The 144,179-nt window shown below is 42.1% G+C and overlaps 1 protein-coding gene across 7 annotated transcripts; it reads right to left on the bottom strand.

The window, feature by feature from the left end:
* Positions 1 to 27,369: 27,369 nt before the first annotated feature.
* On the bottom strand, positions 27,370 to 142,940 carry SEMA6A (semaphorin 6A). Of its 7 annotated transcripts, none has more exons than XM_062604459.1 (20): positions 142,338 to 142,940; positions 92,072 to 92,209; positions 89,302 to 89,419; positions 84,252 to 84,312; positions 82,699 to 82,761; positions 81,726 to 81,827; positions 78,967 to 79,057; positions 75,675 to 75,794; positions 74,592 to 74,680; positions 73,486 to 73,703; positions 70,509 to 70,640; positions 67,566 to 67,721; positions 65,415 to 65,591; positions 64,562 to 64,702; positions 64,378 to 64,458; positions 62,344 to 62,402; positions 60,508 to 60,528; positions 60,325 to 60,375; positions 53,261 to 53,425; positions 27,370 to 31,512 (listed from the first exon to the last, which is right to left on the bottom strand). In XM_062604459.1, the coding sequence occupies exons 2-20, from the start codon at positions 92,169 to 92,171 to the stop codon at positions 30,323 to 30,325; spliced, it is 3,135 nt and encodes a 1,044-aa protein (XP_062460443.1). In that variant the 5' UTR covers positions 92,172 to 92,209; positions 142,338 to 142,940; the 3' UTR covers positions 27,370 to 30,322. The 7 variants fall into 7 exon arrangements, with proteins under 7 accessions (XP_062460443.1, XP_062460444.1, XP_062460445.1 ...); XM_062604460.1 differs by lacking the exon at positions 142,338 to 142,940 and adding an exon at positions 140,432 to 140,551; XM_062604461.1 differs by lacking the exon at positions 142,338 to 142,940 and adding an exon at positions 133,871 to 133,891.
* Between the last annotated feature and the right edge of the window lie 1,239 nt (positions 142,941 to 144,179).

Raw genomic sequence — 144,179 nt, 5'->3', positions numbered from 1 at the left:
GCTTCTTTAAGCAGTTAGCTAACGTACATCTTCCACCCCACCTTCCCTGGTGAGGAATTCATTGCTTTGAATTTCTGCAGATGCCATTCTCCCACTTCACCCACTCCCTCAGTTTCTTCTACTAGGCGTTTTTACTTTGCTTAGTAGCTATGTTTTATGCGTAGCATGGAGCTCTCCATAGAAATTTTACATTCATTTTCTGTGGCTGACAGATAACATTTTGACAATTGATTAAGTATCAGACTCTTGCAAAGGTAGAGCTGCAATGTCACATGCCATGTATGACTTTAGACACCAGCAAAATTGTAGGCCTGTAGAGCAGATAAGTAACTTCAGATCAGTAGGAAAATCACTTTTTCTCCTGCGTTTTCATTATACTGTTGTTTTCCAGTGCCCAGATGTTACTCAGGGAGGCATTTTCAGAGAGCTGTGATTCCTCCTTGTATTATCAAAGTAGTTCTGCAGGTAGTGCTATGAAAATACTGAAATAGAATGCAAAGGTAGACATTAAAGACAACTTCCTTGGTAGACTTCTTCAAGCTTTCCTTTTAAATAGTATTTCTTCTCCTACGAAAGAATATGAAGATAAAGGAATGTTTCTAGAAATAGCCTGTTTTTACATCTTTCCATCAACTTTGGTACATATGCTCCTGAGAAGGTTACTGAGATCTTGCCATCTGCAGACGTCCATGCCATGTGATGTTCTCCATTGCCTTTTAATGTATACCTTTTTATTAGGATATGTTCTAAGTATTTAATTCAAATTAATACTTGTGAGGGAAAAGCCTCTGTGGATGTTTTAATGTGTCAGAGGCTGCCAATTGCCTGGGGTCTGCTTGTTGAAAGAAAGTATTTCAATGTTCTCTCCTCTCTGCTGTTATATCGCCTACAAACTCTCCTTGCAAATCTAAGTAAACTCTGTCTTTCATTTTGAAAATAGTGCTGGGATGTCTCTGTCTGCATATCATTCCTCGATGAGAGGTCCCCTGCTGGTACTTCGCATCTCCTCCTTACTGTGAGGTGGAGGTAGTAGGAGCATCCCTGGAGAAGGGAGCTTGGCTCAGGGGCTTGGACACTGCCTGGTACCACACAAGGACTGGGCATCAGGGCTTCACCCTGCTGCTGGCTCCCTCTGTGCTCCTGGGTGAGGGGAGCAGCAGAGAAGGTGATGGGTCTCTTCTGAAGCCCTGGGTCTTTCTGGCAAATGTGTCATTTAATACCTTATCTCTCTGGTGAGAGATAAGGTATTAACAACCTCTGGTGGTTTCAGCCGCAGGAACCACCATGCCCAGAAGATGGGAAAGCCATGTCTGCAGCTGGCCCTGGGTGTTCAAAGCACTGATCCTGCTCATGGCACAACTGCCATATCTCACTGTTCCCGGTGTGAAGCAGCAGCTCCAGTCATGTCTCAGGCTTAGACCTTCAGCTGTGTTTACATAAATTAATCACTGTGCATGGATCGCATAGTTTTCCTTCTGCTCTAGAGCCTACACAGAAACACAAAGTGGTCCTTCTGGCTCATAAAGGGTTAATATTTTCAGGCCCAGGGCCTTTATTTTATTTTTGTAGTCAACACCATAAAGCCCCCAAACCACTGGCAGTCTTTACTGAGATAATTGCACAATGAACCTATCTGCACATCTAAAAAAGCCGACTGTAAATTTACAAGTACTCTGTGGGACATGGGGCCTCGGCTCTGATAACTGGCTTTGGTATCGAATAGGAGCTGCCCATTTATGCCTGCTTTGTTGTGGTGGTTTGGTTTTTTTTTTTTCCTCTGCAGATAACAGCTTACTGTGGGAAAAGGCAAAGACTACTGCTGGAGCTTGCTCTGCGCTCTTGAAAACACATCTGTCTCAGCTCTGCCGCCTAGCTTATTCTGAGCTGATGTTTGTTCCTCGCTCTTTTTCTGCCTCTCCTTCCTTGTCTCAGCTAATCCATTTCACAGCCTCTCTGTATCTTATGGGCCAGAGGTAATTTTGAAACTGGTTGAGTTGCACCAATTATGAGATGTTTTTCCATGGTGCTCTGAGATTAATCTGCATTGATGTTAAGATCCTCATCTCTGCTGAATGGTTGCTGGAGTGTGAACTGTCTGCTTAGCTGTTATGCAAAGAAATACATATTAAGGTGGTTAGTGTAATCACATAGTCTTGACAGACATCAGTGGCGCAGTCGTAGTTTCATATTTTGTGAAGATGGAGGCAGGCAGCAAAGGGAAGTCAGGCACGTTCCTGCTGCTGAGGGATGTGTTGTCAGGGCTGTGTTTCGAAAGTAATTTTTTGGGAACAAACATTTGGGATTCAGCTATCTGTGAGAGTAAAGAGGAGGGGGAAGGGGGGATGACTACATCTCTGTGTCCAGTGCTTCGCAGCTGAAGGGGAGGAGGATAGCTTTGCGGGTTATGCAGTGCCCAGGGCACGGACAGGGGTGGTGCTGGTGGCATGGAGGAAGGTGCCCTTTGAGCTGGTGGGAGCTGGTGCTGTCTGTGTGTGAGGGAGAGTGACTGTCCCGCAGCAGGGGTAAAGCTAGATGGAGTTTGGCTGGGGAAGCAGGGGACCCCCAAGGCAGTGCAGAGAGGAGGGTGTGGAGACTGGGTTTGGAGCATCCTTGTCAAGGTGCTCAGTACCAGCAGAGCTGGTGACCAACTGGCCATCTGAATTTGCCAGTGCCCTTGAACAGGAAGGAAATGTTTCAAGCCCTTGTGCTGCCCGATCTGCAGCACAGTTGATCCTAAATGTATACAGTTCTCAGCAAGACATGTGCAGGAGTGGGCACTGGGGGGATAAGTGTATATGGGGAGACTCCAGTGGATGCATGCACCCTTTGTCTGAGTCCCTCTCCTTATGCTGCCCAGCACTTCTAAGCAGCAGGGCCTGCTGGTAATCTCTTCCACTAGAGGAAATCTGAGAGATTTGAGCTAATTGTGCTCAATTGCCCAAAGGGGAGCACTTTCCTTTCAGTGCGGAGAGCTGGCAAAGGCCACAGCCTGGCTTTGTTTGTCCCTGTACATGCAGGGGCTGAGTGCTTTCACCCCCAGCTCTCTGGATTTGGTTTACTCACAGAGATGCCAGCCCAGCTACGGGAATAATTTGCATTTGTGGGAGAGATGCAGGCTAGAAATCTCTCTAAGAATTTTAGTCATGCAAAACTGCCACCTTTGATTTTCAGAAAGCTGCTACCCCCTTACCATCTGCTCCTGGTGCCACTTCCCTCCCTGGAGACACCCAACAAAATAATAATACAGATTTTTGCATGTGAGGATGGAGATGATCAATAGCAATGGTTCCCACAGCAATGGTGCTATACAAAAAGCAGTCTGTAATATTAGAGTACTAGAGGTTGAAGAGAGACAGGACCCTCTCTTCAACCTGAACTTCCTTGCTGACCTTCTTGTCCTAAGATAAATCCCAGAGCACCAGCAACCCAGAAATTCTGCTCTTGCGGTGTGTTTCCCCTGATGTGGAATCTGAGCAGAAAAGGCTGACCTACCTGCCTGCTCAGGCTTATGCTGAACACACTGGAAAAGAGTTTTCTTTCTGTTTCTTCTATTTCTTAATGACCTCCTTTATACTGTCAAGGTCTGCAGTGATTTTCTATCTGAGTGCCAGTCAGGCCAGCTAAATCTATTGACTGCTTTATTGTACATAATGTAGGATGTCCTCTGCCCACAAAGGATGCAGGCAGTATGTATAATGCAAGTATAAGGAACTTTTTTGGGCCAGTTCCTTTGTTTAGATACTCCTGCCTTACCTGAACTTCCAGTGTACATTGCCAACATTTCTGAGATTTCTGGAAGGGATAGCGTCAGTATTGAATAATTACAGTGAAAGGCTCAGCATGTCTACATTTTTTGTCTAAATTATTCAAGAATGCAAGAGTGTTTCGTGCAGCATAAGTGAGCTCTGGTTCTGTACATGTGTGAGCCTGCTGGCATGATGGAGTAATGGTGCACAGAGCTTTTGGAGGAGTTGCTTGTGTTTTCCTTAAGCTGTCATTGTTGATGATGAGAAGGCAAAAAATATTTCTAAATTTCTAATTTCTTTTGCACTTTTCTTGTGGTATAAAACAAGCCAGCCCACCACCCGAAGATGCTTTTTCTGTGCTCCCCCATCACAACTGAGGAATGAAACTGGAATACCTCAAATGGCTAGGAAATCGTGTCTCTCTCTCTCCTGTCAGGAGGTAGTCAGAGATGGCATCCAACTCTTTCCTTGGACACCATATTAAGATCTTTTTGTGTTTGGAATTAATTGTGATAAGTTGACAGAGCTCCAGAGATTTCTGAAAAATAAATCAACCATGTTCTCAGTTTGCTCTGAATTTTCCACACCTCTCCAGTGCATGTTGAAACGAAGACCTTTAAAATATGTTGTAATCTGGTATCAGACATTCCTCAAATTAGCATTTTTGGTAGCATTGTGCATGATTTAGAATTCTGCTGATACTTATGTTTATAACTAAGCTGGTTATATGTTGCATTTAGGTGTATGCCATATTGTCCACTTGCATGGATTTATTTCCAGCAAGTTTGACGGATGTTGCAAACTGGCGATGTTCACTTGTTCACTTTGCTATGCATGGATGCACGGTGGGGAAGTTGTTTTCTCATTTGAAAGTATTGCCCTTTGGATAGGTCTTAATTTGCTTCACTCTGAACACAGGGTTTAAATACATCGCAAAGTAATTCTTTCACCAATCAAATCCTCTTCACAGCACAAACCACATAATGAAATAATGGCAGTTTCAGTAGATTTATGTTAAAATTAGCATTAGCATTTCTAGAATGTCTTAACATTTCTGTGGTGCTTAGGTGTCACACTTCATGCACTTATTTTCTATATTCTCACTTCCACTCTTCCAATAACATGTGTTACTGGTTTAGGGAACTTTCCAGATGTGTCACAAGATGATCTGTACTCCCGGTTCACCTACCACATGCTGGGTAATAACATCAAAACAGCCTATGCTTGTGGAAATACACTGACTTTCTCTTTAGAGCAATATTTACAGAGATGTGAAAACTGCAGCTAGCACTCTCATCACATGCATGAGGATGGGCTTTCTCCTGCCACCAGCTTTTCCCCTCCGGCACTTTCTCCTCTGCCCTCCGAATTTTATCCACTGCTCCAGCTAAAGGGGGCTTTCCAGCTCTTTGACTTTTGTGAATATTTATGCTATGGAGGCACAAATGTTCATTCATCCTCTTGCCTTGGTTTGGCCCAAGGAAAGCTGCTGTGGGAGGCTAAACTCACACTGCTGTGTGGCTGACTAAAGCTGTGGCCGGCTGCAAGCCAGCATTGTGCTCTACATGTCTATCCCATCTGGATATTGATGTTTCAGTGCATTTGCAGACATATGGACTAGTTTCAAATTCAATGTGCGAGTAGGGAGAGATCTCAAGCTGAGAGGTAAATGCTCTGGGGGGCCAGGGGTTGCCTGCTTCTTTAGTTACAGGAGTAGGTGATTAACTGGCCAAATTCAGGAGACACTTGGCATCACAAACCTGTGCGTGTGTGTTGGTGTGTGTGCATCGATGCCCTCAGTGTGGCATTGCTTGACCACAGGGGCTCTCCCCAAGACAGAAACTGAATTTTCTGGGCTGATGGCCCCATAGTAGCCAAGCCTAGCATAGATCTCAGCTTATGATTAGATGTCATGCTTGTGCCTCACATGGACTGCCAGAAACTGACAAGAGACCCTTGCTGTTGGAATGTCTGCCATCTATTTGGCTATCCCTGGGCATGTGCATGGACCTGTGTGAGGCTCCAGTCCCCATGGTGGGAGCTGAAGAGTAGATTTTGTTCATCATGGCATGAAGGCAAAAATTGCACTGGTTTAGGCAGAGCAGAGGCCACAGTTGATCTGAGGAACGTATCTGGCTCCTTTTCATCTCACAGGTGTGTCTCATTATGTATGGTATTTGCTATGTCACATAGTAGTTGTCTTTGGCAAGCTAAAATCATGGTCTACTATGGGGTGGATGGAAAGATAATCAAGCATCTGGCAAGCAATGGGCCCAGGGTGCAGAGTGAGACCTGTGGGTAGATGGGAGAGGCTCCCTGGAGTACTTGACGGCCTTTCCCTTGCTGCCTGGAGGCAATGCGGTGCAGAGGAAGAGCATGTAGGGACTGTACAACACTTGCTATGGGATGTTTGCAGGGTAGCTGCAGTGATGTGCAAGATTTGTGATTAGGGAAGGACCACAGGTAGAGAAAGAGATGGACCAAGGTGGATTAGAAAGGAATAATTGTGGGAAAAACAAAAGGGATGAAAGGGGCCAAGTGTGTGTGAACAGGAACAGTGAGTGCACTTTTTCTGGGTGATTGACTCTGTTCTGCATGCCCTGTGCATGCACGGGGTGTGAGTGGGAGTCACACCTCCCTGTGGGAGTCAGACCATGGTCAAGGGGTCACTTTCCTGTCTGGGATTCAGGCACCAGGGGAGATCAGAGTGTGCACACACTTGTATATGTGGGGGGCTCTGGATACCAGGAGCTGGAGAGGGACTGTGGCTCCTAAGGCAGACAGGGCCTGGGAATCCAGGACCAGCTACTGCAGAAACTGCATATCTAGGGCCACTTACTGGAAGGAGAGGAGGAACACGATCGGGCCATCTGCATGCTACTGATTTGGATGAGTGTTCTGTGCCTATTGGGAGTACATGTTCAGCCTTGCTGCTGAGCGGATCTGGGAACAGTGTGTCAGCAGCCTTGCATCTGTCAAGCTACCTGTTCAGCAGCTCTGAACACTGGCACTATTCAGTAATTCAGTGATTGCCTGAATATGGGAGTAGTGATCATGCTTATCAGTGTTACTGCAAGGGAGCTGAAATCCTGGATTAGACTTCCACATAATGTTGACAAATTAGACATATGGACTGAAAAAAAAAGGATGTAACTCAATAGGGATGACTCTAAGGTATACATGTAAGAAATACGCTAGCTGGACAACAGCAGTGGAGGAAAATATGATTTTCAATGGAAATGGACAGTAGTACGCAAACATAGTGTTAAATGACAACCCGTTTGCCTACAGTACACAAACAGGACCGTAAGGAGACAAGGTACAGGATATGCATCTTCTGCTTTACACAAAAAAGAGTACCTTGAAATATCTGGGTCCAATTTTGGACACTTCACCTCAAAACCAACATACCTTACTTAGAACCAAAAGGAACCTTGAGGGAGGCCTTAAGGGAACAGAAACAGGAGAAATGAATGCGGCCATGGGGTAGGCTGCCAGCCCATGGGGCTAGTGGGGTCTCCTGTACACCAGGGCTGGTGCTACCAGGCTGCTGTCTCCCAGTGGTGGCCCTGGCACACAACATCCCTCACAGCCTCCTGTGTGTGGACATCTTGAGGAGGTCACATCTGGCAGTCTACACAGACATTGCTGGAAACACAACCCAGGCATCACCAGGAGGTAAGTATGACCACAGTGACACTAGTGCAGGAAAACACCAGACCTCCTGGGCTCGCCCAGGTCTGGGATCACTGTCAGCCGAAAGTTGTTCTTTCCCTCTAAAATTCTGCTGACCTCATGACTTGTGGGAAAGAAAGGGCTATTGAAAACAGCTACTAGCAAGAGATGAATGCATGGAAGCGTTCGTCACCTCCAGGCTTAGTACATAGGTTGGGTACAAAGTACAGAGTTTCTAACCCTTTGTAAATAAGTAATTAGGGTACTTAATGTAATTGAATAGCATAATGAATAGTAGCAATAGAAATGAATTGCAAAATATTTTTGTCCTTCAGAGAAATGCATAGGTATGCAGAAAGCATTTGCTGGTGTATGTTATCACACTTGTGAGTGAGGGTAGTTATCAGAGAGACAGAAAGAAATCTTAGGTTTTCCACTCTGGTGTCCTGCTGTGGCAGATTTAGTTCCAGCAATGCACAGTATTCTGTTACAACAACTATCAAAGGCAGATGAAATATATACTTTTTAGACATAGGTCCAAGAGCCCCCACGGATGTAGGCTGACAGAGCACCAGTGAAGCCAGCAGAAGTGTGCCAAGTTACAACTGCTGAATTAGCTAATGCACGCTGGTCAGATCATGTTGCGTTCCCCACACCTCTGTGAGCTCAGCAGATCTTGTCAGCCATAGGAGAAGTGGCAGTTTAGGGCTATGTCCTGCCTCTAGATCCTGCTCCAGCACTGTCTTTCCTTTTGGTTTCTCCCTGGCTGGCTCCCCTGGTCGTGTAATGGGGCAGCATTTTCATGACTCAAAAGCTGTTGTTAAGGGATAGTCCATTGAAAGAATCATGAAGTTGTTGGATTCCATGAGGAAAGAAACCATTTAATTATCTAATGTGAGTCTATTCAAAATTATTGCTGGGTATCAGAGGCTTGGTTATAAATTCACTCCTGTAGGCTGAAGTGTAAGGATATGGCTCTTGGTGTAGAAATAATGCTTATAGAAGTTTCATAGGCACAGGTCCCAAATTACTATGGGAGACAAATATTAATGAAATATACCCCTAAGGAAAGCAGATCTTCCAGATAGTTAGCCACTCCACCTTTTTCTTTAATTAAAAATTACCCTTTTCCCCATTAATGTTTTGTTTCATGTGTTTGCTGAAAGCGTATTTCAGCTGCTCTTCAACTGTGTAGCACACTGTTCATGCTTTGCTGTAATCAGTTCAGTGTATGGAAGGATGGGGAATTTGGTCCCAAAGGTGTCCTTCTGGTGGAGAGCCAGAAGATGGTCCTTTCACCTGCAGAGATGTTGTAGGTGGAGTTACCACTCAAGCCTGGGCCCAAATTTCTTCATTTCCCTGAGCTGCTCACCCAGCTCATGTGTACTTCAGGAACCCAAGATGTTACTCCTCACCAGGACTAAGAACGCCACAAGTCAGTTGGCTATGTAGTACATTTGGAGTTGTATTTTATGTGCTTATCTTTAACATAGTCCCCTAGGTTAACATATATAATACTGGTTTATTTTATCTATAATCTTCTGCGCACACTTCAATTACAGATTTCAGTACAGTTAAATGATGCAGTTGTAAAGCAGAAGCATAAATATTACCTGAGTGAGTGAGAAGTTAGAGGTACAGATGAAGGAGAAAATATATGTTTTCAGATGAGATTTGAAAAGAGATGGGGAATCAGAGGGGTCAATGGGGCATGTAGATGTATTCTTTAATCTTCGTAAAGGAATTTGTGCTCCAGAAGGGTTTTGCCAGTTACTAGAGTTTCTGCTTTAGGCTACAGAGGATCAAAACCACCTGGTGTCCTGGGCTGTAGCCAGGCTGCAAGCAGTCATCCCACAACACTGTACATCCTGGAGCTATGGAGGACCAGAAGCAGCTTAAAAGATTTCAGATCAAAACAGGATACAAAAAAGGTTCCTTGAATAATGGATGCATTTAAGGCAGAAAACCTCCTCCTGGTGAGTCTCTCCTTTCCCCAGGGCTCCATTGTTGGAGAGTGGTCCCCAGAAGACCATCACTTGCTGTGGTCTCCTTGCTCTGGTCTCCCTCAGCTTAGTGGGGGATGTGAATGCAGCAGCTCAAGTTGAAGAGATGGGGTAACACTCAAGCCAGTGTCGGGAGGGTGTACACATGCACATAAATCATACACACAAGCCCTGAAGCATATATTGAACTGCAGAAGACCAAAGAATGAATTTGTACAATTCAAACAAAATTCAGATAAAATAAGATGATGAACCAAAATTAAGCCTGCTAAATACAACAGCGTTTGGCAAATGGTCTGTTTTGTAAAGCAAAGGGGTGGATAAATCCTGTCATCTGACCCATCATTTTGGTCTAACAGTACAGGCTCAGTCGATTTAACAAAGAGCTAATTCAAGATGGTTGTGAAGTGTAACAAGCTAGGAATAAAAGTGGGGCTGTTTCAAGGAAATTTTCAAAAGAATTGGTATTTTTTTGTTCCTTTTCTTCAACATTTATTTGGATGTTGGCTGAAGAATTTCAGAACCTGGTTAAATATTATTTAAAATATCCCTTTTAAAAGATCTCCACACCCTTGGCTTTTACTGTCATGTCTGAATGAATGCAGTTTCTACTTTTAAGTAAATGAACTACAGTCTTTGAACTGCTCTTGTCACGTTGTTTGTTTGTGTGCTTTTATAAGTTAAAAGCTGCCTGCATTCATATCTAAGTATACTGGAAATGTATTATTTTCCCTGAAATAAGCTTAGACAAATGCTTTCTGTCCTCCCATGCCTGGAGTCCCTCAGGTATTTTATCCTTCCAGTGGATGAAAAATGCCTTGTAGCTTCCCAGCCAGGATGGCTGCTGGGACCCAGGCACTAGGAATTTCCCCTAGACCTGCATCATATCTCCACCACCCTTGGGTCCCCAAGGACAAGGGGAGGACTGTGTCCTGGTACTTTGTACAAGCCACTGACGATGCTGTGGGGCTTTGAGCACCACCACCACATGGATTTAGATGTCCTACTCCTGCCTACCTTCTGCTTTGCTTTCTTCTTACACTAGGACACCCGAAATAGCAGATGATGAGCTTTCTCATGACCCCAGCTGCTTGGAAGGGTGTTCCCTGTGGCCTTTGCAGCCCCTGACTTCTGCTGTCCTCCATTGCTCACAGCTAGCAGCTGTACAAAGCATTCCCTCCAGCGAAGCCTGCAAAGAGAGTGCAGGCTGCAAGCCTGTCTGGGGAGGTGGCAAAATGCACCCACCAAAACACATTCAGGCCCTCTGGGGACTGGGAATCTGTTTACGAGACCCACATAAATCCCCAGGTTTTCTTATAAGGAGCCTGGCTGCAGCTGCCTATGCCTGCTCTTGCCGTTCCCCACTTCCCTGTGGGACATGGGGAAGGGAGGATGTGGAGCAGGGCGAAGGGGGGCTGCAAGCCCACATGTGCCTGCCCATGTGTGTGATGGCAGAGGGCAGCGCAGGGATGAGACCCATTAGCAGCAGAGCCGCTGTGCAGAGGGCTTTGGTTTTCCGGTGATTTAGCCCCGACAGTGTGATTCGATGCAGAAAGCTGTGCTTCGCCTAGCTGATGCTTTATTTGGTACTTTCCCAGCTTGGCTTTGCATGGTTAAACAGACTTTGAACCCTATTAGGTGACCTCTCAGGTCCTTGCCTGTCAATTGAGTTGCTTCCCACATGCTGCTCTCCCCATTTACAGCTAGCAGCAGACCTTGCCCTGTTTGAAAAGCATTGCGTGAGTGACCTACTGCTATTTAAAATGAAAATCGACTCTTACCGGCTATTCCTACACGTACCCCTCATTTATTGAAAGAATGGGCAAAACCAGATGTGATCACAACCTGCATTTTCTCTCCCTTCCCCAAATTGTTCTGAAAACCAAACCTTGGATTTATCTTATCACCTATAAACATACTAAGAAAGAGAGATTATTGTTTCCAAATTGGTCCTACCCTGCTTAGTTTGGCTTACACTGGTGTGCAGCACTTTGTTGAGCACTGCCTAAGTTCAAGGCCATCTATGCAGGCTGGCTGAAGGAAAAAAGCCACAGGGATACTTCTCCCTCCTATCTGTCCCTGGGATATTCAGGTCATAGGTGTTTGCTCCCATTGTGCAAAGGCATGGAAGAAAGAAAGGAATCAGCTAGAACACTGCTGGGTCCCCATCCTCCTCTCCTCGTGTAGCCCTCCCCCTTGCACCAGTGGTCCTTGGTGTCCCTGTGCTGGGTATCGTGTGTATGCTTTGTATTTCTGAAAGGCCGATGTTTGCATTATAAGGTCCTTCATGCCGTGCTGCAATTTACATGTTAAACAGTAATAAGATAAATAATTAATGATGCTTATTCTTCCTATTACATGCAAGACAGTCACTCAAAAAGACCTAAGCAGATAAATCCCTTTAATGTGAGAAAATCATTATTACATCAACATTTGAAGTGAATTGTGCTCTTTTCGGTGTTTCTGGAAAAGGAATTTGGGAATATTTTAGATACACATAGGTTTTACCTCTGAAAAGTAAAATGAACACGCCCCACAATCATGTTTATTCCTTTTTTTTAACTTTGCACAGCTACAAGATGTTTCTGGTGGGTAAAAATACTGCTGATTTGAAAACAAGCAGAACATTTCATTCTGTTCTAATAATTGGTTCATTTGAGATCAACAACAAATGGCAAAAGAAAGTAATTTTTCATCAGGAAAACTCTTGTTGCGGAATCTGCAGTATCTAATCTTTCAGCCACTATCACTGTAATCTTGTAAGGTATAAAATAAAGTCAAGAGCACTTTTGCCTACTGCTCTGACATACAGCATTGCTTGCCCACCCCACAAAATGTTTGGAGTGGCAGAAGAATGGAGCTGACCCACTGTGGGATCCCCTTGCCTTTGTTCCCTGAAGAACAGAGCCTACATGGAAAAAGCAGAGACTGGTGTTTGCATTGCTGTGCCATTTATTGGCTTATGTTCATGCAACGAAAGGAAGTTGAAGTCCAGGTTTAACCTGTATATTGGTTCTGTCAAAAATGTCTGCTAAAGGATGCCATTTTTTTTTGTTTATTTTCCTTATTTTTTCCCTACCCAGCTGCATGTTTTGGGAAGGGGGAACATGAATAACATGGCTCCTGAGGGTCTGAAATGCCCTGGTGCATTCCCAGCCCCTTTGGCAGGCACTGCTGCTGCAGCTGGTGACTGGAGCTACAGCTTTCTGTGTTTTGGATGAGTCCCTCCTGTCGAAGGCAGAAGTCTGGGTCTCAGCCTTATTTTAAATGAGCTGGCAGAGTAGGCCTGTGTGAATGAGAAAGCTGCAAATGTAAAGCTTTCAGTATTATAAAACAAAGAAGATATCAACAACCCTCTTCATGGCACAGGTAACCTTGACTAGCAAATGAAGAATTGCTTTACAAGTTAATTAAAACTACCAGTGTATTCAAGTAACCCACTTGATCACATGAGCTTCATTAAAAGCTAGTTTTCTGTTCCAGTGCCACTGCTGCAAGATCAAAGTCTCATTGTGGGTGCAGGTCTGGTGTTAGGAGAAGCTGGTTCTGCACTTCTCTTGGTCATTACTGGGATATAAAACCTGAACTGAGTCCCTTCATCTCTGTTTTGCCTTTCACCTCCTCAGATTTCTGACCGTGGTGGGTGCAGGCAGCACTGATACAAGCAATAGCATCTCAGCAGAGCTACCCAGAGTTTTAATGATGAGCATTAAATAATCTGAGGCTGGCCCCTGGTGAATCATAGGCTATGAAGTTGTTTGGTGCCCCCCCTGTGCATCCTGCAGGCAGAGGTTTTATCCAGCTGGAGCCATCGCACACCCCCAAAGCCACATTCCAGCAGCCGAACATCATGCAGCTCAGGCTTTGCACAATGCACAGGTGTTAGGATGCCGCTGTGACAGCCCTGGCAGCTGGACCATATCCTTTGAGAAGGCCAAAAATCACCCCACTCCCTCTCCTGTATGCACTATGATCACCACTGTGTTCTACAGAGACATAGGTCCCACTACCTCCCTTCAGCGTGTGTGCACACTAACCCTGTATGGCCCGTGGGACCAAGCCTTTGCCTGCATCCCATCTGAATGGCCCCATTGGGTGGTAGGCTCCCCCATTCAGCTCAGCTCAGTGATCACCCACAACCTGCCCTGCCCATTGCTTGGTGACCAGTACAGCATCTGCAAGACACTGCTGTTGAAAATGCTGTATCATATTTTGGAATAGTGATTAAAACCAAACTAAATAATGTTGTCTCAAGCCTCAGTCCTGCAAGAGCCCTGCTGGATCTAGCCCCATGAGACCCATGACTCCCAGACAGTCTGTAATTCATCTTCATAAACAATTACTAAATACTGTTTTGGAACCAAAATGTCCACGTTTAGACTTTACTGGTGTTTGAAAATCCGGAAGGATGGCATCTGCAGACATGGACTTCAGCATAAGTCAGAATTTGGTCTCAAGGCAAGATGTCCTTCCATGCTCTTATCACTCTCACAAAGATAAGTGAATGTAAAAATACAGTGAGTGGCCATATCAGATCTGGTAACACAATGACCTATGCTGTGGTTAAATGAAGGCTAACTAACAGAGGCGAAAGTTCAGTGCTTCTAACATTTTCTCGCAAACTAATATTTTCTTTCAGGCTACTCTTTGGTATCTTGATCTGACCTAAGAGATACTGAAGGCTTGAATGATACTGATGTAAGCCCTGCCAGAGACATTCAGGACATGAAAGGTGTTGGCTGTCTCTGTGGATAGGGTGACTGAGGCAGCACAGATGGCTGTGATGGTCCGTGGAGGCTGTGTGGAACATACAGGGCCTGGAGGAGGGATGTATGGATGTATATATGTTGGAGGGACACAGAGGCCGTGGGGGGATGCACAGGGGTGGTGGGAGCCTGCAGATGGTGTGAGAGCAGTGCAGGAAGAGGAATGAGAACCTTCCTCACCTGCCTGATGCTTACAGCATAATTAGGATCACATAAATGCCACTGCTGTTAACAACCATGGTGATGACTGTTGTATCAGACCCCCCAACCCCTCGCTGCTTGCCTCCCAGGTGTTTGCACTTACCTATCACTTCCTATTAAAATGGTCTGCAGCAAGTGCTGGGGGTGTCAGAGCTGGGTGATGGAATTGAATTAGTTTGAATAACTGAATAAGTTTTAGATCTTGGACTGACAGCTTGTTCATATACATTTTAAATGCCCAGCAGCAGCTGCATAATTTGCTTTACCCAGGCAGGGCTGTTCGCAGCAGCATGGCAGGGCTGTATGCGGCTGCTGCTTGCTTTTAACCTCAATGCCCCCAGGATCGCTTCCTTGCAGAGACGCTCTGATAGACAAAAACACAAATGGTGTAACTGGAAGTAATCAATTTATACTTGTTTTTTTAACTTATTTTTATTTGAGAGAATTGGGAGGCCTGTAAAGTTTCTCAGGTACAGAGTGGCTTCAGGTACATCTGGAAGTGTCTCTGCTGTGCTTAGCAGAAGAGAGGAAACAGCATATATTCTGATTTATTGTGATTCTGCCTCATCCTGCACAGCACAAGCATGATTGTGAGGAGGGGAAAGTTTCATAAAGGCCTCTTTGTATCTCACTCTGAAATCTGGTATCAAGAGACGAAACGAAGACCAAGCAAGCAGATCTTGAAGAAATATTTAATAATTTATGATGTACTTGGCACTTGTATAGCACCTTTCATCCGTGGTTCTTAAAAGACTTCAGAGATGTCAATAAATGATAAAACATAATGATGTTTGATTATAATATAGCCATTTTCCATGTCCATAAACAGGAAGAAAATGCATTCCTAGCAAGATGAATTGTTTTATCTATAACCAGAAAAAGGAGTCTGTAAGAGAGTGGGACATAAAAGCAGAAATCTTTGTTTCCATCTCTTCCTTGTAAACTTTCTGCGGAAATTTATAGCTTTAGGGAGAAGAATTATTTCATACCTTACCAAAAATACCTGTTTGACTGGCATTTATTATCTACAGTGCTTGCAAGGCCTCCTACACACGGTGTATGTTTGCCCTCCTGCTTGGTAGCCTGCCAGCAGAAAGGGTTTTACCTCTGTATAAAGCAGCAATGCAAAGCCTCTGAAACTGTGATCAGGCTCATCTGCAAATGTTTTCTTTTATATGTTACCAATAAATAAGATATTGCCTGTAGAGTCTTTTTCCCCCAGATGCAAAACAGATGATGGATGGCTGTGAAAATTAGAGCCACCGTAACCTCAGTCTCCCCTGGAGCTCTGGTTTGTTTCAAAGGTTGTGTTGTTTCCCTCTATCTGAACTATGTATGGGCAAGGGTTTAAGGTTTTGAAACCAAAATTTCCAACACATTTTTTGACTTGCAGACAGGAGTTTAGGCTTTAATAAGGCACAAAGCAACACAGAGGAAGGTTGAGAGGCTCAGTGCAGGGTATGGGCCAGCAATGCACACTACCCACAATAACTGGTCTCATTCACCTGATGTTGCTGTGTCCTGTGGAGATGCCCTATAACTGATGGCAAGTACAACAGGAGTTCATCAAGTGTCAATGCAGTGAATGCAGCTACAGAGGTGGGTTCAGAAAAAATCCAAATGGCCTTCAGTGAGATTTTGGGCCTGTTTTTTTTGCTTAGGGTAATCCTTTACCCTAAGCAGAGGATAATAAAACCACCTGGCTGAGGCTTGTGCATACTTTTAATGCACATCATATTAAATGAAAGTGCAGAAATTAAATGGAACTATTCAGAAGGAAAATTCCTTAATGCACAAAGATCTTCAAGTGAGAATGTTACATACAGTACTTACCATTAAAAACTTTATTATTTGCAGTGCTTACCACAGTGGCATCTGAGATGCTATTTTGATAAGCTATTCTAAACAGATGGGTTAACTGCGGTTTCTTAGAAAATGCATGGGTTTTAATTGCAGTAACATTACCTGGATTAATGGACATGGTAGGATGTGGGTGAATGTGAATTTGTACTTTAGACTGTCCAGTATTTTCCCCTTCAAGAAGCTGTTTGCTACTGTTTATAGTATCACCAGGCTTTGTCCAGCAGGAATGCAGGAGCCTCAGCTAGGTGGGTGTTTCTAACCAATGTTGCTTCTGAAGTGCCAAGAGCAGTCGTTTGTGCAGCCATGGTGAGGCAGCTTCTCCCTGCCCCATCCAAAAGTCTCTTCTCATTTCGACGTTTCAGGCGTGCTCTGCAATAGCTCAAGCTTTCGAAATGCAGTCGGGGGTTAGGCTGGTGGTAGCTCAGGGAAAATCTTGTTCAGTCTGACTGAAGCACACACTTTAGGAGACAGGTAAATATATGATCCAAGGAAGTTTGTCAGCATCTGACAACAAATATTCTTGATGATCTCCTACAAAGACAGACAAGCTGTGTATTTTACCATGTAGCTTTGTACTCCACTTTTGCTTTCCTGGCAGTTTGCCTTTCTTCCTTTATGTTATTGGCTCAATTCTTGCTTCAGCTATAGAAGCTGCTTTTTATTTTTCTATTAAACATATGGTACTAAAAAATACATATAAATATACAAATTGGTCCAGCCCACACCGCTGGCCAGCCCAGCTTGCCCAGCTTGTGTTACAGCTCCCCAGCATTTCCTCTCTGGTGGAGCCAGGGTCACAGCAGGGACCAAAAACATCCTGAGACAAGAGGAAGGAGGAAAAGGATGTGGTCCAGCTCCAAGTTCTTGGGACTGAAGATCTTCCAGGCCTCCTTGGCAGAAGTGCCAGTTGGGAATGGCAGGCAGCCTCCTCCTCTGCCCTGGTGCCGAGGCACAAGGCTTACCACTATACACAGCAGCAAAGGAGAGCAGGAAAAGAAAGACACTGGCATGTGCATTATGCTGGTCATGCAGACAGCTGGCTGGCATTTCATCTGTGGGACCTTCCCAGCTCTTTCTAGCCGGGAGCACAGAGCAGCCTGGGAAAGGGACAGCAGCTGAAATAGCAGTGCGTGGTAGCAGCCATTCCATTCTGGCACTATCTTCCACTTAAAATGAAAATGAACCCATCCAAACTCTCCCCAGATAAACAGAGGGAAAGCCTAAGTGAAGATCATCCTCACTACTTTGACAGCAACGTTACAGCTGATGACTGATTAGAGAGGTAGCTCACCAAAGCCCAATTATAATCTAGTGTTTAATTGCTCTTGGCCAACCCCACCCCCCTGGGCAGGAGGCAGCTGGCTGCCTGCAGTCCTTATTCCCTGGAGGAGACGGGGAAAAAGCTTTGCTGGCTCTGTGGGCTTTCTGTCTTTGGCACGAATTGGTAACAAATCACTCATCATTTTTATTGCTGTAAATGTTACACTCCTTTTTTGATGTTTTTCCCTCTACGTGAGGCAACCTTTAATTAGCTGCATGAGTAAGACCACACCATCTCATTTAAACGACTTTCATTCTAGCTTCATAAGGTTATTTCTTTTGTGGGAAGCTAGCAGGATTTTCAGCCCCATCTACTCCTATCTACTTTGTGGAAGAGCCTACTGCTGCCTTCCCCCTGCACCACCTGCAACATTTCTTCTATGACCATGACCTTCATACTCAATTCCTCAGGGAGCAGTGAAGTCTCTCAGACCCCCAGGCACCTTGCTGTGCCTCACTGCAGCAGCAATGCTGCTCTCTGGGGAGGAAACCCCCTCCTGCACCCTTCATACCCAGGCTGCAGGACTGGGGCAGCTCCCTGCTGGCATCCCAAACAGCCCTTTGCTTTCTGAAGTGGAGCTAAAAAAGGTGCAAAGGATATTTTTGGCCAGATTTTCTACAGCTGTCAAACCTCACTTTTGAAGGGGGATCAAGTGGAGAGGAGGGGGAAAGGACTGGCCATCATCAGCTCCTGAAAAACAAACTTCACAAATTACCACTGCCGTGAACAAGTTGCTGTATGAAGAACTGAACGTAAGCAGGTTTATACTATTGAGCTGAATATTGGTTTTTAATATGTATAAAATATATGCAATATGAATGTCATATATCTTATATATCATACATGTAAATTATATACATATTTGTACCTATATGAGTTTTATGGTCAAAGTGTTGCAGGGTGGTTTCTGAGAGCAGACACCCCACAGTGCTGGAGGCATCCCCTTTGCCTGCCTGTCTCTTGGCAGCGGTTCTGAGCATCTGGGCAGGGTGGAGGGCAGGGCAGGAGCTGTGGGGCACATGGGACCTGGTACCCAGCCCGTCACCCACAGGTGGAAGTGCACCTCTTCAGGCAAGGCAGTGAGGTGCTCTGTGGTCACCCATGGAGCGACCTGGCACACTCATCCCCCCAGGCTGCATGCTGCTTTCCTTCCCTGCTCTCACACCAGCGGTTTTCCTTTTCGTTCTTCTTCCACTCTATGGGAAGGCACATTTTTCTTCCTGGTTCCTTTTGCTCGAAACAGAAATACCTGTGTGTCTGCCCTATTTGGAAATTCTTGACAAAAGAGGATTCTTTTCCTTTCAAACCGCCTTCCTTTTTTCTCTGTTTCTGACTGCAGGATCGGGAGCTGTGCCTTTCTTTAAACAGGCCAGTTAAACTGGGCAATTCAGAGGAGAATGTGCACGACAGTGACCTGGGACCTTGTGACCACCTATTTTCCCTACTGCTGGTTTGCAGGTAGCCTGGGACAAAATGGCTTCAGTCCTCACTTTGCCTGCTCATAAAATGGGTCATCCATCCTATTCTCCTTCCTCAAAGTAGTCCCAGTTGGGCAGGTAGCAAGATAAGAAGAGAGAAAAGAAGGATTTAAAAAGAAACAGCCTGACTCAACATCCTTTTGAAATACATGAAGGTTCCCTGCATTCTCCAAGTCAGGTTGCAGAGCACCTGTGAATGCCCACAGACTTCCAGGCTTTTGTGCAGTCACCACAGAGGACTGCCAGCACCCTTGCTGGTGGCTGATCCTTGCACTCACAGCCACCGTCCTCCTGCAGTGCTCACAGCACCTGCCTGTTGCAGCACCAGCCACAGGAGCGGCGACTCAGCCTTCCCTGTCCCATGGGATAGAGGTCCCACAGACATGCCAAATGCAGTTGATCATGACTGCAGTACTGGCAATGTATAGAAGTCTGGGAAGACATGATGCTAGAGCACTAACTGGATGATCAGCACTAATGGGACAACTTTTCATTTCCTGTTTTAAAGCAATGGGGAAAGGCAACATGCATCTTTATCTAGGTCAAGGGGGAGTTTATCCTTTCTCTTACACTATACAGTCACAGAATCCAAAGGTGATATATTGTTTTTTATTGCTTTTAGGCCAACTCTAATAATGAGTAAGGTCCTTCCCAGCATTGTAGTAGCTAGTAGTTCAATCTTCAGGTAGATTTGTGTTTTGTACCTTCATTAAAAGCTTAAGATGAACAAAACCCCTGCTGCGTTGCATGTGTTATGCAAAATGGCGTGTTCATTAAAAAGCAAATACTTGGGAGACCATTTAGTCTTCTACCAGTCAGCCTAATGCATTTCATACTCTGTGTTCAAGTGTCAGAGAAGATCTTTTATCATCTGTGATTATGGGTGAGACTGGCTTCTGGACAGTCTAAAGAAACTATGTGGTGAGCTGGTTACACTAGGGGACAGAGCCAAAGCCCCAGCATGATGGGCTTACAAACTCATGACTCTTCACATTTTCAGAAAGCCCCTGCCTGAAAGTTGGGTTTTGCTGCGTTGACTAATACTTAGTATGACTTCTGTTAGAAAGTGTGTTTGTCTGTATAGGGTTTTAAATCTCTAAATGCACACATGGGCTTGGAGTTATTTAGGGAAGGGTTAATGTATAAATATTAGTTAGGAGATATTTAAATGTACAAGTTACACTAGAGGAGAGTTATTTGAAAGTAGATGTCAATTATTTGCATCTTCAGTAAGTGGGCACCCAAAATAAGTGGCTTAGGACAGTAGGGAAGCGGGATGCATTTCTTCTCAGAAAGGGCTTATATAAGCATAGTCCATCTCTGTGGGCTTGATTACCTGCTGATCCTGATGAAATCTCATTTAAATGCACTTTACTCCTATCAGTACAGCAGAGCCAGTACAGCAGAGGATGAGCAAACAGGCTACAACAGCCCAGCCCCTTTCCTCTGTCCTTGGTGTTTCTGATCTGCCCATGAGGACAGCTAGTGAGTGCCACACAGGGTAACTGATATGTCCACACAGGCACATGAGCAATGACAGTGGAAGCAAGTCCCAAGTCTTCAATTTACCTTCATTGGCAAGCACTGCTCGATTCCTGTAAGGTTTCCTGGCTTGAGGGGTGGTTGTTCTTATGGAGGGTGCATGGCTGTCTGCTCTGGGCTGGGTTGGAAGAAGCCATTCATAATGCCGTTAGCATGTTTTCTTCAGGAGGGGATGTGGAGCCCTGCCCAGAAAAGCTGTCATTTGGGCCTGGTTTTAAAACCAGAGCTCACCGGATGATACCCTGCTTAACATTAATTGTTTCCTTGGGTCATCACCTGTGTTGCTGGCAGCTCTTCCAGGGTACACACCTGGATCCACATGCTGCTCCCTCCTTTACCCCGGTCACCCTGCTGAATTCAGTAGTTCCCCTAAGTCCACATTTCTGCACTGACAGTAAATGTCAGTCCTTAGTCCACCCGTTGCTTGGGCTACACTGTGCTTATAAAGATGAGCTAATATCTTAGGACTTTGTTCTGTGATTTTTTCAGCATCTGTTACCTGCAGGAGAGAAACACTCCAGGAACCTTTCCCAGGAACAGATCCAGACACCACCATGCACACTTCCGCTGGCCACTGTCCCAGGCTTTGCTTGAGGCACAACAGACCATCCGCTCCAACAAGGTAGTAAACTAGGGTGGAAATTCAGCACCAGGGATCAGTACATTAGATGTGTGCTTCTCCAAGACACAGTCCAGTTAACTCGGGAAGGTTCTCTGGCTGAGGCTGCCTGGGACAGTCAGTGCTGCTTCTGTCATCTATGCTTAAACTAAATGCTATTATTTCTGAAATATTGGCTTGCTTCTCCAAATCAGGAAAAGGGAGTCCTAAGATCCAGTTACTATCCCAAGCCCTGTTTAAATCTTTTATCCAACGATGGTCTATTGCAAAGCAACTTCTTGTAAGATATCTTGCAAGAAATTATGCTTGCCACTCAGCATGGCTCGCTACTAGCCATGCTGAGGCTTGGGCCCTATTGGTCTGGCTCTGTTCCCTTGTATGCATTGCCATAGCGCTTCTGCAGTTGGGCCAGCATGTTCTTGTACTTGGACATAACAGTGGACAGATGCCCTGGCCGCAGCTGTGAGGATGAAGGACTTGTTAGCAGCGCTGCACAGTCATGTACTGCCTACCTAAGGACTTCAGCTTATCAAGGTCTTAAGAATAGTCAGGGATGGGGCAAAGGGTTTTAGACATCAGTATTTCTGCAGTCTTTTAACATGCATAGGAAATGCACCTAATACTGTGTCACTATTATAAACTATGCAAGTATTACAACTAATGAAAGAGGCATGACATCAGGTAAATTCAGACTTGTTCAGATAAACAGTTGAGCTGTTCCAGTCAGGAACTTTGTATCCCTGGGGGACATGTTACTTGTGTATAGGGAAGGGCAAAGTGCTTCTCTCAGGTGGGGAGATTACTAGGCTTTAACTGAAAGGAAGGTCTGGACATGTTTCTGACCTTCCTATAACACACAAATCCAGATCTCTGATTAACATTGCAGGGTGTTTGTTTCTGCTTTACTCCCACTAACACATGTGTGGTGTAGTGGTGTAGAGTCCATACAGATGAGAAAATATGCTAAGAAAGGTACAAGGACTGTCTGCCATCTGAAATTTGGCTCTGAGAATTTTCAGTCATTATTTGTTTCTGATTCTGAAATCATGATGCTATTGATGAAAAGACTTGGTTTTGATCAAATTTTTTTCCTTTCTGTTTAGAGAAGACATCTGATTATCAAAGTGAATAGTGTCCTTCAGACTGTGGACTGCTGTGGTACAGGCTTGCTCTGTCCTTGTGATACCATCAAAAGGTAAATTGGCCAGCGATACCACACACCACACCAATAAAGGGAAAAAAAAAGGAAGAGGGTCAGGAGAAACACACTCTCTCGCACACACAAGTCCTTGAACTTCCACAAAGAGATATCATGTTACATTTTACAGTGTTTCCTAGGAAACCATTTTAGTGTAAAAGGAACTCTTTGTCTCCTGCTCTTTACAAAATTGTGTGAACCACCATATCTCATAAAAGGTTCCTTCACAGGCAATTTGCACAGCGTTAAAAAAACCCCAATCTGCTGTTTGCTTGCACCATCAGAAGCAATACCTTTATCAGCAGCCTGAATACTTTAGGTTGCGTTTATTGAGAATTGGTAAGATTAGGTAATCATTGCTAAAAGAGAAATAAAATCTTCTTGTTTTCTTTCTTTTTCTCTTTTTAACTTCTTCACCACGCCCCCCCCCCCCCCCCCCCCCCCCCCCCCCCATGGGGTGCCTTTCCCTACACAGCAAGATAGTATTAAAAAAAAAGGGGGGCAGAAATTGTTTTGGAAAGCTCTTATCAGCACCCTTTTACTAACATGTTGGCTGAGGCTAAGGCACGTTTTGGCTTTTTTCCCTTTGACCACAAAAGAGGCTGGAATAGGATTTCCACAAGCATGTCTCTTACTCCCTGATGTTTGCTATGGTGTGGCTGTGCTTGCCTGCTGATGCATGGTACCTGCTAGCTCAAACTGAGCAGGTCAGAACAAAGGTCCCATCCATCAGCCCTGTTACCTGTGCCCTTCACTCCCACAGGCTGATCCTCCTGGCTGTGCAAGGTGCTTCCCAAAAGCAGGGTGGCTTCTTTGCTGATGGTGAGGTGGCAGCTTTGCTGCACAAGGGGCAGCCCTGAAAACCCCTCCATGAGGCTGAATGCTAGGGCAGAGCTTGCAGGCCAGAGAAAGAGCTGGATTTCCACTGAACTCTTTGCCAGTTTCCTTTCCTTATTTATCATCTTCCCTTAAATCCAGCCCTAGCCATCTGCTATTTCATCTTAAGGAGGATGAATGTGAGGGCATGCAGTGACTCCACTGCTGCAGGCAGGCTGGTCTGTGCTTCCCCTGCACTTTGCTTAAAGAGCTGACCTAATGAGTTTTATTCCCTCTTGTAGTCTCTGTCATTTATAGCTGTTATAATTTCCTGTCATAGCTACTTTTTTCCTCCCCCACTTGTGATATTGCAGGGTTCAGCTATACGGCTGATGTGCTCTGACTGCAGCCTGCTAGATTTGTTTTCATCTTAGTATATTATGATGCTATTATTCCTTGCAGAGGACTGCCAGCCATGCTCTGCATATAGTTGCTGGTCTTCCAAATGCATCATGGCCAGCAAAGAAAAACACTGATCTAATTGAATTAACAGTGGTACTGTTAGCCTCAATAGAGTTTGTCATGAAACACTAAGCAGATGTGACAATAACCTTGGTTAGTCATATTTTTGTACCTACTCCTAGACACAGTAACTGTTAGCCAGATCAGTGGGGAGGATAATTCTCCTTTACTGATTAGTAATTGTGCTTACCTAGATATGTGGCAATCCCTTTGAACTGATGGGTGAAATAAAACAAGGACTTGAATAGCAGAAAGTTTATAGTCTGATGATAAACTTGGCTAATTAAAACAAGATGCAGATGGTACTGCCACCTAGCAATTTTCACCTCACTTACTCTGACTCCAATTATAGCCTTTTCCTACTGACTTACACTGTTTAAATTACAAAGTCAGGGGACAGATGACTATTTACCTGTTTCTATTCATATAAAGAAGTCATCATCCTCCTTGTGCAAGGGATGTGATTATCTTCTTAGTACTTATTCTGAGAAGAAATGTATCTCTAACCTTTAAAAAAAGGGGGAGAAATCATACAAAGACTACTTAGAGACTCATTAACAAACACACACATCAGCAGGAAGCATGTGAGTATTACACACACACTGTGCTTCTCCAACACTTGTTTGTTGGAGCAGGTGCCATACTTCTGGAAAATTAATTTTAATAGGATAAATATAAAACTGGCCTTAACTAAGCCAATCCAACCCACTTTCTTAGCATATTATTTTCTTTGGACACTCTGAAATGCTCAATGTTGACCCCTTGGGTGACTTCAGTTCCTTCCCAGAATAAAACAAGGAGATGTGAGACTATCAGCACTGGGTTAGGTTTGCTTGATCCTGATGCAGTGCAGTGGTCTAGACAAGACTACCACTTGAGGTCCTCCTGATGCAGTGCAGTGGTCTAGACAAGACTACCACTTGAGGTCCTCCACATTGCTTTAAACAAGCTTTATAAGCAAGCTTTAAAGAGCAAGAATCCATGTCCAGCACTGGGAAAGATCACAGAGTATTTCTGCTATTCTGTGACAGAAGAATGATCTGGAATTGCACCCCAGAAATGACTCTGGCCACTGTGCTGTTCCTAGTGCAGATGCATTACTGTGCTGGCACTTTATTCTGGCACCCCCTTTCATGCAAAATCAGCACTGTGTATTGCCATCTTGCTGGCAGCAAAGTGTACTGAATTGCCCATGCTTTTCCTTACTGCCAACACTTTTGTTTTGCGTGTAAGGAGCTTTCAGGTGCAAAATATTCCCTGCTGTAGAAGTTACAATGCGGAAAACGTACAGAGAAAGAGGGGAGGAAGAGGGTGATGGACCAGGATTTATTTACAGAGACCTATTGTTTTGAGTCATTCAGCTAGGTTCTATTTCGTGTAAAAGTATGTATGCAAATTAATGCTGATTGGAAAAGAACTTCATGCATCCTCGATGGCGTGCTAAATGAGGTCAACATTAATATGATGATGAATAAGGTGACACTAATTTGAATGAAGTGTTCAGAGCATTCCTGCTTTCTCCCAAGTATCTTCTTTGCCCTGCTCAGGTCCAGGGAATTTTTTGCAGTGTGACAGGAGTGGCAGGGGCTGGATCTCATGGTTCAAATAGACAGCGGGTAACCCAGTGGTCTCCTCCCCTGTGAAAAGCCACCATATTGGAGGCTGAGGGCACTGCCTCTTCTTTGGGTTGCTGTTGGTGCCCAATAGAGTGACCTTCCCTTTGCAGCGTGCTGCTGTAGATGCCTGTGCTGTACTTGGCTGGCCAAGATCCCACCAGGGCAACTGGAATGTGATGCACCCTGTTTCCTTTGGTTCCTTTTCTAGACATTTCCGCACAGCAGTATGGTAAGACAGGTCTCTGTCAGGGACTACGTGTGTGGTGGTGCAAAGGTGCATGTTTAGGGACCTTTTGCAAGGGGAATTGCTTTAAGGTGGCTAGGTTCATACCTTTCCTTGAGTGGCAGTTTTTGGCCACACAAGCAGAGCAGTTACAGAACCCATAGATTCATGACTTGGGGCATTCCCCTTCCCTCTCAGCCTCCTTCACGCCAGTACTTTAAATGCACCGTCCCTTCACTGGCAACAGATGGAGGAGCTCTTCCAAAGGAGGCAGCCAGTGCCACTGCTAGAGGTGCTCTTGGGCCCTATCCTCCAAGCAACAGCCTGCAATTGTTTATAGAGACATATTAATATTAATGTTAAGATAGAGGTATATTAATCTTTGAATACTTTCCTTAGGTGCAGCTTATATGAAGTGTTTCAAACAAAGCTGGACAAAGTAACTTCACAAAGGACTGTCTTCAGGACTGAAAACCATAGTCATCCCTAAGCACCCAGAGAGCTTTTGCTTTCCTGTTTGCTGCGACTCTGGGAGCATACCAGTCAAATGCAGCAACTGTGTGACCATACAGTGCCCCCTGTCCTGAGACCCTGGGTCACATAGCACCACTTGGGGCAGCTTGCCAGGTCTTGGCCATGGCAGTCAGCCTCCCTGTGTCCACACCGCACAACAGCATGCTGGTATGCATGGCTCAAGAGAAGCCTGCCACTGAGAAAAAACAAAAAGAGATGCATATGTAGGCAACGCACTGAAAAATGTTTGCATTGCTCTGCTCTTGAATGTCACTGCTAGACCAAGGCCACCACCTTTGGAGCCCTGGTGTCCTTCAGAGCAAAGAGGGGAGATGGAGTTGTAGAGGGTCCTCCTGCTTTCCCACTGAGGAGAGTGTGCCAAGGCTTTGTGACTTTTCTTTTTAAATCCAGCATGTTCTACTCCTTAAGGAAAGCTAGTACTTCACCACTTTCTGTGGAGTCAGTGTCAGGGCTATCCTTGGTGCAAGGTAGGGGACTGGCATGTATTAGTAAGGCTGTAGGCTGTCCAGAACAGGGTGTCCTGGAAGGGCAGGAAAGCCTGACTATGACCTGAGCAAAGGTAAATTACTGTATGGGATTCTTCGTTTCTACAGGAGCATAAGAAACTTCTTCACAAAACAAAACCCACTAAGCCCAGTAACTAATGTAACCATGTGTCCACCTGTACTGTAAATGGCTGTGCATCAGTGATCCCATTTTACACAAAATCAACGTGGGAGAATGCATTTTAATGGCTCCCAGGACTAGGAACGTTATATGCTCTTTTGTTATTTATCTGTTTACTACCATTTGATTGTAGAATTATTCTCCAGCAACGTCGTCTAAATCAGGTCTATGAAGCTCAATCAATTTATGCTTGCTAAAAGGAAACGGAGGCTTCTCTGTTATTAATATGTAAAGCCTGAAGATGAAGTCACATCTGTATGATGATCTATTTTGGTGGACCACGCGTGCTTAAATCCCAGCCTTGATCTTTTAAACTGTCAAGTCTGCCATAAATATTTGATGATGAACAAGCTCATAAAAAGAAAATGCAGAATATGAATAGAGGGAGAGCAAATGTGTGATTCAATTTTTAATTACCATCACCTTACTCTAAAGTCAAATTCATCTTCTTTAAGAGACAGAAAGTAACAAATTTCTTTCTCCCCATAATCTGATCTAAATGATCAGCATCACGTTTGTTTATCATTTTTAAGGAAAAGGATAAATCATTGTAGAAACAAAAGAACCAGAACAGAAGAAATAAGGTAGAACAGTCTGGTTTTATTTCCATATGTAATCAAGAGCTTTTATTTCCCCTTTTCTCTTCCTCCTCCTTTTCTTTCTTTCTTGCCTTTTTTTTGATTTTTTTTTTAAATTTTTGATTTTTTTTACAACATACATTGTGACTCAGATATTAGGGGGATGTGGAAATGAAGGGAAACTGATGACATCACAATACTTTACAACTTTACAACAAATGAGAGTCTGAATTTGTTGCATCTACCAGTGTATAGCAAGGGTGGAAAGCAAAGGCACACATAGGTTCATGAGCCCCTCGAAACAGAGGGTGGAAGGGAACTGGGCGAAGGAAAGGACAAAAGCAGAAGATCCACCAACTACAAAATACACGCTTCCAGGTCAACCCAGTAACCGGTGTGGTGTACATTGTGAAGGCGATCGCTACTCAAGCTGTTGCCATGATTATTCATCTCTATGTTTTAGGAGAACACTTTGTGGGGTAATATCAAGGGCACCTGCGTGTTTGGTGCTCCAGTGGTTTGGAGCTTGGTAAAAAGCTTGTGAGTTGGTTCTTTTTAAAAAATGACCTTGCTACCTATTGTTTTCAAAGGGTCTTCTGTTTGTTTTTATTAAAACAACAACATTAGTTTGGACACTGATCTATCTACTCCAGTCTGCATAGTTCACTAGGGGCGAACAAAACTGTTTCATAAAAGAAGCCATGGTGGAATGAAAGAACATGCAAGCACCCTTGTTACACACTTTGGTCTAGACCATCCAGACTTTATATATACCATCTATAAGCTAATGGACTTAAAATCTGTCTTTTCAATCATTCAGAAACAAAAACAAAGCCCTGAAAAACAAATGGAAGTATAAAATTTTAAAAAACAAACTGAAACAGCAACAACCACCTTACTCAAACATACTGTTCAGTAGATATATATATATATAAAAAGCTTAGAAGCGATCCCCATCATTTTTTCTACAGTATGTTGACACAGTTATTGTAACAGATTAAAAACACGTCTACATTTTTGCATAAACTGAAAGACTGGAAAGGAACTTGCACACTGGCGTGCACACACACACGCACACACCTGTGTGCACGCACACTCCCACGCTAGCTACATGCACAGTCACACAAAAGAAACAAAGGAAAAAAAAAAAACCAAAGCCATTTTTCCCCAAAGAAGTATATGCAGCATCCTTCTGGAGCAGCAGGTAGCCACAGCAGGAGCCTGCCTGCCTGTCCTCGCTCCTTTAGCCCTGCGTGCTGCAAGATGTGCGGCCAGGCTTTCTGCAGGGCTGACCCCTCTCCCCGGTGCTTGTGGACAAAGGGGAACATACCAGCAGGGAACACACCAGCCCTGTTGGACAAAGGTGTTGGTAGGTTCCTGCTGCCCGGTGAGATGATCACCACACTGACAGGCAGTAAAGGGGGAGCAGGAGGTGGAGGAAGGCGGAACCCCCAGCATGGTGCCTTGTAGGTGGTTTTGAGGGAGGACTTGGCACAGCTATAAAGTCAAATCAAAGTGGAGGATATGGTGCTAGCCTAATTTCTTAAGGGACATGGGGTTATGACAATAACCACCACATTCTTCATTCTGTGTCTTTACTCCAGTTCTTTAAAGGGCTTGGAGGAGGAAGGATCAATAAATATTTGCATTACTCAAAGGGGAAAAAGAAAGGTTTTTACATACTACAGCTCACAAGTATACACAACTGAGGGTGTAAGGCACAAATTTACATGTGGAAGAAAACAGGCTATTCACAGATATATTTCCCACGAAAAACCCGTGTGATAAGACCATAATTTATGCATGGTAACAGCCGGCATATTAATTAGTTCACACTGTTTGAGGATTTTGTTTGCCGTCTCACATGCAAGGTGAAATGAGATGGCACATCACAAGCTGGTGCCTTCACAGAATGTATTAGCTACTGACAAAGCCATGTTGATAGCAATGGTGCACAAATGTGCAGCTTTTAAAGAGTTTCTCTTGCAGTTGCTTTAGAAGTTATGAACTCGCAGTATTTGTTTGTTGCTGCCTTAGGTCAGAGGCCAAGCCAGCTAATTAGCCGAGAGACTTAAACAGATATCCCCTTATTTTTTTTTTTTTTTTTTTTTTTCCAGCTAATCAGGCAGTCCAGGCACAAAGTTCAGAATTTCAGCTCCAATTTATCTACCTCAGTGAATTTATTGGAAAAATAAAAGAGTTTTAATTACTCCAGTTAATGGGCTTCACGTTAAATAGGTATAGCTTTCAAGGTACTTCTCTGAAGAGCTGCTCTCAGGATGATATGCAGAAGTCATTTCTTTAGGAAAAAAGAAAGTTGAACAATAAATAAGAAGAGTTACTTGCGTTAACAGTCATGTGTGTTATTCGTTAAAAGAGAAGGGTAGCAGAAATCTATGACATAGTTTGCCCAACACGGCATTTAACTGCTGTAACCAAGTGGTTGTAATACTGATGGGCATCATTTCACAGTACCTGCACATAGTAAACTTCTGCCACTGTTAAGTCAGAGTTAGCTTTATCAATGGATTATTTTTTTTTCTTTTTATTTTTTGTATTTTTTAAATGTTTGTTTTTGTAATTATTTGTTTTGCTTTTCAGAGCACTCTTTCCCAGTTCAGGAATGCACCGTGCAGTTGGGGGTAGGGGGTGAAATGTCACAGTCATCTTTCACCTGTGTGCTTTTGGCTCAACGTTTCTGATGGAGGGTTACTCTTTTGAGCAAAGAACTGGTGGATTGTGGGGGCAAGTCCTGCAATTGCAAACCTTCAACCATGAGTCATATGGCTCGGGTTTAAAAAAATATTCCACTTTTCCCAGAGAGCAGAAATTCAACACATCTTCAACTTACAACAACCATCTTCTCAGAGGAGCAAGCGATAACAGTTGCAGAACAGTGGATTTTGAGGGCAACCTCTGCTTAATTGCCATCATCCCCCCTCCCCCCCACTCTGATTATGTACATGCATCATTGGACTTCATGGACGTGGAGAGTGGAGCAAAGGAAGGTTTGGGAGGTACATCTGGCTTTAGCGAGGGTGTGCGTTTCAACCCTGACCTTGTCAGCGAATTGTAGGTGGTAAGACTCGGCTGTCGAGATACAGTCACAGCCTGTGCCTGTGCAGCGTGGACCTGTATGGAGTCCACCCGTTGTGGGGCTGGTGGCGGGTTGTCACCTCGGCCGAAGCTCTGATTGCGGGAGAGGTGGGACGAGTTAGAAGAGTTAGTGTTGTTTCTTTTGAGGGTTGACGTCTGGTGGCTTCTCGTGAGTGAGTTTGTAGGGTAGCTTCTCTTGTAGTCCACGTTGTAAGCAGAAGAGTGCATCTCCAGCCGCTTGCTCAGGCCACTTTGTGACAATGAGGCGCTCGGGGGCCCGAGGGAGGCTTCCCGCTGGGGTACTTTTGGTGGCATGCTCTCTAGATTTTCCACCAGGTTAACCCCATGGCTGGGGCTTTTGCTGCTGAGATGGTCCTTGATAGTTTTGTACTCAAGGGTGGCATTCTGGTCCTCCACAGACATCTGAGCTCCATCACTCATTTTTGGCTGGTCAACGTACTCATGCTGGTAGCCTTGCTGGGCTATGGGCAGGACGACAACACTGGGAATGTGGCTAGGAGAAGCCCTGAGCGGCAGGTCAGTTGGGATCACAGGAGAAGCCATTGGGGGGATATCTTTTGTGCAGGCATTGATGAGGTTCTGGTTTCTCTCCCATTCCCTGCTGCCACGGCTAGGCTTTCTCTTCTGTTGCAGGGTTGGGGTGGACTCAGGGGTTGGCAGGGCGGCCAGGTCCAGATGGTGCTGGTCAGCTTTGATTAGCATCTTGGCAGTGTTACCTGGGGTAGCCAGCTTGCCGTTGTGCATCAGAGGCGTGAGGATAGCTTCAGGCTTTGGCTCCTTGGACTGAGCATCCCCGAAGAGGCCACTGAGCTTGGTAACACTGCTCATGGAGTCACGGCGAGAGTGGGTCAATTCCTTCTCCTTCCTCTGCACAATGGCCACATCTCTGCGGCGGTGGTCACAGATGCAGTACACAATGATGCCCGAAAAGACGGCCCCCATGACAAAAGCAAGAATAACAGCAATGGCCAACAGGGTGACTGGCACCAGCTGATCATGACCCTTCAGGTAACTCTCACGAATCACTCCTGCAATAAATAGCATACAGTGGTTAAACAAACAAAGGACAGGGAAAAGCTACTTATCATTAACTACTTTGTTCAAAGGCATGCTCTGGAAGGTTGGTTTGTGTTTTGCAAGGTGATTTTTTTACCAGCTTGCCCAAATTTGAAGGCAAACTGTACCCGCCAGCTACATCTTGTATATGCAGCCTTGGGCTTTCAGAACGGCTTTCAGATCTGGAGTTGAAGACTGAAGTTCAGCAAGGGAGAGAAAATTTACTTGCAGGGCAAGTACAATCAGTTTGAAACACTGGCTCTGGGCAACCACTCCTGACTTCAGGAGGTCAGAGCTATCATTTCTCCTACTCTGACATACTGCTTATTTCTCTCCTCCCTTCACCCAGTCTCTCCTCAGCTAATAGCATCTTATTTTTACTATGGTAAACTATTTACATTGAAAAACCTTCAAAAGGAGGAGAGGAGACAGAAGCTCTGTAAATACCAGAGAAGTGCATCCCATATTGTGTAAGGCTTCTTTCTCTGCTCATCATTCTGTTCTTTGTCATGTGTTTCAAAAGTCAGTGTCACATGCCTGAGAATCAGGAGGATGCTTAAATAACTTGGAAAGATAGAGCAGTGTTGAAATGTATTGAGACTGCTAGATGACTGTCTTTGCTATTTTCATTTTAAAACCTCTCTCTTGTTCTGAACACATGATTAGGGCAACCTCTGTGCTGGAGCCTGCGCTTTCTCATCTGAAAGCCCTTACTCTGGGGGCCTCATCTTGTCCGATGCTATGGTCAGAGACCACTGTCACACCTTACTTGGCCCTCCAAGAGCCCAGTGTCAGTGAAGGCATCTTTGGCAGAGTTTTCCTCCTTCATCTCAAGTCGCTAACTCAGCAACAATCAATACCCTGAATTTCTGAAGAAAGTTGTTTTTCTGATATAGTTGGGCACCAAGCCTGCAGCCCTAATGAAGCACAAACTTGCAGTTTGCTTTTCTTTCATTTCTGTTTTTGTTCTTCTGTGCCTAACAAGGAGCAGCCTCAACCTGACAAGGACTTGAAGAAACATCTCTTCCACCTCTTTCTCCAGACAAGGTCCAAGTGCCAGGGCATTAAAAGCTCCACATACTTGTCCTTATTACAGAAGAGGCAGCAAGACAGAAAATGTACCTCTAAGGCTCTCCTGAGACTTCGTAAAGATACAAAACTTCCATGTCATAACTTAACTTCTTCTAGAATGTCTTTTCATGTATTTGGCAGAGAAGGTATTAATGGCCCAAAATTAGAAGCAATGGAAAATTCTCCTCAGCAAACTATGCTAAGAAACCATTGAAAAGTTGCCACAATCTCACAGAAATCTTTGATATAGTATTGCTTCTATAGCATGTATTTTTCTGTGCCCATTTAATTGCAGAGTTTAGGTGGGCAAGAGATATTTCCTTAAAAGACAGGAACTTCATATGTAAAAACAAAACAGCTCTTGAAATCATAAGCCCCACTGTGTGACATCACAGCTGGTTGCTGTGGAAATTATTGTAATGTGAAAAATAATAGAAGATTATGATTTCATAAGGAGAATAAATAGCAAGAGCAGATGATCATTTACGAAAATAAGATCTGGCATTCATATAAATGTCTTAATAGTCAAAAAGTAAAGGGGGAGGAAGAAATAAATCTCAGGAAACAATACGTAATTAGAAACAATCTTCCAATTAAGTGTTTCTAAGAAAACCCTCTTTTAAAGCCCAGCAGCTTTTTAAGAGGCAGATTTTTCTACTCTTTGTCATCAGCACTTAACGAACAGCGGTTAAAGTCTAGCTCTGTAATTTAAATCCACATGCAAAATTGCTGTATTCAGACCAGAAGCACAGTCTAGTGGTTACGGCACAGTCAGCAGTAACTACATTTCACTGGAAAGGTGCTGGTCTTCTGCAGACCTTCATCTGCTGATATTTCCAGCCTAGACTATGCAGCATTTTGCGGCCAAATTTATTTACATTTCTAAAACTGTCTGTAGTCATTAACTGGAGAATCAGTTGGAAGGATAGTCAGGGAATTGCGAAGTTTTATTGAGAAATGCATTGCTGGGAGTGGAGTTAAAAAAGCTCCAACTGAAAGAGCCTGATTTCACAGACACATTCTATCCACAAACTTCTAGAGATACGCCCTTTTGAGCACTGAAGTCCAATGTTTTCTTCATGAAAAAGGCTCAAAATCCCTGCTCAGTGCCTGTGTAAGGGTGTAAACATCTACGTCAAAGCCAGCATGGGTTCAGGAAGCGAAAGTCATGCCTTACTAACTTTATACCCTTTTATGTATAGACTGGGGGACAGGAGTCCTGCAGAAAGGGATCTGGCAGTTTTGACTGCTGGTAAGCTTAATAAGAGCCAACAATGATGTTCCCTGTTGCCCAAAAGGGCCAACAGTAGAAAAATATCAGATTGTGTCCAAAGCTGGGCAATAAAGGTGTTGAAAAGACTACAGGGCATGACTCATGAGGAGCAGTTGAAGATACCCAGTTTGTTCAGCTTAGAGGAGACCTCACTGGATCTAAAACTTCCTTATGATAAGGAATGGAGGGGGAAGTGCTGATCTTCCTTTCAGGTGTCTGGTGACAGGATGCGACGGAATGGCTTATACCTTGCATCCATGCCTAACACTTCCTAATGCCTAAGTGAGGCTGTTCTACGCTCTCAGCCTTCTGCCATAGGTCGTATCTACTCTGTGAATGATAGCCTTAAGCACAAACTTGCATCGCTGCATAAAATAGCATTTATACTACCAATGGATATTGAATCATTACAACTCATAAAATTACCACACAGTTCAGACTAAGTGACTTAAGATATTGAATCATTACAACTCATGTTATAAAATTACCACACAGTTCAGACTAAGTGACCATGTATGTTCAAGAAAGCGGTAGTTGAAATGATGTTGCTCACGCTGCAGGATTTTTATCAGTAGATATTTATAATGGTCTTAAACCAGACTGATTCCAGTTAGTCCCTCTTGAGCTAAAACCTTCCTGACGGTTTAGCTAGAGTTAAAGGATATTTAGCATTAGTGGCTTTGCTCTAGGCAGGTGGATCTTCTCTGGACACAATGTCAGGTAAACAATATAATTTGATTTTATCATGGATCACATCTATGTGTCTTCAAGCAAGTAATCCAAACAACTTTAACCTAAATGAAATAAGATGAGCAAGATTTGACCCTGCATTAATGTTTATGGAATAGTTACAATTAAGTAACGAAAAAGTATGAGGAATGTTTAGCATCCTACTGTCATGACCACATGGAAGGAAATTCTCATATGAAATAGACTGATAATTACAGTCATTGTCAATCAACATCTCAAGCCTCCAGCCTCAGTAGCAACTGCCTTCCCAAACTAGGAAGAATAAACAGATGCGTGATCCTAACTATGTCCCCAAAACAAGCCAGTTTGAAAGCAATCAGATAGGACAGTGTTCGTGTCTCACTATTCAAACAAAGTGAGAAAATAAGAAGAAAAATGTAGGGCTTCCATGTTTGAAAGTCAAATAAGGTATTTGAGCTCCCAGCTTTGAGGAAATCCCTGCTATTGAAAATTCTTAAAGCTACTTTATTATCTGACATCCTTCTAAGACATTATGTATTGGGAAACTAACTGGGCTAGCTGCATAAAATGCTAAGGAACCAGACTGTAAAGTATGATTGGTATAAATATTACTGTATTATTTTTATATTTAATAATAAAACAATTATTCTAAATTGGTTAGTTTTAAAATATTATGTCTAGCACTTCCCTGTTTGCAATATGTTCTTTCCAAATGTGAAAATACATTGCTTAGTTCATTATGTGATCTGAAGTGCTCAGCCATATTCTTGACTGTATCCTGTAGTACGTGGATAATACACATATCAACATAGATAATAACCATCTATTCTTTGGAAAGGGATATTGTTGATAGAATTACTTGCATTAACATATGTGGGAGAGGTCTGGTGGTAAAAATAGTAGCAAAACTGAAAAAGCTTCAAAGACACAGATGAGATTAAATATTTGCACCTTCAAGGATCAGACCTTACATGTTGCTAATGCTGCAAACATACTGACACTTACCTATCTCCCTGAAGTCTTCTAGTTGGGTCAATCTCTGTCCCTTGCAAATCACAACTGGGCTTATGACTTCAGGATCTTCCCACATGTAATGTACCATTATTTCTGGCTATCAAAAGAGCCAAGCTAGTCCTCTGATATCCTCCACTTTTCATAGCATTCTAATTCCCATAGACAATCTGATCCTTCCTCCTCCACTAACTTTCTGTAATTTCATCCCATGTCCTTTTGTCTGCATATCCTAACATCCCCCTTCATCTTCTTAGTCAGCATGCCCTGTACTGTAACAGTCTGGAACTTGCAAAATCACCTCTTACTCATTCAATGAGAAACAAGACCCAATATGGTTTCGTATTATTCTCCTATACATAATACATTCTTTCTTCCAGCAGTCCTTGTAGGTAAGGTACACAGTGTTGGGTGCCTGGTTGTTTAAGAAAAATGTTTCCAAACCTTCAAAGCGTTTAAATTCTGAAATGAGCTAGTGCTCATGGGTAAATCACATGAGCAGAGTATCAGGCTAGCTTGTTCACTAAAAGCAGATAGGGAAAAAAACAGGAGATGCGAAATTTTATGCCAATAATACATATGATTTTTCTAAAGTTCTGGAAAATGTGGGAAGCAGACTTGCTGAATGTCTCTGGGTGAAAATAAGAGAGAAAACACTGGAAGTGATGCAATGACATAGATTTACTGTACACTAGATCTTCAAAAGCAGGAAGATGAGGCTTCTTTTCATCAATTAAAAAAAGTAAGGGTTAAGGTTGTGTCTCTGTATCTTCTAAAAAGACAAGTTAAAAAGCTAAATGTGCACAGTGAGGAAAGTATCATTGTATGGAAACGCTGATGAAGCTATTCTGGGCATGTTCTGTTCCTTCTAATGCTAACAGAAAAAAACTTCTGAGGGCAGAAATGTAATTAGGATGAATAATCACAAAGAGATACAGTTCACCGTTCTAAAGAATACATGGTATAAGCTTGACCAAATAAGAATAATGAGTATTAGTGCACCAAACTTCAATAAAGGAGAATAGATAAGGAAAGACATGGAGACTGATGCATTTACTCCTTTTCCCACTACACTTGTCAGCAAAAATCACCACTCTGGTCTATGATCAGAAATGTAATAAGGTCAGGAAGTAAGTGCTGTCCATGACAGAAAAAAGAGGTAAAAATATTTTGGTAATGTAGGTGTTTTCAAGTTGGCTAAAGGAATTCATCCCTGACTGCTTACAGAGCTAGCCAAAGCAATCTCTAGACACTGTGCAGTATCTCGGAGAACGCTTGAGGAAGTGTAAGCATCATAAGCTCTGGAAAAAGACAAGCATATTACCTGACTTTGAGATGAGCCAAAGAGAGGGCCTAACAAAAGACAGACCTGCCAGTGCACTTTTTAGAATGGGAATGACACTAGAACAAGTGACTAAACAATCAATCTTAGGAGCATCCAAAGGATAATAAAATAATTATTTAAAAAACAAAATAACTAAAAAAGCCAATGCAAATTTGCCAAGAATAAATTACATTAAACCAGACAAACTTCCTTTCTTCACAGGATAAATGGCTTACTTTTTATGGGGAAACATTAAGCATGATACCCTTTGACTTCTGTAAAGTCTTTGACTTATTTTCTCAGAAGCAAAGGAAAGGGAGCTAAAATCTGCTGAAAAGCTGTGGTTAAAAAGTACTCTTCAAAGGTCTGCCTGGAAAGAGATCTGAAATAAGGTGTCTGTCTCAGGAGAACTGCACTTAATAGGCATCTGCTGAAATGAGACGTCAACTCCAGAGGCCTGGTAGAAGAGCTGTGTCCTTTTAGCATGTATGGTATAAAAAGAAGCATCCCATGACGAAGCCTAAATCTCTTCATTGCACCTATGGTCAGGGACAGGGATAGCAGTACATCAAGATGAGCCCCACAGTCACATTCCTCTAAGTCTAGGCTCTGGCACATACTTTGCGGTGAGCACAAATTGAAATTCCAGCTTATAACCTTCACAGCTGCTTGACAAATGAGAACAAATAGCAAAAAACTTCCCAGTTTGAATAGCTTAATGTGAGGCTGTTTAAGTGATACAACACTCTGGACATTGCCTTCTCTCACAACCAAGACAGTGAGAAAGACTCAGGGCAGACAGCAATACCTGGTCCCATAACTGCAAGTTCCCGTGTGTGAATAACCTAGTTATTTGTTACCAGAAATAACATCTTCAGTCTGCTCACCACAGTTGGCTGTAGCACAAAGACAAAAGCACCTCTATCCTGAAATGATTTATGGTTGTGAGAGGTGTACCCTGGACAATGAGATGACTTCATGCCATGTGCATCAAGAATGCTCTGTGATCACTTCTGCAGGAGCTGTCGTTGTCCAGCTTTCCAAAGTTGCCTGCTACAGATGGTGAAGTAATAACCCAAAACAGTGGCACACACAAAACTGAAACATGAAGAATGGTGTTTTGGCAGGGAAGTGAGGAATAGCTGTCAGGGAATAAGGTAATATTTAAGTCTAGACCACACATAACCAGCAGTCAGGGAGTGTCACTGCTGTCTTAAACTTCCCCTCTCTGGCTAAATGAGGATGACCCCACTTCTATCTCCAACACCTAGAAAATCACTTGAGACGTGCCACAGAATAACTCATTGCTCCAGAAAGGCAGAATGATTTCTTTACTGTTATTATTTAAGGGGAAAACCTTGGAATTATTTTTGTTCTTCAGTACAAGCTTCCCTGAGGTAAGTCTCCCCTTTGCTTAGACTTGCAGGAAACCCTGGTATAGACTCATTATGAATGGAGGTTTTTATGGGCTTCAGGATATTTTTTTTAAATACCACTGAATAAGTTTCACCATGTGTCTCCAGGTGTTAGAACTGTGTTTACAGGCAGTCTCATGCTGCTAAAAGACTATCTCATCCTGGAAAATCCCTGCAGGTATTAACAAGCTTTCTTCCTCCTTTTTAACCAGCAACAGAAATAATAAAAAAACAGAAGATAAATTTAGACCAGACACCCAGATTTAAAGTTATAGTACATTCAGGAATGTCCAAAGTCTACCATGCATTTCTCAGTTCATATTTCATGTCTTTCTTGAAGGAATGGTTTCAAGGTTTAACACAATCCAAACACATTATAATCCCAATGATTCGATGTTTGCCACTGTATCAGAACTGTTTTGTTGAAAACAGTAAGCAAACTTTTTCTTTCTGGCTGCAAAGACTTGTTCTGCTGACTCAGTGCAATTCTACCCAATACTCATTTTTCTGGACTCGGTGTCACCAGCTAGAAAAAAACAGCTTAGACATTTATAGTTAAACCTGCTGGCAAATGCTTTTTTCTCCCACCCCTCGCAGTAAAGCTGTATTGTTGCTTTGTAAAGGTCTGCAACTGTAAGTTTTGCATGATTGTGCTGAGGAGAGCAATCCATCTTGCTCCAGATTCCACTCTACAGCTCTCAAAGCCAGTTACCCAAGCTAGCAGTCTGAGATATCCAGCAAACAAAAAGTGGATGCATGCACTGGGAGAGAAGAACGAATCTGTTAAAGAGAAAATCTTCAGCTACAAGAGGCCTGAGGATCATTGAAGGTATGAGGAGAAATTGTGCTTCAAAACTATGAAAAGAAAATCAATATATAATGTGTCTGAAGTAACATATAACAAAGCCTTGAAAAAGATCTAAGCAATCAGATCAGCCATAGTGGCCTCTGTCAGGGTTTTCTGGACCTCAATCAGAGCAGTTTCAGAAGCAGTCCCTCTAGGATAGGTTCATTTACTGATCTCTAAGGGTAGTTTTATTTCTTCTTTCAATTGGTCAAAATTATATCACTTCTCTCCACTTCTGATGACTGACAACATGACTCTTTACAGAAAAAAGATGGCTGTAACTTAGTAAAAGAAGGCCATGTCCATATCAGATAATCAGCGAATCTTGAAGTAACATTTTCAGAACAGAATTCAATTACCTGTTTTTAGTTTGATTATGAATATGCAATCCAATTTTTCTGCATGTGACAACTGCCATACAAAACAACACTACTACGCCCATACCTGTGAATTTTAAGAAATTAGAAACAAGCAGTTCTTTTTTTTAAAGGGATTATAAATGGAAATTACAAGATCTGAACCAGGAAATTCATGCTTAGACGATTTCCATTCTCACTGAAACAAAGGGGTGGGAGACTTGAAGAAGACTGGAATAGCAAACTCTTAGAGCTTTTTAAATTGTGTCACTTCTAGGCAATATCTCTAAATTAATAAACCAGTTTATTAATTTTGCAGGTACTGGAGAAGGTTTGAGATACATGACCTCCTGGATCTATAATATAATGATGAAAGTCATTAGAGTCCTGAAGGTAGCCCAGTTGCATTTGTCCCAGTGGCTAGGCTCAAGTTCTTGCACTAGAAAGTGCTTGACAACCTTTCTCCAACTGGCAAGTGGTACACAGTGGCTGATCATTTTGAACTTTCCTGATTTCAGCACTTTCCTTCACCTCTCACCCTCTCCCAGTGAGCAATGATAATTTTAGATGCCTCTGTGTGATATGGAATAATCACACATAGCAGATCCTTTGAAAGAGTAAAACACAGGCATTCACAGTAGTTAAAAAAAGATGTATAAAATCCAAATGTCAAGGAAAATTAATTCTTTTGTAGCCTGCTTCAGTGAGGCAAACTTTATGCTGCTTTGCATCTTAAAACACAAGTTCCCTTTAAAGTCTGCTGTGTTTCCTCTAATGACGTAAAAAAAGTTCAGCGCACATTCTGGGATCTTTCTACTATGCCTCGGATGAGCTTAAACATATCCAGCTGCTCTTTATTAGTTTACTTCAGGGGATCTTTCACAGCTGGCTTAAGCCAGATTTACATATGTTTGGCTGAATATGCATGAATTCAGGACTCCAGAGAAGTTGTTGTAGCCTGTAAAGTGAATCTCTCATCTTCACAGTTCCCATTTCACTGCATGGAGCTCCTCTGATGGCGCAGAACAAATGCTTTTTTTTTTTTCCCCTGCTGTGGGCATTATGTATTCTGGGCAGCCCAGTGCCTTTCTGGAAGCAGTTTTTATGAACAGTGTCAAGGAAAGAGAAGCTGTCACTGAGAAATCTGTGGCTTTCCCCCTCCTTTTTTACAGCCTGTTCTGAACTATGGCCTTTCTGCACAACAGGGAAAAGTGAAGTTCACTGAATGTCAACATAAGCAGCTCTGCTTAGCAGACTGAAGCTCAAAGCAGCCTTATGGAAGAACTGGGGTTAAATTTCAAACACTGCATATGACCTAAAAGCAAAAATTTTTTCCTCATCAGCTCTGATCTTCTCAAAAGACACAAAAATGGAAATACTGGTTTTGAGCTACTAATGCGACTGAACACATCACAGCTGAACTAACAAAGGAGCCATCCATTAAACATCCAAGGCTTTTAAAGAATAAGACTGTACCCTATATATCCTATTTACTGAGCTCCCTGGAAATTACTGTTAAACTGCTGAACAGCTACATGATCAAGCTAACAATGTTTACTCATACACATAACTATAATGCTTAGGAACAGTCCTTCTGCCCACAGCTGGGTTGCTGCTGCTCATTAGGAATATGGCTGGACTCCACAGAAGGTCTCTTACACAGAAGAAGGATGAAACCTCTTCTGTGATTAAAACGCCAGCACTGTATATTTTGTGACAGAAAGCAAACACTGGATTAACTCTTCATTTCTCTGACACTCATGAACACTGCAGGTGTAGTCAAAAGACCTGCTCCCTGTGATCAGTAAAGTCAAGACTGCTGCTTCTAGAAGCATTTGCAGGGCTGGTGCTGTAGATAAAAAATAGCTTATACATGCCTGCTGTTAGGTTTATCATTTCCCTCTGTATTGCAGTCTCACAGCCTCATCTGCCTTTGAATACACTAAGTAACTGAGGAACTGCGATAAGTTTGAAACACTGGCCATAACAATCAGCAAGACTAATTTTACCACTAGTTCTTTTTTTGGTATCTCTCTACTCTTCCAATATAAATATCAAAGCCTTCTTTCCTCTCAATTACATTAATTCGAATCCACAGCATCTCCAGTGAAGCAAGCACAGTTACTCCAGCCACATCCTGAGTTAAAAGACAGCATTTCCCTGATGGACTTCTTGTCCTGGTGCTGCTATCATCTCTCTCACTTCATTTTCTGCATCTCCAGTGGTGGCTTCTTTCATGCATTTTTCCTTTCTGTTGAATTTGTAGTTCTCTGCATTTTTTAAACTATTTTTTTTTAACCACCTGCCCATCTTGCAGGCACTTTGATGCCGTAACTTCATTGATGTGTCCTGTCTGTGTATCTTTTTTTTGTGTACTCAGTGCTTACTACAGCCTGTCTGCTTCCCTGAACAAGATGACTGTAGACAAGAGGGAATGGCTTAAGCTGAAAGAGGGGAGATTTAGACTAGATATAAGGAAGAAGTTCTTCCCTGTGAGGGTGCTGAGGCCCTGGCACAGGTTGCCCAGAGAAGCTGTGGCTGCCCCATCCCTGGCAGTGTTCAAGACCAAGTTGGGTGGGACTTGGAGCAACCTGGTCTAGTGGGAGGTGTCCCTGCCCGTGGCAGGGGTTTGGAACTGGATGAGCTTTAAGGTCCCTTCCATTCCTAACCATCCTATGATTAATCTCAGAGGACACATTTTAGCAAGCTGTGGCCAGTAGCACTCTAACCACAGAGCACTGTGGGCAAACGTGTCTTCTCCAACATACATTCTAAGCCCATCCAGATATCCTTGACTGTCCAGTGGCAGGCCAGGCAGACATACCTGTCTGTATTTGCTTTACCACACACCTCACAAAGAGCAGTGTTTCTGCAATACCACTCCCCAGTCTTTCCCTCAGTTCTGGTACTGGATCGAAATCTCCATTTCCTAGATTTACGGTAATGTTTGTTCAGTTTCTGCTCATGCTCTTCCTTTAAGCCAGTATTTTCCACTGCTGCATTCAAACCAGGCAACTTACACAGCTAGTTAATCAACATGAAGGTAGGTGCTATAACAAGGCTTTTTCATATCTGCAGACTAGCTCTCAAGATATGTTTATGGATCTGCAAATATACAAACTTCCATGTGAGCGGTTAAAGCCTCATTTTATTTCCTAGCATTCTGGACCCTAACAAATTTTATCACAGTCTCTTTTCTCTCAGTGATATGTATTTACTCTCCCTCCCCCTTTCTAAACACAGTGTAGCTGAGACCAAACCTTTCAGGGAAGCACAGCTTATGTTATCAAATTGTCTTGCCATGAGCAAATAGAGATAAACTGTATTGTCTTTCCAGGTCTTGATGCTGCGTATAGGAAAGTAGCTGCTGATTTCATATTCGTAATTCAGTTCCATGAGTGAGAACTGCACACTTCGATCTACAAATCCCCCTGGGTATGGGAAATTAATAGGTCTTACTGTATGAGTGCCTGAGGGTAGCTTGGCCATAGCTTGTCCATATTTAGACAGACATATGAAGTGCTGCAGGACTGTAAGACCTCTTTAAAACACTGAATAGAGACTAGTGTATTTTGTAGAGATAAAGCTGCAAAAAATAAAAAAACGGTGCTCTTTATGTTCTTCATTATGAGCCACGATTGCCCAAATCTCTGGGCAGGCTCTGTGGTGAATGCAAGAGGTTCAGTGGGGAGATCATGCAGGAGAAGGGACAGAGGGCACTCTTGCTCTGTGCCCTCCTTTAAGAGCCTTTGACTGGGACTCACTCAGCAACAAATACACATGGAGAATTGTTGAACTGTTTGGTGGAAGCTGGTGGCAGGAATGAAATTTCTCCAGTGGTGATCACTGGCTCAAGCTACTAAAACATGCACCACATGACAAGATCACTTCTGTTGGCTTCTTTAAAAACAAGCACTGCTCGATGTTTACTCAGTATTATGGATTCTGCCTCACTCACCCTGCTCGCCTGCAAACAGGAACTCAGTAAGAATTTCTCACTTGAAGAATAAGGATACACCTGGAAAATACATGCTTCTCAACAGACTTTTGGAACTATTTTAATGCAGGCTTCAGTGTGCGACTCTTCAGCAGGTGTTTCTGTGCATTCTTAAATTACCTGTGCTGGTAGTGTTTGTGTTTAGTAACCGCAGATCTTTCAGGCTCTCCAAAAAACTGTTTCTTTCTACAGGAACATGATAGTGAATAACAGTAGCTTTGTAGTGCTTTAAAAATGTGCATGCTTCTCTCCCCAGCTCTTTTTTTTTAACAGCTGTTCTTTTATTTTCTATCATAATTGTGGGTAAGATGGGATGGAACATGCACAAGATGGCATATTATTGACAGCACGCAGCTGGTGTTATTTTCCAATTAAAAAAATCCTTGTTGGGCATATGAAAGAACTGTCTAGTTTATGCCCAGTTTTGACAATGCTATCAAGCTGTACCTTCATCTGAGATTTTATTTCACAAAAGATAGCAATCTTTGGTTGCTGGTGGGAGAACTACAGTTTTATATCCAGGGCTAACCACTATGGTAGATGTGGGAGGTTGGAACTGGTCTGGAGGCTATCGCTAGGACTCACTATTTCAGAGTATTACAGATATTCTTCCCACCCAGTGCAAAGCTGGTGATGAATGTACTGTTTGCCATTTCCAAATTTTTGCTGTATTGTACAGTTGTGCCAGAAATGCCTCTTAATTATTCTTGAGCAACTTCTCTATAAATTGCCCTAAGCTCTTCTAATGCCAGTGGAGCTGTTAAAATCTACTTCAGCAGGGACTGTGACTTACTCTGATCTGCTGGGGCAGAGACAGCTGTCAGACCATCAGCTGGTCGTTAAAGTGCTTATCAGTCACAGCTCTGATGCTCAGTGTACACTGTGCTGCTGTGTATTTAGTTGCCTAATTGTGACAAGTCTCTTCTGGATATGAGGGACAGATTTTTCAAAAGCTTACAGCTTGGCCAATAAAACTCATTTTTTCCCTTATGGGGATGTCAGAATGCACATTTTTGATGTAAAGGTAAATATGCACTATCTGCTTCAAAACTTCTCAATAAAATGCCCTTAAGAATCTTTTCATAACATGAGAATAACAACATATTTTTCCCAACCCTTTTTCTCAGCTACTGGCACAAAAATCTTAGAACACACAATTAAAATAATCTAGCAAAAGTCACAGCAAAAGTACCTGGATACCAGAGATTATAGTCTCACTAAATGACTGTCAAAGAGCTCGAAGCAGCACATGCCTAAACACCTGACTAAAGTAAGGATATTCACAGGAACAACTAGTTTCCAAACACAATGACATTGGTCATCTGTATTTAATGTTCAATAAAATTAACATGGCAAAATCTACATTATGCCCTCTCCAGGTTCTTCTTTTAATTAACTTCATGCTGTTAATAAGTAAGCACCAGCCCATCCTGACATAAAGAACTGAGCTTGCCTTGTTTTTACAGTCTTAAAGAAAATCAAGAAAAAGGGAAAGAGTCAGACAGTGTCCTTCCTACATACTAAATGGGATGTTGACCCCATTCACTAAAAGGTTACCTGTATGAGAAGAATGTAGGTGGTATTTTGAGCAGAGGAATGTAGTTAAACAGTTCACAGTCCACAGATCATATTAAAAGTGCTCTGAACCAGGACTGTTTAGGTTGTTGTAAAACTACTACAGGACATCTTACCTATTAATTAATACAGTTATTGAAACTAGGAACATCCTGTATGAGATAAATTAATTATTCAAGTATCTTTAACAGCATATTGACACTTTAATTGCATACTGGCAGTAACACCAAAAGGTGCTGTAAGTGTCTTTCAGCTAGTATATTGTCTGCTCTCAAATCCCTTCAAATTTTGAAGCAATTTCAGACATTTCTTATTTAAAGGGCTAGGTTGCCCTCCCAATTCAGCATCTTTGCATGGCACAACATCTCACTATACTCAATATAAATGGCACAAAAATCAAACTGAGTGTTACTTAACATCCTGTCCACCAATTATGCTTTGCTATTTTCAGATAGAGTAGTGACCCTGTAGGGCCAGCACACCCTACAGCAAATTCCCAGCTCTTGATAAATAAGTCAGTGCCACAAGGGTCAAATAAGAGCATGAGGCAGTCTGTGCTGTCCTCACCGGGTGACTGCAGATGAATGCAGCTGGGGTTCTAGTCCATCACACAACAGCTCTAATGCCCTGAACCTTGAGCAGCTGCCTTGACAAATTAGACATGGCCTTTTTTATTGAGAAAGCAGATCAAGGTCCCAGGGCAATGATAGCTTTTCCCTGTTTTAGTAAGACAAGCTTCTATTGCTCATTGCAGCCTGGAATTGATAGCCTGACTTTAAATCTACGCAGACAGACAGTTACAAGTCAAGGATACCTGCCGTTTCCTGTAGCCACGTTTACATCTTATGAGCTCTATTTTAAACTTCACCCTTCTTTTATTTGTAGGATCCAGTAACTTGGGAGCAGAAAAGGTCTGCTGATAGTTTTCCTAACCAGGGGTTGCACATTGACACAGCCTCTTCTATTACCAATGATGTCTTTTTTCAGCTACTAAGTAGAAAATGGCTCTTGGTTCCAAATTCACTATTCATGTTTTCACTTTTGATAGTTAAACCTGAAATCTGTACTGTCAGTGAAATGTAGAAATATTCTGATTTCTAAAAATTTTAAGATAGTGCCAGTGCTGAAGTATACGCATTTCTTCATCTGTGGCACTGGCAGTTGGTGTGTTTTGGAATATACTCTTTCCATTACTTTGATTTCCCTATACTTGTCTATGTTTTGCAGTGAAATCTGTTCCTATCCTTATACTTTCAGAAGGTTACTGTAAAAAAAACATGGTTAAGTTAGCTTGGGCTTTTTTTTACGTAAGGTTTGAAAGGAAGACTTAGTCACAGAAAAGATGCACTAAATCACGCCCTGTATTCTTTTACAATCCCCATGTTTGATTAAAATTGCCTTAAGAATTTGGTCCTGCCTGGAGACTTAGCTTCTGTAATTTTTTCTGCCTTATCTTCTCTCTGTCTCTTTGCTCTTATTCTCATAGAAACTCAGAAAAACACAATGAAAGCGAGTTTGAAGAAAGTCTATTGTCAGAAAAATCCTTCCAGCACTCTTTCATCAATTTTATATACAATATCCATTTTATTAATTTGCATCTAGTTTTCACTGCCACTGTTTGAACTTGAGGATGCATTCTGAGATGATCAGCTGTCTCTAGCCCTGGAAGTAGACAGCTCGTACATGCAAGACAGAACAGAGGAAGGACCAGTGTCATTCCTCTGGACAAGTCTTGTGTGCTCCCTTAATCCTGACTGCACAGCCCTCTGGTGCATGTCATGGGATACCAGGAACTCCAGCATGGTGGGGTCATTCATCTGGCATGTTTGCTAATAATTAGCCTCTTATGGTGACACTGGTATCTGGCCATTAAAAACTCTGCTGAGAAATTTGGTCCCATTTAACTGATAACATGGCTTTCTGGTATTTATCTGATACAGAGCTAAAGTGGTGCTCCACAACATGTATGCCGTGATTAGTCTCTGAGACATTCAGTTCCTGGACAAGTTGCTCATTAGAGCCATTCCAGACAAATATATGGTTGATTGGTTGTTTTTTTTAAAAAGGATTTTTTTTTTTAGTATTTCACCCTAGCAGCTAGTATATGTGACAAATACCTCTGCAAAACAGGGATGTCTACATTAAGCTGATGCTAATTTACCTAAGAACATTATTGAAAAAAAATAATCTATAGGGCTTTGTTTGACAGACTCATCCAGCCAACCTCTGTTAAAATCCTAATGGGAAAAGTAGGTTTTAATCTACATGTGAGTCTAGGATATCAGAGAGGGACTCTTCATCAGGGACTGCAGCAATAGGACAAGGGGCAGTGTGTTCAAACTTAAACAAGGGAAGTTCAGGTTAGATATAAGGAAGAGGTTCATGACTGTGAGGGTGGTGAGGCACTGGAACAGGTTCCCCAAAGAAGTGGTAAATGCTCCATTACTGGCAGTATTCAAGGCCAGGCTGGAAAGAGCCTTGAGTGACATGGTGTAGAGTGAAGGGTTCCTGCCCATGGCAGGAGAGTTGGAACTTGATGATCTTAAGGTCCTTTCCAACCCAAACCATTCTGTCATTCTATGATCTCGTCTTGTGTAGGTGAAATTCCTTTGTGAAAAACTACAGCTTCAAGTAATCACACCTCATGCTTCATTTCTCAGTCACATGCTTACAGAATCATAAACAGAATAAGGGCAAATCCCCCACTCCCTTTCCCACAGCACTCTTCTATTAGACTGTGGGCAAGAGACATCTTTGCAAATGCACTTCCTGGTGTAAAATTCAGCCCTCCCAAGCTGAACACCAGTTGTTTATGCAAAAAAAGACTCCAAAGCTTTGCTTTGACACAGGTTTTTTTCACTTATTTCATGCCTACTTGTAAAGTATCTTGTTAAATCAGCACTTACCACTTTTTATCATAACTTCACCTGAAATTTCATATAAATCTGTCTCACTGCAGCAAAATCTGCCTGAACATTTGCAGTCTCTCCAGAGATAAGCATTGGCAGCGCTTGGCAAATCTTCCAAGTAGCAATACTCACAGTAAAATTTAGTTAACAGAGGCTTGTGTACAATATGAAACATCTTCTGGAGTCAGGTTTTGAAATGAACATCCTTTGGGCTCTCCAAGAGCACAGCCCTCCCCAATATTACTACTTATGTCTAATTCTGTACTGTAGGGCTGCAATTATTATTAATAACAATATAGATTCTACAATCTGTAATAGGTGCTATCAGACTCTTGTATCTACAGGAGCATTCTTGACAACCAAATACATGAGCAACTCAACTCTGTATCCACCACATCCAGATTCTAATCAGCTTTTTAATTTTGTTACATAGATGTTGACAAAAGGATTGTTAAGGAAAGGAGGTACCGCCTCATAATCTTCACTTAATGAGTGTTGAGACAACTAAGAATACAAACATTAAGCCTGCTAACAGCAATGCTACACTTTGGTCTTTCAGTGCCCAGCTCAGCCATGTGCACCTGAATGCTCTAGAGAAGAAAGTGTAACAGAACCACAAAAGTGAATTTACAACCAATTTATCAAAACTGTGATTAAAAGGTGGGCTCTGGGCATTCAGGGAGCAAGTGAGAAAACTGAACAGTAGGCTGCATTTGTGCTAATGAACCCTGGACTTGAAAAGCATGAGGCATTTCTCAAGGAAGCCTGGCAAGGACAGGAGGCAGCAGAGAAGGGCAGCAGGGTAATGAGGGGCAAGGCCAGCTGCTCCTGAAGAAAATCACTTTGTTTTCTTCCTGCAGGCCTTTTGACAAGTGGTACATGTCTAATCCCCCCTTCGTTAGTATTTTGACTACAGAGAGACACAGCGCTATGGCACTACTGGGGTGTAGAGGGTAAAGCCTTGGAGCGCTCCACAGAAGGAGCTTCATGACTGCGGAGGGAGGGAGACCAAGTACAATGGCAGCAGGGGGGAAGGTTAGACAGCAAGGAAAACTGTTTCAACAAAGGTGAGAAACACACAATTAAATTAACACTAACACACAGCAAGAAAGCAAACAAAATGTAAACATACTCTAGAACTTTTGTTGTTGTTGTTGTTTTTTTCTTACTTTTTTTTTTCTGGGGAGGAAAGAGGAAGAGAAGAGGAAAGAGGGGTGCAGTTTGCCCAATCAGAGCCAATATTTTTGTTGTTGTTCTGCAATATAAGGGCAGATTCCTTAATGACTAAAATGAAAATGCCAGTGGGATGGCAACCCATAGTTCCCACTATATGGATTGCACTACACATTTTCATCTTGGCAAGAAATGTGATGTAGATCAGAAACAACAATCCCAGAGTATATTTAGCTACTAAAGCTGTGGCACACAAATGTCACATTCCCATGAGTCAACCCTTTTAAAGAACCCCCTCTTCACGCCCCCACAGATATTCCCCAAGATGCCTGCACTGAATTAAAAGTGAAGCATATGGATGGATGTGACATCATCAAAGCACCCATGCTACAGAAAAGAAAGCAGCAAGTGGATTCTGTATAATTAGTACAGATCTGTAAGATTCTGTTTGAGAGCACAGAAAAAGAAAGAAAACACTGTCCAAAGGATTAGACACAACCAAAGAAGAACAACACAAAGTACCTTGCAAAACAAAGAGAAAATGTTAAAAAAAAGTATTTTTTTCTTTGTGAATGTGTGAAAGTAAAAAAAATCACAGCAAAAGTGAAAACAAAATCTTTATAAAAGGATAGTATGCATAACATTTTCTGATCTATTTTTGTGCAAGAACTCTTTCCGTTGCCCTTTTAAAACAACAAAAAAACAGTAATTTTGGAGCCAGCTGGCTCTGACTGGGCAAGGCAAGGAGTAGCAACACACAAGTGGATGGTAATGATAAACAACCATGCGGTCACCTCTGCCGCCATTGTTTTGATTCCGTGTAGACTGCTTCCAGCTTTGTTAATATTCACAATTAGGCACCAAAGAATGCATGATATTTAAATGACCCTGTCAAGTGCTAATAAGGCCCTTTGGTAACCATCACTCCCTGGGGAGGGAACTATTGAATGTAAGCTTCATCAGTCAGTGAGCTGAAGTGAAAATGATTAGAATCCAACAGCTATACATTTATTAATATTTTCAATGCACACTTTTCTGAAAGCTTCTATTGGCATACAAGATGCTTTTAAGAGCTAGCTTTCCATCTATTAAGCATTGCTTCACGAAAGATTTGTGAAGTAGGGACCCACACATAACAAATGTGCCATTAAAATGCATGCATCTCTGCATTCCTCTGGGTACATAAAGGGCCAGATCTTTCACTGTCTGTGTTTCTGATGTCACTCCCCTGTCTCCCTTTTCTTTTCCTTTTCTCCCTTTCCTCCCCCCCTCCCCTCCCTTCCCTTTCCCTTTCCCTTTCCCTTTCCCTTTCCCTTTCCCTTTCCCTTTCCTTTTTTCCTTCCCGTCCCTTCCTTTCCTTTCCTTTTTCCTTTCCTTTTTCCTTTCCTTTTTCCTTTCCTTTTTCCTTTCCTTTTTCCCTTCCCTTCCCTTCCCTTCCCTTCCCTTCCCTTCCCTTCCCTTCCCCTTTCTTTAAATCTGCTTAATGAGATCCCCTCCTCTCAGGGTAGAGGAAAGAAGATATCACTTACTTTCAAAAGAGGGAACAACAGACTTTCTAAGAAATGTCCTCTCACCTCAAGCATTTTTGGATACCAGGTGTTACTATCAGACTGGACAGAAAAATAAAATAGCTGTATTTTTCTGGCTGTCAGCATTATCACTGATTTATTGCTGAGAAGAAAAGGGACTGCTAGGTAAATCACATGCCATCTTTAGAAGGGCATGCAGGTTTATCTGCCTTCCCTCCTCTATATATCTGATACCCCAGAATCACTTTTTCTAAAGAGCCCTTCTACTGCTGGAGAGGAAAGTATAAGGAATTAAAAAAATGAGGACAATATCTCAAACTGACCTTAAGTAGGAATATTAAGTAGGAATATGAATCTGAGCTTTCACCTTCAGCACTCTCAGTCACTTGCACCCTAAGTTATGAGTTTGAATTTGAGTTTGGCAGCTGTCTGAAGATTTTCCTTTGCTGAGTCCCAGCAGCTCACCCGCCTGCAGGGTGTAGAGAGGTTCTGTGTTTAACCCACATGTAAGCCTGTCGGGTTCTAGAAATTCACCTTTTTTGCTTTAGATTTACTTTTAATCCCCCCAGATGTCTACAGGATCAAGCTCTGACAAAAATTGTTCAAACAGGGGCCACTTCTAAAACCTAGCTGAAGGAAGAAAAGCAAATGGCAGTTTTCCTCTTTTTTTTATAGGAAAAGATAATTGCTGAGAGGTAGGAGACAAATCTGCATCCTCTGCCTGAGGGAATTCAAATTTTCATATTCCATTTCCTGTCAATCAAGCCTAAAAGCCAAGGCTACTAGATTAATGTTTGCTATGGCATCTTCAGAAATTTTACTGCATCTCCTGCCTAATTTGACTGGCCGCCTCAGCTGGAAGAGAGCTTCACACTCTGTCTCTGCTGGGCCAGACAGGTGATGCCCATTGCCTTCATGAGTAGGAACCAAGAAGGTTCTTCGAGGTCAACCCTAGGGAATTCAGTGAGAAATCCAGGATGTCCCAGGACTGTGGGAGGCACTGTGTATCTGGAGCTGTTGTGAATAGCAGGCACTGAGTTCACAGTCTGGGTTCAAACTGCTGCCAGCTGTTCATGCAGCTCTGTTGGAAACTGTTCTGTGATGTTAACAGGCTCATCACTCCCTGCTCAAAGTCTCCATGGTCAATGCAGAGAATTCAAGATTCACTGGGTCAGATGGAAGGAAAGGAATGAGAGTTAGTAACCTACTAGCCTGGGCAGACAAGGCAGAGCAGCAGGTCTGGCATGCCAGTAGCTTCTCTAGGAACAGCTGATGCTTTTGTCTAATGAGTTTTTCATGTAAAATGCATGAACAATAGAGACCAGAATCCACATTTCAATTAATATTTTAAGTGTTTTACATCAAGTATTCATAGCAGAAAGGACTGAAGCTCATGTATGTTCTTGCCCCTGGTGACTGCCCTAACCACTCAGCAAGTGAGTTTTGCTCATTCCCATCCTTCTTCAGGCCCACTGAGTACTTAATTAGTCCATACAGAGTGAAATATCTTCAACAGGGAAAGAGATTGAAATAAACTACCTAAGAACACCCTGGAGAAGAGTAACAAGGACTCAGATCTCTCTAGGCAGTGGAGCTACTTGAACCTAAGTCCCCTATTTACAAAGGAACTATTTTAACTTCTTTTGAGACACAGATTAAAAGCAGATGGGATAACTATGGAGGGCCAAGATGGAATGAGGAGGAAACACCATCCTCACACAGGAGAAAAACTTCTTCTTCTCTAAGCAAATCCAAGTGGCAAGTTTTGGCAATTCTCTGCCTAATTCTGTGTATGTATAGCAAAGGTGATTGGAGGCCAGAGGACAGGGCTGTCACTTGTACTAGACCCAAGGGTTCTTCAGCACAGGGTTGAACAGTGTGAAGTGACACCTAATTCCAACCTTTTGATACTTTAAAAATGCAACACAGAATCTCTCTCCACCAGCAGCTACCTCAGCTAATGACGACCTCAGCCCCTGCTCTCAAAGGTATTTGATGCTCAAGTCTCACAGCCAGCAGGACTTAGGGCTAGTGTCTGGGACTACTGTCAGTTTTACTTCAATGGTTAAACTAGAGCAGACTTTCAGTATCTCTTATATGTTATTGAGAGGTGGAAGTGATGTAAAATCAGCCAAGATCTGCTGTGCTGCCCTGGGGATTCAGACAAAAAGGCAGTATAAAAATGGACCCTTAAGATCAATGGGAAGCTGTAGATCTTCCTCTGCCAGAGAACAGGGCAGATCAAGTTTAAAGAGAGCTAAATCCCCACTGTTTCCCTCTTTCCTGTACACATGCAAAACACACTCTGCAAAGGCATACACTTCTGTTTGTTTTGTGTGGTTTCCTCAGGCAGTGAATTATCTAGGACTGGGACTGAAATTGGCTGTTTAGTTTCAGGCTTTACGATAAGCTTTTAATTATAGCACAGGAGTTTCATTACATGTTACTCCGAGCCAGCTGGAAGCAGTTACACTTTAGTCCTCCCCCCACCATGCTCCTCACCACAGGACGTCATTTCCAAGGCCTTACCCTTCTTGTCTTGATGATTATGGGATGAAACTGCCACATATGGATCTGTATTTTCAGATGAACCAAGCGGATCCTTCCAATCCAGCATGCGTCCCCTAGCATCATAACCCTGTCGAGCGTGAGAGTCGGAAGTGGTGGTGCTTGGGACTAGGGAACTGGAGTGTCCTGTTTACATTATAAATACAGGTAGGGAAGACAAGTCTCATTAGTCACTTACCATGCTATCTTCCCACACTCAGGAATGCACATACTGCTTTCTTTTGGTGATGGGTGAACTTCTTGTCTTAGGCTGAGCAGTGTTTCCAAAGTCCTTCAAAGCATGGCCTCAAGGAAATGGAATTTGAACCTTCCAGATCAGGGTGTTAAAAGGTGTGTGCACACCTTCAGCTGCCACTGAGCTGGCGGTTATGTTCTTTTATTCAACAGAGTTATATGCATGTGAAAGAGGGTGAGCACACTTCATCTGAGTCAAGCATCCTCCATCTAGATTTATACACACCTGACTGATGCTGAAATGTCAGCCCATGTGTCTAGTACTGGCTTAGCTAAAAAGCAATTTTAAAACCAATCTGAAATGGAATAACTTCTAATATGGCTGAAACAGAAGGGGAATGCCACAAAGGCTATAAAATGGTGACAGCAGTGGGTCTCTGTCCCATGCTCCCAGAGGAATGAAGGACTGCCAGGCATCAGCCTGCTTGTGCTGCAGCACTGCCCTCTGGATAGGAGATGTGCAGGGCCCAGCAGCCACTTGCACCTGTGTGCACCCTTGCCATTGGTTCTGTCTGAGCTCACAGAACCAACTGGCTCTGAGACAAGCATGAAGCCAAACATCATTACTGCTCAGAGAGATAGTGAAGATAACGTTTGACTAAATGGACCTCCCCAGAACCCGCGACTCCATTGGCTGCTGGACAGAGGTCTTGCATGCCTTTTTTCCATTACAGCTACTCTAGACATTGTTACTGTTGTCCTGAATAAGGCTGAGAAGTTCCTTGCCTATCAAATACATCCCAACAAACAGCACATACATAGGACATGCCCTGATGGAAACACCACACAGTTTTATCAGTGATTTGGCTGGGGTAGAGCCGTGTCTGTAGGCTCGCATGTCTTTCACTGCTGGATCCTAATAAGTATGTCAGCACCCAAAATGTTTGGATTGCATGGAGTCTGCCGTCTCTGAAAGATGGCTCCAACCTGGACTTCCCAGTGGCTTGGGCTGCTCTGTTGCTACTGTGATGGGGACACCAAAACTCCATTCATACCACAACATTTTGACCTCAAAACCACGCATGCCTCTGAAAGTTCCCTTCTGGCACATGTTTCCAAATGAATTATTTTCAGTGAGACTCAAGGAGTTCTGGGCCTAGTTAATTTGATGTGGAGTAATTTCCCTTTCCTACCTTCCTGAAAGACACCATCGGAAGAGGTTTCTGAAACATGCTCAAACACAAACTAAGAGGATTATTCACAGGACAGAATGGCAGATAACACTTAACTCTTCGGATAACACCGGACAGACTGACAGCAGCCCTCCTTTCTCCTGCCTCCTTTTTAACAGCCCATCAAATTTATTTTCCTTCCTTCAATGTGACTCCTTGGAGAGGAGTCCAATCACCAGGCTACACATTGCGAGGCAGTGACTCTCCCCTGGATCCTTCTCTTGACATTGTTTCACTGCTCAGAAAAATAACTTGAGACTCACTGGGGCAGAGGTAGAGCAACACAAGGAGCCCAAATTTAAAGCCTCACAGAGAAGGCACAGAGCTGGGCAGTTGGAGACTGTGCTTCTGTAGTTTATTTTAAACAGTCACTGGATAAGCACAAAGCTTTTGGATGCTTCATCTCAAAAAGGCTGCTTTGAACGGCTTCTAAAGCCACCCAGACCCAGCTCTCAGATGCACAAGAGAGAGCTGATGAACCCAGTTTCTCTCCCTCAGTCAAAAATCTAAATGTTGGCCACCAGTGCTGCCATGCTTTACAGGCATCCATGTGCTTTGTTTTATCCATCCCTTTCACTACCTTCATGGGGCTGAACTACTGGCAAAGTCAGCAAAAACGCTGCAACTTCTGTTAAGATGGTGCTGTGATTTAAATAAGTACTGCTGAATATTAATGATCTTACAGGAATAAAATGTCTGCTCGTCTGTATATTTTTGAGGAGCCCTTTTAATTTACTGCAAACAAATATATATATAGCAGCGCTTTGGACAGTGTTTTGCATAGAACATAGACAAAACTAACTCCTGTAACTGGTCTACTTAGCAGAAAAAAATGGTCAAATTCACAGTGTTCTCACCATGAAGCCAACCTTTGGCTACTACAGCTAATCATTAACACAATTCAGCTCTGGACCTCAGGCTGAAGGCATATGCTGACAAGGGCACTGGATTAATTTTTACCTCTCATGATAGGTACTGTGGTTTTTCCCAGCTACCTTTCTTTAAGACAACAAATTCAAGGCTGTATTTTGTTGAAGAGCTTTTAATGTTACTCAAATAGAGAACAGAAGCCAAACGTTATCCACTTCTAAAAGGTTTTGATAAGCCACAGCATGGCTGGGAGCACTGGTAACACACATGTAGATGGGCGATACACTCTGATCCAAACGTGCTGCCTGCTCTGCAGCAGTCCTGCAGCAGGGCTGCTTATTTCCAAAAGGACAGGTAGAGGTACAGCAACTGAAAAGATGTGCCCTCTTGAAGCAAGAATACGCTGGAGCATGAAAGCGTTCAACTCTGCACCATTTTACGCTTGTCAACTCCTGTGCTCATGCCCAAGAAATAAGAGAAATAACTGGACAGAGAACAGGCCAGAAAATGGAAATCATGATATTTCTATGTCTTCTCTTCCCTGAGGACTAAACCACAGTGTCAGCATTCATGGGGTTTGCCAAGTTAATACCCCATTCAGCAACCACAATTATGTGTACGATATTGGTCAGCCTGCAAAAAGTGCTGCATGCAACATAAGAAAACAATTAGTTGTAGCTTGATAAGGAGGCAAAAGAGAAGAAAATCTTGCCAAGTAGCAATCATATTTTATGCCTGTGTTTGATATGCATTTATATACTCATATATATCTTTGCCCAGACACTTGCACCTTAGGTGTGCTTAAAGGTGACATTCTAAAGAAAAGCCATAAGTATGGTTAAAGGAAAACATTCCTTAATACAGTAATTTAGAGGAAATATATGCCAAAGGGACACATTTTCTGGGGAAAAAAAAAAAAAAAAAAAAGATTTCCTGAACCATATGCTGCAAATACACAGAAAACTTCTTTGTAATGGAAAGCTAAGGCTTTGTGAAGATACTGATGTATACCAGATGGTCGTTAGGTAGAGAAGAGTTTCACCCAAACAAGAAATCAGTCTATTCACTCTGTTACTAAAGTGTTAGTCTAGTACACACTGAGAAACAACCTTCCACACCTAACCAAGACAACCTCTCTTCCACCTGACTTTGGGGAAACAAAGCAGGAGTAGATTAGACCTTAACAGCCTGTCCCACTTGTGTTTGAGCTGTATTTTGCAAACGCTTACTACTGGACAGTGGCTGTTCCCGTAAGCGGAATCACTGTGTCCTATAAGTGCCCTTACAGCCAATACTGCTGGATGAACTTCACCTCTGAGCATAATGGCACCACATATGCATGAGGTAGTTAAGTTTCTCTTATAAACAGAGAAAAGACTGAAGTGGCAGGCAATGCAGTCCTGGCCCTTTCACACACAATCATTATTAAACCTTTACAATGTGTTGTATAGCTTGCAACATGTAGTGAACCTTTTTTTCCCATTATACCATTTTTACCTGTGTAAATAAGCTTTCCTGCAATTTAAAGAGAGTTTAAAATTTTGAGGTGTGCTGAGGACCTCTGTTAATATTGGTTAATACCTAAACATCTAGGAAACAATTCTGCCTCTGTTTTAAAACAAACCACCTGAAAACCTGCAGAGACAGTACTTTTCAAACTTACATGTTTAAAGCAAACATGTAAAAATCAAAACAGACACTCAAAAAAAAAAAAAAGCCCAACTGGCTTACGTGCTTCCATTATTTGGAAAAACTTTTCGTTTGGAGTACTGTAATCAAGTAACAGAAGGAGAGGAAAAGCATTTAGTGTCTACAGGCATGGATAATGATTCAGAAGGGCTACACTTTGTAACTATAGCTCATTCTGAAGTGTACTTGTAAAATATAAGCAGGTTTTTTTCAGGTTTAAAACAAAGACAGGTATTCAATACATATTTGATAGTTGCTCTAATATGTGCAAGTCATTAGGATCTCAGAGGTTAAGATGTCTGCACACTATCCTATTAACAGCTATAGCTGACAATTAGAAGGAAAGGCTAAATCAATACTACAGAGGGAGAAAGAACTATGTCTGGGGGGTAAAATAAGGGCCCAATTCACTAAGGATTGATGTTTCCAAAGGTAATTGAAGCTGCTTGAAATTTTGCAGAAGAATCTAGCCTAATCTCCTTGTTTAAATATGTGGTTCTTGCATCATTTCTCTCTGATGTTCTGCAGCCAGACCTTCAGCCTGCTATCTTCTCCTTGGGTTTCAAAAGGGATGCACTTGAGCAGTCACCTGTGTGGACTTTACTTGTTTACAACCCATCACATGAGACTGCCCCAGAAAAGGGAGCCCACCTGCCAAATTCAGGAGGAGGCTGATGACAAGAATACAAAGATTAAGGGCTTGGTTCTCCTTTCATTCATAGTGCCACAGATGGGGAGTAAGCCTGTTGAAGTGAACTGATTTACAGTGGAGTAAATCAAGGGAATCAGGCCTTATGATGTCTTTTGCAACTGGTGTTTCAAATGCCTTTAGATACATTTAGTCTACTGGGTCCAAAAGCACCCTGAGCATTCACTTGTTACTATTCTGGTATATCCCAGCATGCTGCAGTTTAATCTATTAAGAAATATGATTTGCTTATGCATTTAACTGTACTCAATAAAAATGCACCACTGATAAAATTTTCATTTTCTCAAGAAAAAGATTCAGAGCAGTCACTACAGTTACCAAACATGAGCATGTTTACTGAGACTGGTTTACTACCTCATGCTGTAATTTTATACACTCCTTATGTGGAAGATCAATAGAGGTGACTAGCACATTTCCTTTCATATTTTGCCATGGTAGGTGAAAAAAATAACTTCAGTAATATCAGAATGGGTATTTTCACTAAACCCATAAAAGGAAGAGCTGACTTGTCTAAAGACCACTTTATCAGGATGTACCTGAGAGGGGTCAGTGAAGTCATCTGTGAAAGACAGGGCGTAAGTGGGAACCAATGCTAATATTGGGTCTGCATTTCTCCACTGCATCTGCCAGCAGGGTCCTGCTCAAAGAGCTGGGTTAATTCCTGGAGTCTGTCTTGCCTGGACAGTAAAATGGACTCCCTTCTTACTTGTACTCCCAGCTTTTTTCACTCTGCTGCTCACTTGAATAACTTTTCAGGTTTCCTGGTCATATTAAAATATCAGCTTTTGCTAAAGTCCCTACTAATATGGTAGCTGATGGGATCAACAGCCACAGCCCCACAGATGTAACTGTTCACCCTACAAACGCGCTTAGAAGCAGGAAATCTAGAACATTTCTGGTAGCACATCAGCACTACGCAATGGCCATATTCTTTATCTTTACATTCAGCAGTACAAATTTAATTATTACTATTCTTTAATTACTGTTTTGTGCATTGGAAATACAATTTTCAAATGAAAGAAAGTACAAGCTGTATATGCAGATGAAACCATGAGTCTTCCACACGTTATTCAACTTGTCTTTGATCTTGTACATTTCCTTCAATGGTTTTCATTATCATACTTTCAAACAAGTTTCACCTGCACATTTTCCATTTCCTGGTAATAAAGAATATGGCGAATTTGATTTTATTTTTAAAATGCTGAACAGCATTACTGTGCCTCCAGTTATTTATATTCTGCTGTACTGAGCTGTCATTGGTTCTGGTTTGTACCTACATGTTTTGCAGGCACAAGATGAAAGTCTCTATTAAATGGTCATAGTAATTGCACGCTAACCTACCTCTTGCTACATTGAGCCAAACATATGGTGGATCTGCCCTACTGCTGGTGAACTATTAGTCTTTTACAGCCTGCAAACAACTTCACAAGCAAGCTCCCATTCCACATGGCAATTCTGTGTTGACTTCACTGGGAGCAATACCGCATATCCTCTTAGCTTGTGAGTACTTCTCTGTGTGCAGGATGTATATGAAGACAAATTACTGCAATATAGGTCTAGGTTTGAATTTAAAGTGATTATTTATTTTGCAATAATTCCTCATGAAGACATTTATTCTGTATTCCAAGTACTAGAGTAATCCACTTCGAAATATACAGAACAAAGTAGTGGAAAGCACTATGAGCACAGATTAACAGCTGCCTCATGGGAAACTGCTACTCTAGTCTTGCAGAAATGCTCTTCTTCAGCTCAGGTAATTTAATTTGCTATGTGAAACCCCTTTTTTTTTTTTTTTTGACTGACAGATACTGCGAGCTTGGGTAACAGAAATGACTCACCCTAGCAGTGCCCTGCAGGAGTCAAGGCATAACCCAGTCTCAGCTCACATGGTTAATTTTCCTTCTGAGAGATCTTTCTGTAACCCAGGGACAGTTCTGCCCCTTTCCCTGAGGTATCTCTGACTGTCTGCTGCAGCAGTCATGACACCAGCCTCATGACGAAACATGAGTGGGAAGTTGCTATCTTGTTTTTCCTGGTAAATAGGTAGGATGCATCATTGTACCCAAGTGTTCCTTTCTCTGTGTGTTCAGATGAAGCATGCTCCTGATGTCTGCTCATATCCCATTAAAACACGCCAAATCTTACTTCAATTCAATGGAGATAGTTTTGAGGGAAGACTAGAAAAGACAGATTGAGAATCAAGAGGTATGACTCAATCCTAGTTGTGATTAGTGAATCAGGCCCTCAGACCAAGACAAAACAAGTATTATAGGGCAACGACTATTTGAGTACAGAAGCTACTAGCTAAGACAAGGATCAGGAGGAATTTTTAAAAACACCCATAAACTGACCATACACTGTGTCGTAAGACATTTCATGATCAGGTGAAGCTGTTGAGATGTCTATGAACAAAATAAATTGGGAAGAAACATTAAGCAAAACAAAAATATGAAAATACTCAAGATTTTAGTAAAAAGTGATTCCTCCAAAATGGATTTACTGTCAGTAAATAATGAAACTAAGAACTTCCTTACCATTCAGGGCTACGAAGGAATCTGAAAGACAAATAACAGGGGAAAAATCATTATTTTTCTCTCTTTTTTTATTTTTTACTCTTTTGCTGCTAGCAATCTTCTATTCTACAACTGATATTTATGTGATTAGTACCCTAATGACCCAGGCAAAACTAATATTCAGATATACCTGAAAACATTGTCTGTCTCTGAAAGTGTTCATGGCCAGCCTTGTGCAAGGGAAACCAACAAGGAAGGCCAATGTCCTCCCTGCCATGGCTTTCTTTGTAAGATCAAGTCTTTTTCTAACATGAGGCAATACAAGTGATGCAGCCAGCAGTGGGAGTCAGTGAGGACGAAACTCAAATGACCCAAGACCACACGAAGTAGTAAGATCAGCTGGGTTATCAGGGAATTAAATCTACGCCTTTGCAGTGTCAAGGTTCAATGCATCATTCAGGGATAAAGAGGGATTTAAGCAGGGTATAGGCTTTGATCTCTCTGCACAGAAACAGACGTTTCACCATGAGCAAAATGTGCTGTTTCTGAACAATTTCCTACCTCTATTTTATATTTAACTGATATTAGGTACCCTTCACTTTTGTCTAACCTATTTGCCCAAGGAGAGCAGAACAGTCTGAAAGGGCAAAGTTGCATCAGCTGGGAATTGACCTGATTTTGGTGCTAACAGGGAGAACAGGAGGGACTATGTGTACATCTCCTTCAAAAAACTTTGAGACAGCCTACATAACCCTGTCTTAGGGCAGAGGAATGTGTAGCTGAGATGAAGGGAGGGCATGCAGAGGCTGAATCCTTGTACTCCCCCAAGCACAGTGACCACAGTAGTAAGTGGCTCTTGAACAAGGATGCACAAGGCATGAGAAGGCTCTGTCTTTCTCCAGAGTAGCTGGCCAGCACTGTATCCCAAGGCACATTCTAGCCCTTCATTATTTTGTTCTGTATTCCAAAAAGTAATGACTCTCTCACTGTACATTACTTCCTCACCTTCAGCAGTTTTATTGCATGTACAGGCATCAGTGCAAAGTGCACTGAAAAGAATGTGATTCTTGATTTTGTAAGGTTTATAAACAATACTCAGGGCTCAGAATTACACTTGGCAAGAACATTCGGAACAAGAGCTGCCCTGAACATAGATGTTGGTATTCCTGAAGGTTGAGAAACTAGCATGTAAGGTTTCTTTGCATGCAGTGCAATCTGTACAATTTTAAGCACCTCAGTGAAAAATGTAAATGGTTAAAGACTGTGTTTAAGGTTCCAACTCAAGCTGTCAGTACCTAAGGTTTACCATTAATATTTCTTAGGCAGGGTCAGTAGTGACTGGCTCTTAATACTGCTATGTTGTCCAGCCTGTATGTAAAATCCACTAAGGTTCACAAAGTAAGTAGCTGCCACTTCTTGATATGGATCCAAAGCTGAAGATATATTTCAGTCTCTCCCTGTCCTTCATGGGAATGTAGTACAAGTCACATTCTACATGAAGAAACCAAGCCGCTTCTTGTGCAGCTACATAAACAACCCAACTATGATGGGTAACAAAGACAATGAACATCCAATTCATTATGTCATTGCTACAATCAATATCCTCTAGAACTGAGGTTTTCTCACAACTAACTGCTTTGAAGTCTGGTGTTTGCATAAATCACACCAACTGAGCAATTTTCCTTATAAACATTTAAACAACCATTCCTCGTCTGAACCTGTACCATTTGCTGTCATTGCTGTCCCTGTTGTGGCTTACATATTGCTACCAAAGAACGTCCAACAGGTAATGGTGATTTGAGGCATTCAGAAGAACTCTGTGACACATGGTAAATAGAGGGTAGAAGATTTGCTTACTTTGGCAGTCACCCAGTCCATCTGTATTGCCATGCTCTATGTCCTGTTCAAATGCCAGTCTAAATAATAGGAAAATACAAAACAGTATGAATAACAACAGTCGTAGGCATGACCAGAAAGAAATTATCAAATGTTCAACTGAAATAAAGCCCTGCCATAAAACTGGCCATTCCTTTGGAACCTCCACAAAAAGGCTGAAAAAATTGCTACACAGAGCTATTTATCATTGCTTAATGATTTCTTGGCTTCTGATAATGCTTCTTCTTTACATGATTACTTTTTAAAAATCCACTGTATGCCTTGTTGTCAAAGAAGGTGAACAGATTCAAACCTTTTAAACTCTTAACTCTATCATAAATTATACTATCAGGAGCAATTATGATACTACCTTCACTTGTCCATATAGTAGACAAGGTGCACTAATACTTGATGTGAGAAGGAAGGTCACCCATTGGGTAGGTGGTGTGCTGGGGAAAGACGACCTGTGTTTGAACAGTCACTTAGGTACTGCGCTGGATGAGGATGCAAGGCATAAGTACCAGTCCACTGATGGCATTCCACTGAACTCAAGGGTCTTTTCTGAAAAAACACTCACAGGCTATTCTAGCTGGCATACCCAATTTACACTGCTAACCTCTGCCTGTGATTTTGGGTAACTAGTGAAGCTGTTCTTTCAACTTCCTGTACAATTAAAGATGAGTGACAAGAGCCTTGGAAAACGTCCAAAACAAGCCCTTGTCTGCATTAGTTAGGATCCTGCCCTTGAGGCATAATCATCCTTGCAGACACCTCATTCCCAACTCCGTATTCTTAAAATTCCTGCTCAAGTGTCACCTACTCCAGCAGGGCACCTAACATCTCTGCCAACTGTTGGCTAGTTTACAAGTTCCCTAGACATCTTCTCTGCTGAGCTGGATCCCCTTCCTAAATGTTATGCACTGGATGGAGAGCGACCTGCCTTGCTCACCTCTGGAATGCACCACTGCAAATTGCGCTGCCTCTGTCTCTATGGATCTATTGATAAACATGGAAGCTGCTTTTACAGTAAGGTATGTAAGTTCCCTACAACATGCTATCGAAGTGCAAAAAGACTCAAGCATTTTGGGAATACTGAGAAAACCTGGTATGGACACAGGTCAATTTTAACATTATTCTACCAAATGTCCAGTCAGGAACAGTCCACACGCTCACAGTAAAGCATATAAAAAAAAAATACAGCTGTAGCATGCCCACTGGACAAAACTATTTAAGCTGAATTAGGAAATTAAGAGCAAGACACAAGCACAGGAATAGTAACTCATCCATTACATATTGAAGACCCGTTCAGGAGCAGGGTTAAGTGGGGGGAGCAGTGGGTCTGTCGAGGTTGTGTGGTGTTGTGCTACATTTGCACCACTACCCTGAGGAAGTATAGCTTCACCTTAGAGTGGGCAAGCATGAGGTGTGTCAGATGTGGCCAAGAAATGATATCTCTGAAGGGGATCAGCTCCCTGCAAGAAGGCTTTAGTAACCGCATTTAAACAAACCTTCACAGACTTTCATTATTGTAAGATAATTAAATTCCATGGTTAAGGAAGGGGAGATCCAGCACTTCTCTGAATCTGCTTTAAGCTCTTATTGTGCTCTGATTCCTCTTAGTAATGCACAGTAAATTAGAAGGACTGGTTTTGTTTTCAATGGACAAATTGCTTCAGTAATTTAATTTGGATTCTACTGCCTCTTTAATCAGCTGTGATGGCTCCAGTGTGGGCTGGTCCAGATATACCCATCCAGTTCCCTCCTTTCAATAACACACAACCTTAGTACAGCTCTTTCATTTTCTTCCTCCTCCTCCTTTAGCAGTTACCAATCAGCTGAGAGTTCACATCAGAAAACTTTGTAAGACATTTCAGGGTTGAATGCAAATAAGGTAGAAACAAATACTTCCCACATTTTTCCTTTCCTAAGAGCTCCATGTTTCACATAGCTCTGCCCAAGACTGCCCGGCGCCACTGCCAGACCTTCACGTCCCGTCCAGCCAGAGCCCTTACTCACTTGGAGCCAAGGACCAGCTGTGTGCACACTCCGCTCTCCTTCATCCACCCGCAATATGGGTCCCTGGATGCTATGCAGGCCCTTGAGAAAGAAAAGCACAAGGTGGCATTCACGAGTGCTCCCGCCTTCCCCATGCCTGCAGTGGCAAGAAAACATGTTCTGACAGCCGCCTGAAAACACGTACTTTTTGCATTTGCCATGACGCTCGCAACGTCCCAGGGGAACCTTGATGACACAGGTGGAGAAGGCGACATACAGGGCACTGCTGGGCTTGTCAAGTTGCATGCCCACAATCCGCTTGTCCTCCACACCGTCGTAGCTGCACCTGATACAAAAACAAGTTTCAAATGGGTTCTGCTGGGAAACCAGATAAAACTTAATGATTCCTCAAGCTAAAGAATAAAACAAATCAACCCCAAAAGCTCCCCCAAAACAACCCAAGAATGGCAGAATTGAATACGGCAAAGAAAAGACCACACAATATAGCCACTAGAGCCACTGATACCATAAAAGTCAGTATTAAAAATACTGACAGGGGAATAAGAAGTGGAGGAAGACGGCACACCAGACAAGCTTTCTGAAGGGCCCTTCATATTTTTGTGTTTATTCTTCTCCAGTACTCAAAGTAGCTGAAATTTCTACATGATTATGGCTCACTTCAAAGCCCCTTTAGGCATATTTGAGGAAGATTGAAATGCAGGAAATTTCCCTTGGAGAGCAGCTTGCCGGTTGTTGAGTTATTTGGAGAGGAATCAGGTATTTTTTACAGGATTAGAAAATGAATCTTCCTTTGCAGAATTCACTTTTAATTATCCAGCAACTGCTGCATAGGATGGGCTATTTTCTACACTTACTGGAAAAAAAAAATCTTGTTGCAATGTAGAGACTGATAAGCAGACATCCCCTTCTCAAACAATTTAAAATTACTCAAAAAAACTTGGCTTCTCTAACTACTTCCCTTTTCATGGGACAGCCTACTCTGAGAAATTGGAAGTTCAAAGTCACCCATACACAAGTACAAAAAGTCAGATACACACTTTTCAGGATTGTAAATGTTCATCTCCTCCAGGAAAAGGCTGTCATTTAGGAAACCACTGTTTCCTGTCCGTGCCAAAAACTTCAGGATGATTCCCTTCTCTGATCCCAAGAAAACCACAGTGTAGTTCTGATATGGCCCAGCAGCAGAGTCCACGGCAATTTTGGTCAGGCGGTATCTAGAATAGCAACACAGCATTTTGCATCACTTGGGATTAGACTGCCATTTATTTTATTACATTTTCCATTTCAGAGAACTGTGCAGTAGCTTTCTAGCAAACATGTGTCCTGGGTTCAGCAGTAGCAGTCATTTTTCCCCTTCTTGGTAGCTGGTGTAGTGCAGTGTTTTGACTTTCAGCTCGGGAACAGAGCTGATAACAAGGATGTTTTGGTTTGGCCAAGGACTTTGTGAGCCTCATGCTCTGCCAGGGAGGAGGGGAAGCCAGGAGGAAGCAGAGACAGGACACCTGACCCAAACTGACCAAAGAGGTATTCCATACCACAGCACGTCATGCCCAGGAGGTAACTGGGAGTTAGCCGGAAGGGCTGAGAGACGGCAGGCTTGGAGGAGGTATCGGTCGGAGCTTGGTCGGGCTGGGGGGGGCGAGTTATCGGTCGGCTGGTGGTGAGATGATGTATTCTCTTCCCTTGTTATTTCCTTTATCATTGTTATCATTGGTGGTAGCAGTAGTGATTTGTGTTATACCTTAGTTACTAAACTGTTCTTATCTCAACCTGTGGGAGTTGCATTCTTTTCGATTCTCCTCTCCGTCCCTCCGAGAGCAGGGGGAGGGCAAGAAAGGGGGGGAAGTGAGCGAACGAATTACCTAACTGGGTTTAAACCACGACACCATGTAACGTATTTAAGCACTCTTCCTAGCTGAATAACCCTGTAAGTCAACACAGACAGCACCAGTTTGGGTACCAAATGGTGAGGAATTTTTGTGCGTTTGCCTGCAAGTCCATGTGTCCAACAGCCAGCAGAAGTGTTTGCAGAAAGCTGAATGGGGCCATTTAGGAATTACCCCAATCAAAAGCAAAGCACTGGCCTGGTGAGTTCTTCAGGCAGGGAAATAAAATTAGCACAGTGAATTTTATATTTTAATTTCAAGCTCTGTCACATTAAAAGCGGCAATAATGATAACTGATCTACATCCAACTTTCTTGGCAGGAAAAGCTGTGTCATTGCAATAGTGAAAAGCTAAAATGCGATTTTCCTCACTAAAAATAACCACACAACTGCCACTAAGTGAGTTGGGTGCTGAGATGATACTGAATCTTGGGATGACACAATTTGTTAAAACTGACTAGTGGTGATTTGGTACCAGTTATTGGGTACTGGTGATCAAAGGAAAATGTTTCGTAGAACTTGCTGCTCTCACCTTCGGTTAGAGGTATAGAACCTGACATAAAAACCTGACAGAAGATACATTAATAGAACTAAGTCACACCCTTCCAAAGCTAAACAGTACCTGGCATAAAACTCTACCCTTGTTCAGAGGGAGTGAGGAAAAAAGGCAAAAGTTAGTCATTCTATTCTGTTCACAACTGAAGGGTAGAAAGTAGTATAGTGACCCCAGCAAAGAGTGGGAATGTATTTGATAGGAAGGGGAAGGTGTACTTGAGGCTTGCTGATTCATGAGTCTTTGTTCAAATCCTTTCATTATTATTTTTCTCTTGTTGCCATAGAAAGGATACAGATTATGTGATTACTTCTGCCTGTACACTTCTGTAAACATTAAAACATACCAGTACATAACCCGACAGACATCTTCATATCCTGTGAACATATCCTGGTAGACATATTTATATCCTGTGTACATATCCCTGGGCTCTCTGCTGATCCTTGCCCAAAGTTTTCTACCGAGATGCCCCAAACACTTGACCCATAAGCCAAGAGGAGGGGTCAACCTTCCCCTCACAGCATTTCCTCCAACATCCGGTTTCAGCACAGCGTGGCTGGAAAGGACTGAGGTTTTTTCCTATCTATCTTGAAAGCTGCTCAGGGAATTCTGCAGCATCTGCTCAGTGCTGCCATTGTTCCTACTTGGATTCATGCCCAGCACACCAAGGATGTTTAGAGAGTTTAGGATTATTCTGAGCAAGACTATCAGCACAACTTGACAGCTACAATGAGCGCAAGAGGTACGTACCTGACCATTGTTCTCAGGAACCAGGGTCGATTGACAATGGAAGGTACAGCCTCATCCATCAGAGGATGTGTTTTGATGAAGTTCAGAGTATCATCCGGGAACTCGTTAGAGGTTACGTATTTTTCTAAGGACACAGAGCCAGCACAGCAACCAGGCCTAAATAAAACAAGAGGGTAAAGCCAGAACACTTACTTGATGCCTAGTTCAAATCTCCTTTTGTAATGAGGCCCTCAGTGAAATCTGACATGCATTACAAGGATTTAAATGGGGGATTGAGAAGTTTGGTGTACTTGTTCAGCCCCTCAGGGAAGGCCTAAAATCCTGCTATATCCTCCACTCAAAAGGACTTAACATGTCACCTAGAAGCACAAAGACAAATTTCTTTAGCAGGAGTGTGACATGCACAGTTTGTACTTCATCCACTGACATGGAACATAATCACTGCATGTGTGCATGGCTTGATGGGGCAAGGCGCAAGGGGCTTTCTGATCTGTAAATATCCTAGTGGACTGCTCTTTCCTGGAACAAAGGTAGTTCCTAACATACAGAAGGAAGTTGATCTTTTCAGCATCTGTGAAAGAAAGTTGGTTTCAGTCCTGTCAGGTAGAAAGTGGACTATCGGAGAAGACAACCCAGCAAGCAAACATATAAACAGAGGTTTTACCCTTCTTTCAATTTGGATGAGACAATTCAAATACAGTAAAACATTGAGGCTTTCACTAAAACTTAAATGCAAACCCGCTCACCCTATTTCCTAAAATCCACCCTGCTCTTCACAGGTACATTAACCTTTCTTTCTGGAGAGGTCATCTCTACACAGGAAGAAGCAAAATGATTCACCTATTATTCATATTTTGTGGGTTATTTTCGCCAACAAAAGGTCTATTTGCTCCCATTTCATAGACCATTATGATTCTTTAAGCCTTTGAGCCACTCTGAGATGGGAAGATAAAAGATGGACTACCCACTCATAAGTATGCTGCAGTGCCCAATTTTCATCTGATTTGATGTGGGTAGAGCCACCATCCTGAGTGGAATTATGCCAACTTGAACAAAATATAGAGTGGTTCTGTCATATCTGTCGCTTAGATTTAGATAAATATTCAAACCTTAGGAAAAATGTTATGTAGGAAGGTAGCATAGGACTGGAGGAGATTAGCTGGGTCAGTGGGTCTGGTCCCACACAGCTGCACAATAAGCACTACATGTAGAGACTCTGTGTTATTTCTTTTTGTATCCAAAATATTTTGGTTGTTTTGTAACTGCATATAGAATTAGCAATAGAGGCAAAGAAGGAGAAACCAAAGGCATCAGCAGTCCTTGCCAGGGCACTGATTCATAAGGTGACATTCTCAGAGAACTCTAGGGAGCAGCCTACCCCTTTTGGCACCATGGTCCCTATCATTTATGTATACCTAATCTGGAGGCCTATTTCCTCCTAAATGCTAATCACATGATAGGATTAATTCTTCTTTTTAATCTCAAAACTGATTTAATCGAATAAACATAAAACCAAGTAAACCCTGCTGTGCATCTCAGCCAAAAAAGGGAAGAGAGGCCCCTGAAAGGCTCAATGTGGTTCTTAGAAACGTTAGGATCAATAGGAGCACTAATGTTTCTGCACCATACAAAGATACCCAAATAAAACTCATATTATTTCAAAGGTGTCTTTTGGCTCTCATGCATTTCAATATGAGTTACAAGTAATGATTATTTCTACTAAGCAGATTAATGGCCAAATGTTACATGAAACAGTGTTCACCACTTCACTAGTGGCTAAGAAGGAGCTGTATTTTCCTGTCTTCATCATAACTGTTAGCTTGTTATTGGCTTATTCCACAAACTTCTGATGCAGCGCTCTCTTCTTCCTTCCCATCAGAAGAGAAGATTTCTCTCTCCTTTCCCCCTTTCCTGCCAGTATTCTCTGAGTAAGGCCCAAACAAAAGACCCTAGAGCCCTCAGGCAGCCCTGCACTACCAAGGTAGGCCATTGTGTCAATGAATTGTTGAAACACTGCAAAAAGGAGAAGAAAATCCAGCAGCAGTGCTAGCAGGTGCCTTACTAAGGCTGGGACTGGAAACAGACACAGAAGTTACCAGATTTTCCAGTCATCTTCAGGCTCTTCTTTTGAGTGACAACTTCAAAATAAAGACAGCATAGGAATACTATACTCAGCAACTCTAAAACATGATGGGTCAAATCTGGATTTAGGCAGAGACTCAGTTGCCACTAAAAAGTTTCATGCAATATTTTCTTCTGAAGTTATTTAGGATACCCCAAGCAATGTAAAACATACATTAAAGTGGTAGAGCTCAACTGAGATAGATAAATTAATTTGCTTCACCTACATTCATATCATGTTCTCAGGGCAAAGTGCCACTGGTGTAAATGAGTTAACTAGGGGCTGTCAACAGCAACCTGTACAAAACGAGCGCTTGTAGGAAATACGAAGAGGGTGTAATAGAGGAGCCACATGCAAAAAGGATGGAAGTGGAAGCAGTGAAAACAACTCATAGGAGGAATGAGGTAAACTGAATCTCCATTTTGATGGAATGCTGTTTTTTTGTCCCCATGATGCTTCCTCTGTGGCACATTAATTGCATGTTAGCTGCAGAACAGCAATCCACAGAACTGGTGCAGGCTTTGTAATAAGATATCCATTACTGAACCAATTTGCAACAGGTGTGTAATGCACACCACTCTTATGTGACAGATTATTCTGACCAAGTGGATCTGATGTTGGTTTGATTTATGTTACACAAATCTTGCTAAAGTGGAAAAATTCTCACTCAAATACCTTACATTCAAATGCAACTCAACTTCTAATTCACTGTTACAACATATATTTTCAACTGTATATGCACCTTACAAGGCTGTTCAAATTATCAAACCCCTCTGTTTTGTGTGCAGGAACAGAAGAACATTACTATACACGAAACATACCTGGGCTTGGGCACTCGTTCATCAGGAACTGGTGTCCATGTTGAGTCTGGAGACTTTTGTTCTTTGAATCTTCCAGTAAATACATTGGCAATGTCAAGCATGTCATAGGCACAGACTGCAGAGCCAGGGATGCTGCAAAGTGACATTTCCCATAAACTGTTACTGATTCTGCAGTTACGCATTAGATCTTGACTGAAAAAATGCCATATAGAAGACTTCCTGTCAGAGGCTACTTAATCCTGAACTCTGTAACCTCTGAGCATTGACAGGAAAAGCCAGCCCCATGGAAAAACCTGAAATATACCAGTTATCAGACAGCTCCTTCTAGAACAGTATGTTGCAAAGCCTCTACAGTAAGAAGCAATTGTAATAATCCTGAAGAAATGAAAGAATGTGTGAGACTCTGGGTACCACTGACAATGTATAAGGAGTAATAGCTAGTCTCATTCAGAGCCCATTATGTGAAAATTCAAGTTCTTGTAAGTTTCAGCATCTCTTGGCATTAATTCTCACAGTCCCTGTCATGGCTTCACTGCAGAAAGCTCAGAAGTTGGTGCTGATCAAACTGGGAGAATGCTGGAATGTACCACTGACCTGGCATTTACGTGTTATTACTCCATCCTCCCACAGCCTGATCTCCAAGTTTTCCCAGAAGAAAGGAGTGAATTATGCTCAAGAATTTGCTTAACTCAATGAGGTGTAAAGAGCTTATAGAAGCAAATTCCATTTTATTTTTAGATCATAAAGTTGTAAATTTCAGCTTTTTGATTATATGCATGCAAATCCCTAAACCTAATGATATCCTTACCTACATACTCTCTAAAAGGCTCAGGGGTTTCCCATGGTCAGTTACTTGGAAGCATGAACTATTCATTTACCCACCTTTCATTTTTTTAACACGAACTACTGTGTTTATGTCCGACTTCCACTGCTTGATTTTATCAGGTAAATAGCATCAACCCAGCTGGCTGAGGCTTTCAATCTTGCTTTTAGCTACTAGGTTATATATACACCAAAGAAAAATTGCAGGAACTATAATACTGTTGCAGAGAATAAAATTAAATTCATAAAGGTATATACATTGATAGTAACTGTTTAAATATTAAAACATTTTGAAATGATTATTACTGAAGAAAACAAGAAGCAGGGAGACAGTATTAGTCTTACTTCGATCTCCCCAGATTGTGTTTTTTATGGAAGGGAGATTCAAAGCTCTGTATTAATGTGATACTACACAGGAGGAGTTTTAAACAGAGGCAGCCACACGTATGTTGATGTAAGAGTTGGTGAAGGGTCTATTTGGCCACACATAGGACCTCACCCTAAAAGACACCTCGAGCTAAAAGACCCACTCCAGCTAGAAGATTTTGCACTTTGTTGAATTAAGCCCTAAAGAAAAAAAAAACCTAAAGTCTTGAGGAGTGCTGTAAAGAACTAAAAGCTCTGAGAACTGTGCTCAACCCATTACTACACAGTGACTACACGGAGTCATTGTGCTCAACCCTTAACTACACAGAGAAGGCTGCAACAACTTTCACTCTTGAGGATGGCATTTTGCAGGTCCACAGTGTGATAATGCCAAAAGGATGGAGTACTGTGGCTCACGGCCAAGGCATCGCCCAACCGCTGGACTACAACCTGTCACCAGCTCCTGTCCTGAGTGAGTTTAGATTAGACCAGGGAACCTCTTTCAGGTCACCCAAAGAGAAAACTTTGTTCCAATGATCAAAGATATTTGTTGTAGCTTTTTCTCAGTAGGGGAGGAATGAAAGAGATCTGCCCATGTGAGAGGCAGGTTTGTTAATGGGGTGCCTCCAAACCTATGCACCTTTCTGTCATCTTCAATATCTGACAAAAAATGGAGCCTATAAAATAGTAGCTTGATTTTAACACCAAGTACTTAGATATAAAATGCGGGGAAAACTATTATTCATGACACACCACAGGAAATACTATAAGAATGGGAAGACAATCTCAGTTTTGAGATAATGTTAAGATACAATCTATTTTCTGATGCTGAATCTCTGTTCGTTCACTTCTTTTTATTAAGCTGGTTTGCATAAAAAGAGATCATCCTAATTTAATTCTTATTCCCTATTGGTGTCATAATCATTCCACTGCAGTTCCTAGCGTTTTGATGTCAAAAGCAGCAATTATTCATTACAGGCCTGGGCTTACTCTCACATGAAGTCAGTTCACTGCATGACCTCACTGAGGTCAGGCTTGAAAAGACATGGTGAGTGTACAGCAAAACCAGATGAATTTCAGCAATAAGGTTCTCCTTTCAGCTCAAACATTACTCTGTGAAACAGCAATATATTTTTTAATTAGAGTGCTACTATTTTTTTAACTTCTCTGGGAGACCTTGATAATTAGATCCAGTTACTTTCCTAATAACTTCTGGAGAAACACGTTATAATGTGCAGTGGTAATAAATTCTTTGCAGATGAACTGATGCTTTGGAAAACCACACGAACAATGAAATTCGTATGTTCTCAGGACCCTCTGCCCCAGCCAGCAGGACGGTTTAGGTTCTTGGCTCTCCCAGGAGAAAATGTAAGAACCTGTAGGGATACATGAAATAAAGGGAACGAGTACTAATGTGGCTTAGATGTAAACAGCACAGGCCCAGTCCTCTCTTTGTGAGAAAAACAATAATCATATTTTCTCTTCGGAATAACATTCTGCTAAACTTCTTGGTGGCTGGTCTGAATTAGTCCCACATATAAGAAAGTATGACCAAGGAACATGTCCAGATAGTAAATGGCTGAAAGCTGCTCTAAGTTATCAGATATAAAATGCAGTAAGCAATACAAGGGTATCTTAAAATGAAACATGAACTACTGGTATGAACGTGGTAAATAATAATTACATTGTACGAGCAATCACTTTTGGTACCCTCATAAAGTAAAAAGAAACTGCAGTGAAAAGCAAAACATGAAGGAAGTAGAAGGTAAAAGGTTATTGTCCTTATTACCTATTATATGGAGTGGAGAAGGTTGCTAAAACAACATCCCGACCATTGAAATGGATAACATCTGTAACTGCCTGGAGTATGTTAAAGTAAAAGTGTGAATCGCCAGGAACTGAGCAGTTCAAACGAGCCTTGAGAAAGGAAGTCCACTGTTTTTCCAGCACTCTCTGAGATCCTCCCATGTCATTTTTGCAAACCTGAGCCACCCTTGGGAAAACTACCTAGAAGGAGTAGAGCAAAAATAATGGAGAAAATTAAATGCTTGTTTGAACTAAAGATTTTGTTGGAATTCTGCTTTTACAACAAGGTGCTTAATTTAATCCCACGTTTCCATAATCTGTAACAAATAAGAAACAGAGAAAAATTAAGCTTTGGAACAGTGTGCTATAAAAGATAAGGCTGTAGCATTTCCTATACAGCCATAAATCCTTCAGGAGATCTGTCCTCAACCCACATAAAACTCATTTCCATACCAACTGCTTAGCTTTCTATTTCCCCAAACAAAAGCACATTTTATATTCACAATCCCTGCAACCCATGCTGCCTGTTCTGACTCTTGTGTTTTCAGCACTTAAAACCTATGCAGATCTCGCTGGGCTTTTATTCCTGCCTTCCACCTTTGTGACCTTGGTCAGCTCTTCTGACTACTTAGTCAGAAAGATATTATGAAATTAGCAAAAATGCAGAAAGTGTTTAATTATTCTTTGCAGAATGGCAGAGCACAGAATGCCTGCCCCTGTTTTTTCAGCACTCCAAGTCAGATTTCTTAAAGAATGATATCTCCCTGCTTTGGAGTTTGTTTTCAACAATTTCCTACTAATCTGAACTACCTACATTTGCCTTGTTCTTTTTATGATTTTAGAAAAGAGGCTCAGGTATACACCATCACTGTAAGAAACCACCCTGTTTCTTTTCAAGGCAGTAGAACGTTTCACTCCAACCAACCTTTTGGCTTAAGCGATAGGAATCTTCTCAAAATGATGACCTTGTCATCATGATTTATGGTTCTCATTTCAAGGTCGCTCCTAACGGCATTGGTCCAAGAACAGCATATGTTTTGTTCCTCCTGAATCTGACAAAGTCATTCAAGGCAATATTTTTGCCCTTACCTTTCCCATGCTGTTGTACTCCACTGCTATTTCTCGGAAGAAGAAGTAAATGTAATTGCCATAGTCCACTGCCTGGACAAAGTATGGTTCTAGGAAAAAAAATGAGACATCCTATTTAGGCACCGCGTACAGCATATAGCATGCAAAGAGAAGCCGAATACATTCACAATAAACACCCAAAGGTGAAATGCTTGCTGAAGCTTGCTCAGATTTCAGAACTAGCAACATCACCACTGCAGAAGAATCACTGTCTGGGGAGAGGACAGCTGGGGAGAAGTCTGTGCCAACATCAGTGCAAGGTAGTTAAAGTGTTTGCCACTAATACGTCTGCCCTGCGTGAAAGTATGAGGAAAGGTAAAGAGGCAATACATGTAGCGGTATGCCTGAGGGGTCCAAGCAGTGCTCTTCATGGCTGTGTGTGGAGGGAAAACCAAACCATGTAACTGCTTTTGCCCACACATGATCATAGTAGCAAGCAAAGTGGGACTAAGTCAACACCTGGCAAAACATTTCTGCACTCAGAAAAAGACTTCAAACTATGGCTTTGCTCACTGTTAAAATCATTCCAAATGCTAACTATTTGTAATGCCTACATGAAGCTAAACAGCACTGTTCTTAACGAGGGCATTTAGAGCACAGAAATTGTCTAATTCAATGGCAGCTGTACAGTCCCTAAGAACCTAAAAGAAAGGCTTTGCGCAATATTCCCATAATTTTATTTTCATTGATGAATCTTAATGTTACAGGACAAACCCTCTATCCTTCATGAAGCCTTGACTGTTACCTAACACACTCCTGGGGGGCAAGAATATTTTCTAACACAGTTCAAGCACACCTAGGTCTGCAAGTTCCAACCTTTACATCCAACAGCTGTAAGCTGATGGATTTCAGCTTGGAAAGATGCTGGAATATATATTGTGATCTACCATGCTCACAGTTTCTGCCAGGTGCAGTAACTTGGGGTCAGGAGAAGAAGGAGAGAGATAAACAGGAAGCGGTGGTGAAATTAAATAACAGAGAGGTCTGTCAGGAATACAAGACTCATCAGAGATGCTGCTTGTTTTGTTTTGTCTGTTTATCTACCTTTCAACCACTTTGAGTCATGCTTAACTGTCCGCAGAGTTGGGCTGTCTCCAAGGCTCCGGTATATGACTGCATCTATTGCAAGGAAGTCGGTCACTGTGGCAGAATACAGCTTTCCCTCTGAGGAGGAAAGAAATTAAAAACAAGAGGGGAGGTGCATTAGAAATAACCTAATTCATTTCTCTCATCAGTCAAATGAGATGGGGCAAACAATATCATCACAATCTCCTTAGGAACATGAAGGGAAAAAATTCAGCTAGGTAAAGGGGACTGAGCACTGAACAAGCATGTCACCAATTTTCAGAACTGTCATATCAGAGGGATGCTGTGGGAGAAGAAACCTTATGGGGTAATTTTTCTCCAGCTTAGGTAAGTCATACCCTGTCCAGTTTCTTTGCACATGCCTCTGGTTCAATGCTCATAAATTCTGCCTACATTTGTAAGCAAAACAAATATGGGAAAACTGTGACAGAACTGTTAGTTTTAACTGAGAAGGCAAGCCAGACAGGTCTTATGGACTGCAAACTAATTGACACGTAAATTTCTCCCTTTGAGAGCACTCTTCCTCTGCCAAAGATCACTAGCAAAAAAATCAAACAGCATGCACCGAGCCCAGGAGAAACAGGGATACAAAGAGATGGAGGAGGATTGCCTATCTATGTTTCTTTTCTAAAATGTGTTTTAGTCATTTTCTGCATGAATTATGCATTCCTCTCTGTTAAATAACTGAAGGACAAGCAATCAAAAGGACAACCAAAAAAATTCAAACCTATGAGGAGGTAAAAGCATTAGTTCCAAAATTTTTAAATTACATTTGCTGTTTAATCAGTTTGCGGGTCATGGTAACTGTACAGGGCTGTTTTCCTGTGTGAGACACACCTTGGAACATGAGGTATGGTAGAAGCACAAATATTGCAGCATGAGGACACAACTCTGTTGTGTCTACATAAAAATCAGAATGGCCTCCATCTCATTTGACAGAGATTATGTTGCATGCTGGGCCTTAAAGTCACCAGCACTGAGGACATGTCCAGCAGAAAGCATAGAGGCTGCTATTGGTCAAGATCTTCTCATTGCACTTAGAGACAATGTTTTATTTCAGCTCAAGATTTAAAAATCAGACTCTTCTTTATTAGCAGGACTATACTCTGAGCCTTCATATTTCCCATCATTATTTGGCTATTTAAAAATGGGCTTCTTCTCTTAGCAAAACAGAAAAAAATAATTACAAAATAAAAAAGCAGATAGTAAAAATGATTTTAAAACAGAATAAAAAGATGAATTGCTTAGATATGGATATCTGAACTCATATTAATATAATCACACTTTTTTTATTTCCTGCTAAATTCCTGAAGACCATGTGACCAATTATAATTTGCGCATATCAGCTGTAATAGCTACAGGCTGCAAGAAGAGCCATATTCATGTAACTGCACCCAACAGACTCGGATGAGCTGGATCAGTGCCCTAAACTGCTCTGAAAATGCTTTTCACTGCACTCCAAAAAGTTACCATGAGTATTAATATGTATGGCATATAAAATGGTGATTTCCTGAAGCTAGCAGATTTACACAGTATATTCTGCAAGAATGTATTGAACAGTATCACATTTATTCTGAATCATCATGAAAGAGCATGATCATTTCCATAAATATATTTTTTATTTTCAAATACTGCGAGGACTTCTTCAGTGACAGACTGGGAGTCATCTTACTAAACTTCAGCTGCATGTAAAGTAAATTAGTCATAAGCACTTCCTTGGCCAGTAGTGTGAGAAGTGCTCTTCTGAAAGATTGTTCAGGCTGCCCTAAAGATAGGGAATCTGAGACACATGGGATAAATCTTTCCCTGAAGGTGTCTCTCTCTTTCCATGGTTTATGAATTACCTGCTGCAATCAGAGAATTTCTACTTTATGTTCTTTTGACTGCAATTAAGAAACTACATACTACCACCATCATCATCACTATTTTGAAACAAAAAGACCCATCTATTTACACTTTAAAAAGTAAAAAAGAAAAAAAAATTGCAACCTGCTATAAAATCTCTCATTTTTGAGGCAGATGATGACACCTCAAACACAGTAGTGCTTACTACAGCTCTTCAGCCACAGATTCAGTTGAGAATGGATGAAATACTTGCACACTCTTAAATCTTCAGAGGAACATATAAAGTATTTCCATGTGAGCACCCAAGCTCTGCTTTCTAGTATCACACCTGCTGAAAAGGACTGACATTATCATGTCTGACTTTGGTATTATGTTTACCACCTACTTTACAGGCAAATCTAACAAAAGATCAGCATGGTTCACACTAAGGGAAGTTCAATAAAGAAACAATTTAATCTGGAATTCATGAAAAGAGGTAAAAAAATACCACACAATCAACAGCCCAAATCAACTCCATTAATAACCGCTCACTTTTCTTAAATATTGTAATAGAAATCAGAGTTAACTGTATTCTGCTGCATGCAGCATAATTCATTATTAATCAACCCATTTCTTTTCATGTCTGCAACAGCCAGCAACACAACACTGAGATGTTTTCTGCTTTAAAATAAAATCACCTTCCCTCTCCTCCTAGATCTAGAAAAGGGTACACCACAGCATGTTACCTAACTTCCTTTTATTACGAAGTTTAACTTAAGCTTAGAGTTGTTAAAGTGCATGTCATAGAATCACAGAATCGTTAGGGCTGGAAAAGACGTTATGATCATCTAGTTCCAATGCCCTGCCATGGGCAGGGACACCTCACACTAAACCAGACCACCCAAGACTCCATCCAACCTGGCCTTGAACACCACCAGGGATGGAGCATTCACAGCTTCTTCGGGCAACCCATTCCAGTGCCTCACCACCCTCACAGTAATAGAATCACAGAATAGTTAGGGTTGGAAAGAACCTTAAGATCATCTAATTCCAAGCCCCCTGCCGTGTCCTGCCCACCTCTCATTAAAGTTCACATAAACCTTGACTTTCCTTGACTTCTGCAGAAGCTGGATGCAGCCAGAAATGGTGCCTCACACTGGTCTGGCATAATATTATCACAAATCCAGGAAATACTGAAGTATTGAATCAGGAAACTGAGCCTTTGGGCAGTGTTCATGATAGTGAAGTTACTACCAAAGAAGGCGAAGCTTCTGTGCTAGTGATTTCCTTATGCTGCTTATTTTTGGTCACTATTCACTCCCTTTGCCACTTCTCAGATTTTCACATTCTGTTGTCAAGGGTCAGAGTGTTATGTCAAGCCTGGGCTGCAGGACAGAAAGCAAAACGTTTATCTCTGTCACTTTACCTGCAAACAATGCAACGTTGGCATGCTTTGCATCATAGGGGCACCTGGCCATCCCACTGAATTCATCTCCTAGAACTTCCAGGGTATCCATCTGAAAAATGAAAGAAAGCTCCTTAGAGAGAGAAAAAACTTCTTACACAGCATGAGGCTTGTGACAGTGTTTCTTCTTTTCTGGGCAGGGAGGAAGGTGCTTTCTCTAACTATGCACCTACTACGAGTTAAAAACCCGACAAAAGTCATGGTGTTAAAATCAGTCTGAAAAAAGTGCATGCAGTAAATCAGGCGTTCTTTCGGATCTGATCACTCTTATCCCAACACATTTTACAAAAGTCTTCAGTCTATATTTTATCTGTACACAAGCTTCCTGTTGAACTGTAGCAGGCTATGTGGCCCGTGGTTCTGGCAAGGATTCAAAATTTATCCTCAACAGTGATCCAACAGAAGCGCTCTTATACACAGAAAAGACTGCAAGCCACAGCAGTCAGAAGAAACAACACTAGGACAGTTATCTGTGTGTGCATTTTTCTCCCCAAAGTCCAGAGATCCTTCTGCTCTAGTCTCAACAGTGGTGCTCTCTTTCTTGATTTGCATACTCAGAAGGATGCTCTTGAAGTCTAACTCTATCAGTTGACTCTGTGTCACGAAGAAATCCTCTTAACTGTCAGGCAAGAATTAATCTGCGCAGGAACTGTAAAATCTGAAGCTTAAGTATAGCTCCTGGGAAATACATTCACCCTGAGCACTGATAATCATACAAATGTACAGGTCAACTTCACACTACGTTCAAGAGGGTTTAGTGAGCTACGGGGGGACGATACAGCGCTTACCTCTTTAAGATCCTTATACTATCATATTTTGGGAGTAAGAATCTTTCTAGTATATTCAAGTAACTTCAGCAGCTCATACTGTATAAACCACATACAATACAAATTCACAGAGCATGAAAAATAACCCACCTGGCACCATCAACTTTTAGCTTGCATGTTATAGCACCCAAGTCCTCCAGTGGTCACCATTTGTTTTCTGTCATGTACCCTTCCTGTCAGAACCCACTCTGAAAGGAACTGTGTTTATTCAAGGGCCCATCCACACTTCCATTGGCAGGATGGACGAACAGCCCTGTTTTCTGCTTGGCACAACTTTAGTTCTCTATATACACTGCAGAAATACATGGAGGAAAAGCCAGGACAGCTACTGGAGAGGCCTCCAGCTGACTCCAAGAGGTATGACTATCCAGCCTCTGCAGCTGAGCAGCAGGTGAAGCAAGTGTGCAGAGGCCATATGTCAGTGAATGAGATGTCTGCAGTAAGGGTAAGGAGGGCCATTTATATTCCTTCCATCAGGATGCCAACGAAATAGCTGTATTAAAAGACACCTTTCTTACAAGTGGTCTGGTTGAGATTTGTCAGCTCCACTAATGGCATTAAAAGCTAAACAATTACAAACTGTGCTGGAAGACTAAAGACAGCATTGAGACCAAGCAGCTTCATTACATGCTAGCAGCAGGAAGCAAGAAAAGAAGAAATGGCTGTCAACAAAGTAGCTATCTGCACCACACAATCAGCATGACACAGGCATGTGTTTTTATTCAAATTTGATTCTTCCTTCACAGATGGAAAGAAGAGCCTATTCTGAACTTCAGTGTTTCCTAGAACTAGCCATCACAGTAGCTAAACAAGGTAAAGCAGCACTGCAGAAAAAGCAAGGAAGAGAAGCAGTCACAGTGAATACCAATAAGAAAGTCGATTTCCTGGATGTTAATGTCTTTACTCTGGTTTGGTTTTTCTCTTACAGTAACTCTGAGCCCAGTGAAATGAATGAGATTGTACTGTGACTTTATCAGAAAAAGCGCTATCAAAGCCTAATTTTCTTTTTCCTAAAGAAGGATGAGAAATGACCTGTGGGACGTAGCAGTGCCTGGAAAAGCAGAGTCTGTATATTAAAAGGGCCTAAATAAATTCACTTCAAAGTTACTTTAGAGACATACACTGTTGGGGGTAATATCGGATTATACTGGTGCAAACCTGAGAAAATGGGAAGCATTTGAATAAACGCAGATAACCAGGATACACTTTGTCAAAGGAAGACACTGGGGTCAGTGAATTAATGTTGAGTATCCATAGACCAACACAGTTTTCTACATTGCTCAGGACAATGTTTTGGTTTTACAGGGTCTCAGTTAGTGAGGAATACATCACCCTCCTGCTGTAGCTTTCCCTGTTGAGATCTGCTGTCAATCACTTTTACAGCACACAATGCCATAGGATATCCACAGCTATCTGCTGGGTGCCAACACCAGTCTTCTTGGAGTTTCCTGTGCTAAGCCCTCAAGCGTCTTAAGTACTGGCTTTGGTATTGAGAAAAGTACAACAGAGACATTTAAAATGTGCTACTCCAGAGGTAACCCTTAGCATAAGCCTACAACTTGATATGGGTGTCAGTAACAAGCTGAGGAACTTTCTGAAGAGTAACTGCATCCCCAAGCAGAGATCTGAAGGACTCTGCATCTGTGGAGGGCAATACAAACTAGCAATAAACTCTTGACGTGCAGGAGTTGAAAAGAGGAGGGTAATCAGCCCAAGAAATCCTCAGAAATACAATCAATATTGAGCTCTGTAGCACTGAAACAAGTGGGGATAAATGCTACAGAGCTGAATGATGCACTGTTGAATGACAACCTCATGCTGCTGCCAGCAGAGTCACAACAAATCCAACAGAAATACAAGGCACAAACGAAATCTCACAAACAGATCACATACCTTGTAATTCCTGCAAGAAGGGTTGAATGCATTTGTTCCACAGATAAACAGTGTATCCTCATTTCTTTTTAGGAGAACCTTAATAAAATTATGACATTCATCCTGAAGAAAAATAATAAAATAATTTCAACTACTGTATTTTAAGTGTCTGGTTTTATTTTTATGCCATGATATTTCATTATCAGGTCTAAAATGAAATTGGCTGGTAGCCACTGTGATATTTTCAGCTTTATTTCATCTACATTTAACTGACAATGAGCAAGATGCAATTCATTTATATTCCAGTGGTTTAAAAATGGTTACAAAGAGCTAAAGATATTATATTAATATCATAGCTCAGATTTTGCTATTGTTCACATAGGTGAATTCTGTTGTAAAGCTGCTTCTTTTCCCAAGAGTGAAAAATCTGATCTTCCTCTCACCTACGTTGCTGTAAGACAGTAGCATCACCAATGCAATGTATTGGCATAAAGCATCTGTAACTAGAAGGGGAACAGGTGTAAAGAATCAAAGAGTCTGCATCTAATTCTGATACCACATGTGCTAGTCATAGGTCATATACAGTAGGCTAAAACTGCTGTGAGAAACAGTCCTTCAACATCTGTACACATTCATGCTTTCCGATGCTTTACATGCTTTCTGATGCTTTACACTTATTCATAAATTCCTTCCGAAGGATGCACAGCAGCATTTACCTTTTGAGGCAACTGGTAAGCAAAATTGGTACACTAAGCATTATGTCCAAAATCCTCAGTGCCTTAACTATTTCAGGATATTCCTCTGTCTCCTGTTGTAATGTTTTAGCACATTAAAATATTTTTGCAAATTAAAGGCTTCAGTAAGTTGATGGAAAAAGCAATTACTGGCAAGAAGTGAATGGCATGATCCATTCCACATCACAGACAGCAGCCTGAGATAATAGTGAAGCAACTAAACTAAAGTGGCAGATGCAGAAGAAATGAAAATTGCCTACCTTATGTTTTCCCTTCATTCTGCATGTGTCTACATCAGCTTGTCTAGATTTCCATGTCAATTTCTGCAAGGATCAAGAAAGAAATCAATTAGAGCCCAGAGGTTGTTGCATTTAATTTCAGAAGTATAAGTCCCTTAGGGAAGACTAGCTGTTGAACATATATTTATTGAAAGCTTTCTGCACACTTTCTCCATGATTAATTCACCACAACAATGAAAGATCAGTGATGTGGAGCATGCACTTAATTTTGTATTGTCATCTATTCATTAGACTAGAAATGTATCCCCTTTTTTTTAAAGCCTAAGCCAACAAAATTCGGCAACAGACCAGGTTGCAGAAATATGTGCATTTTTCTTAAAAACACTAGATCCTCTCTTGTTTTAACTTGATGTTGTAAATCAGAAGAAACATTTATGGATGAGATACTCTAACTGGATTCTAAATAAAATATGTATTCTGGAAGATAATATTTTAGCTTAGAAAAGAAATCAAATTCACATAATTCTTATCACCTCAATTCAGCTACCAGACCCAGGAAGCCCTCTACCTATTAAGACACTGCTGACTTTATCTGCTAACACTCTTTTACCAGAACATTTACAGGCAAATCCTAGCCTGGATATTTTTGTGATGAGTTTCAGGAGTGGTCAAATGTGGTAGGCTGATCAATTATAATAAAACTTTAAAACCATATAGCCTAAATTAGTAATTCCTCAGGCACTATTGACACGATAGGCCTGATAGTGTTTCCCATCAGTAAACTGAGACACTGTGCATTCATAAAGGGCTCCAAGCTGAAAGAGTAACCATGACTGTTTATTTCCATTACAAGCTTGTACCCTCACTTCTGATGAGTAACTGGCCATAAGCTCATCTTCAACATCACTCATAGTTACAATGAAATCTCTGACCTCCTACAGTAATCTAATGTCCAAATTCGTATGATTTTCTGTTGGACCAAGGCTGTATATGGCACATATTGCACTGTATGAATGCAATGCAAAGGAGATGAAGGGAAATTTTTTCTAGTGTGTTTATGTTAATACACAATATGGTAATACAGACAAAGCTCTTAGGCTGAATGAAACTTCCCATGGAGATAATGTGAATATATCTACAAAGTGATGTTATAATAAGATTTTATTTAGTGAGTACTTGCATGAGTGAATAAAATTTGTGTGCATGAAAATATGTAAATAGCACTGGCTTTTTATGATGAAAGTTCCCGTATACTTAATTGGGATAGTATAGCTATTACAGAAAACTGCTGAATATAAATTAATAGATGTTTGACAGATGTTCCATCAGGGACTTCACTGTATTTCAGTATAGATTGCTTATCAGCCCAGCTAAATCACTTATCAGAAATTCACAGAGGACATGATTGCTATTCTAGCTTTCCTCAAATATGATTAGCAATGCCATCTTACTTGCTTGTTACAGCTTTTACAGCAGCACAGGCAAGTTGTCTGAAACAATGCCATCGCTTGTTCTAGTGTTTTGAAGTCTGTTCTAGTGTCCTTGCTTTTTGGATGATGATAAAAGCTACTTACTTTGCTGAAATAAATTTCTTCTGTGTGTGATGTGTCCATATCAACAGTATAAATATGGTCTCTGTAAACGAAGACAAATGAACACAAAGTCAAATGGAATAGTCAGTTCATTTTCTATGAAGAGAGTTATCTATCACAAGATAATCCATAATCCATTCAAAAAAGATCACAGGTTTTACCATGGAACATTACTGGCAGCATTGAGTGCTTCTCCCAGAAAAGCACTTTCATATATAAACTGTTTTCCTCCCCATTAAGAAAAAAAAAAGAAAAACGCTACAAAACTTCAAAGAAAGATTCTATCCCAAAAGCAATTATTTGAACAAATGAGATTTTGGAAAGATGAGCCTCATATAACTTCTGCTCTATAGGTCCTACGGCAGATGCCACAATCTAGCATGCAGATGCTTTTGCTCTCTTCCTTTCTTCCTCTCTCCCTTTTTATTTATTTATTTAAAATTACATGCCTAACCTCAGCTGTGATAATTTGATTGATAATTTGGTAGACATGAGGCTGACAGCCACGAAGCTATTCACAGAAATCATTCTTCACACACTGGTGGCCAAACTAAACTAAATAAATACTCTGCTGGAAAAAGTTCACATTTCTTAATTGCAATCCCTTTCCTGTTTTCCTGAGAACCTGGCCTTCTCTACAATTAGCTGCCAATCTCTCCCTGGAAAGAGGAAACAGGCTCAGCTACTCAGGTGAAGAGATATTCATAAACATTCTCCTCTCTGGAAACTGAGAACAAGGACATATCTATATGAAACCTAAAATGTGGGAAAAAAACCCAAAACAAAACAAAACAAAACAAAAAAACCAAAACCCCACCAACCCCTTAACACTGTAGTAACTGCCACATCAAATTTGGACTGAGCATCTCATTTTTCCTGGAAGTAACACAGGCTTTTTTCAAAATGCAGGAAGTTGTGCAGCTAGAGCATGATCCACACCACTGAAGGGGTCTGTTGAAAGTAGGATACAGACTCCTTCCGTTATTACAGAAATCCTTGCTCTCAGAGTTAACTTCATTTCTTGGGTTTTGGGGAAACAATGCTAGTCTCTTCAATAAAGCAAACACAAAGTACTGCCATAAAAGGAATAAGCAACACTTCTCTCAGGTGGAGAAAAGAGGCATCATTGTTCCAGGGAACTGGCTTTTAAAAATCTACTGTTTGTTATGGCGCTCGAGGCTGTTTGCTTTGTGTGACACCAAAGTGAGGAGTGGTTTGTTTCTTCTCTTCCAGACACTGTAAAACCAGAGCTGTCATTTACTTCCAAGATTGGTTTAATTTTTCAGTTTACTCTTTGCCCGACTTTACTGGCAGAGCATTGGTCTGGGGTTGGTACTGGAATATACCAGTACCTATTATACCAGCTTCATAGATTACTGCACAGTTACCTTTTTATGTACATCACCCTTTGTTACTGTCACTCATACTACATAAAAGCAGGCACAAAATCTCTTGAATTGCAAACTAGGTGCAGCTGGAGCTCTAAAATCCTTCTTCCAGTGAAGCTCTTGATTTTAATCATTGGTGTTGCTTTCCAACGATTATGATTTTTTTTCTTTTTAAACAAGACAATTAGAAAACATAGTGGTGGTACTCAGAATGAATCTTGAGTTATTTAGTTCTACTTTCAATAAAACAGCTTCCAGAAGAGCTAACTTTCCAATTCAAGAAACAGTTCAAAGAAAACTCTGATGTTAAGTTACAGGATCATCTGAAAGAGAGTTAGTATCAGGCAAATTACCTATCATTTTCTCATGCTGTACGTGAAAGGTAGTCACTGACAAGGTCAGCAGAGAGCGAAAGAGGTGTCAAATTGAGGGGAGGGCTCTCTAACCACAGACAATGCGGGATTGTCCTTGCCCTCCTTTTCCCACTGCTGCCCGACTGCTACTATCTACTAGCCATGGTGTGTGTACAGCTCACTGCTAATTAAGTTATTCTAACACAAATTGACTTAATCCCGGAGCTTCCGTTTTTCCTACCTCCAGTCAGCAGAACCCGGTTTTGTTGCCATGGCATAATCTTGCAGAGGAAGGGAATTTAAATAATGCCACCGGCTGTGCATGACCCTTGGCCACTCAGTGCATCATCTGGAAATGTGTCACTGCAAATGAGGAGGCAGCCATCCCAATGCTTCAAGGGCTCAATAAACTGTTTTGTACATACACATGGGGGGTGGCGGATAATGTGAACAAAAGCTGCCACCACACAAGACATTGGGAGGAGTAGTCATGGAAAACTTATAAAAGCGTGTGTGTGCTTGGGTGCGGGTGAGTGAGAGACAGACAGTGAGGGAGAACCCTTCCCACGAGAAAAAAAAAACCCAGAGCTGCTCCTCTGCAGACTGCAAGCCAGATATTTGGACAGCATGGCTACATGGGCTTCAGCTAAGTTACTCTCATTTGTATTGGCTGGATACCTTTGCCTGATAATGTGAAATAAAGGCTTTCCGAAGTGACACAAGATTTTATTTGGTATTAGCTAAATACATGAGTCAGGTATCCTGTATGACAAAATGAGCAGCTGATAGACATAGATTTTGTTCTACACCAGTCGATCAGTAATAAACTGTTAGAAGCTCTCGAATCTGAGTTAGTCCTCTCCTGCACAAGGAAACGGTCTCCAAAATCAACACTCTTATTTTCTAAAGCAAGCAAACAAACAGAAAACCCCAACCCAAACCCAGCAACCCCAAAATAGAAACTATCAATGTTTACGCATTTGTTTTGATTGCTTTTCAGATAATTGGGTACAAACAATAACTCAGCACCACTGCATTTCAATGTCTAAAAAAAAGCATGAAAGCAACATCTGATATGACAGCTAAGGGATTTATGTTAGCTTCAGTTTTCAATCTTGCTACAAAACTCTTTGAGAAACACCTTCGATTGTGTAGAAATTTGCCTCAGTGTCTAGATTTACTGTTATCTCTAAAAGAGATGCAGTATTGCAGTGATAAACTTTTATTCACACTAGCTATTCAAGGATGACTCATTTTCTGAATTTTATTACTTAAAGATAAAAATGACCTTTGAATTTTAACTAGTATCACATAGGCTTCTCAGCCCAGCAGGGAATTCATTCAGTTACATGTGGAGGGGGAAAAGAATACGTCAAAGAGGTTTTGAGTTACCAAAGTGTAAGAAGATATTTTTTGTGTTTGTGTAAGTAAAAAACAGATCAGGTCTTTATTCTTTTTTTGTAGGTTGCAAGAACCTAGGAGTTATATGAGCACTCTCAGTGTAGTAAACTGTTTTATAAAAATACATAGTCACATAATACGTAAGAATGCATGTTTCACATCCCCCAAGTGTTAGCATTCTTTATATAATTTGTGCATACAGTGGTTCCATATCCCAAAATGTTTGCTGGGTTTTCCTGCTGTAATGCCAGTTGCTCGGGCACCGCGACGGTCTAATTGCGTCAATCTCAGTCTGGGAATAAACTATGAATACAGTAGACCAAAATCCACAAAGCGGATTTACCACCTTCTCACTGCAAATGATTTCCTAATTTAAAGGAAAACAAGGAAAACAAAGGGAACTCAGCCATGAAAAGGAGGAAATCCTGCCACAACTTTTCAAATGCGCTCAGCCCGCTCCCCCGCCCCTCTCATTATCACACTAAATGCAGCAAAAATACTAATCCCTGAGCTCAGGCAAAGTGCAGAGAGGCCTTGCTGTGGGCTAGCTGCTTTTTGTGCTGTAAAACCAACGCCAGGGCAGCTCCCGTGGAAGGATACATGCTCTCTGCACAGACTTGAAGCAGGGGCTTGGCATGAATGAGAATCCAGAGCTCTGCCACCCCACACAAACTGGCCTATGTGAGAAGCCTGAAGAAGCTGCATTTAGCTGGCACAGCAGCAATGCCTGGGTAGGAGACCAGGCAGAAGTGTGGTTGTCTCAGCCAGGGACATGAGTGACAACAGCTCTCAGTGACCCTGCTGTTGTAGTGCAACTAATTACTTGGTGCCAAGTGGAGACTGACAGACAGATTTATAACACAGGACACATCTGATCACCCACAAGATGGGGAGAGACTGTTGGAGAAGAAAGACAGGCAGCTCCCGGCTGCTGCCAAGGGCTCTTAGGACAAGGCTTGTGGTGAGAGGCTGCCTGTTCAGCAGCTGTTCCCTCTCACCTCCTGGCCATCCCACCCACCACTTCTCCCATCTGCAGCAACGGCCTGGTTCTCTGCGGCAGGTCCCAAATGGGATTTGGGACCAAGAGCTCCTAAACTGGACAACCCATCCTTGCTAATCTGGACCTTTCTCTCCTTCTGCCTGCATCCGTCAGGTAATGGATCTAAGATCATTAACCTCCTTTGCTAGCAACAGGCAGGGAGAGGAAGTGTTAGCACTTGATCTGTGTCAGGTTGGAAGCTGTATATATTGGTGTAGCTCCATCACCAGTATGGCACTCAGGGTGTCACGCTGAGCTATTCAAACTGAATGGGTAGCTCCACATGCAATTTTGACAAAAAGGCATGTGCTTATATCTGCACAGTATAGCTCTCCAAAAAATCCATGCACCAAATTCAATTAACCTTGCTGAACACAACAAAAGAATAGCAGCAAACACATTTGCCTCTTTTTTGTCTTAAGACGTTAAAAATATGCCTAAACCAGCAATGTTACAGTTTAATAACTCTTGTCCCAAAACGCATTTGTGCACCAGCTGAATCATTCTTTAGAATATGCCATTAACGGTGTGCACAAACAAAATTACAGGATGAGGACAAACTTCCTCTTCCATGGGACTAAACAATCTCTCTGGCACCTTCTCTGCTGCTGAGGCAAGGTGCAGTCCAAAAGGAGATGGAGGTGTGTAGATCTGAAATGACTGGTTCAGCACCTCGCAAAACTGAACCTCATTTGAGGTTTCCAGCATGTCTTACTAACAGGCTGCAAACCTGTCTCTGAGTGTGAGAAAATCCTGAAATTAACATGAAAAAGAACTTGGAATATCCCAAGTCTTCTCCTTCCTCCTCTGAAAGCAGCAAGGGAGGAGCAGCAAAGCACGGGACTACTGACCTAGCAGCAACGTAGAGGGTCCTGTTCATGACCATGACCAGCTGGATGTCCAGCCGGTGCCTCTGCGTGGTGTTCCGCCCTGGTTTGTGACCCACAAACACCGGATACTGTCTTGTATCTGTGGAAAGGTAAAAAACCAAACAGGGTCAAAACAGAATCACAAACTGAAGCAGTGCTAACATGGAGCACCATGGGGCCCAGCTACAGCCAGCTCCTGTGGTTTCTGTTCTACCCCAGCAGCATAGCCTGGAGTTGGAAGGCAGGAGTACAGAGGGCTGGAGAGTTCTTCAAGGTTACAGTCGTCTTTGCAGCTGTAAAGGAGAAAGTCATCACCTCTGTAGAACACAAAAATTGCAAGGATTTTTAGAGTGTAAAGCCATTCTGGAGCTCTTGGCACAAAGGTACACAGCCCTTTCTCACAGTTTTTCTTTCAGTGTTTGCAAAGCTTAAACACTTGCTCCTGACTGCCAAAGTGTGTCTAGCAGGACAAAGCTGTTTCACAGTGGCCTATCAATCACCATACTGACTGGACTGGTAGTGGTTAAAGCAAAAGACTTGGCTTTCATTGGTCCAAACTGCCAGCTCCCTGGGTTTCCTACAGGGTTGGACTGCCATCATAGAACAGCTGTGGGGATTTCTGAGAAACGGTGGGAAACCATGACTTGAACTTTATAATACGAAAATCACTGCATACTATTTGGCAACCAGTCTGATACTCCAGTTCTTCTGGCAGCTGGACAGCAATACTGATTGGAAGCCCTGGACTGAGCATATGCTATTGACAAGTCAGCTCTCCCCCCTGCTCTTATCAGGAAGAGTATTTATTCACTGTGTTTCCATGATTTTTTTTAATGAGACCTCAGCATACACGGTGTCTGCTGCTGCTCCCCAGCTATTTGTGTGTACAGCCTATAACAACAGTGAATACTTCTGCCCAAGGGCCACCTTGCTGGTAGACGTCACATGTATACATGATCATGACATCTAGATGCACAAAATAAGGTACCCATTAAGTAAACAAAATGACAGAAAACAGGAGGAGGATAAACCTCTGATGAGCATCACCGTCAATGCAGAACTGCTGCATGTGCATGTTATACAGAGTTGACTAGCATCTAGCTGTCCCTGAGCTTTTTCCCCATCAATAAGCCTTACCAGAAACCTGGAGCTGTTTGAAGGAGCCTACTTCTTCTGAAACTCACCTTCTGCTTTAGTGTTTTTAGCTATTGTCTTCTAAAAGTATTTTCTCTGTTAAGCTTGGTTGAAGTATTGATTCCTATCATGGCTTCAGCAAACCACCCAAGAGTGCTGTGTGTCAGAAAGCCTGGGGATAAAACTGGACAGAAACAGGAACTTCCCTGTGATCCGGATACTGAGAACTCTTGGAGAAACAAAATAAGACAGCCCAGGCAGGATTTATGTTCAGAAGCTTAATCTTTCTGACCAAGTCCTACATGCAAATGCCAAGTTTAACTGTCAGTCTGTTCTTTGTCCAGTACCAGTAGTTTCCTCTGCAACTCATGGATCCATCATGAGCTTGGGGCCTGCACATTCATGTTCATTTCAGCATGCCATGCTGCAGAGGAAGAAGCTCTCCCATGTTCCATTTCTCCCAAAGGATGAAGCCTGGCTATTTCTACATTTTCAAGGATGGCTAGTATCACGCTTCTGGAGAGTGAAAATATTGGTGCTAAAGACCCAGCGGTCACACTAGACATGTTTCAGTAGGGTGTGCCTCAGAGCAGCTCTGCTCTGTTCTTCTGTCCCAGACACAAGATACTTATTAGCATCTGGAACACATCAAGTGTGTCCCTGGAGTCTGTCCTTTGGCTTGGTGTTACCCAAGACAGACAGGTTTACAGGTGCCAGGGCCACCCTAAAGCACAGTAAGCAATGACAAGCAAGAAATTCACTTTAAAACCAAATTCCTGACCCAAAGTAGGCTTAAACGTAAGCCTATTAATTTCTGTCTTGCTTCCCCTTAGCATATTTTTAGAGACCCCAGCGCTAAAGACTTCCTTTTAAACATCTGAACCTTTGGGACTTTGTAAGCCTTTTCTTTGTTGTAACTGTAATTGAACTGAGGTACATGTGAAACAATCAGTTATGCTAAGCCTGACTGGCACGGTAAAATGCACAGAAAGCTCTCCACCTGTTTAGCTAGCAAATCTCAATACTGATTCACAGCTGTTTGCATTACCCTAGATTTTGGAGCGTTTGCAAATTACTGCTGGTAAGAAAGAAGAGAGATTTCTGTTACAAAAGATTCTTTGTCTTGATTTGCTTTTTACCTACATTTCCAGCTTAGCAAAAAATGCCTAATGCTAAAGTGGAATCCATCAGAGCTTAAAAGAGTAAATTTAATTATTAGTATTAGATCAACAAATTATACTTTCAAAGCTCAGTCACTTTAGTGTTCTATGCCTGATACTCTGAGGTACTTCACTGGATATTCAGTACTACATTTCCACAAGTCAGGTGAGGGACACTTTGATTACAGGACAGGGAAGGGGGGAGAAGGCTTCTCTCCTTTGCTGCTGGAGAGAGCAAGATACGTGGTTTGATTATGCGATGGAAATGTCTATTTGAGAAGGAGGAGGGTAATGGTTCTGGAAGTTCAAGCAGTTTTCCACCTAGTAGCCATAAGTCAGTGTGAAAAAGTCATGTTCCAATTGTTAACTGGCTGATCTGAGATATTCACTGCATTCAACAAAATACTGTTGAAGTCCCCTGATTAAGCAAATGAAGTCCTCTGGCCTCTTATACTTACAGTTGCCATGCGAAATACTGATTGGCTCAGAATCTTCTGGGAAACCAGCCCCAGCAAAGTGTAGCAGTGTGAAATATAGCAGCAAGGCTTCTGACCTCATAGTAATTTAGCTGGGAGGCTTCACTTCTTCACTTCACCCTGTGGAAGACAAATGGGTTTAAGCACCTTCTGTTGGTTCAGTTTTAATCACTGCATACAGAAAACTAAAAAGAGTCAATGGAAAGCAAAGGGAGCTTTCCTTCTCCTCAAGCATCTCACCATACCTGAGGAAGTACGCTAAGTAAGCAGAAACTGCCCTACCACATCAGTTTCCCTTTAGCCCATGCCCCAACAGTGTCCCATCTTGCTTGAGGATAGACTTCATTACCTGTAAGTTACAAAGAATTTTCTTCCTCAACTGCTTATATGCAATAAAGAACCTTAATCCCCTACACTGATCAACAGCTGGCAAGAGTTTTCTCGGAAATGTTTTATTTTCCCCTTTTTTGGTTTACATAATTAGATGATGATACAATGATGCATACCATAAATAAAAAAAAAAAAAATCAGACTATATTTTCTGGTTAAAAAGAGATTAAGGATTATACCATGGTCTTGATTCATACCCTGCAGAGTTGTGAATCGAAGAAACACTGAGAGAACTTGATGGAGCATGCATAACATGTCATTGGGCTTTACCATAAAAATATGTACCCATAAATCTAGGTGCCATAAAACCAATACTCCAAATTGAGATAAAATAAGGGAGAACAGAACTGTCTAAACCCAGCATTTTTTCCCCATGTTCCACTGACACATTCACTCATTCACATTTCATGTACAAAAATATCCCTAAATCTTTAAGATATAAGGAACCATAGGGGCCTCTGGACACAGTGAAAGAAAACAGCACATAATACAGTAAATAGCTCATAATTCCCAGGCAAATCTCACAGAGACGTTTATCTACAGGGGAAATTAGTGTAAAAGTGGGGTTTTCTTTTCATCCCTTCCAGAGTTTCAAACCTTTGATGCCGCCTGCCAAAGATTCCTTTTGGACAAAACAGTTTTACAGTACCCTGTCAGTCATTCAAGATTTATGGGCAGAAAGTCAAACTTCATAACCTACATAGTCTTTGAAACTTAATTTGGCAAACTAAGTGCTACCTTGCCCTTCTGCAACACTATTTAATATTAGATACCTATGTCTCCTTTCTCAGCGGCAAAAAAATCATTAGCAAGCCTGGAGAGTTGCATTTTCATTTGCAATTTCATAGACACAGTTGATTCCTCAATTTTTACCCAATTAAAAAATGTCACAATAATTAATTTGTTTTATCAGGTATTTGCTTTCAAATGAAATTTTTGCTCCTACAACTAACTGGACTGGAGTAGGGACTCCACTGTAGGGCAATACAGTCCGTAAGGACTAATGATTTATTATACTCTGTGTTTGCCTATTGCTATTCAAACACACAAATTGGAAACTTGGCTGATTCTCTCTCTCTCTCAACAAAATAACTGAGAGGCTGAGCTAGACTGAGACTAGAAAAAATAAAATTTAATGTAAATCAATGACTGACACCTTAACTGAACAAAGTGTCAGATGGATGGCAAAGGATAAAAATAGCAAGAATAAATGAAACACAATGCAGACACTGACTGTCTGTTATACCTTATGTGAGAATGCCTACTAGAAGACAGTACACACAAGCCCCAGGAGAAGCATTTCTATCTACCACTGGTTAGGCCGATAGCTATGCATGATTAGTGACACAGCTGTGTCTGCCTTCAGACACTTTCTTTACCCGTTTCCTTCATTTTTCCATTTAATTACCTCTTACATTTTCTCTTCACTCCTAGCTGTCTGGGGCAGGCACCGTTTCTTTCTATTTGTTGCCATCTGGGGCCCTTAGCAATGCCCCAGGTAGAAATAAACAGCAGAAGTAAATATAATACTTGGAAGCATACTTTCCCTCAAAAGGTTTGAATTAAGAATAAGATATACACATTACAGGGATTAAATCCTTTCTCTCTACCCAATTTTTCAAGATGTAATTTTGCTGCTTTAAAAATTTTGCCCCGTAAATACACTGCAAAATGACAAAACAAAGTGCCTTATCTTCATTCACAAACAGACTGAAATTCTTGACTTCCTGAAATTATTACAGTTCAATGCAAAATTCTTTTCTGAAGCACACATAAGGAGAAACGGTTTAATGGGAAGAACTTATCAAGCAATCCAATTCTTCCACTTAAACCATATTCATCCACGGTATCAGCCTGCAGGCTGTTGATTCAAAGCACTTGGCTCACAGTAAGACTCTGGAGTGTAAGAATAGCTTCTCTCTGTTACTCCCTATCAGCACATCATCCACCATCTAACAGTGTGTGTACTCCATGAGGAAAGCATTACGGTACTGAAGACACATAGCTGCCACTCCCCTTTACAGCTTAAAAAGCTTTTCCTATGGGTGATTCTGCACCATGATTCCCTGCTTCTCATTCAGACGTGTACTGCTCTGTGTAAATATACATGGGGGACAGCTTCCAGGAAAATGAACAATGCCCAGCACACTTACTTTGCCATCTTACATACATGTGATTAGGTCAGATCTTTTTAATTTTACCTGGAAAGAATTAACCGACAAATGAACTGACATGTTGCCTTCTAACAAAGACTAGATAAATAGGGTTTTAACTAAATGAAATTCTCTGTCATTCTTAAGGGTAGGTTCTGGGGAACAAAAAGGGAGAAGAGAGAAAAAAAGCATAATTCTCTGTTACTGTAGTGTTAACATAATTGTTCAAATTTGTGAAAGTATTTGCAAAATACCTACTTCGATCTGTCAATGATTCAAGTGGACTACACATCTGTATTAATGCCGGTGCCAATAAAAACATCAAGTAGGACTCAAGGTGCATGCAAAGGCAGCCTTTTACTAGGAGGTAATTATTCAAACATAAAGGTTTGCTGTTCTTACAATGGTGGAGAGAGCCACACTGTTTCAGTGGAATTTCAGAAAAGTGCTGATTCCAGAAGGTCACACTTATTTTTAGTAAAAATTTCCTTTTCAGCAAATACTCAGCTCTGGTTGGGCTCCTGGGAGTGATGCAAATGTTCTCACTTGCAACTGTGCTGAAATGACTTTCTAATCAAAAGTGCTTGTGAACACAGTGTCTGATGAAGCATGAGTGACTAGACTGTGATGCCGAGCAAGTACAGGCACTGTCTTCACACAAAAGTTTTGCAAACATCAATGGAGAGATCTTCAGTCAATGTAATGTAGACCACTGCTGTTCAACCTGGCCTGCATTAAGCCATACTTGTTGAGGAGAACTTGCTCTGAGAACTCCAGTTCTCTCCACTCAAAACATGATCCCTGCTCCTGTTGAAGGAAACTAATGGTGACAAGAAGAGTGAGTTTTGGTGGTGTTCTTTTATTAGTGGTCATGAGAATAAAATACAGCACTGCAAATATTTAAGAGCGTATTTTACAATCTGTGTCTAGTGCAATGACTTGTAGCCACTGAGTAGGTGGAATAGAAGATATTTCTTCCAAGTTTCAGACTCATAACTAATCTGATTCTTGCATGCCCAAGACCAATGCAAGTATAACTTTACGCAAGATACTTAAGATACTTCAGCGCTCTGATTCTTCTTTCTGAAGTTGATGGTTTCCAATACCTGTGTAAGATGACCTGTTTGGTTATTTCTGTGCTCCCTCCTTTCTGTCATACTCTATGATTAAGTATAAATAAACCATATGATCTCTTAACATACATACGAACCAAAGTTTTGCCTTCCTAGATGGAATAAGCTTTTCTATTTGCACACTGCATCCAAAAGGCGAACCACCTCTAACTATGACATTTGGATACCAGTGCAATATAGTTGCTATTACTATTATATTTAATCACTCAAAGCCTATGAATACATATACATATAAATATACATATTCATATACATGTATCTCTTCACATACATAGATGCTTGACATAGAGGCATTTAATTTCATGAAAATGATGTTACTGGCATGATGGGAGTTTCTGAAGCTAGGAAAGTAATGATCATTCCAAACCAATGAGAAAAGTCTAATTTTTCCATGTCAAGTGCCTCCCACTGTGGTGATCCATGCCTGTCTGAGCCATCTAGAGGCCACCATGATAAGCTCTGCTTTTTGCTGTCTGATATTTTTAGCATTTAATAAACAATGGTCAGGATAGCAATGCATATAAAATAACTGCTTGGCTATTCCACTGCAAACGATTACAAGGCTGTTGCCATAATATCCTAGTAATCAGGTTATTGTATCTACAGCTTCTAAGTTCCAGCAAGGTTGTACAAATAGCAAGAAAAATCTTAAATGGAAGAGCTAACTTCTTGCTAAACTCCAGAAAAGTGTAAGGCCAGATTTCATCTTGAGAACAAATTCAACAGCAATGCCAATGACTGCATTGATGTATCTATAAATAACTATTGAAAGGGACATTCTTCCATGTTAGAAAACCTCCCATCTTTTTTCTTTGGTCTCACTGTGTGTTCAGCTAACCCCAGCGTAATTCCAAGTAAAATCCAAGTATGTAACCATGTCAGAATTTTCCCATGGCACAGTAAGCCTCCTCAGTAATGGACAGACCTTGTTACAGTCATTTATTACAAATCTTCTTTATACCATGGTGGGTTGTGCTCATACATGACAGCTGCACTCCGATCCACAAATTATTAAGCTTAATGTGAAAATTTCCAGACAAATTTCAATGGTCTGTGTTATGCATGAAGCAAGACCAGAAAACCTAATGGATATAAAAAGCCATGACTGTCTTCAACAAATTCTTTTATTTCTACAAACATGCAGAAATAACTTACTCTTCAAAAAGACAGTAACTCTAGTGAGAAGAAACAGCACTTAACCAAACAGTGAGAAAACTAAAAGCTGAAGCCAAATGAATTTCAACTACTGCATAAGGAAAAATGCATGACCAAAAAAGCAGCAGCCTCTGTGAACTGACCCTGGAAATGCGCAGCAAACAGCCATTCTCACCACATTCAGCAATTTCTGGGAAAAACAAAAGGACCATAAAAAAGCAGGGAAGAAACTGTTCTGAGCTTTGTAACAGAGATAACAAAAAGATTTGAGATTCTCTTGGGGTAAGAGCTTTGAAGGCATACAAGTGAATCAGAAACCCAAATCCTTCTTCAGTTTCTCATTGAAAGAGACTTACAGAGCGAGAGCTACCTACCCACAATAAAAAAGTATGCATTAATCTAGACAGCACATGCTGAAGGGAGAGTGCAGAAACCAGTAGGCTGACCTGACTGCTGTTTCCCTGCTATGGCAAGATTTTCCATGCAATGCTGCAAGCGTCCTTCATCTCTTTTGGCTAACCACTAGGAAATCTCTGACTGGAAGATGCCGTTACTGCCATTTACCCCTTTAAATTCACAGATTCTAAAAAGTGAAAGACAAGAGCTCTGTGCAACACAGAGAAAGGAATTAGGAACAATGCAACAACAACAGCAAAAAGAGAGGAATACAACCTGCAGGCTGCAGCTTCCAGAAAATGAGGGAAGGTGGGCCAGCACAGTGGAGCTGTTCAGGAGAGCATCCTTTGTCTATGCCTGTTTCGGAGGTGGGCTAGTAGCCTCTCAGCCACCTTGCACGGCTGCACCTGGCAGCAGAAGGCATCATGCAAAATGCCTGGGCTGAGTGGTGCCAAGGGGATCAGACAGATGTGAATGAACAGAAGCTCAGCAGGTGCTTAGGGAGCTCAAGAGAGAAGAGACACAAGTGGCTATCAGCAAGACACAGTGTGGAGTGCCAGACACTGCAACTGAATTGGCACATGGCAGGACAGCGCCTGGGATGGCCAGCTTTTTTGCTCATGTTGTCCTTTCTCTATCAATTGCTGCTCAGTCACCTGAATGGTGGTGCAGGTGGCCATTGAGACTTAATGCCAGCTCTGTGCCCATCATCGCTACTAACTTCCAACATCTTTCTGTGACTGATGATGCGGCTATCATTCATCTTTTCTCTCCTGCCCTGCTCCTGTTGTCTCTACAGCTGGCCATTCACTTCAAGTGGCCAGAAAATCACTTTAGCACTCCAGGTAGCTGGCCCGTATGCCAGAGAGGCCGGTGTGCAAATGCATGGGGGGTAATCACCTATACTCCTTCAAATTATACAGTAACAAGGGGTTGCTTCTGAGTGCTGGTGAGGGGAGGGAGACACTGCCCAAAGGAAGTCCCCAGCTGTCCGGCATCCCTGTTGACCCTGGATTATGTGTATGAAGCACTCTCTCTCATCTCTGGCACGTATAAAAAAATTCTCCCTGACTATAAGAGGAATACATAGGTGTCCTCTGTCATACATGCTTTACTAACATTTTAATTGGACTCAGTACTGCTTACTCATTGCCCAGCTGCTGTAGGCTCCATGCCAGATGTGACTATTAGGTCCAAGGGATAGACATCAGTGAGAATGATTTTACCACATATAGTAAGCAACAGCATCAACCTTCATTAAAAAGAATAATAAAAATTTCCTTACTACTTTGATGAAACACAGATACATGGACCATGCGGATCTGCTCACTAAGACTTGCAAAAATGCATGTCTAAAATAAAATTTCAGACAAAATACAGAGTACTTTTCATGCAAGTTTCAGTAGTACTTGCTTATTTTGGTCAGGTTTGTGCAAATGGGAATCCTTACCAGTTTCCCTCTCCCCTCATTTGCAACTTTACAAGGCCATACATCACACACAATAATGTCAGCTATGATATGTAACATTACTAGCTCCTGCTTCAGTAAGTGATAAGCTGAAAAGATTTGGACAACCCCAGGCAGCAGTGATGAGCCCCGGCCTGCCGAACAGTAGTAGCAGGTGTCAAGTCAGTAGGCAAAACCCAGCATGCTTAATGCTGGCAACCTGTCTTGTCAAGATCAACATTACTACTCGATCCAGCGCAGTGCAGAAAGAAAATGTAAAGAACAAATGGAGGCCTAAATAGAAGAAACCTTCTGGTGACCTGAGTAAGACATCCCTGATGACTGCAGCATTAATAGGATGCTGCTGTTCAGAGCGGGAACAGTCAGATGGAAGATGAACATCTCCCAGATGGAATTAGAAGCATCTCAGGCCTATCGATTTTGGTTGTAACCTTTACTGTAAACAGTCCACGGGGGCCTCATCAGCCACCTGTTCAGTGGTATTTGCATTGAAACATAGAGGCAAGGCAAATGAGAAAATGGCCACAGTTCCTTGCTAAAGCATCTGCTGTGTTCTGTCCCTCTATCTGCATATCACCAGCAGTAGCAATGGTACACGTTTACAGGTTTTAAAGGCAGGGGTACCACAGTGGCACTAGGTCTCTCACACAGTACCAGAAACAATGAACACTCCATTTGTCATGATGTTGACCGTGGTGATAGTGGTATTATATCATGCAATATTTCACTTTCTAATAATTGCTCAGTTATATACTGAAATCAGGCTTGCCAAAACTGGGAGGAAAGCCATCTGTGCAGGGAGGATGACTGCCAGAAACATTTTCAATTTTATTTTTGGGGTTATAAACCTGCAGAATAGAACAAAGGCAGTGCCTAAATAACCCCTTTCACTCACCACCCCCAACCACACAGAGCAACAGACCTAAATCTGGAACAGCTTGGTTGGTCATTACAAAGATGTCTTTATTATTTTTAAAAGCTTCACTCATTTAAGAGATGAAAATAGCTCTATTGATTATTTGAGGGACTTCAGCAAACCTCTGTCAAGATTCTGAATTGATTTAAGAGCTAAATGTAGCAATCACTGCCTTTTGACAGGAGAGAATGCCATCTCTAATATATACTTTGCTGTTTTATCTCAGCATGCTTAATAGAAAACAGATACACTAACAGAAACACCATTACTCTCCCCAACACTCACTTTGCTTGGGAAATAACCAGTGCCAGTCAACTGACCTTCCATTCTCTCATGTGATGGATGGTGTAAAATTCATGTAGCTGCAGGTGACCCAAAGCTGTAATGGGAAAGAAATGTGGCCTCCCTTTGTTTTCCTCTCCTTTTAGAGAACAAAGATGAAACGAGGAGCCTGATACATTTTCACAACAATATTGACAATTGCCACTAATAAGAAGTTTGACACAGCCCTGCAGACATCGTCTCATCTTCCACATGACTGCTGTAAACGTAACATTAGGATCAGCCAGTAATCCTGAAACAATTCCTACCGCTCAACCAAATAATCATGTCAGATTCCCCCCTGATACTTAGCACTTACTTCTTTTTACTGCTGGTATATACTTAAATGGATTGCAGTCCTTCTTCATCCTGTAACCAGTTAGAAAAGCTTAATTTCCAGTCCTCTTACGTCTGCATAACGCATCTGATCATAGAATGGTTCTGGTTGGAAAGGACCTTAAGATCATCTAGTTTCAACCCTCCTGCCATGGGCAGAGATGCCTCACACAGCCATGTTGCCCAGGATCTGTCCAGCCTGGCCCTGAACGCTGCCAGAGATACCAGTTCTTTGGGCAACCTCTGCCAGTGCCTCACCACCCTCACAGTAAAGAACTTTTTCCTTACATCTAATCTGAACTTCCCTTGTTGAAGTTTAAACCCATTGCCTCATTCCTATCACTACAGTCTGTAATGAAGAGTCCCTCCCCAGCATCTTTACAGGCCCCCTTCAGATACTAGAAGGCTGCTATGAGGTCTCCACGCAGCCTTCTCTTCTCCAGGCTGAACAGCCCCAACTTTCTCAGCCTGTCTTCATACAGGAGGTGCTCCAGTCCCCTGATCATCCCTGTGGCCCTCCTCTGGACTTGTTCCAAGAGTTCCATGTCCTTTTTATGTTGAGGACACCAGAACTGCACACAATACTCCAGGTGAGGTCTCACGAGAGAAGAGTAGAGGGGCAGGATCACCTCCTTTGACCTGCTGGTCACACTCCTTTTGATGCAGCCCAGGATATAGTTGGCTTTCTGGGTGTGAGCGCACACTGAAGGCAGCTCATGTTAAGTTTCTCATTGACCAACACCCTCAAGTCTTCTCCACAGGGCTGCTCTGAATCTCTTTTTTGCCCAACCTGTAGCTGTGCCTGGGATTGCTCCCACCCAGGTGTAGGACCTTGCACTTGGCATGGTTAAACTTCATAAGGTTGGCATCAGCCCACCTCACAAGCATGTTGAGGTCCCTCTGGATGGCATTCCTTCCCTCCAGGGTATCTGTGAGGTAACTGAACCACACAGCTTGGTGTCATCGGCAAACTTGCTGAGGGCACACTCAATCCCACTGTCCATGTCACTGACAAAGATGTTGAGCAAGACCGGTCCCAACACCAATCCCTGAGGGACAACACTCCTTACTGGTCTCCAGCTGAACATTGAGCCATTGACCACAACTCTTCGCTTGCGGCCATCCAGCCAGTTCTTTATCCTCCGAGTGGTCCATCCATCAAATTGATGTCGCTTCAATTTAGAGACAAGGATGTCGTGTGGGACAGTGTCGAACGCTTTGCACAAGTCCAGGTAGATGACATCAACTGCTCTACCCCTGTCCATCAGTTCTGTAGCCCCATCACAGAAGGCCACCAAATTGGTCAGGCAGGATTTCCCCTTAGTGAAGCCATGCTGGCTGTCACCAAGCACCTTGTTGTTTTTCATGTGCCTTAGCATGCCTTCCAGGAGAATCTGCTCCAAGATTTTGCCAGGCACAGAGGTGAGACTGACTGGTCTGTAGTTCCCTGGGTCACCCATTTTCCCCTTCTTAAAAATGGGGGTTATATTTCCCTTTTCCCAGTCATTGGGAACTTCACCTGACTGCCATGATTTTTCAGATATGATGGACAGTGGCTTCGCAACTTCATTCACCAGCTTCTTCAGGACCTGTAGGTGGATTTTATCAGGTCCCATGGTCTCAAACCTGATCCTCTCCTACAGTGGGCCTGAGGTCTTCATTCTCACGGTCCCTGCCTCTGCCTTCCAAGACTTGGTTGGTGTGGTCAGAGCATTTGCCTGTGAAGACTGAGGCAAAGAAGTCATTAAGAACCTCAGCCTCCTCCAAATCCAGGGTAGCCAGTTCTCCTGATAGCTTCAGGAGAGAGCCCAGCTAATTAATAATGCTGCGCGTTTTTTGCTACATACCTATAGAAGCCTTTCCTGTTATTTTTAACATCCCTGGCCAGACTCAATTCCAGCTGGGCCTTAGCTTTCCTGACCTGATCCCTAGCTACCCAGGCAGCATCCCTTTATTCTTCCCAGGCCGGCTGTCCTTGCTTTCACCTTCTATAAGCTTCTTTTTTTCCTTCTAAGTTTTCTAGTCATGGCAGCCAAAAAATTCAGTACAAACTTCAGCACTGCATTATGGAGAACCCCACTCAGCACAAGGATACACAGACATACTGTGGTCAGGCAAGCTGAGTCCCACAGGCAGAAAAAAGGATAAGGCTTTTTCTTCTGGAAACCAGGCAAACTCATCGTGGAAAGTTATGTTTGTCCCTAACCGATAAAAAAATGCAGGTAGGCAAAAAGAATTCCCAATATGTATTTATGATTTTAGCCCCTAATTTGTTTATGAAATCAGTTCTTTTCCAGGTTTCTTGGCAGCTTGCAGAAAAGCATGAAATATATTACTGTAAAAATGAAAAATGTACACAAACCAAATGTAATCCTAAGGGAAATTTTAAAAATACCTGTGGATAAGCACAAGTAGGTAGGGCAAAACTCCCAGAAGATTCTGAGTGCCAAGAAAGCAATCAAATTAACTAAGAACATTGTCTCTCAGCACTGCCTCTGACATCTCTCTCCCTTAGACCTCCAGCCATGTGCCAATACACTCATAGATATTCAACCAAATTTAAAATGCTCAAATATCACAGGACAGATTTTGTATTAAAACTTCAGAAAAAAATCATAGATCTCTGTCTTTCATGATTGCTCTTTGTTGCCCAATGTTTTTTGCTGATAGTTTCAGAGACCATAAAGGAGTAGAATAAATCTGATGCTGAGACAGACAATCCATGTAGTTTGCTTTTCCTTTGAGATGAGGATGATGCTTGCAATAATCCAGTTCCTGCAGTTTGCTAGTAATTGCTAGCTGCAAGTGGCAGACTCTGAGCTTTGCTGTGCCTAGATTCATGCCCCAAAACCTCCAGATTTTACATCATATATCCTTTCCTTAAGAATGAAGTCTGAGTGAAGGGATCACCTCAATATGTGAATATGACACATTTTTTACTCTTCATCACTTCAGGGTTATGAAGACAACAGTAGGCAAAGCAAGAAGCCAAGAGATATGTAAGAAACCCAACTTTCAGCATACTGCTAAGACAAATGATATTGTCTGTTAACCTGGACAAGGTTAATTACTGTAATTCAGTTTATTTTAAGGGAAACTGCTATATGCAGATATCATCAATTAACATCTGAATATAGAAATTTCAATTCCTGTAATTAACAGAACAGTGTAAGATCCTTTTAATTACTGGGGGTCTGTTTCTGAGAGGAAACATGAACTATCTAATGTGATTTCAAGGGCAAAGTTAAAATTGAGGTGATGTAGGTCAGAAAAAGTAAAAAAAAAACCGAAAAAGATTACAGTCAGTCAGAGGTAAGTCCCTGCACCACATAAATACACTACTCTTCTTCTGACACACATTCACCCATATATTGAAGAATACAAGCATCCTTACACATTTGTTCACACCTGCTTCTTAGCACAGCATGAAGGAATTAGAGCAGCATAGAAAATTAAGTCAAAGCAGCATTGACAAATGCCTGTAGTACAAGTTACAAAAGCAATAGCTCTGTTATTATGTGCTCTACTTCTTTGGAAAAGCTGTGGAAAAAAAGATTCAGTGTAGCAAGAGAGAACAAGCCCACTGAGTATGACTGCCTGAATGGGGCATGATGGATGATCTTCCTTGTGGATAGGAAAAGCCTCTAATCTGTTCTCTGTCTCATTGGTAGAGCAAGGCAAAGTCATTCTCTTCTGCAGGAAATATCCTCTGCCTTCTCGGTACCACGTGCAGGGTTTTTGCAAAGGACAATCCAGACTGTCACCCAGATGAGACAGCAGCCTGTTTCCAGGTCCTCTGCTAGGGCAGGCTCAGCTATGCAGCTCAAAACCCCCCAGCAAGACAAAGACGTTTCTATATTGCTCATGCTTCCTATGGCTATTTTAGGAATGATTGGCTGCATTCAGGTTCTGACTGCAAATAAATCTCACACACGGGAAGAGAAGTCATTTTCATGGCACCAGCACACAGTTAACGACTGATGCTGAAAACATCATTACTAATATTCCAGCTGATTTTCTGAAGTTGAAGAAACCCACACTGTGCAACTGACAGAAGAATGCAGGCATCATCCCAGTGAAGCAGTAACATCCACCAGCACCAGGACAAGAAATCCCTCACTCCTGGGTTCACTGAAGAAGTTTGGCTCTAACTGGAATACTAAAGCTTTCTCAGACAAAGACCTATATCCAAAACTCTTCCTCTCCTCCCCACTCCCTGTAACTTCACTTCTTAAAGGTGGGGGATGCAGGAAAAGCAGTGGCTCATTATCTAAGTGCATCTATGTGAATTCAGCAAGATTGCTTGATGAGTAGGCACACAGAGTTACAGGTTTTTAACAAGCCTGCCAGGTGTTTTTGAACCTAAATGATCCTTCTCAGCTTGCCTGAGAGAACAGAAATTCCTGTGTAGGAACAAGGAAGAAGACAGTGTAGCTGGCAAACTGCTGCTGTTATTTCTTAATCTGCAGTTCTGCTGCTTATGTGATTTATAGCAAATGCTGCAGAGAGAGTTTCCTCTAACTTTGGGTTGGCCTCAATAATGGGGACATTCAGCTGATCAGCTGCCAGGAGCTGATCTACAGCCAAGACCCAAATTCCTGCCAGCAGAGAAGAGAAAAATAAACAAAACACAGAAGACTTTAGACCAAAAAATCAAAAATCACATTATTTTTTAAAGAGACTGAAGGCTGTATGCATGGGCCATGCTGAACTCACTAGAAAAGCTCGAAGAGATCCAGGTTGACATCAAGGTGTGATGTTTGCTGGACTGGACTCCAATTCAGCAACCCCATGTCAAGCCTTGCCTACATATACGAATGATGTCTAGCAGATTATGGTTGCTTGTACCACAGGGCAGTGACTCTCCAGTCTGCAGCACAGTCACACAGTTAGCAGATACAACTAAAGGGCATTGGCTTGTTTTCATTTATGCCAGTGGAAATGGTGACACTGACATCTGCTAGATTGTGAAGTACTGATTCCCAATGGACTTCACAAAGAATTGTAGCAGCTCTACCACTCACTTCATCTGCATCAGCTTGCAGGTGATGCTGCTTTATCTATTTATAAGCCTTCCAGTTATAGAGAATTGTATATATTTAATTCTTTAATCCTTATAAAAGTACACATCCTTACCTAAAGACTTAGTTTAATTCTGCTAACTTTATATGGCTTCTGGGCAAAGTCTCCCAAATAATGTGAAGAAAGGGAAATATCACATCCAAATTTCCTATGAAATTTGAAGTTATACTTCATCTTTTAAAAGAAGAAATTCTTTTTAATTCTTGCTTTCTTAAAGTAAGCAAATTAGATGCTCTTGGTGATATTCCATGCTGCATTTTTTTCTTGTTAAATTTGCCTGTAAGGAAGTCAAAACAAAATCTCGTGGGTATTAGTCTTCTGTGGTAAACATCACCATATCAGCTTTAAATAAGACACTATTCTTTGCAAATGGATGTCCCTGTTTTCAACTTGTGGTTGTGGAAAAGTCAATTTTGCAGTGTCTGTGACCATGTACATTGATATATTCTGAACAACAGGACCAATGCCACCTACAAAATGGTCTATGATGCCTCTATGAAAAAGCTTTTTTGGAAGAAGACTTCTAATGACTTGCAGTACTACAAAGAGATCTGAAGGCCGTCTCTTCAGGCATTCCCCTCTTCTAATGGAAAAATGTAATTCTGAAAGAACATACTTAACCTACGGAATCTTTTCTGGAAGCTCTGAGGGACCCTGTTATTTGACAACTGCTTTGCCTCAGGTTTGTCAGAAATAGCTTCCTGGACACCAGCCATAGAGGTACGTTCCTCAATGGGACAAACAGCCCAGAGCTTCTCCATGCTCCCACAACACTTCCACAAAGGAGAAAGACCTTTATTTATTTCAGTGGATTCAGAAACGTATACAGCCACAGAACAAACAGCACTCTCAGAACATGCTGAAGAAACAATAGATAAAAAAAAATAAAAAATAATTTGCTTATGCTCCTAGATGTTTAAAAAACATAAGAAAAAAGGTGGAAATTGATAATTTACAATTACCTCGTTGATTATTGGTGCCTCTCACATGTCCCCTCCCAGTTTAGAGCTAGAAACCAATTCTCTTCCCTTCATCAACTAACCATACATTTTTTCCCTGGTGTCCTAAAAGTATCAATTACTGCCTTGAACAGGAAGACACAAACTGCACAGTGTCTGAATGGATAAGACTGCAGCTGGGAGAGGCAACACAAATCTATGAGTAGCAAGATGAAACTGCAAGCCAGCAATGCTCTAAAATAAAGTGCTTTTATAAAGAATGGTTTCTGAGGCGGACAACTCTGATGCTGCCCTGATAACAGGCTGTGAGAAATGCTTGTTCACTCGCCTTCTCAATCCTGAGGAGCTCTCCACAATCCCTTGCCTTCCAGGCACTTACTTACACACAGGGTCTCTCTCTCGTAAAAGGACTTGGCTTTCCTCATGCAAGAACAGATTTGGCTTTCCTTACACCAGAACAGATTACTCCCCTTACTTACACACACCCTTACATTCCCCAAAAGCTGAGAACCTTATTTCTGCTGCAAGCTCATGGAGACAGATGGTATCTTCCCTCCTTTTTTGGACAGCTTTAAGAATATTGCTAGCGCTTCACATAAACAAAAACCCCCAGCTCTTTATGATCAAAGGATGACTAAACTTGGAATATACCTCTTAATGTACATTTTAATGAAGCTGACTTGTGCCTTAATTTATCTTAGCTGAATGCTGGTAACCTCTGTAGGCAGGTTTCATATGGAGAAACCAACATAGAGAGATGCAGTAGCTTTCCCCAAAGGGATGGACAATGAAGAAGATGGAGAGAAAGCTGTTTCCTCCTAGAGCTCATAAGGTGTGCTCCTTCTTTCTCCATCACGGAAACAGATCAACTGCCCTGCTCTTTCTGAGTTGATAGAGATAGGCAGCCTCCATTCCCCCAACCCGCCGAAGACAACCATTTCCCTCTGCCAGGAACGAAGCGCGTTCCCCAGAGGCAGGACACAGTCACCCTGAAGAATTTTGCCTGACGGGAAATGCAAATGAGGTCAGAAATCTTTTCACCACAACTTCCCCTTCAGCCTCTTCTCCTGCTATGCATGCTTAGCAATACACAAGGTCAAGTATATCAGGACAAAAATGCTAAGCCACACATCCTCTGTAGGGTCTTCCCTCCTAGATCTCTCTCAAGTAGGATTAATTGTAATGCATGAATCAACACACACAAACTCTATAAAAACCTTTCATTTCCATTATGCTGCTTTCAAGGTATTTCTAATGTAAACGCAGACAAAAGGTATGCTCTCTTTTATGACAGGCCTGAAATAAAGCAGCTCTAATTAGCAAAACCAGATACAACTTCAGAGGAAACACAGTTTTGAATGCAAGAAACCTCTCTTTTGAGCTTATTTAGTAGCAAGCAGTCTTCCATCTTTCTTCTTTCTTATACCCTTTTCTCTTTGACATTGCAAATCTATACGATAGATGAATTGATGACTTCCTACAATAGCAATTTCATTACTGATTGCTGTTTTGTCACAAACCAACTGCACAGTGTCTACAGTCAACCAATATCCTGCATCAACTGAATGAAGCAGTGTGCTATGCAGCCCTGTCCATGCTATCACCCCTATTGCTGTTCGGAATTAACTATAAACTAGGATGCTGTAACCTACTTTCTGTCTGTCACTGGTGCAATAATAAGTTTGGGCTACAGCTAGTATGTCAAAATACTGCTTGGGTTTAAAGTACTGCTACCAGCAGAAAAAAACTGAAACCAAAAAAAGTACCTTCACCAGCAGATATATCACTGCACTGTATTTTCCCTTTTAGTGGTTTTTCCTATTTTACTCCAAGAATGCAAGGTGCTGTGCAATTTTTAAGTAAAAAAGGCTTGTCCTGAAAAGTTTACAATCCACATAGACAACACATACGTGTATGGATAAAGGAGAGTTGTTGGTGTCTTTTAGTTTTTACAAGTATAAGAAAAACTGTTCCCACCTGCAGTTCTCCTCATTCAAAAACACAAGTTTTCCTTGGCCCTGTTGTTTCTCTAAGCAAACATTCTAGTTACTAAACTGTAAAAATATTAACAGCATTTCTACAGCATAACAGCATCCCTAGTTACCGACTTCCAACATCCCAAACTGCTCAGATCAACGTTTTGGGCTCAAACAAATGCATTTAATTGCTCACCTCCAGCCCAGCACCACGTCCTTAAAAACTGAATCATGCACACACACACACACACATGGGATGCATTCTCCCAGACAGATGAGTTATTGCTTGCAGTTTCTGTTTCAGCAGGGACATGGCTTCAGAGTACAGTTTTGTAGTTCAAGAAGCACAAACAGACAAACAATGATTCATCTCACATTAAACTCATAATCCTGCATTTGTTTAGTTTTTCCATCGTTACCAACTGGTCAGTAAGAGCTACATTTCTTTAGCTATACCTGCAAAAGCTACCCAAATAATAAAAGAGTCATTATCAAATATTTCTCCTAAACAACAGACTTTAGAAACATTAATGTGTGAAAAACCCTGGGCAGCGTCCGGCAATGGACTGCAGAATTAACCACTCAGTCTTGCTTCAGTCACAAGAGAGATGATGCCCCACATTTTTCAGTTGGTTTAAGAAAGATTTCCTCATTCTGTCTAATGAATCAAGTTAAATTATGTTTAATTATTAGATTCCACCAGCTGGGCTTAAACAAAATCATCTAGTAATCACAACAAATTCACACTTAAAAAGCAAACCTCAGTCAGAATGTCTTGGACAAATCGAAGGTTTAACATGCAAACAGTTACTAGATGATACAACTAAAAGAATATGGTTTCACCCAACAGTCATTAAGTTTCTATTCTAGAAGTAAGAAGAAGGAAGATATTAAATATTACCAGAAAGAGAGAAAGAGAGAAAAAGAGAGAAAGAAAAGAAAGAAAGAAAAGAGAGAAAAAGAGAGAAAAAGAGAGAAAGAAAAGAGAGAAAAAGAGAGAAAGAAAGAGAAAGGGAGAAGAAGGGGAGGGTAGGGGAGGGTAGGGGAGCTGAGGGGAGGGGAGGGGAGGGGAGGGGAGGAGAGGGGAGGAGAGAAAATGAATAGGAAAGGGAAAAGGAAAAGGAAAGGAAAAGAGAAAAGAGAAGAGAAAAGAAAAAGAAAAAAACGGAAAGAAAGAAAAGAAAAAAAGAAAAGAAAAAGAAAAGAGAAACGAGAAAAGAAATGAGAAAAGAAAAAAAAGATTGAGCTCTGAAGAAGAGTGTCATGAGCACCAGGGTCTTTTAGAACAGAAGATGGAGAACAGCCATCTCAGCACATTGCAGCTTTCTGTTAAAGCCACATCTAGATCTGGTACAATCCAAACAGCAGCAGCAATTCCCTTGGGACTGCAATGTTGTGTGAACCTACACACAAAACACTTAATTGATGTCTCCCAGGGACTAGAAGAGGCTAAAGGTCTATTTTAGCTAACTACTCTAATCCTCCCATTTCCTCCTCCCAAACTAACACTTACCTTCTTCTTCAACAACAGCAGTGGCTGATAGCCTAACTACGCACTGCTTTGAAGATCTTGCACTTAATAAAGCTTTGTAAGTTTGATTTCTAAGTAGAAATTACTAAAATAAACTTTATAAAGCTTACTAGTCTGTAGCTTTAATATCCAAAAGCAATGGAGAGATTAGCAAGTGTCTGTGAAAAAAGGAATAAACACCACCACATCTCAGTCTTGCATTGCTTAACATTTACTCCTCCAGCTGCCCCTTATTTTGCTGACAGCAAGATGGACCATACATGAAAATTTGATTCGTGGTAAGCCTAGTCATGCAAATTAGCTTAATGAAATAGATGACTGTGTATGTCCCTTTGATACTGATTAAGCTCAAGTATCCACTCAGCTAATGACTAAAGCAATACCATGAGAGCTCTTGTAGAGGTGTCATAGCTATACTTTTTTTTCCTTTTTTTTTTTAAACAGCCCTTTACTCAGCACTTATTTCCATCTCAGATCCCCTGGCCAGGAAAACAGGCCAGCTTCCAAACAGCAGACAGAAGCAGTTAACTGCTTAAGACACATCTGATGTAACAAAAATCTGCAGCTACTTTGCACAGCTTGGGACTCAAAACATAAAGGAGATATGCCTTTGTGCCCCCAGTTTTCAAAGCAGATTACCAGTGCACTGCAAGGGGCTGCTTTGACTCTGTAATTATAGCCATCCTAGTAATGATCTGTTCAATGTCTGCCTACTGCTGGTGCCCAGACAGTTTAATCACTATGCATTCGGCTGGAGAGAACTAGCTATCCTGTCATTTGAAACATGGGACATGTTATGTGAAGGTGGGGTAAATGAGCTCCCCCAGAACTAGCTGGCTAATACACTTTCATCATTTAAAGCCTAAATTCTAAAATAGACTAGTAAAAATGATAATACTTTGCCTCTTATCACAAAAAGATGTCTCATACCAGCTGCACTAGATGAGCAGTCAATCCCTACCAGGCCTATACATATATTATTTATTGAGCACCAGCTGTGTGCTCGGCACTGTATAGACACAGAAAGATGCACTCCCTACTCCTGGGAAGCTTTTATATTCTGAAGTAGTGGGGTTTGGCATTCATTCTGCATGCAGAAATCCCACTGACTTCACTATGGGGAGCAGTTGCAGAAGCAGGTATTTAGGCGTATTGTACAAGTTAGTACAGTATCAAGTGGGAGGTACAGTGAGAGATAAAATTCAAGCAGTACTCCTACATGGACTATGGTTTAAGTCTTGTGGAAACTACTGTAAAGACCAACACAAAAGAGGTATAAAGACAGCTGAGCATATGCGAAGATGGAGAAAGATGATGCAGCATTAGAAGTTCCAACAACCCTTTACACTGATGCTGGCTGCATCCCTCTACACCCCACTGCTATGTGGCTGCTGTCTTAATCTGTTCTCATAATACAATGGTTTTAAGGTAACACTGATCCAATAACATCCATCAACAGAAGAACCAAATGTCCAAAATCCTCCCATGCTAGGGATTTCCTAGGACTCCTAACTAAATAGTAGGTGTGGGCCTAATGTGAGGAGGCATGAATCACCACCACCATCTCCAAAATGCATTTTACACTTGAGATTAAATCCTACTCTCTAATTCCTACAAAAAAAAAAAAAAAAAAACAGAAGTGGCTGAAGGTATATTTACAGTTATATTTACACACAGTGGATGGAAAACCAGGGAAAGAAATGGGGAAGAGTAAGGCTAAAGTGGGAAAAAAGGCAGCACACCTGAGTACAGGCACTGGGAAGCAGAGAAAAAAAAAAACATGAAAACTGAGGAGCTGGAGGTTCAAACAGATGAAGCCAGCCAGGGAGGGATAGCTGTCGTGGCATTTGGGCATGGGGCAGAAAAATGATCGGCAAGTGGAAGACGAAGCAAAAAATACAAAGATGAGAAGGACATTTCAAAATGAATATAGCTGTAACAAGACTGTGAGACAGAAGGACAGATACAGGTATGTGTAAAGGAATCTTTAGAATTGAAGGAAGGCAATTATAGGCAAAGAGAGAAGAAAGGGAAAAGATGCAGAGGTGATTCCTAAGAAAGTGGAAATTAGAGAAGAACATCAGCTGGATGGGAGGAATTGAAGATTAAGAAAACACATTGTTAAAGCTATTATTGTGTTTCACACTCATTTTCATTTTGAGTCTGTGCTTGGAAATTAGGTCTCATGGGTGTATGGTTTTTTTGTTCCTTTTCTAACGCATCAACTTTTCAATCTTAAGAAATAATTCAAGAAGAGGAAAACACAGAAGGAAGCCTGCGTATTGACTAATGCCACATATTACAGGAGGCAATGATGCTGCCCTCCCAGCATCTGGCTCAGAGGATGACTGCTGGTCCCAGTAAGATGGCTACATCCAAACACAGGTTCACAGTTTGTCGCATGGGTCACTACTGGATGAAAAACAATTCCCAATCATTTCTGTTAGCACCTCTCTGGTCACAAAGCCATCAAAATACATTAAAATACGTTAAATACTATCTTATATGCACTCTTTCCATGTCAGCAATTACTAGTTGTCCCAGAGATGCAATTTAATCATAAGTGAAAAGGAACGTAAGTAGCTTTTAGATCATGGGTGGGAAGGCAGGTGGTCCACCAAACAAAATCACTCTTGTGAGATCCAAACTAAAAAACCCTGGAGACTTACCGAGCCAAGTGAATTTTGCCTGGGCATGAGAATTGCCCTTATGTTTCAAAGATGACGGATTTGGAGTCTGGGCCCAGTTACTGTGTGTATCCATGTGTGCCTTGATTTATATAGTAATGGTGTTTGCTGCCTGCAGCACAGGGACTTGTTATAAAAGCACAGGAAAATGTCTTCCTGCAGAGCACTATCGCACACCTCACTCAGCGGCTGCATCAGAGAGAATTGAAAAATGGCCCACAAGGAGAGGAAAAGACTTCTAAGCCTCAAGATGGGATAGGAGAAGAGCAAAATAGGAAAGACAGAATTGGGGGAGAAGCACAGGCAGTAGAACAGGAATCTCCAAGAAATAGGACAGAGCAAGGATATATAAAGAAAGCCCAACGCAATATGCACCTAACTTGTCTCATGAGAGTTAGGTAGACAAGTCTACCTGGAATAGACCTCTATTTTCATACAGCTGCAAAGATAAACATCCTTCCCATGAAACCATTATAAATCCCTCATCTTCAGGGTTGATTTAAAAACTGTAACTCAGCTGTTGCAATTTGTGTCAGACTGGAATTTGGCACTCCCAGACATCAAATCAATTCCACATGAGAAAGGGATCTACAATGCTCCATTTTAAAGTCTGAAATTGTACTTTCAAGGGTTTTAAATGTTTTCTACACCACTCAAAAGTGAAAGAAAGACAAGGTTAGTTTTTAAAACGAGGTACCAGTTCAGCTTTCAGTAGAGTCAGTGGAAAGATTCCCACTGTATTTAAAGGATCCAGTCAGAAACACAGATGACATGCCTCCAGCATTCTTCCTCTCAAGAACCACCAAAAAAAATGAAAAAGCAACAAACAAAGCACAAATATTTAAGATGAGAACATTTAAGTCCTGAGCATATATAAATATAGATATTTGACATTGGTGTATCACTTAGCAGCCTGCTATGCTGTTATCCAAAACACTGCTGATGCTTGCACGCAGTCAGTCATTCATTGATTTCCATGCGTTTTTCCATGCTTTTTTTGTTTTTTTTCTACTACTGTCTTAATTTAATGGGGGTTACATCTCCCGCACAAGGTGCACAAGGTTAGTATCCCACATGGCAAAGATCAGGAGCCATGCACTGTTATACTTTCAAACTGTTAAAAACATGCAAACTGTGGGTCTGGATCCTGAGAAAAACCTAGGCAAACAAAACTGCCATTTAATTTAATAAAGGCAATGGGAGTGTAGCCAGCAAGTCAGACCTTATGAAATTAATATTCTGCACTAGCTAGCCTGCTAGTTTACGTTATATGATGTGTCGGGCACTGCGAAATGCAACATACCAAATTCAGCTTCACACAACCCTACAGGAGGAATGTTCTGTTTACTTATATGGAAACGTCACTACTAAACAAGCACTGGCACCAGAGCCTGGTTGTTAGGAATTTATGACCTGATGCTGATGTCTTTAAAAGGACAGAGTTCCCCACATGCCCTTGGCCTCTTCGAAGGTGCACTCTTTCACCCTCTTGCCTGAGCTCAGGAGGGATCTTGCAAACCCATCAACTTACAGCCTGGGCTAAGTCAACCCAAAACTTCACAAGTTACTGGGAGCTGTCAACTGTGTATACACAGACAATATGATCACACAAGTCTTGTTTCTTTAGGATGCCAGGCTAGAAATACAGCCATTTGCAGTAATTGCTCAGAAGAATTTCAGCCTTGAGCTACAGTGGGAATTGTACCCCAGTTGCACAGAGCCAAATTCAGCCCTGGAGCCAGAATGAGGCTGGGCTTGCCCCTTATCCTCCTCCCTTATGGGGATTTCAGACACTTCTTTCACCCTGTGCTCATGCAGTTGTTTGCGCTCAACTGGAAACCGTTGAATTTCCTGTTAGCTCATAAGCAAACAAAGCAGCCTCTCCACCAGTCTTGGGACCCCTGCTCGGCTGACTTTAAATAGATGAGGCTGCCCAGATACTGACCATCAGTTCAGTGAAGAAAGGGCCATTGTGGGAGAAAGCCTCACCCCACCCTAACTCAGGGACCCAGGCAGCACAGTGCTGCCACTGCCCACCACAGCCCCACACTCAGCTCTGGGGAGGTGGGCCTGGAAGACAAAAAGCATGGACCTTCATTGCATTGGGAAAACATCATCATGCAAAATCCCACAACAGATGCTGGCAGGTGGACAAAAATTTGTTACTTATTTACATGGATTTTAGAGTGGGAAAGGCAGAGGAAGAGAAAATACCTCTGCTCTCCACACAGGGATCTGACAAATCCCGAAGCCCAGCTCCCCTGAAAAGCTCAGTGTGCCAGTGTTTCCTGCAGGTACCACTTCTGTGTCAGCAGCAAGATGTTCTCAGCAGCAGAATAACAGCTGCACAATACAAGCAGCAACTGAATGGCTGAACAGCTCTTTATACAGGCATGGTGTGATAAAAACCTGGTGTTCTTTTGTGCTACACAAAGCCCCTACTTTGCTGACTCCAAGTTCAAATCTCACGGGCTATTAGGAGAAGGAAGGAGGACAATGCACTAACATGCATGGTAGAAAAGAATGTGCTTTATTCTGGAAACCAAGCCTGAGCTAGGCGCAGTGCTACATCCTAAATACCAAGCCAAAAGCTGCTTTCATGTCAATTAGAAGGTATGCATGCGGGGTTCAACAACTTAATCAATGCAACTCAAGCCAGCTCTTCATGCTGAGGTGTAAATAGAGCATTTTACCTTACTATTTGTGCTCCCCAGTAGGGGCAAACACAGGAGATACAATGCTGTCACCAACTGATGATCTTGCCGCTTATTTTTCTAAAGGTTGAGAAATGTACGATTTTTCCCAGTTCCCAATATTATCCCCCCAAAGAATATACCATAGCCAAATAAATGAGAAGTGGGAAATTCTTTTTAGACTGCGGAGCTGAACCCTGCGTTTGAACAGCCAGCTAAGCCACTGCTAACTTATTTGAATTGCATTGGAGGAACAAGAAGAGAAACAAAGCAAAGGAGGAAAAAGCAGAGTAGGGCTAGGGTGGTTGTTCAAAGTGCTAAGACAGTAGCCAAGTGAAAAAACAGGTCTCTAAACTTGTTTTTCTGAGGTAGGGGGAGGGAAGTTCTTTAACGCTCTCCACATTCAAACCCGATTCCTTCCAGGAGAGGAATGTCAGGCAGCCATGCGGAATTAAGACTGAGCACTGCATGGGTGGTTCACTGGCTCATACCAGTCTATGGTATGTTAGTTTGTCTTTGCTTTCTCTTCCCAGTCTTCCCTTAAGAACATTTATGATTGTACTGAGAGTCACAGGATTGCATGAGGCCCTTGATTATTCATCTGCAAATCAGTATTTTAACCCAGTACCTGCCTCTCAAGGAAGTTATGAGGCTCCATTAATTCTAGTAATGCACTTCAAGATAATCAAATAAAGAATGCCAGGCAAGTGTATGGTAATGTTATTGTTCCCTGGAAATTCCCCCTTTTCCTAGTTGGCACAATTCTCCCTCTTCCCTGCTTAATTTTAATCTCTTTTTGCCCTTAGGCTACAGTTTATTGCTCTGTCTCTAAATGGAGGCCAAAACCTGTGCAAATAAATTTCCACCAGCAAAGCTGAGTCAGTGTCAGAGCTTTCAGTGTAAACTACAGGAATTAGAACAAGCCATATCGTCAATAACATAAAAATTCAGTTCTGTCATCCTGCTGCTAAAGCTTTTTATGAAGCTCTCTAAAATACGATGAAGTGCGTGAAGGTCAGCAATTGGTTTTGTGCCATATGGGTTGAATATCCCTGTAAACACACAGATTTTGGGGTAAGGGGTAGGTGCAAGGTGTGGTGAGAAAAAGCCCATCAGTAAAGGAAAGCCTAAGTTTACATGCTGGACTTGCTGGAGCAAACTACTAAGTAACTGGAATTAGCTTAGTCTAAAAACCCTGAACTTGTTGAAAGTGAAATGAGACAACACAGTCCTTCCACCTATCAGTCTTAGAAAAACAAGGTGTCCATTTTGATAAAAGAACAACTGCAGTGATATTTCATTTGAAAGCCATGATGTTCTGAATTAATAAATCATACAAGGCAGAGTACTAAAAATATAGTTGAAGTAACTGCTATAAAGGAGATTGCCACAGGAAAGGGTTAATGATTATATACTGATAATGATAGTCCACTCACATAACTTCTGTCTGCCAGCACTTAACACATTATTGTCATTACAGGTTCAAACACTGTAGTAATTCTAGCACACTTGCTACTATGTTAGATGGGGCTGGATATCTAGGACAGGAAAAAGCTCTAAGTTCTGTAAGCCTTTAAGAAGATGGATTTATCCACATGGGAGTTCTCTGGCATAGCTGTATCATGCCCTTGTTCTCATGATTTTTGCTTTCTGTAACCCCCATTACTAAATTAGAGCGCTGTTATTTCAGTGAGTTATTTCACTCTGCTAGATTTTATAAAATCCCTTCAATCGCAACAAGAGCATTCAAAAAGCATTCATAGCAGACCCTGTGCTGGTGGACTGCAGAAAGCACTTTGAAGGCTTAGAGACTCAGGATAACCTCCATGGGTATTCGTTCACTGACATGGTGTTCCTTTCAGTGGAACAAAAAAAAGTACTCAGGCTTCAACCTACCAAAAAATACGCACCCCACTAGTCCCAGCAAAGAATATTATGCCAGGAGTAGTGAAAACCATGCAGGAACTCTTGCTATTTAAATTCTGCTCTGCAGGAAAATTCCACGTTAGGTTCCCACTGAAATAAAAGACTCTTACCAAACTGCCACTAGGTTGACTCATACTCAACAACGGTATTTATTTCAGTGGTATAATTCCTGCCTTCCTCTGCTGTGAGAGCAAAATGAGTTATAACATGATTTTTACTAAAATTTAATGGATAGCTAACCTCCATGGTTCTCATTAGAAGGTAGACATTTTTAGTCTTTACACTGCTTAACAACAAATTTTTTTTGCTAAGCCAGCTTTGGGGGCCTTTCCCCTGAAATAATAAATGATAAATATAATGCACATCATCCATTGCCCTCCTCAAACTCCAATTTACTTGTTATTTTTCTCTTTGCCTAATGAACTGGAAAATCTGGTTTACAAATGACTAAGAACATGTAAGTTCAAGTATAAAGAATATTTTTTCTCAAGAAGTGCACACATGAAGGTCATGGCATTTCCCATGTCAAGGAACTTTCAGAATACCCTATTTTTTTTTAATTTATTTTTTCTTTTTGAGGCTTTTAACTTCATTCTTTGCTTCTTAAATAGTCCAGCTATCCAGTTACAAGGCTCGCTTCTCAAGACTTTCTGCACTCACGTTTGTTGACTCTGCTTGTGATGAATAATCAACATGTTAAAACAAGCTGATAAATATGAGCTTCCATAAATCCCAGCATTGTGACTTGAGACCTGTTTTGAGCCTAAGTGGCATTTTTATTTACCTGAAGATTATAAAAAGTTGGGCAGCTGAAACACGGGAAACAGCATATGCCTTCACCTCTTAGCAAAATGTTCTTTCGAAGGCGGGAGAGGTGATGACAGCTTTGAATAAGTGCCAGCTGCAACTGCAGCAACTTTAAAGAGTACCAGAGGGTGTGCTCGCTATCTTTTTCTGGCCAGACCTGAGCAACTGTGTCTTGGATACACTGCTTGTTAATACACCGAAACAACCCCTGTCACTAGGGATTCCAGCTGGACTGCTTCTGCAATCTACTTGCAAGCTGAACCTGGGAAATGAAAGGTAAGCTGACTCTTCCCTTTCTCATCTTCCATTTCTAGCTCCTTTAGAGAATTTGTTTTCAATTGAAGGGTTATCTCTATCTCTACTTTCACTTTTGACCAGCATTAAAATCAACAGAACAAACTGCAAGCTATGTATGGCCCACAGTTAATGCAAAAAATGCTTAAATTACTACAGGCTTTCCAAACTAGGAAGCAGTATATACTGCTCGTAGACACACACAGCCCGTGTATGCACTAGTACTGCTTCTGAATTCCAGCTTTCAGAATGGGAGAGAAAGCAGGCTTGATCCAGATGCAAGCAAGAAGAGAGGCATCTGCACCAGAGGCAGCTCTGACTGCTACCAGTTCAGAGGGCTTGAGAGCACAGACAGCTCTGACAGAGAGTAATGAAGGACACCTCAGCTGTTTCACCCCTGGATAAATCCACACGTGTTCAGAACAGTCGAGCAAGAACTTGGAACAGAATCACAGCTAGTGGGAGTTTTTCCATTGACCTCATAAGAGCAAGTATTTCTCTGTTGCTGCAAGGCTCACATTCACTCTGACGTCAACAGGAAAGCACCCATTCTTCTACAATGGAGATCTGTTGGTGGATATTTCTGCTTGTTTTGCATGTAAAGGTTGATAACCTAAACAAAAGGCTAAAAAGGTACAAGATTTGGAGCTACTCATGTAGACAGATGCAGATGACTGGTTCCTCTGAGCTCATTCCCAAGCACACACTATAGCTAATACTTTCTGTTGCTGCAAGAACAGGCATTATTAAGAAAGATTCAACTACCAAAACAGTTCTGCTAGTGATGATTCTGCTTATATTAGTAGGTTAATTATTGGTCAAAGTATTTTTGATCATACTGAAAAATGAAAACAATTTTTTCCTTCAATACAAAATTAAATCTTGAGTTAGCAGTAGTTGCTTTTGTCTGGGGAAATATTGAGAACCAGCCGCAACTGGAACTCCAGCTCAAATCATGAACCCCATCCACATTTTCTTTACATTTGCCTTATGTCTATGCCAGGTTCACAATTTACATAAAAAACCCTATGTTAATATAAGGGGGGGGGGCAGCAAATGCAAAGTTCTCTGCTTCTCGAGAATCTCCTAAATTCAGGAGATTCAAGTTTTCCTCAAAGATTGATAGTACAATGCATCAAAGATCCTGAAGATCAGACCTTCTGAGATGTTGTCACATACTGGAAGACAAGGGCAAACAAACAAGAGGTAAAGAGTCAGAAACTCAGCCAAAGAAAGAAGAATACAGAGGAGCAGGCTCCACTGCAATCAAGACGTAGAGAGAAAGGCAGCCACAATTACAGAGAAGAAAGGAGAAAAGGAGAAAGGCCTGAAATATGAACACTTCAAAGGGAGAAAGGATTTGGTTGAACTGCACTAAATATTGGGAGCTTGTCAATACTGGGATCCTGAAGAAAGTCAGGACAATTCAAGAAACTTGTTTATTTAGAAGTTAATTCCTAAAACATACTAATCTTCCAAAGCATGAAGAGTTAAGGTGAGGTAAGGCCACTTCAGAGTAAGATCACTCATATGGGATCAAGGCACTTTAATTAAAGCATAGCTGTAGATAATGAGTCTTACCTCTCTATGCCCTGAAGAATAAGGACATGGTGACACACTGAAAAGAAGATATGAGAAGATAAAAGACACAGAGAAAAGATGAGACCTGAAAAAGTCTGGTTGACAAAAATAATGGCAAGACTTTATTGTAGCTGACCAGACCCTTGACATCTTCATCTGTACTCAGTTTCTCCAAAACCTTTATATGCAGAAGCAATATTTGGTATTGCTAACAAGTTGTAGTAGTTTATTCTGCAGGTTCAGTAAGAGATTACACCCTAGAAGGTTCCTTAGATGTTGTGAAGATCACATAGCCTGCTGTGGCTAATCAGCTGGATATCCTGTGCATTACTACAGGAAATAATGAAAGCAGCAAAGGCATTTCAAGTAAGAGCACAGGATATTTCACCTCCCTTGTTCCTGTTATTTAAAATTTAGCTAAGGCAGTAAGACTGCAGGACTTTGACATGCATCTGATGGTTTCCTCACACATGAACCCACTTCCCACTTCAGTCCTGCCAGCAGTGGTTGGCAAGCTACCCCTAACTCCTTTCTAGCTACCCGTATGACATCTGCACACAGAAGGTGTTTATTTCCCTCGCTCCTTTCAGACAAAAGGTTTTTGAGATGTTTTTGACTATAAGCTGCAAGAGCTCATAGAGCAAATAAAATAGAAGCACCTTTCTCAAGTAACTGTTGTTGAATTCTCCAATGAGGATAAAGCTAGTACAAACAACTGCCTGATGCGGGGTAACTTTTCCAACCATTTCCAGCCAGCCATGTCTGGAGTCTCTGTTTACACTGGTAGAAGATGGCTCCAGACCTATCAATGGAGAATTCAGTCCTGTGGAGTACAGGTGGTGCACTCCATATGGCATCCAAAGATGCTGAGGTCTACTGTAATTAGTTATTAGACCAAGTTTGGCAGTTTAGCATGTTTTATGTGCAATGAGTAGCAAAAATAAAAAAAAATGTTCTAAAATTAAAGGGAATTTAAAAAAAAAAAGACAGCAAAGCTAAGAAATATTTTCTTGTCCTTTCTTGTTTCACGATAAAGAACTATTTCTTCTTTTTGAACTGCAAAAGAAGTTCATAGCAGAAGTTTTTTTGGTTCAGACCTTTTCAGTGCTGTCACTCCTGCTCTTGAGTGTAAACTGGAAGCAGACCTTTGCAGCCTAGCTGCAACAAGACTTTTCCAGAAAGAGCTGTCTGATGTTGGCACAGCACTGCCATGTTGTTCCCTTAACTATTGCTTCCTAAAACACCACTGTGTGGGAAATAAAGAAAGGAAAGAAGCTGTGAACAATGCATCTTTGTGTCCTACTGACTTCCAAGAACAGTACAGGCAGCCCCTGGCTGTGATACACCTCTCCCCAGCACACATCCAAGCCAGCCTTTCGTAACTGAGGGCTGCTCTAACGGCCCATGATGCCACATGCATGCTTCCCGCAGGTTCCTGCCACTCTTCGGAGAGCTTACAAGCTATTTGAGACAATGGGAACTGTCTTCTATAGAGTCTTCATTCAGGGTCTGTAGCTTCACCCCCTCCTTTTAAAACCTGAAAATTACAGTATTGTTAGCTCTCTAAAGCAAGGAGTTTGAAAGAACTGCAAATTAGTTATGTGAAACTGGGGTGAATAATACCTTCTAACTGTGGCGAATTCCAGAAAGAAATTCATTCACACACACTGACTTCATCTCAAAATGTTCATACACTGAAAGGCTGGCTCCACATATGGTTTCTACATGAACTGAAAAAGTATATTTTTTTTTTTTTTTTTATGACAAGTATTTATTTAGACAAATATTTGGTCTTTCTGTAAGGAAGAGAGATATGCCACTTAGCATCAATTTAACATATCTACTTTACCTGGTGGCTGTACCCTGTTTTTGAAAGCAAGTGTAAAATCTCAATATCCCTAACATCCATAAGCTTATCTGTTTATGAACATCACCAGAAAATATTTCTGTTTACAGTTTTTATATTACATTTCACTTTCTATACAGAAATACTCAAGTAAATGAGTTCGTTTCCTGGAATATTCCATTGGAGCAGTAAGTATTACCTTGTGTGAGCTTCATATGCATTGATAAGGTAAAGCAACAGTAAGCCTATATAAAACAAGAGAATGGGTATATTACAACACCCTAAAAGGAAGAGTTTATTCACCCTGCACTGCTTCTGCACAAAATCACCAAACACCTCTGCACACTGAACCATGATGATGCTCCTCCTGTTTCTACACTGCATTGCCTACATACAGGGGGTTAAAAATGCTGCTCCTCATCAGTTTGCTCCCAGGAGCACCTAGCTGGTGCAGGCACAGGGCTGCTGCAAATCCATTCAACAGACAGTGCAAGAACTTGCAGCAAATTTACTGCAAATTGGACCAATTCCCAGCTCTTTAGCAGATTTTTTTAATAGCTAGATGTCATTGCTAGATGTGCTGGTGGCTGTGGAACTACCCTCAGCCTGTTCACAAAGACCTTCACTTTTCATATATTTTTTCTCAGTCATCCCTGATTCAGAACCTTTGGTTCCTACTTTCAAATCCAGTAGGGCTGACAATCGGATAAAATCCTGGAAACTGCTGTGGTTTTGGGTGTTTTTTGAGAAAAGGGTTCACTGCAGCAAATACTTCTTTTCCTAGTGACAGTCTAATTGTTGATGACAGCCTAAAATTCTTATATAAAGTTCAAGAATCAAACTGCAATGCCACTGCTCTTCATATTCTTCACAAGTTGTAAAGAAGTATTTCCCAAGAGTCATGGTCTTCCAAATTTCCCACTCCAGAGTTTTTGAAGTTATTTTTCTCTCAGAAATACATGCTCACTGCCTAAAAGACCCACACAACTTGAGATGCCTTTTCTTTTTTTTTATTTTGCATTTAAATATGCAAAACAGCTGTAGATGTCTGCTTCCATTTTTCAACCATCTGCTTCAATAACTACAGGATGGACTCTACACTGACCTTGCTTTCCAGTCCCATAGTCTATGAATAAAGCTGTTTAAAACATGACTTAAATCCAATGACTGATTTGCAAGGAAGCCATCACTACACAAGCCTGGAGTCTGAAGGCACACCACTGGTTCACACATTGTCTTCTAACAGTGGAATGTCTCCTTGTTTACTCTGACATACCTGGCAATGACTGGACAGTAACACCAAAGTTTACAAACTTGCTTTCTTTACTCATCAAATCATCTTTTGGGGTAAGTGGCAGCTGACAAAAACATATACTCTTTTTGAAGATAACTTAAGAGTCACCAGAAGACCACTTGTCAGCAAATTCAATGCATATTTATACCTTTATTTAAAGGTTTTTGTCTGGGCCAGCCTTGTTAATTCCTACAATTTTTCTCACAAGGCTATATAACATTGTCTATTTTCTTTGATGCTCTGGCTTCTGTAATCAAGATACTAGATTAATTTCCAGGAGTAAGAGAACTCCTTGGTCCCCCAGGACATCTTGCAAGCTTCCCCATTTCATCGTGAAGCCCTGATCAGTAGAGCTTGGCAACACTGTGTGTCTCTTCACACTTTCAGAGACTCCAGAAAACCAGCACTCTCCTATGAGTGTTATGAAAGGCTCTGTGATGTATTTTATCGCCACTTGTTAGACCCAGGTTAAGGAATTCAGACCACTGATAAAGACAAGCTTTTCGAGTACCACATGTGCCAGAAAGAGGTGGGCTTGTTCTGACCCTTGGGCAGAGCCCAGCGCAACCCAGCAGAGCCACGTGAGGGGCCGAGCAGGCTGGGATGGCTACACCAGGTGGGCTCACCCTACCTAATGCCAGTGGTCTATGGGGATTTTGCATCTACAGAAGGATCCAGTTAAAGAAAAGACAAGAAAGAAAAGAAAAATGAGAAGCATAAATCTGTGGCCACAAATGCAAATGCAGCTAAAGCATAACAGCAAACCCCTGGAGAAAATAAAACACTAAAATATCTTTATTTGTAAAGAGAAAAAATTATCAAATGCATCTCTAGCAAAACATCCCCATTAGCATTAACCTTCATTATTGAGCAAAGTAACAAAACTGCTATCTCCTTGATATTTCCACTAAAAATACAGAGCAGGTGATTAATATTGCACTTCTTCATGCCTCTCTTAAAAAAAAAAAAAAAATCTGTTTTGAAAGAAAAAAAAAAAAGAGACAATATATATTTAGTGGTCAACCCAAGACATGATCACTGAAGGGATGAGAATGAAAATAACTACCTACAATGCTTCCCTGCCAGTCCAACTCTCCCATGCACAGCCTGCAAGTAGGTCTCAGATAATTAATTCACATTCCTCTTCTACATAATCCTACAAAGAAAAATTACTTAGTTATATTTCTATTTTCTTTACAATATCTAGACCAGCTCTCATACATACTGAATACTTGCTAGATAAAAAGGCTACCTTCCTTAGGAAGAAAAATGCAAGTAAGGTCATCGAAAGTGTGTAATAAATGCTATTTAGCCTCTGACTGTCATTCATCATGGAGGTCACTGGGCATGTGTGGCGTACACAAAAACATTAATAAATTTCACAAAATGCATTTCCCACATGGTGGGTTTTTTTTTGCTTCTAAATTGTAGGCTTGGTCTAGGTTAAGCTTTAGATTTTTTTAAATTACATTGCATTATCTGTGTTAGAAGGAACAAAGCAGTATTTTACAAACTTCATTTCAATGTTGATAAAGCAAAATACAAACTCAGCAACCACTTACCAGACCTCTTCCCTCAAGACCACCCTGAAACTCTGAACAAGTTAAAAGGGCCGCACTGAGAATAAGTATCAAAGACATTGCCAACTTTGTCTTTCTGTTTAATTAGGAGACAAGCTCATTAACAGAACAGCTGTATAGGAGAGTATGCCTGCAGTCCTTGCTCACATAAAGGAGCGCGGTGACAAAGGTTGCAGTCACACATGCAGAAAGCAGCCCAGTGCTGGCAGCAATAGCACTAGATATAGCTGAGGACAGGGAAGCCTGTCCCCTAATGAAGGTGAAACGGCAGCACAGTGTCATAAAGTGAGATTGGGCACCTCTTGGGACAAGCCACAGAGTGGATTCAGTAGAACAGAGCACAACAGATAGAGCAGATCCTTCCTCCGCTAACCAGCATGAGTAGGTGGGAAAGACAACCCATGTCCTCAGCATCCAAATGCTGTCTTGTCCCATGGATACCGCATCATGAGCAAATGAAAACAAACATGGGTGGTAAACAAACATTACCATCAGAAAACATACGTGGTATATGTGCATGTGGGAGCAGTGAGTGTGGGCACCTAGACTGTGTGGGGTAGGGAGGGTAACGCACATTGCACCACAGCAGCCTGCTTCTGGGTTCAAATAGCCTGTCACTGAGCAGCACTATTTATAAATTAGTTAGATTTTAGTACTTGTTCAGCAAACAGCAACTAATATTCACAAAGTGCTCCAGGAACTGAAAAGACGGTTTGAACTAAAGACAGTTCATTGCAGGCTCTCCAAGCAGGAGCGTGTCCACCTAATTATTGCTGGGATATTGTCAAGCACATTTTAGCTTAAAATACAAACAAAATCTTCATTTACAATAATTTGAGGATTTGTTCAAATTTTTTCTATTGAGAAAATAAAATTTGGGAGACTTGAGTCACAGCTGTTACTAATCAAATTTATTTAAGAGAGTAATGTGAAACAGCACGTTTGCAAAAGTTCATAATCACAGCAGAATTAAATCATTTTTACAGAGCATTTATTTGAAACATTCTGTACACAAACTTTGAACATGGCAGAGAATATTTCCCTTGCAGTTTAGGTTTGATTTCATTCCTGGAAACCGCTATGAAAATCATGCTCGTTTGCAGCAGGGTTCTTTATTTACACTTGGTTTTAGTTTTAAGACCTGTGACAAACACCAGATTGCTCACGTTCATCATGACACAGGCAGAGCTGCCACGCATCCTGCCTTGCCTCCTGTACTACCCGGCCAGCATGCTGCGTTCCTGGCTTACTCAGGAGGAGCTGGCTCTGCAGGTTTTTCCTCTGTGGACATCCAGGTCCAGAGCTGGAAAAGGTGCTTTGAACTTCATATGCCTCAGCCACATCAGCAGTTACAGCCACAGGGTGACAGACACACCTCAAAGTTATGGTCCTTGCACTGGTTGATGTTATTCTGTCCCTACTACAAAGACCAACCCTGTACTCATTGCCCACACAAAGACAAGTCCTGAGAATCTCAGCAGGAGTTTTAGGTCCAGCACAGACCTGGGGTCCTCTTTCCTCCAGAGCCACTGGCTTCTTTCTCTCCCTTCCCCACCCACAGACCCCTTCTCTTCAAAAAAGACAGGCTGTGAGTCTTTTAAAAAGGGTATAATACATCAAAATCTAACTTTCAGGGATTTTAATCTGTGTTCTGTGAGGCTTTTGTTTCCCCATGGAGGCTACTGACAATTTTCCTAAATAGTGCCAGGTGTAGGGTTTGTTTTTTTTCAAAGGAAGTTTTACTAGTTCAGTGGAAACTGGCCAAAAGCCATGAACTTGTTCCAGACACCTGACCAGCCAGCTGCAAAGGGTAATGCCAGCGCCTCATGGCTGCAAACATGTCAACACACCACTGGCCCGGCAGCAAGATCATACAGCCCACTAGCAGTTTCCCTCAAAATGCACATACTGTAAAGCCTCCTTCCACCAATCTGCCCAAGATTTATTACAACAAAATTGCTTACTGTACTTCTTTCAGTGCCTCTTCTCCCTGCACTGCTATGTGTCAATCTCTCTTCCATACAGGAAAAACACCTTTCTGAGCCAGTGACTCAAGATGCTCAGCAATGACGGAAAACCTTCTTCTTTTCTCTACCAATAGTTTGTTAGAGAGGAATTGAAGGAGTCTCGTGTGATCTCCCAGGGCAGGGAGGAGGGTGTGGGGATGGAGGAGAGTCCCATTTGGGCTTCTTCTCTCCCCCACCTACCAAATTCTGTGTGAAGGGTAAAGAAATCCGGCAAAGAGATGAACGATGTCACTTGCATTTCCTGTTTGCCATCTGTGTTTTTTTTTTTCACTCCAAACTTTCTATATAGTTTAGACGGTGACAGCTCATCAGAAACAAACTGTCCCACAGCATACTGCCGATGTGTAAGGTAGAGAGAGCAATGAAATACAGCACTTTCATTTTGCCCTCCCCTCTTATACCTTGGCACTTTGGCTATCCCTCTGTACCAGTATGGATATATATCTACAGTTACTACCTTAATCCCTGTGCCTGTAGAAACCTTCCATCCCTCAGCCTTGACCTTACAGCTGCTTTCCTTGCTCCCAATAACCATTTTTTCCTTAGAAGTTACTCTATGTATCTGTGTTTGCCCCACCACTTCTGGGGGTAGCTGGGATCCAGCAAGAGCAGTATGGTACTGCAGCTGTATCCACTCATAATTTCAGGATTTATAGGTTTCTTCTGGACTTAGTCATGATGCTATCTTTTGAAAGATAATGTTTTTGAGAGATTACACATACCAAAAGCCCTGATATGCCTCCATAAATTTAACTTCAACTTTATTAACTGGGAAGCACTTATCAAAACCAAACATTTTTCTCTTGATTAAAGTATTTTGAATGAAGCTGTAGTAAAAAAAAAAAAAAAAATGCAGTCAAGATAAAGCAATACGTCAACACAGACCATCTTAGTGGGTTTGCTATGGGGGAAATAAAACCCTAACAACCAACCCAAATTCTGCAAACTATGACTAGCTTTCTTGCAATCTCTCACCTCTCACAAGCTCGCAGAGCAGGCATTAACCTGACATACAAACTTTTCCAAATATTTTTAACACTTCAAAGACAGATAAATTCTCTACTACTTATTCTTCCTCAATGCATCCTTCAGCAGGCCAACACAGCTTCCTATCTTTTGCCTGCTGAGTCAATGCTAAAAATACAGATTAGGCATGAAATACTTGGTTCAATAAAGTTTAAACTGATAAAAAGCGAGGATTTTTCCTGCAGTTAAGGGTGACATTTTGTCCTTAATTTCCCATTTAATCTCTTTTTATATCGCATGCTATCACATAAAGTTGCAATGGAGTTTAAAGCAGAGAATGATAGCAGTGACTTTAAGCCATCCTAGTGTTTTCTAAGACAAAACCATAGCCAAAGACAGTGTCCTTGTTTCGCACCTGCTGTTGTAAATGGAAATACTGCTTATGTTCCTAGGAGATCACAGGTTCATCATGAGAGTGTAACATAATATTTTAGGGACTGTAGTGACAGGACAAGGGGTAATGAGTTAAAACTTAAACAGAGGAAGTTTAGATTGGATATAAGGAAGAAGTTCTTCCCTGTGAGGGTGGGGAGCCACTGGAATGGGTTGCCCAGGGAAGCTGTGAATGCTCCATCCCTGGTGGTGTTCCAGGCCAGGTTGGACAGAGCCTTGGGTGACATGGTTTAGTGTGAGGTGTCCCTGCCCATGGCAGGGTGGTTGGAACTTGATGATCTTAAGGTTCTTTCCAACCCAAACTACTCTGTGATTCTATGGAGCATCCCACCTGTTTCTTCAAAGAGGATCAGTCTTGTTAGTATGAGCCACGTTGTCACTCAGTGGCACCTCATAATTCTTTTGGAACATGTAACTTACTTCTGCATGCATTTGAGTTGTGTCTCTAGATATTTTAAACACACGCAACTATTTTTTTGAAAAGTGAGACTTGATCAGATGCGACTGAAGAACTGAATGCTTTCTTTATGAATGCATCGCCTTTCTTCTACACACAATGTCAGCTGTTCAACAGCAGCTTTCTACCCAAGGCTCTGTCTAAAACCATCTGCAGGCTTACACGTCTAAGTCTGAGGTGTGGATTGAGAAGAGGGCAAAGGTGTGAACTAGGGTCAGAAGCAAGCATCTGGCCACACAATAACTGCAAGGTACAAACACAAACATGCCACCTTTTCAGAAAGGTTTTCACCACTTGGGAGTCCACCGTACCCGGACAAAACGGATTTAGGGAAGGCACGAATTTAAAGCACATGAGCATAGGCATCTTGATCAGCAGCTGTGCCCTTCTGCTGATTTCTTAGCCTGTGTGGGTGTCCCAAGATCAGCAGGAGTGGGAGCAGAATGACTCCAAAACATAAAAAAAATCTCTCCCTGGGTATCTTGCTTTGAAGTAAAAAAACAACCAACCAATAAACCTAAAATATGCTAACGCCTGCAAGTTCTTGGGCTTGAGTCCTTAATGCAAAAGTAACTCTTGGATGGCTGAAAGAACAACTTCCAGAACCTGCACTTTGCCTGTTCTGGATCCATAATATGACTATTGTTAAGAAAATGAAAGCTGAAAGATGCTGTGTCTCAAGCGAGACACAAATGAAATGGTTTAAAATATGCACTGAGTTCACATGGAACTCACCTGAGGCAAAATCCAAATATGAATGCACGCTATTTCTTTAAAATAGGATTTGAGTTAAAAAAAAAGAAAAAGCAAAATCGAAAATTTAAATTGCCTTAGATTTGTGGGTCAAGCCCATTTCTAGCTGATTTCTAAGTCACTTTTAAAACAAAGAATTATTTGAATTACTATTTCTTTATTCTTCCAAACACTGGGGAAACATACAGCTGCTGCAGTCTATTTTTCTACATCTTGCAAAAAATACATACAGTTCTAAATTCTGGAAGCTCTTTAAGAGAGTATTTAAATACCTTTTGAGCTACAGAAAATATCCTTCATATGAGCAAGGGGATGTGCTACAACTACTGCCAGAGACTATTTAATAGCTTGAAGCAATTTCTACCCTCCTGTTTGAGCAGGAGAAAAAAATAACAACCCTGTTTAAGGGACATGGAATCTCTTCCTATCTTCCCTTCTCTCTCTAAAATCCAACTAATTTGCCTCGACTTAAACTGTGCTTTTAGTCTCCCTTCCCCATGATTACTGAAGAACTAAGCAGTAAAGAGAACAGGACCCCAAGACAGACCAAGCACATGTTGATCTGGGACTCTGTTTTGCTAATATGCAGAACCACCATTTCTACTCAGTGCAAACTCTGAAATGTGTTCAACTGGAGGCACTTGTATACCTATCCTGTAAGGCTGAGCAAAAACGGTGCAAGCACTGAAACTAAACAGGAATATATTTTCTGTAAAAGCAAGGCTGAGACATGAAAGCTGTGAAAGAATCTTGTTAGCAATTCCTTGTGTAGGCAGCATGTCTCACTTTAATCATATGCATTACGGCCTTTACCCGTCACTGTGAATTCACTCCTAGAGCTTTTCTGCACATCAGTTTGGCTAACCCACTTTCTAATGTCTATGTCTCTGTGTAAGAAAGCTGAAAACTATATTGCTTCTTATACTGCAAACAGCAAGACAACACATACACAGACAAAATCAGTGCCTTTGAAGAGCATGGCTTGTGTCCATCATTTTTTGGTTTTGTTCCATGTTCTTCACTACCCTTCATTATCATCTGGATGCCTGAAGCATCTGCACTGAGATTTTGAAACACAAGAGGGCAGGGTACATGCGAAGGAAAAAGTACAGTGCATTTTCCTGTTATTTTTTACAGTGTAAATTGCCTAGTTGAACAGGCTGCTGTAAAACTTTAAAAAACTTATTTCTCACTTTCAGCATAAAAAATATGTGACCAAGCTCCTTTTCTTTCTCTCTAGACATTATGCTGCTAGTTATAGCTGTACCCTTGCACTTAGAAACTGTGTGGAAAAGTTCTTTGTCTTGAAATCTGTAGCAATTTCTAAGGCCACTATGTAACAGCAGACAAAGTTACCTTGCCCTCTTTCCACACTGACAAATACCCATTTCATTCAGAACTTCTATTTTCAGCAGATTGACATGCAATCTGATATAAATGCAGTGGATTCTCTCTCAGTAAATTCCACCCATTGAAATTGTTAAGGCCCTCCCCGTGTAAATGTATTTTGGTAAATGTGTTGTGTTTGTTCTTACACAACCCTGTTTTTAAGCACGGGTATTTAGAGAGGCTGTCATACAATGGTTGTCTACAAGTAAGCAGCACAGCTGCGAAGTAGCACTCCAGCCTCCCCGCTAACACATTCTCTGATGGTTTACTGTTGAAAAATTTCCACTACTAGACTCTTTGAAGCTAAATGTCAGCTCAATGTACAGATACTACTATGGTACAATGCCTTCTTGATGGTTCTGATATTCATTTGCTTATGAATTAATTTCCTCCAAAATTTTTAAGTGTCAGTAATTATGACTCCTGAAGTCAGCAAGGTTTGTCACCAATATAAACAAAAGCTTGTTTAGTAATTAGCTTTTCTAGACAAATCCCATGTCTGATGAAATAAATATGGACCTGCAATCCGAAGCAAAACTGTGTCCTCATTTTTCTGTTTGATGTTAACAGATCAAATGTTAGATTCTGCTTTTAATCCATATTTTTGTGCTGTGGCCCAGCTCCTCTGCACTTATCTACATGAGCAATGTAATTGGTTCTGATGACATACTCATATGAGATAAGGCAACTTGTTTCAGTAAAGGTTTACAGCTGGATATACAAGTATTTGGATCTTGGGAGCCTGGGGCAAAGGAGGAGGTCAGGATTAGTCCTTCCATAAAACCAGTGCTGTAAGCATCCATGAAGGTGCTCCATGTTTTGAAAAGTTCTTTAAGTTCTTTGACTGTGACAACAATGAATTCTTTCATCCATTTGAAACTAAAGCAGATTACTGACTATTTGGGGGGGAAGAGGGAAAGTCTAAAGAACTGATTTGCTATTCAAGGTACATCAATGCAAGCATTCTTACAGACCCCTTCTTCAATATTAGCAGTCATTGTACAGTCTACCCTTCTGCAGCAGGCCACCAGCATTCAGTTGCACCAACATGTTACCAGAAAGAGCCGGGCTGAATTGGGTGCTCTTCAGCTTCTTTGATTTTTGCAAATGACATTACCTCCAGGATTTCAGCTGCTACAAGAGAGCTGAACAAGCATGGATGAACACAAACAAAAACAATTGGTCAGAAATGTAAAGGGTGCACTGGAAAGGAATTAGAATTTGTGTGTTAGAGATGTTACTCTATGCCACACTTCATGTTTTATTTTCTGTGTTTTCTCTGATAGATACTTTAACACATGTACGCAGTATTCTAAGAAAAATGTCCCAACAAATCAAAACTGCATTATTCTCAGTCAGCCGGTCAGTCACCAGCCTTCATCTCACACCTTCAGGTTATTAGCTCCAGGTTGGTTAAATTTGCCTTTTGGATTATACATACTGTTGAACAAGCACAGATTTTTTTTTTATCTTGGGAAAGGAAGTGTTCTGGCAGTATCTCCAGGTCTTACGCTTAAAACAGGATAAAGCAAAAAAGACACCACCACCCTACAATATACACATCTCGTGACGGAATTAATCAGTGTATCTGAACATGCTGAACTTCCCTACAACAGAATTAAAAAGGAAACACCTTGCAGATAATAATGAAAAAGTGTAGCAGCTCATTCAAAAATCTTTCCTCTTCCCACAACAGCTCTTCAAGGATTCAGTTCTTAATTTCTTCTGAAAAAAACCCTCACAAACTAAACAAATTCCTATTCAAATTCAACAATAATTTCCCTAGGTGAGATAAAAGCTTACCAAAGAATCACCACAAAAAAGTTTGCCTTCTAACTTCTTCATGAAAGTTGAAAACTTCCATCTTTAATTCCTTTCCAAGAACAAAAAAAAAAAAAAAAATAAAAAAATTCTACACAATGTGTTTCTACAAAATGCAAATGATACGAACAAGTCAGAGGTTTGCACGGACACAGTTCTTAAAAAATATTTCATCTAATCACCCTCCTATAACAGACTACAGCAAATTTTAAAGATCAATTTAACTGCAGTAATTTCTGATTAATATGGCTAGGATCAGTAAGTTGTAATTGCAAAAGCTGTGCATTTCTAATTAATAAGTACAAATGGCTCAGAATTAGAAAGGGTTGAATGCTATTAGAAGTTTATACACATAGTACCAAACACTGTTCATACAGAAAACTAAATTCAAAAGTTGGTTTTAATGCATGATGCTCTTCTTTGATTAGACAGATATGATGAAAAGCCAGTACTATGCTGTACAGACTATGACTGGAGGTTTAAGACTACCGTTAAACAGCCTGTGATACTGTTATAATAAAAAAGGCATTTTAAATCAAATATCAGGCTGTATTTAACCATGCTCATGGTGTGTAGTACTACTCAAGAAAGATAAACCGGTGGGACTCAACCTCTATTTTGCCATCAAGCAACAGACAGCGGGCTGTACAATGCATTGAGAGCAAGTGACATAAACGCAGCTCCAGACAGCACATCTTTTTCCTTGTTCTGTTGTTTTGGGGCAGGATGCAGTAGTATCCTCTCAGCCTGTGTCAGTGGCAATCACAGCATTTCCCAGGCAGACCTAGGCATGTGGCCAGGGCTCCGGCTGCCCTCGTGTCCTTCCTTCCCATCCACCCACTCCAAAGGACCAGTGGGCAGTGGTGTACTCTGCCCAGAGAGGAGGACTGGCTGCAGGCAGCAGGGAGCTCTGAGGCTGAAGAGAGGACAACTTTCCTGTCTCGAGGTCCCTTTGTGAGCAGGAAGCCAAAGCCAAGCTTTAGCCTCCCAGGAATATTCAGGCAGTAAGATGCTATTCAACACGTGCAAGATTTGTGAAGCAAAATCCCTAACTTTGCTAAAAAGACACAAATACAGCAACTACTTTCCCAGAAATTGTCATTTTTTTTTTCCTTGATGAGGTTAGTACCTTTGATGCTTGAATTCAGCTGCTTAGGAATGCAGAAGAACTTCTATGATCAAAGATAAATGAACTGAAAAAACTATACCGAAATGGAGTTAAGGGCTTGCTGCTGAGGTGTTCAGTAGAAACCCTTCTTTACTCTCCATCAGAAACAAGACTGGGCATCTATACTGACTGTACAATCACTTATCACTCTCTTTTCTGTTTCTTGGAGGTATACAATTAAATAATAAGCAATAAAAATAATGTTAAAGAAGTGTAAACATACCTTACAGAACTGCTTAAATTAATTTCTATGCAGTTATTCTATACCTAACGTGCAACTAAACAGCGTAAAACAAACTCTAAGAAGAAAAACACAACACAATTTGTATCTCTACAAAATGACCATGGCATATTATTTTGTTACATCAGACTGCCAACCTGCTAGATACATGCACACTGTGAGTTTAACATGAAAAAAGACTAGGATTAACTTCATGTAAATATGCATATATAACTGAGTACGCAAAAGCCAGACTATAAAACAGAAACTTCCATACTTTGTGAGAGTATAAAATACAAACACAGATTTTCTGTGCATCTAGCAGCAACCAGAGCTTTGTAATCTTCAAAACTGATGTGAAATTTTTAGACTCCAATTTGTTCAGTTGGTAGGACTCCTGAGGATGATTACAAATAACACACACATGCTCTCAATCTGCTTGTCGATCTCACTTGAAAAAATGACCACAAGATTGGGTAGTAAAGTCCCAAGCTGAAGCTTTAAAACTCATCTCTGAATGCAAGCTAACCATCTGAAAGTGAAAAAAGTGGCCAGTTTTCCAGATCAGTTCCAATTATGCTGAATTCTTTCATCTACACTGCACAGCTTTTAATATTATTTACTTGATGTGAATATTCAAGGCTCTCATTAATTTTTTTTTTCAAGCACAAGATACATATCAACCTTATCTGTGGAAGAACCAAATTGCTTTATTAGAACTGGAGGGAAATTGTGTTATTTTGGAGACACTGTAAAGTGCAAAAGAAATGGGACTGAAGTATCTGGTAAAACATGGGCCCTGCTCACACGGACGTAATTAATTTTTTTTTCTCAATGGGAAAAGGGGAGCATGATTTGCTTAGTGAAAAATGTTTGTGCATTATTTTATATTACGCATAACTGACAAAACAATTAATACTCAGCACTACATTTACCAGTTGGTCTCCCAGCTACTTTCTTGTTAGATCTATTTACTACTTTCCCATTTGTCAAAAAGCTATTTCTGACTACTCACAGCTCCGCATTTCTCAAAGTATTCATGTTTTAATGCTGAAGTTGTGGACAGATATTGAAACATTGTCAAAAAAAAAAAAAAAATACCACCAGCGCCAACACAATGCTGAAAGAGCACTGGTTCTTTCTGAAAGAAGTTTATTTCCTCTTCTCTCCTTTGTAATTCAACCTGCTCTGCAGCTAACAAAAGGGTACTTATTGCCATTTTATTAAATTTAAGGCAACAATAAACATTAACTCGGTCTCAAACATGATGTCATGCAATAAAACAAATTACCTGGATTGCTTAGGAAACCCTAAATCCCCTAATTTTTATCAGCAGAACTAATGAACAGCCTCTTTTGTTCTTGCAATGGATAAAGGTAGCCATTAGTCTCTGAAGTGTACCATTTTACCAGCAAGAGAAAGCAAAAAGCAAATCTTGGGAGTAAATATCAGCTAGACGTTCACATAACAAGGTCCAGAGAGACATATCCAGAAGTTTCCTCTTTTAATCCAACTCTGAATAATGTTGGATGCTGTTTTCTGTTCCTTTAGAGCTCTTCTACTGCCAAAATAACTGCAAGGCTTGCAAGTCCAAGTATATCTTAAGCCTTTCCCAAGGCACCCCAACACTATGTGAGGCACTGAAACTATGGCAACCGAATAAGAAAGCAGCTTCCATGATTAATAGATGAAGATCCCAGCGACAGTGCCTAGCTAGGCCATAATTCAGGAATGCGGGAGGAATTAGCATAGAATCCATCTCAGTCTACCAATAAAAAGTAGATTTTGAATGGCATCAACAAAACAGCAATTTTTTTTCTGCTTAAAAACCTCCAAAAGTACAGAACTATAAACTTCAAATTCTCATTAACATTTCAATGAACGGCTGCCTCAAGTGCAAGTAATGGATAAATGTTCATGAACAATGGTGAAGGAACCAACACTGCAAATTTCCCATCTGATTATCAAAGCCATACACAGGAATACTCAATATATAGAACATCTGAGTGAAGCTGAGCAGATGGAGATGATAAAATAGAAATAATGTTTCCTGCAGTCAGGAATATATTTGGACACAGTTTTTCCCATTGTGTGTGGGATTCATGAGAGTCCTTTTTCCATCCACTGAACTGGAACACCCGACCATATCTATTATATACTCCACACATTTTTATTACTAGAAGGCCTTGTGATTCTGTCAGGGTCATTGAAAAATTGATGAGGGTTAGGAATACCTTTTTTTTTTTTAAGTGCGTAATCAAACTTACGCTATTATCGCCAGTAAAAATACTAGTATTATAATCTTCATCCACTTGATGGTCTCAGACTAAGTTGAAAGGGCATGATAAAAATATTCTTTATTTCTTTCCACTTTCATAAACATTACATTTTCACTAAAGGAAATTGGCTACAGAGGACATAAAAGCATAGGAAATGCTTCTTTTGCCTGTATCACACAAAGAGTATAACCCTCCAGTCACGGCAGAGCTTTACCTGGGGAGGTCAAGGGAGAAGAAACCAAAGACTTCTCGTATCAAGGACAGCACACATGCTGTCATGTCGCACAGCACATGCTGTGTGCTGCAATCCTGTGCACCTGCCCCTTTAACTTCAGCACCTCATGAATGTTGTAAAACTATATTTCTGCAGAAAGTTCCTCAGTAGCAGTTTTGTCAGTAGCTAAAAAAAAAACCTGGAAAAAATGGCATGGGGTAGTCCACAATATGTGAATTTCAAGTATCCAGTATAAATATATAGAAATGCCTATTATTAACAATACTTTTAATGGAAAGTCATCCTTGAATGTAGTGAATTACCATATGTCTCCACTCTAGAGATACAGCAACTGGCAGTTCTGTTAATAGCTGGTTTATCTACTTCATTTTACATCTCTATTTCAGCCACTAAACAAGCACATTGGGGCTTGGGGAAAAATTCCTTTCATATAAAAATGACTGTAATTCTCATAGAGCATACTATACCCCTCCTTTTGGCTGATAAATAACTACAGTTCTATATTGGGACTGACTTCAAGAGGTTTTGCAGTGAATTATGGGATAATTCATGTTGGGTTTTTCTTGTTTTCTTCCTACTTTTTTGAAAGCTGTTTGGTTGTTTTTTTTATTTTATTTTTGTTTGTTTTGTTTGAAAAAAACAAACCTAAAACTGTGATACCTACTTCCTTTTTAAATCAAACTGTAGCTGGAGCTGAACTCTGCATTTCAGAGGGCATAAGTCTGGCAGCCTCATTTATGTTCATCTGGTGCACAAAAGCGGGCAATATGATTATTTTATGGGGGAAGGCGTAGCTCTTTCATCCCCTTCCCTATTTCCAGTGGCACCACTATTAACTGTGAGCAGCTTTTATAAGTCCGAAGTGACAAAACCTGAAAATGCCTCTATGCCTTTTACTGAACCCCTCCTAAGACTTCCAGAATACCCTGCTCTTGTAGGTGCCTACATCTTCTGTTTTTCTTTTCTCCCTCAGTTCCCATACTACATTTAATTTTGAATCCTTTCACATCTTCCAGCTGCTAAAATAGGATAGGCAAAACGAGCAGCTTGGGAACTCTCTAAGACACACAGGACACGTAATATGTGTAATTATATCACAGTAGGTGGCACTCTTCCCTTTAAATCTTAAAGCAGTGCCCTTGAGCTGCGCTGCCATATTGCCGTGCTGCAACCAAGACCCACAGCCAAAGCATTGTTCACCATGGACAATTAAAAGATCTCTTAACACTATATAAATGTGAACATTTTTTTATTTCCATGACCATAGGTAATGGTTTAATTGTCTCAAAGACAGTACATAACGAAAATAAAGACATGCAAACTCCAGTCTGTCAGGTTTTCACTTGAATTGGGTAAGTCCACTCTGCCTTCACAGACCCTATCGTATCTATGAAAATATTCCTATGAAGAGGTGTCAGGCTCAGGCACAGGCTTTCCCCCAGCTGTTTGTTTCTGCCTTTGAACACTGTTCATGGTTGCTGCATGCTGCTGATTAGCAGCCAGACTCCATGCTATTATTGACTGCACCCCATTGCCAGAATTATCTCTGTGTATATCTCACCCCCTCCTGATACACAGAATTAATGTGCATAAAGTGCTCAAATGGTCACAGTAAAAAACACTGATTATGCCTCTTCGTTTACTGTTGCCCCATCAAGACAAAGCTTGTCACAATTTGTCAGATGCAACAGGCAGACCTAGGTCTGATCTTAACATTAAAGACTGATCTAGAGCAAACATACTTGCACAATAGCTTCAGGTCCTCACAAAGACTCCCAACAGAGAGCAGTATTTTCAGACTGAGGCCTAAACATCAGAAAAGAAAAAGTCCCATTTTGAGTAATACTGAAGCCTTTAATCTCAGAAAATTAAGCAAGCAAGGCTTCAACTGCATAAGCAAAGCTTACTTGGGGGAATGAGACTGGGAAAGATAAGGGCTAAAAAATTACCTTCTCAATAAATGAACAGTAGGAGGTAAAATACTGCAGCATCTGTACCAAATGGGATACTTCTCATTTAGTACAGTTCAACTTTTCTCTAGCATATGCTGCACCTAATAGAGTTGAATGTTATTTTCCAGAATTTACCCGGTGGTTTGTTTCCAGCACTCTGCCATAGTGTATGGGAATCAGGTACTAAACACAAAACAGTTGTTTGGGTAGTATAACAACATTTTCTCGCAAACAAGTTGGATGTAAAGCATGTATTAGCTCAGGTCAATTTAATCCTAAAACATTTTATGTCTCCCCTGCTGTAAACCACGTGAACTCCTTTCATGTGTATTTATGTGTGGCTCTTCAAAACAAGATGACAAATTTCCCCTTCCCTTCACAAAACAAGCACAAGCAAGTTCACAGTCACCTACTTCCTTTTTAATGCAAACAGTTTCTAGTCTGATTTATCACAGGTCATTAATTTGATCTCTGTCTTGTCTTTGTCTTTTTTTTTTTCTTTTAAAAAATTCAATGAAGACAACTCCTCATCCTTAGCCCAATCTATCTCCTTCTTCAGTCTTAAATGCAAATAACTCTGATCCTCTATTTACAAACATTAAGAGGAGACTGGCTAACATTTGCTTTCAGCTTCAAGGATCTAGAGACTTTAGCTTGTCATGTTTCTCCCAGCTGTTAATGCACAGTTATTTTTGGTTCAAGTAGTATAAGGTCAGTTGATAAGGTTGGTTTTGCCATTAAGCAAGAATATACAGTTTTAATGTAGACTAATTGGGAATACATAGAACATCTGTGACCACGAGATTTATCTTTCCTGAAAGTATTCACCCATGCTTCAAGAATACATGAAAAGTAAATGTTGCACATACACTTTACAGTATTACCATTTTAAAATTCGTTTAGCATTCAGACAGAAGATTCATCTGGGCATTCGGTACTAAACTTCCATGAATGCCAGAGATTTCCTCCAGTAAAGAATGGTGGAGAACAGAGATCAACCTTTTTATGCATAGGAAATTGTTTGGCTTCAGAGAAGAGTTAGCTCTCTTTGCCTTATACTTTATGAGAAGCTACCATATTAAAACCAGGTTCTTTTTAGATAAAATTATACCCTAGAAACTGAAATGCCTTGGCAACTGTACTTTTTTTAAGAGTGACAAATGTTCCTGATTTTACTGAAGCTACTAGTATTTGCTTTCAACCATGTATGAGGCAATTCCATGAAGAAAGGGGGTTGCTGGAGCAGACCCAAATTTCTTCACAATACACTAGATTGGTCTCATTTAAAACAAAAACTGAAAAAAAAAAAACAAAAAACCAAACAAAAATCAGAGCAAGCTCATTTTGCTTTTCTGGTCTGGAAACAAACAGCAAAGGAAGCCCTGAACATGATAACAGCTGCATAAATCTTCCTCCAAGAGAAATGCCACAGACTCCTCAAAATCTCCTCGAGTTCTGTGATTAAAAGAGCCTGACTCTGCTGGACTTTCTCATGTTGATGTCAAAGGATTTACCCGCCAACCAAAGATTACTTGGATGAGAATGGCTTACTGGATGACAGATTAAATGAATGCAAACCAAAAGCAGCCACTGAACTAATTTTTGCAAAGACAGTGGGAAAATCACACCTCTAGTTGCTAACTTTGATTTAGTTTGATGATTAATACTGCTCAGGACTAAACAAAAATTAGCAGAATCTGTGTCAAATAATAAGACACTGCGTAGAGCCTCATAACTGAAAATGGCTGTGGACATACAGCTCTTCATTATTTAGAACACCTGCAAGCCGCATATGCTCCTCTGGAAGATCAAGCATTCACCTTACAGTCAGGAATTATTATCTTTTACAGTTTATTGCAGAACCGACTAAAGCTTTTACTTCTTGCCATTTCATTACCGGAATAATTTTCAGCCTACAGCAATCAAAGATGCGCGCTGAACAGATGCGATCACAAGCGCGCATGTTTACAAACTTCAAAAGCAGCAATTAGTTCAGGAGCGGAACAAGAGAACGAATCTTCCCCTGAACAAGAGGTCAAGGTTAGAAAAAGAGCTATTTGCCTAAAGAAAACCCAGCAGTTACCGCCTTGCTACTCACCCTAGGAAGAGCCGGGCAGGACGGAGACGGTGGGCAGAAGGGCATCTCCGCTGCAACTGTCCGGGATGCAGCCTCAGCCCCGCTCCTCCGACAGCCCCCGCCCCCACGACGGCTGGAGCCACCCCCGAGAAACGCCTCCCTCGGATGGGAAGGGTGGAAGGAAGGAAGGAAGGGGCGGTGGGACGGCCGAACCCTCGCAAGAAGCAGGTACTTTCTGCACGCGTGATGCAGGAGACCCAAAGTTTTTGCCGCCCTCCCCGTCAGCGAGGCGGTCTGACGTTCACCGGCCGCAGGGGCTGCCCGAGACGCCGCTGCTCCAGATGTCTCCAAACTCCCAACCTCCCAGCTCCGCGTTCCACGCGTACTGCCGGCGGGAGCACAGCCCGGGGAGTGCTGCGGACTGCCGCTCAAGTGGAGCCGCAGCCACGGCACCTAACGCGCTTTGCTCTCAGCTGGGAGCCTTCTCTGCCCGTGCCTCCACGGGGACGGGGCGTGCAAACCTATCGACCTCCTGAGCATCCTTTACCCCGGCACCACTCTGTCCCCTCCTCGGCATCAGCTGACCAAACGCGCCCCGCTCCCGCCCCCCCCCACGTCCCGTCAGCCAGTCCCGGGGCTCCCCGGCGGGGCGGGACGTGTGCGGGGCTCCGCGCTGCCAGCCCGCAGCCCCTCTGGGAGGGCTGGCCGAACAGCAGCTCCTTTGTTTCGGGTGCCTCTGTTATTCCCCCTTAGAAAAACTTTCTTTCTTCCGACCTTTCGCCCGGATTCCCCATGGAGGAGAGGGGCTGAAGGAGCCGTGGTGCGAGGGCGCGGGCAGAGGGAAAGGAGCTGGGCTGCCCCGCGGCGTCCCCCCCCCCCCGCCGGACCTCCCCGAAGGGTCCGGTCTGCCCCATGGTAGGCGCCCTCCCGCCCGCGCTCACCAGCCTGGGAGAAGTGGCTCGCAGAGCCACCGGCCCGCCGGGGAGAGGCTCATGGCACCCGGTAGAGAGGGGTGGGGAGCAGCCCTGCCCCACAGACACCCTTCTCCCGGGGCTGAGGGACGGCAGGCTGCAGCCCTCCTCGGCCGGGACCGGGTCGGAGGAAAAGGGTAGGCGGCCGCTGTCCGCGGGAAGAGGGCTCGGAAGGGAGCCCGCGGCCCCAGCCCACGATCGCGAACAAAGCCCGCGGCAACGCCGGGGTCTGCGCCACGGAAGAAGTTTCCTCGGTTCCCGGCCACTTCCCCCAGAACACAACCCCAGCCTTGGGAAAAAAAAAAAAAAATATATATATATATATATATATATATATATATATATATATATGAACCACAGCCCAAGCACCCCGCATGGAAAAGCTGAGACCGCAGGGTTACGCCTCTGCATGGAGAGCCCACATTGTCCCTCTAACAAAGACACCCCCCTCCGACCCAGCCCCACTCGATGCCCTGCTGCCCCGGGGAGAGCAGGCGGCGGCCGCGGCCCCAGCCCCACAGGCGGCGTCCCGCGGCCGCCCAGCTCCCCGCTGCGAGACCCCCCGGCTCACTGCGGGCACGGCTGGGAGCTGGCGTGGCGGAGGGGAGGCCGAGCACCGCGCATACAAGCCTTGTCAGGGGGCTGGGGAGCACGGCTAGCGCGTTAACCAGGTGGGGGGCAGGGGGTGGGGGTAGAAAAAGAGGACAAAACAGGAAAGAAAGGCGAAGCCACGGTATGCCTGGAAAGTGGCAACAGCAAGCGCAGCCCGTGCACTTGCAGGCAGCTCTTCTCCTCCTCCCTAAGCGCTGCAAACGGTGTCGAGGCAGAACGCAGCAGCCAGCCTTAAACCGCACACCATCCTCGCTCCTCCCCATCCTGCCGGGGCGGCCCGGGAGCCCCCCTTAACAAGCAACCCCAAAACATCAGGTAGAGATACGGACGGGGGAGTACTGTACCTTTTCGGTGCATGTATGTAGGCAGCTAGAGGACAACTAGCTGATGTAGTGTCCCATTTAGTAATCCATTTAAGGGGATCTCTCTGGGAAACTGGTGCCACTCTCTCCTTTGCAATCCTTTGTCATTACTACATGTGTGATTCCCGGGGGATGGGATATTTAGTATTTCTACTTTCTGAATTGCAAATGCAATCTGTTCATTTCCAATGATAGGCGAGAAGAGGGGCGGGCACAGACAGAAGAACAAAAAAAGACAAAAAAAAGAAAAACCAAGAAAAAAAACCACGAAAAAGCGTTAGCAACTCCTCTCCAGACCCAAATTCCACTACGTTTCCACTCCAGTTAAGTCCCGTTCAGTCGCGCTTCTGGAGGTAAGTCATTTCGGGGTCTCCTCCTGCTCCCTCTCTACCAAAGTGCTCCCGGTGTGACGGCTGCTTCAGGAAAACTCCGAGGCCGGAGGCACTCGCCGTGCCGCGACAGGAAGACGCAGTAGCTCCTCGCCCCGCGCTGCCAGGCATCGGACCGAGAAGCCGCTGTGCCCCGCCGCTGCCCTAGCCCCGCCGTCCTGCCCCAGGGACGCTGCTTCGCCGGCAGAGGCGGAGACAAAGCCCGGACTGGAGCAGGGCGGGCGGGCGGGCGGGGGCGCCGCGCTCCGCCCCCTTCCCCGCCGCCGCTCACCGAGACGGGCGGGGCGCGTGCCCGGCCGCCCCGTCCCGCCCCGGCGGGCGGCATCCCCGAGGGGGAGGAGCTAGCGAGTGAGGGGCGGGGCCCCGGAGGCGCGGATTGCGGTGTAGGTGGGGGTCGCCCGTCTTCGGTCCAGTCGTGCTCCGACAGTGGCAACTCCCTGGCGGCACCGGGCTTATGCGGGCAGGTGCAACCGGAGGGTACCCACTGTCCCCGGCTTCCACCCGTTCCCTCGGAACTGCCGAGGGGCGGCGGGGTGGCGCGACGAACGCGGCGGGACAGAGACACGACCGGCCCGAGTCGCCCGAACCGCCCATAGCGGTGGAGGCGCTCGGTGCGGGGCCGCTGGCCGCAGCCCCACGGGGGATGGGCGGCTGTTCCGCGGGCTGCGGGCGCGACGGCAGGCGGTGCGGAGCCTGGGGCGGCGGAAACCCGCACGTGCTGCAGCCTGTCCCAGGGCGCGGGCATGGGCCGTAACGCCAGCGCGCGTTCACCCTGTACCCGGCGGGAGCGGGCACGGGGGCAAAGGGCCCTGCCGGCTGCTTGTCTTCACCTTCCTTCCGCCCGAGTCCCGCCTTGGTGGTCGGTGGCGGCGCTGGTGCCTGTCGGGGAGACAATCCAGCCGGGAGCAGAAGCAAGCGACGCTAAAACATTAATCTCTCTCACCCCGAGCCCGCGCCGAGGGCCCCCTCACGCGCCGACGGTAATCCCCCTGGGCGGCGGGGCGGCGAAAGGCTGTGTCCGGGACCGCTCCTCACCAGCTGTGCTCGGAGCTCCGGGTCCCGCGCCTTCCCCCCCGCCCCGCTCCGCCGCGGCCCCCAGTGCGGGCGCTGTGGAGCACTGGGCTCGCAGAGCCTCCGGGGCCCGGGTTTGCTCCCGCCGTGGCGTCCGACCCGCCCGTCCGCCGGTGCGGCCCCTCGCGCCCCGCTGACCTCTCGGAGCATTGGGGCTCGGACGGACGAGCTGCGGTGTAACCCCACCAAAACAGCCCAAAGTGGTCAGCTGAAAATCCGCATGCACGCTCCTTTGGCGGCGGCGGCATCCGATCGATCGCTCAGGAGTTCTAGCGGTGATTTCCACCCTCTGGACCTTGCCGGAGTAGCGCTGCGAGGAGAACCTCTGGTTGTTTCAACGCGAAGGCATCTAGTTTCCAGAGGG

The sequence above is a fragment of the Pezoporus occidentalis genome, unplaced genomic scaffold, assembly GCF_034315485.1.
Source record: "Pezoporus occidentalis ecotype Australia unplaced genomic scaffold, CSIRO_AGI_Poc_V1 ctg86, whole genome shotgun sequence".
Lineage (NCBI taxonomy): Eukaryota > Metazoa > Chordata > Aves > Psittaciformes > Psittacidae > Pezoporus > Pezoporus occidentalis.
This window is presented reverse-complemented; position numbering and strand designations above follow the sequence as displayed.

What these genes read in the sequence shown, in the direction of transcription:
- SEMA6A (XM_062604459.1), bottom strand. Translation starts at nt 92,171, where the DNA reads ATGAGGTCAGAAGCCTTGCTGCTATATTTCACACTGCTACACTTTGCT. An exon ending in AAGAAATTTATTTCAGCAAA is followed by an intron (nt 82,762 to 84,251) that starts GTAAGTAGCTTT and finishes TGATCCTTGCAG; the next exon opens with AAATTGACATGGAAATCTAG. An exon ending in CAACGTTGCATTGTTTGCAG is followed by an intron (nt 75,795 to 78,966) that starts GTAAAGTGACAG and finishes TTTCCTCCTCAG; the next exon opens with AGGGAAAGCTGTATTCTGCC.